General features: G+C 44.2%; 2 protein-coding genes across 6 annotated transcripts; one reads left to right on the top strand and one right to left on the bottom strand.

The window, feature by feature from the left end:
- Positions 1 to 34084: 34084 nt before the first annotated feature.
- On the top strand, positions 34085 to 57228 carry ATIC (5-aminoimidazole-4-carboxamide ribonucleotide formyltransferase/IMP cyclohydrolase). The gene is made up of 16 exons (XM_069983201.1): positions 34085 to 34190; positions 35164 to 35290; positions 45164 to 45240; positions 47000 to 47066; positions 48357 to 48445; positions 50884 to 51035; positions 51114 to 51270; positions 52339 to 52464; positions 52670 to 52777; positions 53127 to 53212; positions 54248 to 54337; positions 55018 to 55146; positions 55935 to 56027; positions 56162 to 56344; positions 56466 to 56618; positions 56848 to 57228. Exons 1-16 carry the CDS (start codon positions 34178 to 34180, stop codon positions 56965 to 56967), a joined length of 1770 nt encoding a protein of 589 aa, XP_069839302.1. The 5' UTR covers positions 34085 to 34177; the 3' UTR covers positions 56968 to 57228.
- Positions 57229 to 71155: 13927 nt separating this feature from the next.
- FN1 (fibronectin 1) lies at positions 71156 to 118228 on the bottom strand. Of its 5 annotated transcripts, none has more exons than XM_069983196.1 (46): positions 117889 to 118228; positions 109197 to 109325; positions 108098 to 108235; positions 106992 to 107123; positions 106637 to 106774; positions 105798 to 105956; positions 105297 to 105464; positions 105029 to 105208; positions 104680 to 104856; positions 104373 to 104525; positions 103767 to 103895; positions 101910 to 102050; positions 100569 to 100690; positions 99712 to 99886; positions 98071 to 98247; positions 97424 to 97552; positions 97224 to 97313; positions 96910 to 97104; positions 96066 to 96338; positions 95302 to 95568; positions 94449 to 94543; positions 93651 to 93819; positions 93475 to 93561; positions 93125 to 93316; positions 89931 to 90203; positions 88488 to 88670; positions 88164 to 88253; positions 85899 to 86168; positions 85649 to 85765; positions 85370 to 85534; positions 85120 to 85275; positions 84038 to 84151; positions 81649 to 81918; positions 81072 to 81259; positions 80623 to 80710; positions 79848 to 80024; positions 79639 to 79728; positions 79325 to 79504; positions 79075 to 79164; positions 75875 to 76329; positions 74267 to 74405; positions 73915 to 74082; positions 73352 to 73477; positions 72969 to 73075; positions 72657 to 72758; positions 71156 to 71938 (listed from the first exon to the last, which is right to left on the bottom strand). In XM_069983196.1, exons 1-46 carry the CDS (start codon positions 118046 to 118048, stop codon positions 71858 to 71860), a joined length of 7404 nt encoding a protein of 2467 aa, XP_069839297.1. In that variant the 5' UTR covers positions 118049 to 118228; the 3' UTR covers positions 71156 to 71857. The 5 variants fall into 5 exon arrangements, with proteins under 5 accessions (XP_069839297.1, XP_069839298.1, XP_069839299.1 ...); XM_069983197.1 differs by having other exon boundaries at positions 75875 to 76194; XM_069983198.1 differs by lacking the exon at positions 81649 to 81918.
- Between the last annotated feature and the right edge of the window lie 25951 nt (positions 118229 to 144179).

Below are 144179 nucleotides of genomic sequence, written 5' to 3'. Positions count from 1 at the left end.
TACAGGTAGGGGGGGTAGGGGGGGGGGGGGAGGGCATGTCATGGGTTACCCAGTGTGACAGACCCGTATTTAGGTGATGCAAGGAAATCTAACCACGCATACCACGTGGACGTGTAAGCGGAAATGTCCTTAGGGGAAGTGGCAAGGAGATCTTCCATATGTTGTATGTGTGTGACCTCCCTAAACCATTCCTCCAAGGTCGGGGCGTCCGTGGAACGCCAGTGTCTGGGGATCACAGTTTTGGCCGCCTGCAATAAATGTCTCGCGAGGGATTTCTTATATTTCACCTGGGACATGGGGAACATGAACAAGAGCACGGATTCAGGGGTATTGGGGATGTGCACGCCAGTGATCTCAGAGATTAGCTGCAATACTAGTGTCCAGTATGGCTGAAGCCGGGGACAGCCCCATCAAATATGAGACATAGTTCCAGGTGCGGTGCCACATCTCCAGCACTCCTCCGAAACCGAAGGGAACCACTTATGAAGGACCGTGGGGACCCGATACCACCAAGATGCAATTTTGTAGCAGGTCTCCTGCCCTTTTGTGGCAATAGTCGCCTTGTGGGTAAGGAAGAAGCATCTATTCCACTGCTCCTCCGAGAACTTTTTACCGAGCTCCGCCTCCCATTTCCCACAATAGGGGGCTATATCCTGAGATCGTTCATGAATTAGCTGGCTGTATAGGGCAGAAATGGTATGTGTAGGGGATGAGTCGGCGACACAAAGCCGTTCAAAGGCTGTGAGGGGACGGGATAAATGCTTTCCCTGCGATACGGAGGAGTGGAAATGTTTGAGTTGCAGAAAAGCAAACGGCGCACGCGCAACTGGGTGTCGTCTTTGAGGATAGAGGCAAGAGGTTTAAGGGAGCCTTTGTCGAGCACCTGAACTAAGCGCAGGGGCGCGGTTTTGGAATATCCCAAAAAAGGGGCAGGCGATGCCCCTGGGAGAAAATCGGGGTGGTCGGTTATCGGCAGCAGGGGTCCCAGAGGGTCCATCAGAGACATAGACTCGAACGTCCCGTGGTAAGGGTGGCCAGGGTATGACGTGTAGAAAAGGACATGGTGGGGGCGTTTAATAAGGAAGGGGACCAGGTCCAGGGGAGCGTGGCTAAGGACTTGGAAGAAAGGGACTGAGCCAGGTGTACCCATAGCTTGACTTTCTCGTTGTGTATCATGTCTAACACTCGGGCGTGGGCACACGCAAGATAGTACATTCGGCAATCCGGTAACCCAGCGCCACCCATGGATTTGGGCCTAGTTAGAGTCAGCCTGTTGAGTCGAGGGTTCCTAGCGGCCCAGAAAAAGGTGCCGAAACACCGCTGAAGCTGGGTAAAAAATGAGGGGGAGAGGAGAATCGGGATGGTTTGCAAAAGATATAGAAGACGTGGTAGCAAGGTCATCTTGATAATGCTGATTCTACCGAACCAAGAGAATTCTGGGCGGGTGGTTTTAGTTAAGTTTTAAGTCTAGTTGTGGACAGCTGAAGGTGGGGGGAGCATGAGGCGGAGCTAAGGCGCGCCTCCGTACTGAGACCTCGACGTGTGCTAAACCATGCGGACTGTACCTTAGCGTCGGTGAGGCTGTTTGGAGTAGCCGACCTGGTGTACGGTGGGCGTCATAGAGGCTCTGAGAAAACGGGGTTCCGGAGCTCGGGCGTTTTCTCCGATTGGTGAGAGAGGTCGGGGGAACGTGTGGCGTCTGGCATCTCGGTCTGGAGGTATCGTGGCATCGAGGTTCAGACACACAGACGGCCGGTGAGAGGAGACGGAGTGTGGATAGAGCTGGAGGCCCGGCCCTGGGTTAGAGTGTCGGCAGTGGAGCTCGGCAGTCCTTCGGCTGGTGAGAGGAGCTGGAGGAGTGTGGGCAGCAGAGCGGAGGCCGGGGAGGAGAGACGGCTTCGGTAGATGAGGAACGGCAATTGGATATAAATTTCCCCTTACATGATCCTCTGAAGGAGTTCGGGAAGGGATCAGAAGGTCTCGTAGGAGCAACGAGGAACAAAGGTTTGCTGGTGAGAGCAGCACCTTGGTTTGGCTGAGGAACGGTCAGAGACGGTAATTGCAAGTAGGCTCAGCAGGACTGCAGGTCGGTGGATGTATGATACGGCACAGAGGTATTCCAAGATATGGATGTATAGCCCTGTATGATTACGCTAGTAGGATAGACACATGTTTTCTACCTCTTGTTAGGGGCTTAAACAGTAACACTCTTTTTCCCAGGAAAAGTAGCGTGGATTCCACGGAGTTCAGCATCTAAGGGACAAATTCACAGGTGGATGTCTTCCTTCGCCTGGGTTCAACTGGCAGGTCTGGCACTTGTAACAACTCTGCAAATAACCTGGGTCCTGTGTGTTGAGGTGAATTTTAATTAGTTCCTACTGTGCATCATAACTCTACGTGGTCCTAACCGATGTCCGGGGCTAATATGCGTGTCTAACCCCGTCACTAAACATGCATTAACTCTGTCTGGGGAACTAAGCTCTGCTGTGAATGTTATGCACTGAACCCCTTTTGGGTATTGTGCCTCTCCGGGGGTGCCTGTAACTTTATAACAGCACTGGTTAAGGAGCCATTGTTCCACATCTGCTTATTTGTAAGAGCACGCCCAGTGTGAATATTGTACTAAAGGGAACCCGTTTTTGAGTTTAATAATCAAAGTAACCTGTTGCCTTTCAGTGGTGCGCTTGGGTCAACTCAAATCATCTCACTGTATAAATTGTGGATATCAATTTTTTCTGTGTACTGTGGTTAAGAGCTAGTGGTGTGTTGGGTGAAGCCTGGGCAGGGGATGGGACCTAAGGTCAACAAAGGAAATAGTCCAGGTAAAAACGGTAATAAACATTCTGTAAAAATAGACAAACTGTTCGGTTCTCCTAATATGGCTGGTAAAAATAAGAAAGCGGGGATGGAGTCTGTTAGGGAGGGCAGGGATTCCCTGGGAGGTACGGAAAAAGGGACAACGGAGCAACCTAGTTGGCTGGAGGAAGTCTTGGGAGCAATAAAAAATGTGACTCTTTGATAGCGAGTTTGACCTCCCAAGTGGGTTCAATTGGCTCTGAGATCTCGTTGATTAGGGATGATTTCAGTAAGTTTAAAAACAGATTTTCAGAGGCAGAGCAGAGGATCAGCGATCTGGAAGATGGAGTAAGACCGCTAAAGGAGGGTTTAGAGATAGGTCTCGCAGAGGGAACATCAGGTTGGTGGGGTTCCCTGAGGGGGTGGAAGGCAGTGATGTGGAGAAATATGTGCGGGAGTGGATAATAAGTACTATTGGAAAAGAAAATCTGTCAGAATTCTTTGGAATCGTGGGGGCCCATAGAGTGCCAGGTAGGAGGTTACCCCCAGGAAGCTTTCCGAGAGCCATGGTAGCCAAACTCCTTAACGATAGGGATAGAGACAGTATTTTGAGGAAAACACGCAGCCTGGGTGAATTAAAGGTTAACAATAACAGGGTCATGATTTTTCCGGACTATGCGGTGGAAACCCAGAAGAAGAGGGTAGCCTTTACTCAGGTTAAAAGGAGAATGAGAGAGAAAAACATCAAATATAGTCTGATATTTCCCGCTAAACTGAGAGTTGTTTATGAGGAGAAAGTTTTTTTCTTTGAATCACCGGAGGAAGCGTGTAATTGGTTAGACCATAAAGGTTTGTAGGGAGGAATTGAGGGTGTTAGATGAGGGATACAGAGGTTCACCTACAAACGAGGCACGAGTTAAGTTGGATAGGGCACAGGTTAGTTTAGATAGTTACTTGTTGGGGAAGGCAAAAGCACAGGCAGGATTTATCAATAGGAAGAAACACCTGGGTTCGGGTACACCTAATAGAGGTTTAATGAATATCATCAGGAACCAGGAAGGAGGCCGGCAGATAGGGGCAATTAGGACACCGTATGGGAAAATAACAAATATAGAGGAGGAAATAAGGGTGATTTTTAGGGATTATTTTAAGAAGATCTATAGCTCCGAATTAAGGGAGGGAGTGGATGGTCTAAGGGATCTATTGATTAGGAGTGACATGCCCAAGATTACGCAAGATCAGAGAGACCAGTTGGAGGCACCGGTGACCATTGCAGAGCTTGAAGCGGCACTGGATAAAATGAAGGGGGGGGGTTCAACACCAGGGAAGGACGGTATCCCATTTGAGCTATAGAAGGTCCACCGCGAAGTGTTATTGCCAGCATTGCTTCAGGTTCTGAATCACTCTATTGAAGTTGGTTGTTTGCCTGATTCAATGGGGGATGCAGAAATAATTCTCCTTCCAAAGGCGGGGAAGGATGTGCTGGAGCCGGAGTCTTTCAGGCCCATCTCTTTGTTCAACACTGACGCCAAGATATACGCTAGGGTGTTTGCGGATAGATTGGGGAAGGTTGTGGGGGATTTGGTACATGAAGACCAGTGCGGGTTTGTGCCAGGGCGTATGGCAAGAGAATATAAGAAGGTTGTTTGAGAACATCCAGCTATGTGGGGGGAAGGGTTTCCACTCCATCCTGTCTTTGGATGCTGTTAAGGCTTTTGACAGGGTGGAGTGGGAATACCTTTGGGCTGTAATGGATGAATTCGCACTGGGGGAGAGATTTATTCAAAAGATTAAACTTTTGTATAAGGGGGCAAAGGCGTCGGTGGTGGTGAATGGTGTTGGGTCGGAAACTTTTTTGTTGTCGCGTGGTACGAGACAGGGATGTCCCCTCTCCCCTCTGCTCTTCGCCCTCAGTATTGAACCCTTGGCTAGACTGATAAGGAAAGATGAGGATATGGTGGGGTTTGGGGCGAGGGGCAGAGAGGACAGGGTCTCACTGTTTGCTGACGACATGTTGCTGTTTTTGGAAAACCCTAAGGTTTCAGTCCCCAGGATAATGAATTTAATAAGTGAGGTAGGTAAATTCTCAGGCCTGGCCATTAATTGGCAGAAATCTATTCTCCTCCCCTTGGGTGTAGAGCCAGCGCTTGAGGCTTCTCAGTTAAAGGTGTTGCAGCCAGGGGAGGACTTCCATTATTTGGGAGTGAGAGTGTCAGGTAATATTATGGACTATAATAAGCTGAATCTGAACCCGCTGTTGGCAACACTGGAAAAAAAATAGAGGTCTGGGGGAGACTCCCTTTGTCTCGTGCAGACAGAATAGTGCTAATAAAGTCCATATGTATGCCTAAAATCCTTTATATTTTTTCCGCTTCACCTTGTTGGGTCAATAAGAAATTTTTTAAAAGAATTACAATACTATGGAATGCTTTGATCTGGGGTCGGAAAAGGGTCCGAATGAAACTGGAACTTATGGCAAGACCAAAGGAGAGGGGTGGGCTGGGAGTCCCTAGAGCGGATTGGTACTATGTGGCGTCTCAGCTTCACTGGCTTGTGTTTTGGAAGAAACGGGAGTTTTATAGATTGTTGGCCCCAGGGGACAGGATGCCCTACTGGGATATATTTCACAAACTAGAGGCTGGATGTTTAAAGGTAGGGGTAGAGAGTAAGTGGCCAATGGTGATTAATTTGGTCAAGACTTGGGATACTTTGAAAATCTGGTTGGGTCTGGAGGGGTACATGGATTTCTCGCCACTTTGGAGGAACCACAATTTGAAGGGGCTCAGAGGGCTTGGGGTAATAGACTCTTTAAGAACGAAAGGAATAGACTACATAAGGGATATCGTACGACAAGGAGTAGTAATGGGCTGGGAAGAGGCTAAGTTAAGATTTGATTTGGGGGGAAATGTGTGGTTTGACTATCTTAAGGTAAAGGATGCCCTGAGGCCCAAGAATTGTGGGATAATCCTGAAAGAGAATAAAGACCTGCTTATGGAAAAGTTAAGAGGTGAGGGAATAAATACAAAGACTATTTCTTTTTTTTATAAATACTTACAGTCAATGGAGGTTCTTGCATTTAAAAGCCAAGCTAAGTGGGAAGAGGAAGTAGGGGGTGGGATGGATTGGTTAAAAATCTTCCGTAATATTAAGAGGTCCTCAGTGGCGGGTAATCACCAAATGGTTCAATATAATATTGTCCACAGGCTTTATTACACGCCAAGGTTCCTATATAAAATAAAGAAGAGAACTGAAAGTGTGTGCCCTAGATGTGGGGAGAATGACGCTGACTTTCTTCATATGATGTGGTCCTGTATTGAATTATTTGTCTACTGGGATAGGGTGATTACCAGGATCGAGCAAGAGTGCGGTGTTGAGATTGTAAAATGTCCCCAGATTGCGATCCTGGGGGATACCACTAGGATTACGACCTACACACCGAATCTAAATCTAATTTTAAGGCTCTTTTTGTATGCTAAGCTATTGATTGCAAGGAACTGGATGTCATCTAGGTCTCCAAAGGTGGAGGAATGGGAAAAATGTCGGTGTATATATGAAAATCAAACATTAGAGGGGTCTTGATTGGAAAGTTTTTTTTTTTTTTTTTTTTTTGGCACCCTGGGGGGGGGTTAGGGTTATTTAAGTGGTTCTTATAGGCGATAGGGTATGGTTTACAGCCTATGGTTTCGAGAAGGTGGTGTAGCACAAGGTTGTTGTATAAATTTGTATGAAGGTTTGTGACCGATGGGGTACGCGCGGGGCACCAGGATTTTAACTTAATACTGGGAATAGTGATGGGAATGTTCGGGTGGGGTGGCCGCTCGGGTCCGGTTGGGGCGGGTGACGTGCCCGGGGTTCGGGTTGGGCCGGGCAGATCTGTGGTTTTTTTTTGTCTGTTCGTTTGTTTGTAATAGGTATGTAACACCTCCTGTTATTCGGCCTCGGTAGGAACTTGCCTGGTCACAGTCTCCCTGTTGGTGGTGTTAAGAATCTGTTCCCCCTGGGGTGACATTGTTGAGCATAATGAATGGTTGACTGGTCACCAGGGGGGAATGGGGATAGTGCGGCACCCCTGCAGTTTTCTGGGGGGGGGGGGGGGTTTGCACTGGTATGTTAAAGATCAGTGGTGGGTCCGCTAAGTGTTGTGCACCCTCCTAGAGAGGGTGGGTGGATGACGCTGGCGGGTGCGCAGTATGTGAGTAGGTATGGTTGAAACAGGGGAGGACGTGGTTTGGCTAGCTGAAGAGGTCCGAGGTATGGTTGAAGGTGTGTTATTGTGGTAGGGTTTTTGTTGTCAACAGTGGTGTATTTTATTTTTGTATGATTGCTGCCCGGCGTGGCCTGGCCTGGGGCGCGGCTCCGCGCTGGCGGGCGGGGGCGGCGGCCTCATGCGGATAGAGTATTACTGAGAGTTAAAGGATAGGGGAGGTGGTTAAGGGTAGTGGAGGAGTAAATTTAACAAGTATAGGATTTGTTTACTGGTGCCACGCGGGGATGACTCCATTGGGAAATCTTGGGTCTGTATGGAGGTAGGGGTTTTATTGGGGAAGGGGGGGGGGTTTAAGTAGAAGAAGAAATGTAACTAATGATTTTGTTCTGATTGATTGTTTGTTGGATCTTTTGTTGTTTTGTTTTTCTTCTTTGGATAAAATTAATAAAGATTAATGACAATAGAAAAAAAAAAAAAAAAAAAGAGAATTCTGGGCGGTCCCATTGTTCCAAGTCCCTACGGAAACGCGTTAAAAGGGGAGTGAAATTAGACGAGAAAAGGAGGGAAAGATCCGATGGGAGTTTAATACCTAAGTAGCTGATTCCAGAGGGGGGCCAGGCGAAAGGAAAGGAAAGGATGCTTTAAGGGAAGACACTACAGTGTCAGGCAGGGAGACATTGAGGGCCTCCGATTTGGGCAGATTAATTTTGAAGTTTGACCATGCTCCAAATGCAGACCATCGGGTCAGTAGGGAAAGGAGAGAGGTTACAGGGTCTTTAACGTAGACCAGGAGATCGTCAGCAAAAGCCGAACATTTGTACTCCCTGTCGCCCACCATGATCCCATGAATGTTCGGGTCTGCCCTAATGGAGGCCATCAGGTGCTCCATCACCAACACATATAGTAGCGGGGAGAGAGGGCACCCCTGGCGAGTGCCGTTATGTATGGGGAAGGGATTAGAGAGGGTGCCATTATTTTTCAGTTGGGCCTTTGGGGTGTTATAGAGCGCCATGATTTTGGATATGAGAACGGGACCTAAGCCTAAATGGTGGAGGGTCTGTGTCAGGGAGGGCCAGGAGATCCTATCGAACGCCTTCTCAGCGTCCAACGATAAGATCATCATCGGGAGCTTCTGAGAGCGAGCATAATGTATAAGGTCTATTGTTTTGATTATTATACCTGGCTTCTCTCCCCGGCACAAACCCCACTTGATCTAGGTGAATGAGAGAGGGCAGTAGGGCATTGAGGCGGTTGGCTATCATTTTAGAATAGATTTTCAGGTCAACATTGAGGAGAGAGATGGGGCGATAACTGCTACAAAGGAGGGGGTCTTTCCCGGGTTTCACTAGAACCACAACATGTGCTAGAGTAGAGTGGGCTGGGAATGGAGAGTCCGAGGAGATGGAATTATAGGCGGGTAACAGAAGAGGGGCAATGTGTGTATGGAGTTCTTTATAAAACTTGGTTGTATAGCCATCCGTCCCAGGGCTTTTGCCACCCGGAAGATCACTTATAACTGAGGCCAGCTCCACTGAGGAGAAAGGTTCCTCTAAAGAGGAGATGGTCTCAGGTGAGAGAGGTGGGAATGGCGAAGGTAGGGGGGCGGGGGATGGGGGAAGTGGGAGATGGTAAAGATCGGAATAGAATGAGTGAAAGTGAGAGATAATGTCATGAGTAGTGTGTGCTATGGAACCCGACTTGGATTTAATGCGGGGTATGTGTGACTGGGCTAAACGTGCTCTCAACGCCCTGGCCAGCATGCGACCGCTCTTGTTGCCGTATTCGTAGAAGCGACTCCTGCAAACTTGGAGTGCTCTACCCCAGGAGGCCTCTAATAGGCGTTTCGCTTCGAGTCTGGCGGCAAGCAGATCTCTAAGCACTGCAACGGAAAGCGCTCGCTTGTGAGCCAGTTCAAGTTGGGATACTTTATGGAGTGCTCGGGTTAAAGCTTGTGCCTTTTCTCTTTTAAGTTGTGCCCCCCGCCTTATCAGCACTCCGCGCAGGACGCATTTGAGGGCCTCCCATTTAACGTAAGGGGCGGTAGAGTCCTCGGCATGGTCCTGGAGAAAGCCTGTAATTGTCTTCTTCAGATCGGAGATGCAGACAACGTCTGTCAGCAGAGATTCGTTCAATCTCCACGACCATGCCGAGCGTGTGAGATTGGGCAGTTTCAGTGAGCAGAAAACCGGGGCGTGATCGGACCAGAGAATACTGCCTACAGAAGCCGAGGACACCCACGAGGGAGCGCTCTGTGCTACCATTACATAATCTAGGCGGCTGTAGGTGCTGTGCGGGGTAGAATAGAAGCTATAGTCCCGGTCTGTGGGATGTAATATGCGCCAGGCATCGCAGAGCTGAGCAAATGCCCGTTTAACTCGTTTGATGGAGGAATAGGACATTCCAGATCTGCCGGAAGAGTTATCCATAGTGGGATCAAACGTTAGGTTAAGATCCCCACACAACACCACAGACCCACGGATAAGCGGGAGTGCCAGGTCAACCAGGTCGACTATGAAGTCTGTCTGGCCCTGATTTGGGGCATAGCAATTAATGACTGTGAGTTCATGTCCCGCAATTGATAGGGAAAGAATAATGTATCGGGCGTTAGGGTCAACCGTAGCATGTAGGTCTGTGCATGCAAGTGAGCGATGAATAGCAATCGCTACACCTTTGGACCTGGACCCAGGGTTATCTGCAAAAAACCATTAAGTATAATGCCTGTGATTGAGTTTTGGCGTGTGGCCCGTTTTAAAATGGGTTTCCTGGAAACAGGCTGTGTGTATGCGTTTACGGTGGAGATGATTTAGTATCTGTGCGCGTTTCTCAGGGGTATTGAACCCTTTCACGTTAAAGGAGGCGATGTGGAGTTCCGCCATTATTTACTTACACACTGGTAGGGCACCCCAGGACGTCCGGGCCGGGCTGGAAGAGAGGATGAGTAAGGTAGAGGTGGCGTCTGAATCACTGCAGGAAGGGAGACAAAATAGAAGGAGACTGGGGAGGAGAAAGAAAAGAGAGAGAGGTTAAGACAACAACAATTAAGCAGGAGGAAGGCTACTGCTGCGGTGACTAAAGGAGGTAAACTATCACGGGTATACGTCCGGGTCGAACCCGAGACTGTATCCTACCTATTCGGTGGAAGAAGTAGACAGGCAAGTGAGCAATGAGGACCGGTCATTGGCGTACTGCAAGAGAGAGAAGACTGATAATACAGTCCCTAAACCAGATAAGTAAGACAACTGAAGAATTGAGAATCTAGTCTTTAGCTACATAGGGGAAAACGGCCCAAGTAAGAATAGACAAGTGGCAACAGAGGGGCCCAGGTATACACATCAGCCTATGAGGAAACTGCTAGCTAGTTAGACGAGGCTATAGGGGCTGGGCGCGTAACTCAGTCGGGGGAGAAGGAGCGTGCTCCGCCAGCCACTGTTCGGGCGGTACGGTCCGGTGACCTATGTGGTCCACGCCTCGGGGTTCTCGGAGGGAGACATCCAGGAGGATCCTTGCGGGGTCCTGAGAGTTGACGAAGTGGTGGGCGTTTCGTGGGGACGGAGGGGAGCGTTGGCCATTCCGGGAGAGTGACATTAGGCAAGTCCAAGTCTTGTAGGAAACTAGGCAAGTCATCCGGGGAGCGCAGGGTGATGGTTCTGTTGCCTCTGTGCACCGAAAACGCGAAGGGAAAGCCCCAGCGGTAAGGGATGTTTCTGTCCTGAAGTTCCGATAGGAGCGGCTTCAGCGCAGCTCGTTGGGCTAGTGTTTGCCGGGAGAGGTCTGAGAACAGGTAAATTTGAGTGTCTTTGTAAAACAACTTGCGTCTCCGCCTGGCACTCTGGAGGATGTCTTCTTTGGTGGAATAGAAGTGCACCCTGCAGATAACATCCCGGGGACGCTGGTCATCAGGATTAACCGGTCGTAGTGCCCTATGGGCTCTATCCAGTTCTATATGATTGTCCAGAGGACGGTCAAGGAGGTCATTGAAGATGGAGGATAGCACCCCAAACAGGTCTCCAGGAGCGATTGATTCTGGAAGTCCTCTGATGCGGAGGTTGTTCCTCCTGTTTCTGTTCTCTACATCATCAAGATGTTGCTGTAAGGCAAAAAGCTGGTCTGAGTGTTGCCGAACCTGAGATTGTAGGGCTTGTACGGTGGCGGAGGCAGAGTCCTGTGATGCTTCAATAGAGGCAACCTTGTCTGATAACGAGGTGAGATCATTTTGCAACTGAGCAAATTCCTGTTTACATTCCTCTACTATTTGCCTCGTCAGGGCTGAGAAATCTTCTTTCGTAGGTAAGGATGAGAGCAAGGAGCGTAGGTCCGCCATAGAAACATAGGCAGCTTCTCCAATAGCTGGCTTCAGTGTGCCCACAGCCCTTGGTGATTGCGACACAGATAGTGAGTGGGTGCCAGACGGCTCTATAGGCGAGGTACCAGAACGAAGAATGGGAGGTATATTGTCCAAACTGTTAGGGAGCTCATGCACTGGGGAGTTAATGATGGCCCCCTGCATGGCGTGCTGAGGCAGGTAGGGAGCTGAGGTCAGCATTATCCCAGAGGGTGAGGCAATCATATGTTGCGGTGATGCAGTCCACGAAGATCCTGTGGACCAGTGGGGGGAGGCAACAGCACCCTCTGTGCGCAATGCTTGGGTCAAGGATAAGTGTGGGGGTATAGCCCACTCAGCATAAACTGGAGAGGGATTGGGGTGCGGATGGGCTGAGTGCTGATCTGAGGGTGCGACCCCTGCGTATGGGAGCAGTATGGGCTCGGGGGAGTGGGGGCAGTCCCCAGTGAGAAGATCCAGTAGTGGAGAGGTGGGCGCAGTAGCTCCTGAGATGTCCCTGTGGAGGCACTGAGCGGCAGCTGTAGCCGGGACAGGAGGCAAGATGGCGGCTTCCCGCACAGGGGATAGTGAGGGAGGACTGCCTCGTGCAGGAGAGCCGGGAGAGAGGGCGCCGGCCTGGGTATCAGCCTGGGAGGCAGGTGAGAGTGGGGCCCGGCGGGGCTGCTGTGCTGCAGCGGGGGTTGTGGCAGTCCCACCTGAGTAGTCAGCTGCTGCCCGTCTACACATGTGGTGCCGCCGCGGCGGCCATCTTGGGTTCCTCTTAGACCTCCATCTCCTGTGGCGCCGGCACTTCGGGGGGAGACCTGGGCAGATGGAGAGTTGGTGCGGTGTCCCCCGGCTTTCTGGGATGGAGGATGCGGCTGCTGCTGGGGCTTCTCTGCGTCCTCCACCGGCTGTTCGCGTCTAGTGGCTGTAGAACCGCCATGGGAAGAGGCGGCCGCCGTCCCGGGGGTCTGGAGGCTGGTGCACGGGAGCTGTGAGCGGGTGAAGTAAGCCTCGATATCCGGGTGAGGAGATGCAGAGTGGGTGAGAGTCTTCCCTTTCGCCTTTTTGGCCGTTTTCCCCATCATGGATGCTGGTCTAGGGCTGTAATTTCGGGCACCGGACCGGGGCTCAGGAATCGTGCACCCTCACACCACCATGGCTAGCCACGCCCCCCCCCCCCCCCGTGAGGAATTTAATTTTAAACATGCCCTGGACATTATATTACCTGCCTCATCAAGTGTAAGAGACACTTACAATATAATGGAAGAACTCAAGCCCTTTATTGCACAGTTCACAAACATAGGACTAATATCAGGAATAACTACTATCTACACAAAGTATCAACTTGATGTGTAATCAACTTAAAGTGCTGAAAAAGGTTTACCGGACTTAACAATTACAAGTTTTACAACAGCAGCTTCTCAGTGAGATTTGAGGTACAGTAGTTCTGTTATAGAAGACCACTTGAAAATGCTGACACCTAGTGGCTGATTTAAAATCTTGTAACAGCTATATACTGTACACTTGTATACTGAAAGGTTTCTCTTTTTTTAACCCCTAGACTGCAGCCAGTCATTAACCCCTTAAACCCCAGGATAGGGACCCCCCCCCCATGACAGGAGCAGCTGTGGGGGTCCCGATGGTTTAGCCTGACCGTCTGAGGGGTTCAGCTTATTTCTACAGGCAGGCTCTATGAGAAGATTGCAGATGAAACTGATCAATGCTATGTTATGGCATAGCAATAATCAGTGTATGCAATCTATTGATTGCATGTAAAAGTCACCTGGGGGACTTAAAAAATGTAAACAATAAAGTGTAAAAATATAAAAAAAAAAAAATACCCTTCTCCAGTAAAAGTTTAAATAATCCCCTTTCCCATTATACAATTAAAACATGAAAAATAAATAAATAAACATGTTATATACCATAGCGTGCGTAACTGTCCAATCTATTAAAATATACAATACTGATCCCGTACGGTGAACAACGTAACCTTCAGATTTTTTTTGTTCCTATATATAAAAAAATGTTCGAATGTTCGATCAAAATGTTTGATCTACACAACTATGGTAACTAGTAAAAACTAGAGATTATGGAGCAAAAAAATTACATCCCATACAGCCCCATAGGTGAAAAAATAAAACTGTTAAAACAGTCACAATGGGGCCATTTTGCTAATAATTATTTGCAAAAAAAAAAAAAATGGCTTCTGTAAAAAAGAAATAATAAAACATTAGGAAAGGTACATAAACATGCATATCACTGTTTCAGACTGACCTATAGAACAAAGATATTATGTTAGTTTTACTGTAAGGTGCATTACGTAGACACGGAAAATTGAATTTTCTCCCTAATTTCACCCCATAATATTTTGGGGTTTCTATCATACATTTTATGGTATACTGAAAGTACACCTGTTCCTAAAAAAATTACCCTGTAGATGGAGAAATAACAGCGCTTTAGCTCTTAGAAGGCGAGGAGGAAAATGCAAAAATTAAAATCGGCGTGGTCATTGAGGTCATTTTAGGTTTGGTCATGAAAGGGTTAAAGTGATTTGTTCTCTCCATGTTTCCATATGTAGAGCCAACATGAACATTTCCTTCTACTGTGTAAACTTGGGCGCCACCTTGTGATCATACTATATGAACTGTATGCAACATGCATTGTGCTATATTGAAAATGTGATATTTTCTTTGTAACTCACAGAGAGTAATTATCTATTTACCCAATATAAAGTATATGGCCATGTTGGTTCTGTGTGTTTTTTTTTTTTACCAGTAATCTTTCCATTAGCATAAAAAAATCTACACTCAACAATGAAATTGTAACACCATGAAGGGAAAGATGTGGAAAAAAATTAAAACAAGTAAAAGTGCCCCACACAGAAATACTCTTATGGTACGTTTACACAGACAGATTTATCTGACAGATTATTGAAGCCAAAACCAGGAACAGACTAAACAAGAGAACCGGCCATAAAGAAAAGACTGAGATTTCTCCTCTTTTGAAATCCATTCCTGGCTTTGGCTTCAAAAATCTGTCAGATAAATCTGTCTGTGCTTTAGTATGCTATCAGTGAGGTTATTGGACATACTAAGTGGAGAGACATAAACTGTATACCTCACTGCTCATGCCCCTTGTAAGCATAATTGTGCATATACTTACCAGGTTCCCAGCTCAGATTTGTCAGAGTGACAATCCCATGAGCACAGGAGCACTGCCCTGTACATCTGACAAACTCTGACTGGGCCAAGTGCTCTGCATCTGGTTCAGAGATTCTATGGGCCAAATTGCCCATAGATTCTGAATTAAATGATTGGCTGTTTTGCAGCAAATCCTCATGAAAATAGGATTTTTTACTCACCGTAAAATCTCTTTCTCATAGTCTTCATTGGGGGACACAGATACCACGGTATAGGCTGCTGCCACTAGGAGGCACTGACACCAAGAGAGAAACAAGTGACTGCTCCTGAGCAGGATATACCCGCCCCAGGCACTGAGCTAAACCAGTTTGTACCAGAGCAGTAGGAGAAGTCAAGAACAGGTAAAGTAGGAATAACACTAAAATGGAGAAAAAAAAACCACCATACCAAGAAAAACCCCCAAAAGAAAATGGGTGGGTGCTATGTCCCCCCATGAAGACTACGAGAGAGAGATTTTACAGTGAGTAAAAAATCCTCTTTTCTCGTGCGTCTTATTGGGGGACACAGATACCATGGGACGTCCAAAAGCAGTACATGGGGTGGGAAAGATAACCACTAGACAAAAGAGCTTGGTGAGAAGGCACAGAATAGCACCAACACAACCATCAACTAGGAAGAGAGCAAGGGATGATGCAGAAGGCATCCGAGAAAATCCCTACAGGTCCGCAGCAAAGGAAAAGCGGGTCTAGTCCCTAGAGCAATGTGCAGACAGTGGGTTGTGGCCATCCTGGAAGCCAGCAACATGATGTAACATTGAGTCGAACAGAACTAGTAGGCTAGATGTGGGGGAAAAAAGCAGACGCTTAGCCAGGTAGACGACCAAAGGCGGCAGGGACTTACTTTGAGGTAGAACAGAAAAAAAAGCAAATACAACCATGAAGGGAGAGCCTGGAAAGTGTTTCATGGCGCATATAGGTCTAAGGCATCAAATAAAGGAGAAAGGACTGAGCGTTTCTCATAGAAGGTGCCACATGAGATGCTGGAGAAGCTGTGTCCCTGACTATGGAGCTGGGAAGAATGGCCAGGTTGGAAGCTCCATAGGCCTAGGCCTCCATAGGCCTGAGAAGACAAAGGTCGAGCACAAGAGAAGTATGGTAATCTGGGAGAAGCAATGGCCTATGACATGAGTGACCCCATCTGAGAAACACATAGATGTTAATAAGAAGAGTAAAGCTTTCCAAGCGTAATGCAATTCAGGGAAAGTAAGGAGTGGGAGAAAAGAAAATCATGATCAGAATCTTGTGTAAGTTGTCCTGGAAGAAGTACAGTAATACCTGGTACCCAGCAGTGCCCAACAGAAAAGAGTAGGAGAAGAAACTGGTAGGCTGGGAAAAAAAAAAACTCCATGGGCTGTTAAAGCCTTAGAAAGGAGGTTGATCAAATAAAACACTCTGCTCCAAGGAAGACTAGAGGTACTCGAGAGCATGGAGTCCCAGAAGAAAACTGTTGAGGGAGGTCAAGGTAAGGCTGATGGGCACGGGAGTTGTCACAGGGCAATGGGTACAACAGGTAATACATAGACTAGAGATATATATATATATTGTGACAATCGGGGGGGTTACTTACTCGCTGGGATCGCCATCTCCTGGGCCTGAGACGGTTGGCACATCACAAATTGCAGTCCAGTCAGTGCTGTATGCTTTATACTGACCTCAGTCAGCTTTATTTATCCGTTCAAATAACACAAGACATAGGCAATACTGCCAATAAAACAAAACCTGGGCTGTCTAGCCACTGACTACACATTGCAGCATCCCTAGCTGACTTTCTGAGCCTACTGCTCCACTTGACCAGCTCCACTGGTCTCACCTAGACTTCTTGTCTGCAGCTCCCACAGGCCTCGCACTGCCTGTGTTCTCCCACCCTAGGAGTCTTCACCTGGGAGCCCTCACCTGGGAAGCTCTGGAGTCTCTAATAGAGCTCCACCAGGTGGTTTCAGAGCCTCATTAGCTCTAAGGCTGGAGTGGAGTATCTGGACCAGGAGCTTCACCTGAACTCCAATTCCCACTCCAGAGGCATAGAACTGCCTCCTACAGCCCCACCATGCCACAATATATATATATTATATATGTAGACTAGATCTAGAAACCAATGCCTCAAAAGGTGAGCAGAGACGTTGCTTGGTAAGAGCAGAACAGCAAAAAAAGAGAATATACGGCTGTTGTGAAAGTGGGAGAAGACCAGAAGAAAAAACCTTGCGCTAAGACTAATGGCCACATTGAAGAGAGGATGAACCAGCTCAACCGAAGCCCTAGGAAAGTGGAAAGGCTAGAGCCAGATGCATTCTAGTGGACAGAGCAGCAGAAAAGGGGGCGTTGACGGTGAATGAGACAAGATGATAGAGAATTGGCGAACTAATGTAAGTCGGTCAATAATGCGATAAGTTTGGAGACGATAGAGTCTTAGGTAGGGCCAGACATGGGCAAGTGAGCACCCCTGTTTGCAAAGAGAGGAAACCTTTAAGGGATTAAGTTCTCGAGGACTCCACATGGGAGACAAGATAAGGGATGGGGACTGGGAGCCCTGTCTGGAGAGCATGGCAGGTCAACAAGAAGACCAAGGACATGAAGTCAAGCAGGAGTGATCATAGAGGCCAGTGAGGGCCGGAAACCCACACCCGCCTGTCGGAAGAGGCAATTCGGAATAACATTCCACAGAAAAAGTAACTGGAGGATACTTATTATACTAAATATTCAATCCTCGTGGAGGAGGTGAGGGCTGCTTGAAGATTTCCTTGCTGAGTGGTAAAAAACCCTCCCCAGGATGGGAGGGTCATGCACAACGGTGCATTACTTCAGGGAGAACGAGTAATGGTGTATGCGGGAGCACTGCAAAACACTGAAGTAAGAACAAGGCTTCATAGTCCGTATGGCCAAGCAAGGACACTAGGAGAATCTAGACCTTAAAGAGACCATACACCTATGCTTAGGACGGTAGAAAAACAGTACAGGCAGAAAACGGGAATCCTCACCCTGTGAGACTGCAGCTGCCTAAGAGAGAAGACTAAATACTCGGCATGTTGGCCATAGGCAGATGCAGAAGGAGAAGTCCTAAAGTAGCACTGTGATAGTCATGTAGGCAGTTGATGTGCTACATACACCAGGGGTAGAAGAAACCCTTTACTGTTTTACCTGAGGAACCAAGAGGCCTCACTTTACCCAGATCAATGAGAAGAGACAATGTGGCTGGTGCTGACCAAAGACAGCTACCTGAAGTAGAGCACCATGAGAAAATAAGACCAAACTTTGCTGAGGATCATCTGCAATATAGCAGATGGGGCAGTCAAAGCAATACAAGCCATACTACTGGGTAACAGCCAGCGAGACAAATGCCAGAACGTTGTAGTTATGCCCAGATGAAGGACAGAAGAACCACCCGATTGTACCAGGATGAAAAAGTGACCGGATCTGTATGCTGCCGGCCACTCAGAGGACCAGAGTATGGCAGTACGACAGTCCGGGGGCAGATAAAGCAAGGGAATTCTGTACCTTGTGAAGTGGGACACGTAGCAGGATGCTCGGGCTTTAGAAAGGATACAGCCCAAGAGGAATACAACAAGGTTACGCTGCCTGAGAGCAGGTAATGAGACTTGTTAGTGGAAACATACAGAAGACAACATGGTGTAATAACAAGTTACCCTAAGATGATCCCCTAAGGTGATCCCCTGTGACAGGCACAGATCATGGAAGTCCTACGAGGAGGAAAGGTAATATACAGGGTAACACAAGCATACTAGCTGCAAGCAGTAACAGAGGACCAGCATTCAATAGATAAAAATACCTGGACTGAAAGCAGGTAATGAGCCTGGTCAGACATGTAAACTAGACATGTAACAGAGGTCTACAGTGTGTGGTCTGGGAGCAGGGAAGAGATCAGGACTGTGTCCCAATGTAAATGAGAACTGGATATGAGAAATGCCTAGCATCGCCAAGATAGTGAGTGGACCCGAAGGTGGTGTTATATCATGTAACCAAATACCCCAATCTGTGCACACTGAATTACAGGTAACATACTGTAGTTGTATCCATATCATGCAGCAGAGGGCAAAGCTCTAAATAACCTTGTACCACCACCTGGGAGGGGGTAACATGTCCAGTTCTATGTCTGTGACATCATGCAGTAAAGGAATCTATGTCATGAAGATGAGAGGCAGGCCTGATGTACTACCCGCTAATAGGTGACATGAATGACAGGACATGTGTTGTGCTTATGACATCTGAAGCTGAGGGTGAAGCCCGGAGTAACACAGGAACAACGACTGAGAATGGGCGATGTGTCTGGTCCCATAAACTGTATGAAAAACCATGTAGCAGACGGTCTGTTGTGAGAGCACAGGAACACCGCATAGTAATAGGTCATGTGTCTGGTTCCATGTCCTGCTTGTGACACCATGTAGCAGAGGGTTCTGCCTAGAGCACAGTACAACCGCCTGGTCAATGGGTAATGTGTCTGATTCCATGTACTTCTCGTGACACCATGTAGCAGAGCACAGTAACACCGCCTGATAATGGGTAACGTGTCTGGTTCCATGTCCTGCTTGTGACATCATGCAGCAGAGGGTTCTGCTCAGAGCACAGATACATCGCTTGGTTAACGCGTAATGTGTCTGGTTCCATGAACTTCTCGTGACACCATGTAGCAGAGGGTTCTGCTCAGAGCACAGTAAACTCCGTCTAGTAGCGAGTAGCGTGTCTGGTTCTGTGTCCTACTTGTGACACCGTGTAGCAGAAGGATCTCTCTGAGGGCACAGAAACACTGCATGGTGATGGGGAATGTGTCTGTGTGCATGTGGGTGGAGGGGAACCAGAGTGTGTATACAAGTATTAATGTAAATATATATATATATATATATATATATATATATATTATATATATATATATATATATATATATAAATAAAAAATCTGACACAGAGGGGTCAACCAGCACCAAAAAAGCTTGATCAGCAGACCAAGGGTTGCTGGAACATTGGCCATAATAAAAACCTGCTACAAGCCATTCTCATATATGTAATGGTGTAATAACACACTTCCACCAGTAGGTGGCAGGAGAGACGCATCAAGTGTTCCCAGCTGCTGAGACTAGGAGAACACAGTGTGTAATAGCTACCCCAGGAGACCGCCCCCCCCCCCCCCTGCACAGCAGTCGGACAGGAGTGGGACATACCTCACTGTACAGTTCATGGCACCTAGAGAGAGGCACAAGTAAAAAATAAAATCTAAAGCGCTATAGTACCTGGGGGATGTGTGGTATGAGAGTAGTGTGGCAAGACCACACTACTCTCATACCACACATCCCCCAGGTACTATAGCGCTTTAGATCATATTGCTATTTGTGTTTTAAAAAAATCCTTTCTTTGAGGATACGGAGTCCTCAAGATCTATATAGCCGCATATTAGTCACCTATCTGCAGTGCAGCGCCAACGTGAGTGTAACTCCACAGAGTTTATACTTTTTTGTTTGGTTTATTTAAAAAATAAAATGGTGGAGGGGGCTGGCCTGTTACTGACTGAGGGGAGAGCCACACAGAGGTTCAGTGACCCTAAGGGAGTGGAGCATCTGCCTGGGGAGATGGAGAAATCCCTTAGTTTGAGGAAAAGCATGGCCCAGGGAGGAATACAATGGTGGCCTGGGAGGGTGGGTAGGGAAAATATACTCACCAGGTAGGAGCACATACTCACCAGGTAGGCGCAAATACTCACCCTCGTTGTCTTCAGCCGGTTTGTGTCTCACCTTACGCGTCAAGCTCTGGGAGAGGGGCGGGAAGGGGCTGTGCGGATACAGAGTGCACAGAAAGGCAACCAGACAGTAAGACTGTTCTGGGGCCATGGTGTCACGTTTTCGGACGGTGGCAACCGAGGGTAGACAGCCCATCTATATTTGTGGTCTGCTCCCTCTTGGCTTAGTGGAGGGATCAGGGTGGGTCTAGATTACCCACCGTGCCTGAGAATCCATAGGACCTAGAAGGAAAAAGAAAATCTAACATGAAGCAAGAAACTGGTCTGGAGAACCCAGACCTGTGTCTGCCTCCTACTGACACTAGGCAAAACTGGTTTAGCTCAGTGCCTGTGGGCGGCTGCACCGCACTCTGGCCGGCCAGCCCTGTAGTACCGGGCACAGTGTGTGGTGCAGCGGCGGGGGGGGGGCGTAGTTGCGGGTGATCGGCCGGCGCCCAGTCCCCTGGTAAGTCCGGGCTCCGGCCAGAGTGCAGGTACGGGTCCGGGGCTGGCTCTCTATCCGGAATCGCGGGCACTTTCCTGATATACATCAGGAAAATGCCCGTGATTCCGGCGCTCCCATAGACTTCTATGGGGGCGTTCGTGCCGGATTTCCGGACGAAAATAGGACAGGATCTAAAAAATCCGGTCCTATTTTCCGGAACGGACACCCTTCCGGAAAAATCCGGAAGGGTGTCCGTGTCTAATGTTAGCCTATGAGTCCGGAAATCCGTCCGGATTTCCTGATAGGAAATCCGGACAGATTTTCCGGACGTGTGAAGGGGGCCTTAGTGTCAGCAGCCTTTACCCCATGGTATCTGTGTCCCCCAATAAGACGCACGATAAATTAATTTTTGAAGGTTCACTCATCTCTACTCGGATGCTTAAAAGGGAAACTATCAGCAGGTTAGAAGCATCTTACCTGCTTATATATCCTTATAGGGCACCAGGCGCTGAGGGTGAACATAAGTTTGTCTTCATCCTCTATGCAATTTTTGTCATATTATCAGTGTTACAATCCGCCCCAGTTGGCCCACTTCTCCTATTGAATATTGAGGTGGTGCTCTGTGCCACTCTGCTAATGTTACTGGGCATTTCAGCAGGTTAGATGCTTTACTTTTAAAAAGTATCCATTAATAGTTACTTTATTGGGCAGTGGGTGACAGATTTTAAAGGTGTATTCCAGGTTATACCCAATCCATAGTATCAATACGATAGGGCATAACTAATGGTGTGTTTATGCGATGCCCTGGCCCCTGGGGGCCACTTCCGCAGTGCTGGTGTTATGAGCGGGCAATGACCGGGGCAGCTGCAGGGTGTATACTTGTCACGGTATAGGCCTGAGGGCAGCACAGCTGTAGGGCCGGTCTGAGGAATCTGCGGGTGATGATGGGCATGCGATTCTTCGCTGCACCTAGTCAGGGCACCAGTTAGTGGACACCAATGCCAGGGTTCAGTAACAGCGGTTTTATTATAGATGAGGTAACTAGTAGCAACAGTTCTGTCCGGATGCAACCGGGTATATAGCAGGCTTTGACAAATAAAGCAGGAGTGGTGCTGCATAGGCTGTGAGAATACGTGCCGGATGATGGGAGTAGGAGTATGAGAGAAATAGCGTTGCTGGGTGGATTAGCTTGAGAATAATACTTGCTGTGAATCCTTGCAGCGATGAGGAGAGATATCGGAATGACACCCAGATGAGAGAGAAGACTCCGGTCACTTGAGCAGGCAGATACAGCCGAAGACTGGTATATAGCAGCAGACTTAGTCACTCTTCTGTGGGAGAGGATAGAACCACACAACCTCCTTGCTTGGAAGCAGGAGGAAGACTAACTTGTTAGGAGGAAGTGGCAGGTCACATGGTTGCTCCTGGCCAGAGCTAGTCGGCCATTGGAGGAACCATGGTTACAGGTCACGTGATCAACAGCCTTGCATACCACTGTACAATGTAATAGTACATAGGAATACATGAGAATACACATGAGAATGCACATTACCAGAGAATACTAGGGGAAAACCAGCAGCAGTTGCAGTGCAAACACTTACCAGAACAGGCATTGACACAGCAAGAGAAATTGCCATAATAGGAGTAGTAGTCTGCATGTTCTGGGACACTGCATACCTCCCTAGCAAATTTGAGCCGACCTCGGCGAATCTAGAAGGCAGCAAACATGAATAGACTGGACAATCAAACAACAGGAATGAATTATGAGAGTGAGTGTGATGAGGTGTGTGTTTCCCACGCCCAAGGCACAGGTGAGAAGAGAGAGAATGAGAAACCCTAGTGGCAGGACTTCACCTAGGGGTGCCTAACGTACTCTGGCGACCAGGTAGCTAGTGCGTGAACCATCTGACATGTAAGCCAGGACAACTTAACTGCTGGCGGGTGACCCTCAATATTCCAGCCAGTTAGACAGTAGGTTTTCTGTTAAATGTGTTACCCTACTGGAAAAGAACTGGGAAGACCTGTGTACTACCTTGGCGTGTCTGAGTAGTGTCTTGGATACCTGGAAGAGAAAGGAACAAAATAATAAAAGCAAACATACATGGGGAGCTCCCTTTCATACCACTCAATCACACACACAAGCACTCCACAGGCCAAACACACGAAAAGATATCCAAGGTGCGATATGTATGGACCAGTGTAAATGTTGGAGTATTACTATGTGTGATAACTACTGTGTTGGGACAAGACAGAGGCAAACAAATACTGGAAACAAAAAGGAAGGGAAACACAAAGGACAACAAATACTGCGAGGTCTTGAGGAGAACTGGCTCACATGAATCTGAATGAAAATCTGAGAGAAATCTGAATGAAAATCTGAGAAAAATCTGAATGAAAATCTGAGAAAAATCTACATACGAACTGGCTCAACTAAATCTTTCCAGCTATAGATATGATAATAATACACAATAATGAGACTGGATGAGAAAATACACTCCTACATAAACTGGACTTTCTCTGAGGTATATATATATACTGACTTCTCTTACTCAGAGGAGGAGCTATCTGTCTTAGACACTGGAAAATATACTGTTTTACAAAAGAGGCACTCTACTCTGAGGCAATCTAAATAACCTTTTGCTTACTCAGAGGAGGAAATACAAAGACTTTGATAACACTGGAATGCAATAGAAAAAGTACAATAATGAAATAAGTGCAATAATACCCTGTGTGGAACACACAATCACAGGAAAGTGCATTAGGAAGGAATGGGTTAAGTGTCTCTGTTAGGTAGAGTCTCTTTTAGGCAATTAGACATCGTCCATGTAAAAGGCTCTGGGACAGGCACTAGAGAACCTTTTGTTATGGTAAGTGTCCATCAGCTCATGGCTGGTTAGTACAGGGAACTTGGTCAGGAGGACCAGGCACGAACCTTGAACGTTGCAGGAACTGGAACAAAACAGTTAGACAACAGAAACAGTTTAAGGGCTCTGGTCTCTGTAGCGAAGTGGAGGAATTCCTCTGGTAGAGCGCTCAGACCGTCTCAGCGGAGGATCCTCTTCAACAGTGATTGGTGCAGGTACCGGTGGAAGATCACCCCCAGTGTCTGGTTGTAAAGATGGAGTCGTTGGAGGCACAATTGGAAGTGGAGAAACCGCTGAAACGGGTACAGGGAACGCTGGATAGCCTACGGCCATGAGGAACGGTTCAACTTGGAACATTTCTTCCAGAGAGAGAGGTTTAGCTGGAGCTGCTGGGGGAGCCGGAGGCGTGGATGCAGGTACCGGACACGGTGCTGTAAGGCCCTGTAGGTCCTCCTTAGTGCAACGTTTTATCCTATTCCGATGCACCGTCTGTGGGGCTAGCCCAGGCTTTTTGACTTCATACACATCAGTCTCTGGGTAAGGGATAGAGGAGATGACATAGGGCTCAGGCTCCCAAAGGCTTTCAAGTTTGTGAGAGCGATGATATTTCTTTAGCCAAACTTTATCCCCCACTTGTAGTGGTGTGGCATTCGCCCTTAGGTTGTAGGCATCCTCTTGGCGCTGCTGAGCCTCCCCCATCCTCCGGTCAACAATTTCCCGGGCATCCTGGATTCTCCTCTGATGTTCCCGAACCCAGTCAGTTTCAGGTAGGGGGTTGAAGGTGTCAGGAGCTTGGACTCCAAGAGCACGGTCCTGAGGAAGTTGGCCTTGGCGGCCGAACATCAGGTAGAACGGGGAGTAGCCAGTGGAACAATGAGTGGTATTGTTATAGATCTCCACTAGTTCATCCAACAAGTGGGGCCACTCTACTCTCTTGGTCACTGAAGCCGTTCGGAGCATGTTGATAAAGACCTGGTTAACTTTTTCACACAGACCATTCCCTTGAGGGTGATAGGCCGTGGTGCGGAGCTTCTTACATTCATGGTAGGCACACAGCTCCTGGAAAAGTTGCGACTCGAAGGCCGGACCCCGGTCCGTCAGCAGAGACTCTGGGCACCCATAGTGCTTTACATACTCCTTGTAAAAAGTAAGAGCAGTGGTCTTGGCGGTCAAGTCCCTGACAGGTACCACGACTACCCACTTGGAGTAGTGGTCAACCATGGTGAGGGCGTAGGTATACCCGCATCTTGTAGGGGCTAGCTTCACATGGTCCAGGGCGACTAGCTGATTCGGCTGGTGGGAGGTGATTGGATGCAAAGGGGCCCTGACTTCTCTTCCCCCAGCTTTGGAGATATTACAGGCAGGGCACTCAGCACACCAGTTCTCGATGTCAGCCCTCATCCCGATCCAGTAGAACCGCTGTCGGATAGTGGCCTCCGTCTTGTGTACCCCGAAATGACCGGACCGGTCATGGTAGGCATCTAGCACCATCTTAGCGTCTCGTCGGGGAATGAGGATCTGGTGGCACCTCTCCCCAGAGACCGGATCAAGAGAGTTCCGCAGGATCAGTCCCTTCTGTAAGAAGAGCCTCTTTCTTTGCCTCCAGAGTCGCCTTAGCTCGACATCAGGATAGGGCCTCTTTATCCGCATGGGGACCCGACCAGTAGAGAGGTAGTCATAGATCTCCCCCAGGACACGGGACTCTTCCTGGATGGTCTGCCACCTGGCCAAGTCTTGCGGGGCCCTAGGTGGAGGCGAAGGCGTTTCAGGCCCGGCTACATCAATAGCACTCTGGGTAGCGAACCTTTGATAGAAGGGAGGCATTTCTACGTCTTCCCAATCGCTGTCCTCTGGGGCCTCTTCGCCCTTGGATAGTCGGGACAGAAGGTCTGCATTGACGTTAGCCTTGCCACTGCGGTACTTAATTTCAAACTGGAAATTGGCCAGTCGAGAAGCCCACCGCTGCTCCAGGGCGCCCAGCCGAGCAGTGTTGAGATGCGCCAACGGGTTGTTATCCGTATAGATGGTAACAGGGGTGGCAGCCAGGTAGTCCTTGAACTTTTCAGTGACGGCCCACACTAGGGCTAGTAACTCCAACTTGAAGGAGCTATAATTGTTATCGTTCTTTTCAGCACCCCGAAGACTCCGGCTGGCATAAGCTACGACTCTCTCTTGGCCATCTTGAACCTGGGACAGCACAGCTCCCAGGCCTTGGAAGCTGGCGTCTGTGTAAAGCCGGAAAGGAAGGTTATAGTCCGGGTAGGCCAGGATAGGAGGCGTGGTCAACAGGCGTTTCAGGGTTTGAAAAGCAACCTCCTGCCGTTCGGACCACTCGACGGGGAGTCGTCGGTTGTAGCTTTCTCGAGGGCAACCCCGGAGTAACTCATTGAGGGGCTCGGCCACTTGGGCAAAGTGGGGAATGAAGCGGCGGTAATAGCCGGCAAATCCCAGAAAGCTTCTCACCTCCTTGACGGTCTTAGGGGTATCCCAGTGTTCCACAGCCGAGATCTTCTCTGGATCGGGTCGTATCCCCTCAGCACTCACAACGTGCCCCAGATAGTTCACTTGGGGTTTGAGAAGGTGGCACTTGGAAGGCTTGATTTTCAGGCCGTGATCGATTAGGACCTGGAACACTTCAGCCAGATGATGGACGTGATCTTCGTAGGTACGTGAATAGACAATCACATCATCTAGGTAGAGCAGGACACTCTGAAAGTTGAGATGGCCGAGACACCTTTCCATCAACCGCTGGAAGGTAGCGGGGGCGTTGCACAGACCGAAGGGCATGCTGGTGAATTCGAATAGTCCCATGGGGGTGGTGAAGGCCGTCTTCTCACGGTCTTCGGGTGCCATGGGCACCTGCCAGTACCCACTGGTGAGGTCCAAGGTGGAGAAGTAGGCGGCTGACCCCAAAGCAGCAATAGACTCTTCGATCCGGGGCAAAGGATAGGCATCCTTGTGGGTGATTGTGTTTATCTTCCTATAATCCACGCAGAACCGGATGTTACCGTCTTTCTTCCTCACGAGGACAATAGGGGCAGCCCACGGACTCTGACTTTCTTGGATAACGTTAGAGTCTTTCATCTCCTTGAGCAGTTTCTTGACCTGCTGATAGCTGGCAGGAGGGATTGGCCGATGTTTCTCTTTGATAGGCAAATGGTCCCCAGTGTTGATCCGATGCTGGACCAGGTTGGTCTTCCCGAAATCGAGGGAGTGTTTGCTGAAGGCCTCGTGATACCTTTTGGCCACCTTGAGGATGCCGTGGAGGTATTCAAGTGGGGTATTGGCATCGCCAATATGGAGTTCATCCCACCAAGGGGCGAGAGCCCTGTTTGAGTCCCTTTGAGTGCCACGGATGGAACTCTGATAGGCGATGGTCTCCTCACAGATGATGTCCTCAGGATCGAGTTGGTATAACATGGCCACGGTGGTGAACTTGGGTAGGTCAGCTGAGGAGTCTCCAAGGTTCACCAGACGGACAGGGACCTGACCATTGGAGACGGTCACCAGGCTTCTAGCGGCCCTGACAAGAGGTTGCCCCTCAATTTCAATAGCATCCAGAAGGGCCACATAATCAGCATTGTTGAGGCCTGGACGGACCCTGCACCAGATGAGGAACTCACTGTTAGCTGGGATGGTGATCGGACGAGCATCTCTAGTGCGGACACGGCAGATTTCTCCTCGAGGATTGGCAAATTTCCGCTGAGCGGCGAGCACCTTTATGGTCTTCTGAACGGCTTGCCTGTACTGAGGAGACATAGCACAAGACATAGAGGCATTCAAGGCATCCAACACTTCAGTGAATACATGACGGATAATATTCATGCCTAATACCACGGTCCCACTATCTCCCTGAGCCTCAGTAACAATGATACCCTGACGCGCTAGCTCCCGCTTCCCTATGCAGACAGTGGGTTCCCAGTAACCTAGTTGCACAATAGGACGACCATTACTAGCAATAAGTTTCAGACGGTATTTCTCAACTGGACCTAGGGTTCTCAGATCCCAATGTTCTTCAAACACATGCCTCGGGATAGTGGTAACCTGGGAACCTGTATCTACCAGAGCCTCCAGGGGGACTCCGTCCACCCAGAGAGTCACATGCGGGCATTGTGAGAGGAACCTTGAGAACCACTGTGCTTCCTGCGGGCCTGGATCTCGACCTCCTGGGTGTTGGCCCTCGGACCCAGGGGTAGCCCGTTTAACTGATAGCACTGAGAGCGGTAGTGTCCATGTCGCCTACAGTGGCGGCAATAGGGGCGCTCAGGGGATCTAAGTCTCGGTGGAGGAGGCCGATCGGGAACTGAATACTCAGGGCAGGGGTCCTGTGGTGGTGGAGGTGTTGGATAGGCCCCTTGTAGCCCCCTTAGGGCTTGGCAGAGAGAGTCAACCACTTGCGTAAGGAGAGCAGGGATCGCTGGTGAATTAGCCGGGATAGACTGTTGGGCAGCTTGTATAGCGGAAACTGGTGGAACCATAGTGGGCACTGGAGGTGGGGGTATAGGTCCCACCGGATCCGGGCAATCCGAACCTGGAGTACAGCCGGCACAGGGATTGTCAATGCCAACCACCCTCAGAGCCAGAGTCTTGAAGTCCAGGAAAGGCATTGTAGGGTTTTGGGCAGCTAGCATACGCAGTTGGCTCTGGATGAGTCTAGAGTCCACCCCCTCTATGAAGCGGTCAGTGATCATACTCTCCACAGCCGAGGGGTCTATGGTATCAACCTGTCTCAGGGCCCGGTAGGCAGATTGGAGTGCTAGTGCATAGTCTCTGAGGGTCTCACCTGGCCTTTGTCGTCGGTCATAAAACTTAAGGCGGACCTCCGTGGGTGACTGTACCTCAAATTCTTTACTCAGCCGGGTCAGGATCTGTTGTACATTAGCTTTCTCCGTAGCTGGCCATGACCGCACCTCCTCGGCAGCGGGACCCTCAAGTTGTCCTAGCAGCAACTGCACCTGCTGAGTGGGAGAGAGTGAGACAAGTTCAAGGGTGCGGGAAATTTTTTCCTTGAAATCAGCCAACGTGTGGGGTTCTCCTTTATAACTGGGAAGATTGTTGGGCCCAATGAAGAATGGGACCGCTGCGGTAGCCATAGCAACGGGAGCCGCGGGAAGCCTTCTTCGGGCCGTCGGCGAACTGCCGGACCCGTCAGAGTCACTGTGATGGCCGGTGGACATGACGAGGGGTTCTGGTGTAAGGCGCCTGGAAGAAAGTAGGGGCGAGGAGAGCTTGCGGGAACAGCAGGCACCGATAGGCAGGGTGTCCGGGACCGGAGAGGAATAGGGCGGAAGTCAGCATCAACACTTCCTGCGGTCCGGGCACAATCTCCTTCCCTCCTGCAACAGAGGCTTGGATACTGCAGGGCCGGGGCGGAGCGCGCGCGCGCGCGAAGACAGTGCGTCACCGGCTGACTTGACCCCTTAGCAGGCCGCAGCGCGGCAATAGCAAAGCCTCTGGGGGGATTAGCAGTACAGTTCTGGGGACACTGACAGTTGGCACAACACAGTCTGTATCCTGTTCGTGACGCCAAAAATGCGATGCCCTGGCCCCTGGGGGCCACTTCCGCAGTGCTGGTGTTATGAGCGGGCAATGACCGGGGCAGCTGCAGGGTGTATACTTGTCACGGTATAGGCCTGAGGGCAGCACAGCTGTAGGGCCGGTCTGAGGAATCTGCGGGTGATGATGGGCATGCGATTCTTCGCTGCACCTAGTCAGGGCACCAGTTAGTGGACACCAATGCCAGGGTTCAGTAACAGCGGTTTTATTATAGATGAGGTAACTAGTAGCAACAGTTCTGTCCGGATGCAACCGGGTATATAGCAGGCTTTGACAAATAAAGCAGGAGTGGTGCTGCATAGGCTGTGAGAATACGTGCCGGATGATGGGAGTAGGAGTATGAGAGAAATAGCGTTGCTGGGTGGATTAGCTTGAGAATAATACTTGCTGTGAATCCTTGCAGCGATGAGGAGAGATATCGGAATGACACCCAGATGAGAGAGAAGACTCCGGTCACTTGAGCAGGCAGATACAGCCGAAGACTGGTATATAGCAGCAGACTTAGTCACTCTTCTGTGGGAGAGGATAGAACCACACAACCTCCTTGCTTGGAAGCAGGAGGAAGACTAACTTGTTAGGAGGAAGTGGCAGGTCACATGGTTGCTCCTGGCCAGAGCTAGTCGGCCATTGGAGGAACCATGGTTACAGGTCACGTGATCAACAGCCTTGCATACCACTGTACAATGTAATAGTACATAGGAATACATGAGAATACACATGAGAATGCACATTACCAGAGAATACTAGGGGAAAACCAGCAGCAGTTGCAGTGCAAACACTTACCAGAACAGGCATTGACACAGCAAGAGAAATTGCCATAATAGGAGTAGTAGTCTGCATGTTCTGGGACACTGCATTTACAAAGAGAGATTTATCTGACTGATTTTTGAAGACAAAGCCAGGAATTGATTTGAGAAGAGTAAAATTTTAGTCTTTCCTTTATGACCTGTTCTCCGTTTATAGTCTGTTCCCGGCTTTGGCTTCAATGATCTGAAAGATAAATCTCTCTGTGTAAACGCACCATAAGAGATTGTGGTGGTCAAACCACTGGAGCCTCCTGCCATTTTGACAACTGCATGCCCTGCAATCCCTGCTGCCACTCTATTCTTTAAGCATGGAGCCATTGGAGATTAACAGATGCAGTTTTCTTTAGCAGCTCCATAGAGAATCAATGGAGTAGCAGCACACATGTGCACCCCAATGCTAACATTTTGTCGTCCCTGTTATTAAGATCATGGAGATCTTATTTTTAGAGATTTTATTTTTTGCCCATATCGCACTAAAGACATGGGTACATACTATATGTTAACTGATGTATATCCACCACCGGTTTCATAATTCTAATAAAACAGCAGGAGGTAGCCCCGATCTAGACCCTTTTCTATTACATGCAGTATTGGAGCCAAACACAGGAGAGTAATTGATTACTGACTATTACTAGTCACACTGACAGATAACTAGTCCTGAAAAGGACTGTTAGGTTTTTTTTTTAAAGGGGTTGTCCAGTGAAAACCTTTTTCTTTCAAATCAACTGATGTCAGAAAGTTATATAGATTTGTAATTTACTTCTATTAAAAAATCTCAAGTCTTCCCATACTTATTAGCTGCTGTATGTAATGCAGGAAATGTTTTATTTTCAGCCTGACACAGTGCTCTCTGCTGACATCTCTATGAATCCACATAGAAAACCTCTCCTGCTCTGGACAGTTCCTGTCTTGGCCAGAGATGTCAGCAGAGAGCACTGTGTCAGGCTGAAAATAAAACATTTCCTGCATTACATACAGCAGCTAATAAGTATGGGAAGACTTGAGATTTGTTAATAGAAGTAAATTACTATATAATGTGAAGGTAGATAGAGCTAGTCTGCACTGCTACAACGTTAACCCCTACTGGACAAGGCAGGTAGATGTGTCTTGCATGAAAACAACGGGGTGCTCAGCAGAAAAGGTAAATACAGTGCAGTATGCGGGAGAAATTCAAGCACTCACCGTTGTTATCTTCCAAGTCTTTATTACGTAGAGATCATAGCAGGGAGGGGATGGTGGATCAGTGAAGGTGCAGGCGCATCACCTGGGATAGCTATTTCGGGACTCCTCCCTTCCTCTAGCCAGGTCAGATACGTCACACCCGGGGGAGTGTTTTATACACACAGTGAACAGTGAATTACATGTGAAGATAAAAGGTAATGCCAAATAACGTTACAAAAACACACTCAAGTCGTTGCGTTCGTTCAGACCACCGGCTCCTGTAGCATCCAATCTAGAAATCCACAATGATTCCCTTTGCAGTAGAAGTCGGTGGCGATCACCACCATCCACTGGTTGGTTAACCCTTTCCAGACCAATGAAGCGAAGCACTCCTGCGTCCCCGGCGTGAACAGATTTTACATGCTCGATAAGCCTGGGAACACCTTTGTTGGACCTTATCGAGTAGCAATGTTTTTTAAACCGGGTCCACAGGGGTCGCTTTGTTTTACCAATATAGAATCACTTGCAGGTGCATACAATCGCATACACCACGAACGGGGTCTTACAGGTGATAAGATCTTTAACTCTACATCCGTTAACATTGAGATTGATATATGACAGGTTCAACATTTTTGCGCAGTATTTGCACTGACCGCACCGTTTATTGCCAGTGATGGGTGCTTGAGTTAGCCAGGTACTAGGGGAGGTGCTTCTATCAGTTTTACTGAGCGCGTCTCCTATTGTGCCATTTCTGCGGAATGTAACTGGTGGCTGCAATGTGAATTTAGCAAGATCTGGATCCTGTTGTAGAAGGTGCCAATATTTACATATAGCTTTTCTAATTGTATTATTTTGGGGAGAATTCTGAAAAGCAAATGAGAAGGTGGACTTCTCCATTTGTTTCTCTTTGTTGTTATAGATAAGCTGCCACCTATCTAGTTGAGAGGCTCGCTGGAACGCTGTCTGGATTATAGGTTTAGGGTATGCACGAGCTATTAATCTTTCCTTTAGTTCTTGCGCTTGGGAGATGAAAGAAGCGTCAGTGCTATTAACCCGCCGTAATCTGACCATTTGACCGTATGGTATGGCATTACGTACATGTGTAGGATGGGAGCTGGCATAATGTAAGAGTGAATTGCACGCCGTGCAATTACTATATAACTTTCTGCCACCGGTTTATTTAAAAGAAAAAGATTTTGCTGGACAGCCCCTTTAAAGCTAATTGCCAATACCTAGCTAAGCATGCTAAGCCCTACACCTGCTCTGTCCCTGCTCCAGTACTTCTCCCTGTCAGCTAACAGACCACATGTGTATGGAATATGTATTTTTTTTCAGGTCACACTGACAGACTACTAGTCCAAAAAAAGCACTGCTGGGTGTTTTTGTAAGCTAATCGTCTACCTAACCACACTAAGGGCTTATTCCCACGTTGGGTAAAACATGGAACCTATGGAGGGGTAAGCCCTGCAGTGGACTCTATCCCGCCCTGCATGATGTATTGATATAATAAAGGGAGAGAGTTTGAATTTTTGCACAGCTGTTTCATTACAGTGCCACAAAGATCTAAACACTTTCCACCTCACGGCATCATATTGATACATCATGCCAAGCAGGGATAGAGTCCACTACAGGGCTTACCCCTTCGTAGGTTCTGTATTTTATGGAATGTGGACATAAGCCCTACACCTGCTCCAGCAACTCTCCTTGTCAGCTAACAGACTGCAAGTCAAACATCAGGAGACCTGGGTCTATATACACCCAGGTCAGCTGATGTGGTTGGCCAATCACTGCTATACTTGCAGCCTACGTCTTGCAGCATAGATGAATGTCCCAGCCCCTTCCCTGCATGTATATTGGCTAACTAAAGCCGCCATGGAGAGGCAAGTATCATTTTTACTGTGTGGCCATGTGGTACTCGGTTGAATATCGTACTCCATCGAATAGTCAGCCTTAGGGCCCTACTCCACGGGACGATTATCGTTCGCATAATTGTTAACGATAAACGATCCAAACGACCGCTATTACGAAAGACCTGAAATCGTTCACCCATTTACATGGAAAGATAATCGTTACTTATGATCGTTCTTGCGGTCATCTTGTCGTCGCTATTGTGTTCGTCACTACTGCGAACGCCCGAACGACTTCTTATTCAATGCGAACGATTTGCGAACGAGCAACGATAAAAATAGGTCCAGGTCTTATTTAACGATCAACGATTTCTCCTTCGGTCGTTAACTGCTATTCAAACGAACGATTATCATTTAGATTCGAATGATTTAACGATAATCTGAGCGATAATCGTCCAGTGGAATAGGGCCCTTAAGCACTGTTCACGCTATGGAATCCAGGAGGTCCACCGGGAATCTTGGCACCGATTCCGTTGTGTGAATGGGCCTTAATGGACATATTTGCTTATCTCTATTCCCTATCCCTGACCTAACACCTTCTTCACTTATGACTGCGAGGCCCAATGACACGCAGAATCTGCTGTAAGGATAATCAATGCTCCCATCGATTTCAATGGGGGCTTCTCTGTGAAGAATAAAAGACGTCACTTTCCTCATGCAGACTTTTCAATATGAAGTGGAATTTCACCGGTTTTTCATGCAAAACTGTGATCTTATTTCTGTGTGACTAGACTCAAGCAGCCTGCACTCGCTCCAGGTCTCACCCTCCATCTTGGTCCTCATCAGTCTCTTGTCTGCCCCTCATACACCGGTAGCAGCACACAGACTCTAAACACTCCTCTCACCCTCCCAGGCAGAGTCCTGGTGACTTGTGGGGTCATGAGGTGACGGGATACAAGCTGTATAACAAGCGGTTTGTTACACATGTAAATTCCTCACAGCGCAGTGTACAATAATCCCGCGCAAATCAGAGCACAGGCAATCACATGAACCTGACGCTGCGTCACACACTGACACTGAACCGCCCACCACACTAACACTGACCCGCCCACCACACTGACCTGACGCCGCTGTCCCCGCCCCCTGCTCAGGGCTCTATATTATAGCTGCGTAGGCTCCTTGTCGGCTGCTCACTAACCCCGCCCACCGCTTCTGCAGGCCCGGAGAGCGCCCACGTGTAGTGCAGACATGGCAGAGATGGGTAAGATCCTCTGTGTATCTCTATGGTCTGATCTCTCCCACTGCTCCTCTTATCCTGCTGTGCTACAACTTGCAGACTGTACCCTGAACAGCTCTGCCTTCCTGTGTTCTGCATGATAGCCTAGTCTGCACATAGATCAGTCATAGATGTCAGTGCACATGATGCTTCCTTCCTATATACACTTATAGACCAGATGCATTAGAACAGGCCTAGCAGAGCCCCCTTCCCTCCCTGATACTCTGCTTCCTTCCACTTTGTCCTCAGAGCTTTTTTTCTTCTCTTCCTTCTAATGAACTTTTATAGGAAAGTTGTGTGTGAACATGCAGTATTACACATGGAGTTCTCCTGGTCAGCAATGTCTTTCTTCCTCTTGGAGTTGGTGCAGGAAGTTCTCAGGTTCTGCTGGTATCAGTGGTCCTTGCCAGCAGGGAACATGTAATTGAGCTTATTGTAGGCACATCCTTATTACGGATATCAGTACGTGGTGGTGGGTGACATTAGGTATAAGACTTCATTGTTGTATATCAGGTCACATGCACTCAGGCTGGTCTCATTTTCGCTCCGCTATATTAACCACTTAAAGCTTAATTTCTGCATGGGATCCCATGATCTTCCAGCTCTAGATGAATTCTTTCTACCCAGTGTGACTGTACAGATTGTGTAATGTAGGCAGGGATGCGGGCTTATCTGAATGTACTTACACAGGGTCACTATGAGAGAAGAGTGTATAGAGTTAATCTTATTTGGCATTTATGTACTATACAGTGGTTGCATTTGATCGGCTACCACTGCAGAAGTCAAAGCAAATTTGATTTTCGTTCTAGGATTTTTATTAAAATATAATTGGTGTGGTAGCAGTGGTCACAATTTTTGCACAAATGGCCACAAAAAAGTGTAAATCCCATGGCAAGTTTTCCCATAAACTTCATATTTTGTAAGTATGTTAAAGCCTATATTCATTTTTCTTTTCCAGCTCTTTTCAGTGTGTCTGATAAAACTGGGCTTGTGGAGTTTGCCCAGCGGTTGAGCGCTCTTGGTCTTTCCTTGGTGGCCTCTGGTGGGACTGCAAAATGTCTGCGTGATGCTGGTCTCACTGTCAGGTAATGATAAACTCTATATACAGGTCATTGTAAGGGTGCATGCACACTACGGAATCCACGCTTACGAATTCGTCGTTCGTATCTGCTCGCGGCGGTGCACATCTCCGCCTGTGCCATAAACACCATTTTATTGCCGGCCCAATTCCGACGTCCGCCAAAAGAATTTACATGTCAGTTATTTTGGCGGAATTCGTCTGTGCCTAGAATGGAGTCTATGGCACAGACAGAGATGCGCGTAGCCGCAAGCAGGAGTCAGTGACTGAATCCGCGTATTCCGTAGTGTGCATGCACCCTTAGACTCGCTTGTTTATCAAACGAAATAAAACAACAGTTGGTGGAGCTCTCTAAACTGCAATAAACTCGAGGTCAATAGTAAATCCTGTACCAAGGGATTAAAAAATTTATCAAAAATAGGAGAAAAAGGTAACTAATCCTCTAGAGTACTTGCCTAAATGAACAATTTTAATTAACACCATAGAGATATGTGTATGTGTGTGTGTATATATATATATATATATATATATATATATATATATATATATATATATATATATATATATATATATATATATATATTCAATACCATGAAAGTAAAAATAATCAGTATGATCAAACTGAAAAAAAAATTGTGATTAAAAGTTCATATGATGTCGTTATATCAGCCGTGTCGTGGGTAGTATGTGGCTTGTTGTTGCCGGAGGATCCTCCGCTCCGCATTAGAGACCGTTGCTGTAGGTGGATCTGGATAGAGCTGTGTCGGCTTCAGTTGTGTAACTGCCGGATCAGCGTGCAGCGTCTTCATTCCTGCTGACCACTATGGATTAGGCTGGAGTATGCAGAGTAGCGCTAACAGGTTTGTTGTTGCGCGGGAATCGGCCTGTCAATCATTCATGCTGTTCTCGTTGTTAGTGTTTGTCAACCTTGCAACATCAGTTATCCATGCAATAAGTTGACTGTGGCGGTGTATCAGCCTCATGTTTTAAGAAATTTGGCATTCTGCAAGCAGTTAAATGGGTTAACAGTGCTACAAAAACACGGCCACTTTTGCACCACTCTTGTCTCCAGTTTCGATGGAGTTTGAAACTTTGTTCCATTAAAGTAAGCTAAGCTTAATTGTAAACCACACCTGACCTGGAGACAAGAGTGGGGGAAAAGGGGCCATGTTTTTGTAGCGCATGATAACCCCTTTAAAGGGGCTCTCCGACGTTAGGACATTTTTTTTTTTTTTTTTTTATATATAATGGTGCCCTGTTGGGAAACATAATAATAAATTTCTCGTGCGTCTTATTGGGGGACACAGATACCATGGGTATAGGCTGCTGCCACTAGGAGGCGCTGACACTAAGAGAAACAAAGGAAGTGACTCCTCCTGAGCAGGATATACCCGCCCGCAGGCACTGAGCTAAACCAGTTTAGCTTAGTGTCAGTAGGAGGCAGACACAGGTCTGGGTTCTCCAGACCAGTTTCTTCCTTTATGTTTAGTTAGTTAGATTTTCTTTTTTTCCTTCTAGGTCCTATGGATTCTTGGGCACGGTGGGTTATCTAAAACTCACCCTGATCCCCCCACTATGCGACCAGGGAACAGACCATAAATGTAAATGGGCTGTGACCCCTCGGTCGCCACCGGCCGGCAACGTGACACCAGGGCCCCAGATCAGTCTGACTATCTGGTCGCCTTTCTGCGGACTCTGTATCCGCACAGCCCCTTCCCGCCTCGCCCCCCAAAGCTTGGCGCGTAAGGTGAGGCACCCACCGGCTGAAGACTACAATGGTGAGTATGGGCTCCTATATGGTGAGTATATTCCCCCTGCCCACCCTCCCAGGCCGCCATTTTATTCCCATGGGCAACTCTTCCTCTCTCCAGTCACTTGCAGCCCTCCCCAGGCAGATGCTCCTCTCCTGACATTTTCAGGGTCTCCCCTCAGTCAGTAGCAGCCCAGCCTCCACCATTTTATTTTTATTTGTGCCTCTCTGGGTGCCATGGGGCGCACTGTGAGGGATGTTCCTCCCCTGACTGGGTGCTGCGCAGGCCGCAGTTTCCCGCACTTTTCCTTTCATGTGGCTCTAGAGACCATACTAAAGGATGCTCCGCCCCTTTTCCTTAAGCCCCGCCCCTTACCGGGTGCCGCGGCATCCTCCTCTATTGTGGCTCTCCAGAGTACACACTGGGCTGCCTCCGCCCCTCCCGGTTTGCCCCGCCCCCTTTCGGGCGCTGCGCGGCCCACTTCATTCCTTTTTATTATGTTTGGCTCACTGGAGCCTGCGCTGGGGAGGCCCCGCCTCCTCCGGTAGGCCCCGCCTCTTCCGGGTGCCGCGCAAGCCGGAGAATTGCCGCCTTCTTACAAGTTGTGGAGCCTGCACTGAAATGCTCCGCCCCCTCCCGGTAGGCCCCGCCCCCTTTCGGGAACCAGGCGGCCCGCAGCATCCCACCTTAGTCTTGTGGCTCTGGAGCCTTCACTGTAGGATGCCCCTCCCCCTCCCGGTAGGCCCCGCCCCTTTTCGGGTGCAGCGCGGACCGCGGCATCCCCCCTTATGGCTCTCTCTGGAGCCTGCACTGAGGGATGCTGCTTCCCCCCTCCCCCTGCCACATGTGTGTATGTGTGTGGTCTCCTGATGGAGCTACCACACACACTGCTCTCTATTCCAGCAGCCTGGGACACAATGCATCTCTCCTGCCACCTACTGGTGGAAGTGATAATTACACCATTACATATAGGAAAATGGCTTGCATCAGGTTTTATTATGTCCTAGGTTCCTTGCACTGTTCCAGCAACCCTTAGGCAGCAGATCCAGCATTTTTGGTGCTGGTTGACCCCTCTGTGTCAGATTTTATATATATATACAATTACATTAATACATATATACAACCACATGCACACAGACACATTCGCCATCAGATAGTGTTTCTGTGCCCTCAGAGAGATCCTTCTGCTACATGGTGTCACAAGTAGGACGGAAACAGACACATTACCCGCTATCAGGCGGTGTATCTGTGCTCTGAGCAGAACCCTCTGCTACATGGTGTCACAAGTAGGACGGAAACAGACACATTACCCGCTATCAGGTGGCGTATCTGTGCTCTGAGCAGAACCCTCTGCTACATGGTGTCACAAGTAGGACGGAACCAGACACATTACCCGCTATCAGGTGGCGTATCTGTGCTCTGAGCAGAACCCTCTGCTACATGGTGTCACAAGTAGGACGGAACCAGACACATTACCCGCTATCAGGTGGCGTATCTGTGCTCTGAGCAGAACCCTCTGCTACATGGTGTCACAAGTAGGACGGAACCAGACACATTACCCGCTATCAGGTGGCGTATCTGTGCTCTGAGCAGAACCCTCTGCTACATGGTGTCACAAGTAGGACGGAACCAGACACATTACCCGCTATCAGGTGGCGTATCTGTGCTCTGAGCAGAACCCTCTGCTACATGGTGTCACGCAGGAAACAGAACCAGACACATTACCCGCTATCAGGCGGCGTATCTGTGCTCTGAGCAGAACCCTCTGCTACATGGTGTCACAAGTAGGATGGAAACAGACACATTACCCGCTATCACAGGGCTCCAGACTAAAAAATTTACCTAGGAGCCATTGGCTCCTAACCTGAAAAATTTAGGCGCCAAATAGAATATTTGGTCGCCAACATTTTAAACCATGTAAAATTAATGTTATGTTAAATGGGACTTACTGTGTGCAGAGGCCACGGCAGCCTCCTCCTTTAGATCCTTTCTTTTCTTAATTTGAAAACGTTCAACATGGAAACTTGCAACTTGACAACCATATCCAGTCTGACTCAGTACTTCAGCTTCACTTGGCTAGCCTTTTAATGAGGCTTACTCTTCTGAACTTGAACTTAAAGGGAACCTGTTGACCCCCGTGCCAGGGTGACAGGCTCCCAACCCCCCGTTAGAGCCCCCTATACTCACCTCATCGCGCCGAATCCCGCTTCTGAAGATGGTCGGGTCACGGAGATCTCAGCCGCTGCAGCCCGGCGCGCGCTGAGAGATGAGTCCAACGCTCAGAGAATGACAGGAGAGTCCAGCGCTCCGTCATTCTCTATGAGTGTTGGACTCATCTCTCAGTGTGCGCGCCGGGCTGCAGCGGCTGAGATCTCCGTGACCTGACCACCTCCAGAAGCGGGACCCGGCGGGATGAGGTGAGTCTAGGGGGCTCTAACGGGGGGGTTGGGAGCCTGTCACCCCGGCACCGGGGGTGACAGGTTCCCTTTAAAAGCTTGCAACAGTCTATACATACTGAGCTAGACTTATGACTGCAGCCATAGTGACCCCCCACAAGATGTGTATATAGATAGATATATCTCTCACCTAGTGACTAATGCAAGTGACCCCCTACAATACAGACACCTGAGGGGCCCTGATAATAATAATTGTGCATATATCTATCTCCCAGTGTCTGCAGCCAGTTTGCCCTACACTTATAGATGGCCCCCTCCCCTTATAGATGACCCCCTCCTCCCCCCCATTATAGATGCCCCCTTCTCCCCCCCATTATAGATGCCCCCTTCTCCCCCCCATTATAGATGCCCCCTCTCCCCCCCATTATAGATGCCCCCTCTCCCCCCCCCATTATAGATGCCCCCTCTCCCCCCCCATTATAGATGCCCCCTCCCCCCCCCCATTATAGATGCCCCCTCTCCCCCCCATTATAGATGCCCCCTCTCCCCCCCCATTATAGATGCCCCCTCTCCCCCCCCATTATAGATGCCCCCTCTTCTCCCCCCCTTATAGATACCCCCTCCCCTTATAGATAGCCCCCTCTCCCCCCCTTGAACATAGCCCCCTCTCCCCCCCTTGAACATGGCCCCTCTTCTCCCCCCATTATAGATGCCCCCCCTTCTCTTCCCCCCATTTTAGATGCCCCCCCCCCTTCTCTTCCCCTCATTATAGATGCCCCCTCTTCTCCCCCCCTTATAGATGGCCCCCTCTCCCCCCCTTGAAGATGGCCCCTCTCCTCCCCCCATTATAGATGCCCCCCCCCCTTCTCTTCCCCCCATTATAGATGCCCCCCCCCCCCTTTCCTCTATGCTAAGCAGTATTTAAAAAAAATAAACACACAAACTCACCTGACAACCCGCTCCCCCGGCGATCCTCTGCTTCTTCGGACGCTGTCCCCGGCTGATGCGCGGCTGCCGGGGGTGTCCCGTCCTATCCCCGGCAGCGCGGCGCGTCAGTGAGCTCCCTGTACGCCGGGGCTGTGACTTCTGACACAGGAAGCGTCTCTGACGCGCGCTTCCTGTGCCGGAAGTCAGGGCCCCAGGCAGCTCACTGATGCGTCGCGCTGCCGGGGATAGGATGGGACACCCCCGGCAGCCGCGCATCAGCCGGGGACCGGACTTAAAGAGACAGCGCGCCGCCGCCGGGGCCAGTCGCAAATGGCGCCCAGATTAATAAATCTGGGCGCCATTTGCAAAATATTAGTCGCATTGGCGACCATTTTGGTCGCCATCTGGAGCCCTGTATCAGGTGGCGTATCTGTGCTCTGAGCAGAACCCTCTGCTATGTGGTGTCTCGGTAAGTACATGGAACCAGACACGTTGCCTGTTTTCCAGGCAGTGTAATTGTGCTCTGAGCAGAACCCTCTGCTACATGGTGTCACAAGCAGGACACAAAACCAGACACATTACCGTTCCTAGGGGGACTACTGTGTTCTCGGGGCAGAATCCTTTGCTAATTGGTGTCGCAAACAGGACATGGAACCAGACACATTACCTCTTACTATGCGGTGTTCCTGTGCTCTCACTACAGAACCCTCTGCTACGTGGTTTGTCATGCAGGTTATGGGACCGGACACATCACCCATTGTCAGTCGTTGTTCCTGTGTTACTCAGAGCTTTCCCCTCTGCTACAGGACATCATAGGTACAACACATATCCGGTCATTCACATCACCCATTAGCGGGCGGTGATTCAGACCTGCCTCTCATCTTTATGAAATAGATTACTGCATGGTGTCACATACATAGAACCGGACACGCTACCCCCTCCCAGATGGTGGTACAAGGTTATTCAGAGCTCTGCCCTCTGCTGCATGATATGGATACAACTACCTGTAGTTCAGTGTGCACAGATTGGGGTATTCTGTTATATGATATAACACCTTCTTCAGGTCCACTCACTATACTGGTGATGCTGGGCTTTTCTCGTGTCCAGTTCACATTTACGTTGGGACACAGCCCTGATCTCTTCCCTGCTCCCAGAGCTCACACTGTAGACCTATATTACATGTCTAGCTTACATGTCTGACCAGGTACATTACCTGCTTCCAATCCAGGTATTTGTATCTCTTGAATGCTGGTCCTCTGTTACTTACTGCTTGCAGCTAGTCTGCTTGTGTTACCCTGTATATGACCTTTTTCCTCCTCGCAGGACTTCCATGATCTGTGCCTGTCACTTCAGGGGATCATCATACGGTAACTTGTTACTACACCATCTTGTCTTCTATATGTTTTCCTTGACAAGTCTCATTACCTGCTCTCAGGCAGCGTAACCTTGGTGTCTTCCTGTTGGGCTGTATCCTTTCTAAAGCCCTAGCATTCTGCTACATGTCCCACTACAGGTGGCCGGCAGCATACAGTTCCGGTCACTATTTCTCCTGGTACTGTCAGGGTGGTTTTTCTGTCCTTCATCTGGACATAACTGCCACGTACTTGCATTTGTCTCGCTGGCTGTTCCCCAGTGGTATGGCTTGTATTGCTTAGACCGCCCCTTCTGCTATACTGCAGATGGTCCTCAGCAGCGTTTGGTCTTAGTTTCTCATGGTGCTTTACTTCCGGTAGCTGGCTTTGGTCAGCACCAGCCACTTTGCCTCTTCTCATTGATCTGTGAATAGTGAGGCCTCTCGGTTCCTCAGGTAAAACAGTAAAGGGTTTCCTCTACCCCTGGTGTAGGTAGGACATCAACTGCCTACATGACCATCACAGTACTACTGTAGGACTTCTCCTTCTGCATCTGCCTATGGCCAACATAGCAAGTATTTAGTCTTCTCTCTCTTAGGCAGCTGCAGTCTCACAGGGTGAACATTCCTGTTTACTGCCTGTACTGTTTCTCTAATGCCCTCAGCACAGGTGTATGGTCTCTTCGTGGTCTAGCTCCTCCAGGTGTCCTTGTTTGGCCATATGGACTATGGGGCATTGTTCTCATTTCGGTGTTTCGCAGTTCTCCCACATACACCATTACTCTTTCTCTCTGGAGTAATGCACTGTTGTTCAAGACCCCCCTATCCTAGGGTTGGTTTTTTACCACTCAGCAAGGAAATCTTCAAACAGCCCTTTCCTCCTCCACAGAGTTGGAATATTTAGTATAATAAGTATCCTCCAGATACTTTTTCTGAGGACTGTTATCCGATATAGCTTCTTCCAACAGGTGGGTGTGGGTTTCCGGCCCTCACTGGCCTCTATGAGCACTCCTGCTGGCCTTCCTTGTCCTTGGTCTTCTTGTTGACCTGCCATGCTCTCCAGTCGGGGCTCACTGTCCCCCTCTCTTATCTTGTCTCCCATGTGGAGTCCTCGAGAACTTAATCCCTTAAAGGTCTCCTTGCAAACAGGGGTGTTCAGGGGCCCATGTCTGGCCCTACCTAAGGCTCTATCGTCTCCACACTCATCACATTCTGGCCAGGCTTACATCTATTCGGCAAGTTGCCAATTCTCTATCATCTTGTCTCATTCACTGTTAACGCCCCCTTGTTTCTCTGTGGCTCTGCCCACCAGAATGCATCTGGCTCTCGCCTTCCCATTGCCTGAGGCTCCGGTTGAGCTGGTTGATCCTTTGATCTCTTCCATGTGGCCATTAGTCTCCACACAATGTTTTTTCTTTCTGTTCTGCTCTTACCAAGCAACGTCTCTGCTCACATTTTGAGGCGTTGATTTCTAGATCTAGTCTACATATGGGCCCTAGTCTATCTATTAACTGCTGTGCCCATTGCCATGTGACAACTCCCGTGCCCATCAGCCTTACCTTGACCTCCCTCTACAGTTTTCTTCTGGGACTCCAGGCTCTCGGGCTCCTCTAGTCTCCTGGGAGCAGAGTGTTTTAGATGATCGACCTCCTTTCTAAGGCTTTAACAGCCCATGGAGATGATTTTTCCCAGCTTACCGGCTTTCCTCTGCTCCTCTTTTCTGTCGGGCACTGCGGGGTACCAGGTACTACTGTACTCCTTCCAGGTCAACTTACACAGGATTCTGATCGCGGTTTTCCCTTCTCCTGTTCCTTCCTTTCCCTGGACTGCATTACGCTTGGAAAGCTTTATTCTTCATATTACCATCTATGTGTTTCTCAGATGGGGTTACTCATGTCATAGGCCATGGCTTCTCCTAGATTGCCATACTTCTCTTGTGCTCGATCTTTGTCTTCTCAGTGAAGACTGTTCTCCTAGGCCTATGGAGCTTCCAGCCTGGCCATTCTTCCCTGCTCCATAGTCAGGGACGCAGCTTCTCCTGCATCTCATGTGGCACCTTCTATGAGAGACGCTCAGTCCTCTCTACTTTATTTGACGCCTTAGGCCTCTATGTGCCATAAAACACTTTCCAGTCTCTCCCGTCATGGTTGTATTTGCCTTTTTTCTGTTCTACCTCTGGGTAAGTCCCTGCCGCCTGTGATCGCCTACTTGGCTGGGCGTCTCCTTTTTTTTCTGCACATCTAGCCTACTAGTTCTGTTCGACTCAATGTTACGTCATGTCGCTGGCTTACAGGAAGGCCACAACCCACTCTGTCTGCAGTGCAGCACATTGCTCCAGGGACTAGACCCTCTTTCCTTTGCGGCGGATCCTTAGGGGTTTTTTAGACTGCATTCAGCATCATCCCTTGCTCTCTTCCTAGTTGATAGTTGTGTTGGTGCTATTCAGTTCCTTGTCACTGAACGCTCTTGTCTAGCGGTTATCTTTCCCACCCCATGGACTGCTTTTGGACGTCCCATGGTATCTGTGTCCCCCAATAAGACGCACGAGAAAGGAGGATTTTTTACTCACCGTAAAATCTCTTTCTCGTAGTCTTCATTGGGGGACACAGCACCCACCCATTTTGTTTTGGGTTTTTTCCTCGGTATGGTAGTTTTCTCCGTTTTGGTGTTATTCCTACTTTACCTGTTCTTGACTTCTCCTACTGCTCTTGTACAAACTGGTTTAGCTCAGTGCCTGTGGGCGGGTATATCCTGCTCAGGAGGAGTCACTTCCTTTGTTTCTCTTAGTGTCAGCGCCTCCTAGTGGCAGCAGCCTATACCCATGGTATCTGTGTCCCCCAATGAAGACTACGAGAAAGAGATTTTACGGTGAGTAAAAAATCCTCCTATTCCATGCTTTACCCTTCTGCGCTCCTCTGGTGTCCCCTGCTGACTGCAACTGCCTCCATTTTCCAGGTAAACTTTTCTCGGAAGTGACAGCCTGCTCAGCCAATCACTGACTGAAACAGGACAGAGCTGCGGGCTGTCACTGCTGAGAAAAGTTTGTTGTGGAGGTGGCTACGGTCCAGGGAAAACCGAAGACCCTGCTTCAGGACATCGGGGAGTGCAAAGAGGCAAGTATATTATATTTATTTTCCAACAGGGCAGCAGCATATTTAAAAAAAAAAAGAAAAAAAAAAAGAGTAGCAAGACAGTGACGACTCACCGATGTGTGGTTTTTACTTTTCGTATTTCATTACTGGAACGCCAGTGTGTGGGAGATTACATGAGGTGGGTGCGTCCCACTGAGGTGATGGCGGAAGCTTGAACGCTGGGAAAATACAAAAAATAAAGACCACACATCAGTAAGTTGACACGTCTTTTTCTTTCCTCATTGTAGATGTATCAGTGCTCATTAATGGAGAGGCATGGACTCTGTTTACTATTCCGAGTTTAAATTTTTGTTTCTTTTCCAGGGATGTGTCTGAACTTACTGGCTTTCCTGAGATGCTGGGGGGACGTGTAAAAACCCTCCATCCTGCAGTACATGGAGGTGAGAGCTAAAGACTGGTCAATATATTATACTGATGTAAAAGGGTTTTACTTGGACAGTATAGGGCATCAATATTTTATCAGTGGGAGTCCCAAGACCCAGCGTTGTGGCACCTGTAAAGGGTTGGATACAAACAGTGTATACAAGGTGTAGTGCCTGCAGCTCCGATCTTTTAGGGTAATCTGCAGCAGCTCTGAAGGGTTAGCCTGTCTATGGGCCAGTATTCCTGGAGAACAATTTCAACGCCTATTGGAATCCATGCCACAATGCATTGCAGTGGTCTTAAAGGCCAAAGGAGGTCCAATACATTAGCTGTTCAGTGTTAGTGGGAAGTAAAAACTGGGCTGAATCTTATCAGGTAAACAAGCTTCATAGCGCTCCTGCTGGGTTTCAAATTTTATATATATATATATATATATATATATATATATATATATATATATATATATATATATATATATATATATATATATATATATATAATATATATTATAATGTGTGTGTTTAGAAGTGTTACATCTGTAATTAAATGCACTTTTAAGAAAAACTCTAGACTTGATCTAAACACATGAGAAGACTTGATTGGTCAGGGTTTCAGTGTTCAGACCATCACTAGTTGTTCGAGCCAGGAGAAGTGCACAGCTGAGCGCTTCACTCCCTGGCTCATTGCTTTTTTCATCTTGCTGCAGGAGAGGTGGCTGCACTGATCTACTTGAATTTATGCAGATTCATAGTAGACAATTTTATACAGTTCCAGTAGATACAGCAGCTGCTGGAGCATATGGTTCCAGTCTCTAGTGCTAAGTAGTTTTATTTAATTTCTCGATCTGTGCAGCATGGAAACATCTACAGGACAGGACTGGCAGCAGAGACTGTCACTCTGCCATAGAACTTATCCTTTAGTACAAGCTTAGAGTGCAGTTTCGGCACCACATCTTCTCTGTACAGACTTTCAGATGTCATTTGGTTGCACTGCAGTCAAGCATCAGGCAGCCCCCTGAAGATTAATATTAGACTCTAGACAGTTATGAAATTACCTACTCAGATTTGATTTTCTTGGGTGCCGTTTTTGCTACCAAGTTAACTTTGCCCTATATTTGTCTAGGGATAAAATGTGTTTGGATTTGGGACTGTGTATTTGCTATCATGTGTTTTGTCTTGTATGTTGCAAGAATGTAAATATAAGGCTGGGGAAATGCAGACTCTTTGTATAGCCATAGCTAAAGGTAACGTGTCATCAACTATATGTGAATACCCGTACAGCTTCAGCATCCATGCTGCCTTATAAATATTCATAGTCTTTCCCTGCAGTGATGTAGTATGCACAGGAGCTCTGGACTGTGACTGCTAATTCGTAAGTTTTCTGCGCCTCAATGAGCCATTTCACTGCAAGGTACCATAGAGGTGCCTTCTGTTCCAAGAGAAACTTTATTGTGGCATGCTCGTTTGGTCATATTTTCCCCTAGAATTGGCATGGATGAGTACAAGTTATTCTCTAACTAAAATTGGACTTTTCATTTAGAATCTTTTACCGTGGGAACGCTATTTAAAGTAATTGAGTGATAGAGTATAGATTGAACTAAAGGGAATGAGTATTTTTAAAAACTTCTGGTGGAACTTATTACTGCATATACAATTTAGTATACTGGTGTCAATTTTAAGCTAAAGCCACATAATAAATTTGGATCATAAATCGAGCTTTAGTTTCCTGGAACTGCAGTAGTAGTGTGCAATTATACTGATCTGTTTCTTTTATCAGGGATCCTGGCAAGAAGCACCTCTGAAGATCGGGCGGACCTCACCAGATTAGGCTTCAGCTATGTCAGGTTTGTAAACTTTGGATGGGCATCTCTAGTCTTCAACAATGCAGACTTTATCGAAGAATAGTGATCTGTGCAGCAATTGCAGGTCCATACTATGACCTGCCTGTTCTCCCTGCTCACCCTAGGACAGCACCCATGGAGAGCGTCAATCTCCTCGCTGGACAGAAAATGGTTGTCAGGAATTTCGAATAAGTAGGCTGGACTTCCCATCCTCCCCGATCAGTTTCCTGTCTAGCTAGCAGGAGAGGCGGTGCAGAGGTTGCACCACTGTTGTCAGCAATTTTATTTTTTTCAGGGTTGAGGGCCCCAGCAAGAGTTTTTTTTTGGTACCTTAAAGGACAAGTGCCATGAAAAACTTTTTCCCAGTAATTGAAGCACATTACAAAGTTATATAACAGGTGATTGAAGCACATTACACAATCTGCCTCCCTTCCCTGTCTTTTCCCCCCTCCACCCCCCACCAGGAAGTGCACTAAACTCACACAGACCTGATTACTGTCGTCACCGTCACCAGGCAGCTCCTTCTTGTGAGTCATCAGCAGGAGGGCTGCTCTAGGTCCTGTTACACCAGCCTCCCCCTCCCCTCCTGGTCAGGTGACTCTGCTTGCTCAGCTTATCTTCTCTAGTGACATGACTCCTTCACTGAGTCCACGGCAGCAGGAGAGAGGGTATGAGGGGAGGGGGGAGCTGCCTATGTGCCGGAGTCAGTCTGAGGGAAGATAAGCAAGTGAGATGTGACAAGTGATGGCTTACAGTTCAGCCAATGGGAGCTGAGCAAGCCTGTCACCTGACAAGGCAGGGGAGGGGGGAGGCTAGTGTAACAGGAGAAGGAGCTGAGAGAAGAGCTTGGTGACAGTGACTACAGTAATCAGGTCTGTGTGAGTTTAGTGCGCTTCCTGGTGGAGGGGGGAAAAAGGTGATTGAAGCACATTACAGAGTTATATAACTTTGTAATATAACTTTGTAATGTGCTTCAATTACTGGGAAAAAATTTTTCATGGCACTTGTCCTTTAAGTCTGGGTGGCCCTGCTGGTGTAAGACTCTCCACATAGGAGGCACCCGGTAGTCTGGCCTTGCTGTGCGGCGGGATGTCGGCGGTACGTGTAACACTTACGAATAGGGCTATTCAAACTAATGGTCCGTAGTGCCGCCAGCAATTGTGGACAGAACTAAGGACAACTGAATGAGGCCTTAGACTTATACTTGAAAAGAACATAATGTGTGTAATAAAGGCCTGCATATGTTTGCTTATATATTAATCACGGTGTGATAATGTGGTTTGTTCTTTACAGAGTGGTTGTCTGCAACTTGTATCCCTTTGTAAAGACTGTATCTGCAGCAGGCGTGACTGTGGAGGAGGCTGTTGAGCAGATTGATATCGGTAAATGTCCCTCCATTATTATTATTATGGGAGCACTCTGTCTCCTGACCTGTCATTATAGCCTTGAAGCTTTGTTATATTTACAATGCGGGATCCAAGGACATCTTGTAATAACTTTACTGGTGTCCATATCTGAAAGAACACGGAGTTAACAAAATGCAACTAAATTTAAATTTACCAAGTCTTGTGCCCAGTCTTGTGTATGGATCTGGGTTTTTGTATTCAAGGCTTTTTGTATGTGTCCTTCACAAGTGAACAAATATGTATGGAGTATTGAGAAATTTCCACATCCGTCAATCAGACCAGTCCTGGAAGGTAGTCAATCAATAAATTTACAAATGGTAAATATTATCAGCGAGTTTAAGGTCATCAAAGATGTAGGCTAAAGTTCATAGCACAGTATATACAAGAGATTGAATTAAAGTTTAGTTAAAACAATTTGTCAAAGATTTAAAGTGTCCCTCTCATTGCACCAAACTTTCGACATGCACACTTCTCCTAGGTATATGTACTTGTTAGGTATGGATGGGGGTGTGCAGTTAGTGGATGGATCAAAGATGACAGCTGCATCTGATTACTTCTATGCAGCCATCCCTGGTGCCTAGTGGGGTGGATCACTCCTCCGCGACGTTGTCCTCACCCTGCCGGGGTCTCCGCCAAAATGCCGCTGATCCCGGCTTGGCACTCAGATGCTTTCCGAGTGCCGATCTCATTAATCTTTGCTGTGTAACTATACAGCAAAGAACTCAATGAGAGATCTGTATACTTATACTAGAAGCCCCCCTGGCGGACTTCTAGTATAAGTGTAAAAAAAAAAAAGTGTTGTTAGTAAAAAGCCCCCTCCCCTAATAGTCTGAATCACCCACCCCCCCTTTTCCCAGGTTTTAAATAAAAGTAAATAAACAAACATGTTTGCTATCGCTGCGTGCGTAATCGCCCAAACTATTAATCACATTCCTGATCTCGTACGGTATACTGCGTAAGCGCAAAAAAATCCCAGTGCAAAATTTGGCATTTTTGGTTGCATCAAATCCAGAATTTTTTTTTTATAAAAAGCGATCAAAAAATTATATGCAAATATATGCACAATCAAGGTACCGATAGAAAGTAAACATCATGGCGCAAAAAATGACGCCTCACACAGCTCCATAGACCAAAAGATAAAAGCGCTATAAGCCTGGGAATGGAGCGATTTTAAGGAACATATATTTGTTAACAATGGTTTAAATTTTTTACAGGCCATCAGATACAATAAGAGTTATACATGTTACATATCGTTGTAATCGTAATGACTTGAGGAACATATATAACAAGTCAGTTTTACCATAGGGCGAATGGCGTTAAAACAAAAAAAACGTAAATAAAAAAAAATGCTTTTTTGTTCAATTTTACCACACGGTGGTTTCGCAGTGTGACGCAAAAAATAAGGGCTCATGTTGGTCTCTAGGTGGAAAAATGCAAGTGCTATGGCCTTTTAAACACAAGGAGGCAAAAACGAAAATTGGCTCCATCCTTAAGAGGTTAAACTTGCAGCCCAGCGGCCAGGGCTTAGAGTATCTGTGCCCTAACTTTTGCACCACCCCTCCGTCCCTCCTCCCTACCCTCTTCATCATTAGGAATGCCACTGGAACATTTTCTCCTGTCTGAACACTGCACAGGTGCCTTAAAGAGCCAGCCTATATTCAGTATTCACACAGCTGATGAATAGGAGACAATCTGCCTGGAGCATTAATAATGATGAGGAGGGACAGAGGTTGTGCCAGCCCAATGCATATACTAAGCCATTGGGCACGGGACTTCCAGTTTAAAAGTTGTTTTTTAGGACAATAACTGCATCACCTGCCGAACAGACCCCCAGGACAGATCTTGGATTAAGAGCGGCTATCTGAAGGTTCATGTGGTTTAGGGGGGTCAGTGGCTTTAAACACAATCTACCTAAACAGTTTGGTTGTATTCATCAGTGATATCCCTTTTGGACAATATCTGAGGACAATAATCCATCCAACTCAAGGCTATGATCTTGTGGGACACAAACAAGGCCTCCTAAATGGGTACTCCAGCAGTTAAAACCTCTTAATATAGTGCTGCCCCTATATAAAACATAAACATATTACCTTTCCGCACTCCCTGGTGCTCTGCAGCTTCTCTGGGTCCCCCCACTGATCATAGTCGTCGCCACTTCCGCGAAGAACTCTTCTTGCCAGTGACTGTCGCTCAGCCAATCGCTGACCGACACGGGTAAGCGTCATGGCCAGTGATTGGCTAAGTGGGTTGACCCGGACGTAGTAATCCACTTATTATATTCGGGTCATTGAATTGAATGGGGCCCTTGTTTCAAGTACACATCTGCACCAGACTTTCAGATTTTGCCAGCCTGTCTCTGCAACAGTGGGACAAAACATAATGTGAACCCAACCGTATGCTTCTCTTTGGTTTAGGCGGTGTAACATTACTTCGGGCAGCTGCCAAAAACCATGCACGTGTCACTGTCCTATGTGACCCCAATGAATACAGCAGCATTGCAGATGAAATGGAAAAATCTGAACAGAAGGACACAACACTAGAGCGCCGCCGCCAGTTGGCTCTTAAGGTAAAGTTATCTGTTCATTAGAAACTGTCGTCATGTTATATTGCCTGCTGATGCTGTACCTTCTGCTTCTCTTTACAGGCCTTTACTCACACCGCACAGTATGACGACGCCATCTCTGACTATTTCCGTAAGCAGTATAGTAAGGGGGTGTCCCAGCTTCCTCTGAGATATGGAATCAATCCTCACCAGGCACCCGCTCAGATTTTTACTTGTGGACCACGGCTGCCATTGACTGGTAAGAGACTTATAACAGATCAACAGAAGGGAACTACAAACATATTTTTCAGGCAGTTGGTAATGTAATAGATTGTGGGTTGGTAGTATAGCAGGATTGTGGTTATAATGAAATCTATTAAAAAATAAATAGAAAATAAATACCTACAAATTTATGCAGATTTGTAAATTCCATAAAAAAAACAAAAACAAATCTCAAGTCTTAGAGTACTGGTCAGCTGCTGTATGTGCTGTAGGAAGTGGTGTATTCTTTCCAGTCTGCTCTCTACTGCCACTCATAGAAAACCTCCCCTGCTCTGGACAGTTCATGTCACTGACAGAGGTGGCAGCAGAGAGCACCGTATCATATTAGAAAGAATACACCACTTCCTGCAGAGCATACAGCAGCTAAGTACTGTAACCACTTTTTTATTTATTAGAAGTAATTTACTAACCTTTATAACTTTGGCACCAGTTGATTTAAAAACATTATTTTCCCTTTTACATTGTCTTGACCTTACACTACAGCTACATACAGATGTTTGCAGTAGGCTACTGTATACAAAAGGATAGTTTTCTGCAATATAGTTTACAAAAGTATTCTGATATATTTGACAAGTTTGTATTATTTTGACAAGTAACCGGTTAGCCCCCCAGGGTTACTGTATATAAGAATATACAGGACCCTGCTCTTTATCTAGAAAGACAACTGTTGGTGACAGCAGAGGGGGCTGTTTTGCCCATTACTGCAGCCACTCAATTGATGTTGCCTAGTTTTTTTTTTTTTAAGTTTTTTTTTTTTTTTTTTTTTTTTTCCCCCTACTATTTAATTTAACTTCATTAAAGTAAATATAAAGTAATGTAACTTTATTATAGTAATGTATAAGAAAAAAATTAACCTCTGGCGTGCCCATTTAAACATTTCAAGTGGTGCAAGAAGGGATAAAGCATACCAGGCTGTTTGTGACATATTGCATATTTCTTTCAGTTTTGTCAGTAGATCTGACCTCTCTGGCGTTTTGTAAACTGCTTAAAACTCCTCTAACAGAAGTGTTTCCTGCTTATTGCTTTATCTTTCTCCTCTCTGCAGTGCTAAATGGATCTCCAGGATTTATTAATCTGTGTGACGCTCTGAACGGCTGGCAGCTAGTAAGAGAGCTGAAAAATGCTCTTGGACTCCCAGCAGCCACCTCCTTTAAACATGTCAGCCCTGCCGGTAATAACGCAATGAATTTTGTAATTTACGTAAAACATGAATGCCTTTTTAACTAGTAAAAATCCTATAATCGCATAGCATTTTTTTAGATTTTACTATATCTGTAAAACAATCTAGCTTCTATATAGATATGAAATTATTATACTAATACAGACATTACATATTAGCTCAGTTTATAACTTGTAATATCACTTTATACCACTAGGTGCTGCTGTTGGCATTCCTTTGACAGAAGAAGAGGCTCAAGTTTGCATGGTCCATGACATCTATGCTACACTCACTCCCCTGGCAACTGCCTATGCAAGAGCCAGAGGTAAGTGCTTACTATAAGGCTGCATCTATTTCTTCAAGCCTTCAAGCACTATATATTACCAATGTACAAAGTCCCCATGTATGTGCCAATAAGTAAGCAAATAGTCAGCAGGATGATCATCTGCTCATCTGGTCAGATAAGCTATTGCATTGGCTTAATTTTTCACTTGTACACTTGTTTTAGTCGTCATTTTGCTGCCTAGGCATTAATGACCAGACGTTGCTTTCTGAGATGACTAGTGTTCTGTGTGTGGGACACTGCTCGCCCTTATAATGTTTGTACTAGTCACTGTTTTTATAAAAGTTGGTCAACCAGTAGCTGATTATCTGTCTATACAACGATTTCCTAGGTTCGGATAGGATGTCGTCTTTTGGTGACTTCATTGCCATCTCTGACGTGTGTGATGTTCCCACCGCGAAAATAATCTCCAGAGAGGTATGAGGATTATAAGCTCTGAGGATGTGCAAGCTAACAGAGTGAAGAGGATTTAGTCTGTGTGACTTGATTTGGTTTTCCACATTTAGTCCCTGTGGCATGTCAGGGGCAGTGGTGGTAAAACCTGATAGAACTTAAATTTTTTTTTTCAACTACATGAAACCTCAGAAATGAAATCAAGTCAGTACAGCATGTGCAATGCCTCCTGTTCATCCACATGCCAACTATCACCACTTGTAGCATACTGGGACCTTTGTTTGTAGGATGTGATGATGGAACTGTGTGACTCATTAGTTGGGGAAACAGATGACAAACTGAAATGGCAACAAGAAGTGCACATGAACTATGTCAGCTGATCATTGCAGTTTGTCTTTCAACATGTTGAAAGACAAACGACTGATAGCAGCGTTCTGCTGCCGTCCTCCTGTGGATTAGGAGCGGCGGCAGCAGACCGACACTATCCTCTATGGGCTTCCCTGATGAACATGCGATCACCCGGGCAGCTCCCCGCAGCCTCCCCTGTACTCACCCGCTCGCTGCCGCCGCGTGTAGTGGCAGCGAGCCGGGAACGAAGAGCAAATACGCACTGACTGCATTCTTTGTTTCTGTCGGCCCATGGAATAGGGGCTTTAGTCTTGTAAATGGAGTTAGATATTGACTGAAAGGGCCACATAAAGGAGATCTGTCAGCCCCACCCCCGCTAGAGACCCTTATACTTACACCTTCTCTCAAAGTCCCGCGCCTGGAGCCGGTCTCAGGACGGAGATATCCCTGTCGGAAGCCCGGCGCGCACTTCAGAGATGATCTCCATTAAGGCCTATGGGATTAGCAAGCAAAGCTGACAGCGTCTTCTAATCTGTAAGAGGTGGGAGCCCCCACTATGAAGCATTTATGGCATCTCTTGTGGAAATGTCATAAATGTTCTAGATAGTTATGACTAGATACATGTCTAACAGATGAATCATCCTGTAAGGAAAATCTTTTTCCATTGCAATTGCATAGTAATTTATTCTCTTAATCTTTGTACCCTGATAGGTTTCTGATGGTATTATTGCTCCAGGGTATGATGAAGAGGCTCTGAAAATCCTCTCCAAAAAGAAGAATGGAAGTTATTGTGTTTTGCAGGTGATTTATGACCAGGCTTTACTGATGGCTTCTGGTTTTGATTATTCGCTTAAAGAATACAATTTCTTACAGAGAAAATTCTGAGAATTCTTTTAAATATATAGATCCTAGAATTCCTAACATACATTTCCTACATTCGGTGCAATGTGCTTTTTTTTTATGTCTGGTTTGGATTATTGAACTAATGGACAAAAGCCTGTACATTATTGCTGTCTGTCCATACATGGCTGGACCCCATGATTTGGATTGGTAATAGAGATGAGCGAACTGGGTTCGAGTCGATCCGAACGTTCGGTATTTGATTATTTGGGGCTGCTGAACTTGGATAAAGTTCTAAGGTTGTCTGAAAAACATGGATACAGCCAATGACTATATCCATGATTTCCACATAGTCTTAGGGCTTTATCCAAGTTCAGCAGCCACCGCTAATCAAATGCCGAAAGTTCGGATCGACTCGAGCATGCTCGAGGTTCGCTCATCTCTAGTAATAAACAAACATGTCACATAGTTGGAAGCACATGTCGTGGTGATAGTAAGGTCTGGGGGTGGACACACTTTTCTGATGGTTTGTAACCAAAAGCTTCAGTTCAGTTGTTTCTACTTTTTAGCAATAAAAATAAAAAAACATTTTATAATACTTGCAAGTGGATTTGAGGCGTTCATTTTCTGTTTCTCCTTAGATGGATTTGTCTTACGAACCAGATAGTACAGAGATTCGAAGCATTTTTGGCTTGCAGCTCGAACAGAGAAGAAATGATGCCGTTATAGATTCCTCTCTTTTCAGCAATTTGGTTACAGCAAAGAAAGAGGTACAGTCTTCCAGTCCATCCCTCCTGTCTGTCGGGGTATGTTCTGTCATCCGTTTATACGTAGCATTTGGCAAGAAAACCTCCCAGCAGACACAGTGGACTACATGGGGGCACCCCATTGCACAGCACATGCCAAGAGTTTCATTTTGGCAGATCATTCTGCTCTTAAACCACTGTATGGAGTAACACTGTAAACTATGCCATGATTCGTATAGAAATATTCTGGTAAAAATTGTCTTTGTCCTGTGGACTGACATGTTCAACAATAAAAATTAACAAAAAGGATGTGTTTTTACTAGAGATGAGCGAACCGGGTTCGAGTCGATCCGAACCCGAACGTTCAGTATTTGATTAGCTGGGGCTGCTGAACTTGGATAAAGCTCTAAGGTTGTCTGTAAAACATGGATACAGCCAATGACTATATCCATGTTTTCCACATAGCCTTAGGGCTTTATCAAAGTTCAGCAGTCACTGCTAATCAAATGCCGAAAGTTCGGGTTCCGATCGACTCGAGCATCTCTGATCGACTCGCTCATCTCTAGTTTTTACACCAGTTTTGTGAATGTGTTCTGTACAATATGCAGAGTTGGTACAAGCCTCTCACTGTATGCAACTGTGGGATTTAATTTTATGGTATAATTTATTTTTTGTTTTTGTACATTGAAAATTGCACTAATGCGTTTATACCACCAGGTTGCAAAAAAAAAAAAAAAAAAACTACCCTGATGGGTAATAAAAGAACCAATAGATGAATTGGGAGGCTAAAAATTTTTTTTATATTTTTTCAGCTCCCTGAATCTGCCGTCAGAGATTTGATTGTAGCCACAATTGCCCTGAAATATACCCAGTCTAATTCTGTGTGCTATGCCAAGGATGGTCAGGTAATAGAAACTAATCAGTGTTTTGACTTTATATATTTTAAGGAATGATTTATCCTAAAAAAGTAGGAGCAGTGTGTGTGTGTGTGTGTAGTTTATGGCAAACTTTAATCTAATCTGAGCTCCTTTTCTGGCAGGTGGTTGGTATGGGCGCCGGGCAACAATCCCGTATCCATTGCACTCGTCTGGCTGGGGACAAAGCTGACAACTGGTGGCTTCGGCACCACCCACGTGTCCTGGGGATGAAATTTAAAGCTGGCGTGAAGAGAGCAGAGATTTCAAATGCAATTGATCAGTATGTGAGCGGCACCCTGGAACGGGTAAGTCTTGTACTACTGGATTGGTATATGTGTAGGACAGGAATAGTTTATAGAGCAGTTAACAACACAAGATATTGGAATCTATAATCTATGCTTACACATTATGTGCTTCTGTCCTCAGGAGGAGCTGGAGCAATGGAAATCTCTATTCGAGCAGCCTCCAGAGATGCTAACTTCAGAAGAGAAGAGGCAATGGATCTCAACTTTAACTGGCGTTTCACTGAGCTCAGATGCGTTCTTTCCATTCAGAGACAATGTGGAGCGGGCGGGGAAGGTGACTTTTTTTTTTTTTAAATAGAAGAAATTAGCGGTTTGTCTGTTACTGGATAACCCCTTTATAGCTTGGTCATCTTGGGCTGCACAATGTCCTGGAATATTACAATCTCCAGCAGCATGTAGTACACTTCATATACTGTGTGTGTGTGTGTGCCGTACCTGTAATTATCTCATGCCTTTGTAATCATCTCATTCTCACTTTTTTAAATTTATTTTTAACTCTGCAGAGCGGGGTTAAGTTCATCGCTGCTCCATCTGGATCTGCTGCTGACAAACTGATCATTGAAGCTTGTGATGAGTTGGACATTGTATTGGCCCACACCAACCTGCGACTCTTCCATCACTAACCTAAAACTAAATAAAGTGCAGTGCCTTTTTTAGAAAAGTCAGGTATGATGCTCTGGAAATGTGGGATGAGTGTGATGAGACCTCAGTGTGTCATTCCTAACTTTTCCATGCTGCACTCTGAAAGTGAAAACAAATTGTGCTACGTTGAGATTTGGTCAAAATACTGTAGTTCCGCTCGCCTCTAACATTCCAAAACATGAGCCCTTTTCTACTTGCTAGAGTTGTTGCAGTGTTACAATAAAAATTGTAATGTGTTGGCAGTGTCTGTTCCATTGGCTTTGTTTCCTGTAACCTTCATGCAGTCACCATGCATTTGTGACTACACGTTTACAAGTTCAGTACAAGATATCTGCTCTAATGCAGTTTATTTAAACTGATGAAAAATATGTACAAGCAGCAGCACTGCATGCTCTACATATAGCCAGCCACTGAAGGAAAATTTATTTTAATAAGGTCCATATAAAATACTTTGTGCGACCTGCACTTCTTTCACCTTTTAAATTTTTTACTCAATAGCGCATAGATGTGGCTTCCAAAAGAAGAAAGAAATGCAGATTTCACACTGACAGACCCTTCTATTAGCTGATCACAAGGAAGGAAATTCCTCTAGTCTTGCATTATAAGTTATAGGCCCAAGGCTGTTTTCAGGACATGAGCAGATTGTGGATATGGGGAGAAAACAAATGATACAGCCTTAGCTGATGGCTGTTTGCAAAGTTCTAAAGTTTTTTTTCTTTTTTTTTTTTTTTCTTTTAAAGCATAAATGTCAGAGGCGGTACTGTGCTGCAGCCCTCCCTTTCCTTTACATCTATGGCCAATCACTGCTCAGCCCATACTACTCTCTGCTATGCCATAGAGTTCTGAACCCGGTCTAATTACTATTCAATAGAAGAGAAGTTATCCGAACATTAGTACAGGCACACTGTGTAAGCCATAAGAGTCTGACAGATTAGGATTCCACTTCAAACATGTGTCCCCTATGTGGTACACACAGGTTCGTTAGGGAGTAATGTGATAAGGTATGAGCTATCCTCTGTTTGGTTTGAGTAGTTATCTGTAGTAAGCCTGAAAATATATTGGATTTAAACTTCATAGGATAAATGTTAACAAGGATTGGAGTATGCATATACCTCACTTAGTCTTCAACCTATGTTAGTGTGCACAGGTGAATGCTGGGAGTAGTAGTAATCAGATGTGGTATTGGGTATCTAAAAAAACAGAATTAAATAGGTAATGAAGTCATTATAGATATAACATACATATATTAGGGCAATCATGATTAGATGGACAGTCAGGACACTTTCTGAGTAGAGATGAGCGAACCGGGTTAAAGTCCATCCGAACCCGAACGTTCGGCATTTGATTAGCGGGGGCTGCTGAACTTGGATAAAGCTCTAAGGTTGTCTGTAAAACATGGATACAGCCAATGACTATATCCATGATTTCCACATAGCCTTAGGGCTTTATCCAACTTCAGCAGCCACCACAAATCAAATGCCGAAAGTTCGGGTTCTGATGGACTCGAGCATGCTCCAGGTTCGCTCATCTCTATTACTGAACTAAGATGGGTATCGATGCCCATCAATGATGTGACTGGGCAGTTGGTAAGATATGCAGATGGTTGTAGAGAAAAGGTAACCGCTATCAGGCATAAATGTAAATCTGGGTAAAGCCAGTAGCAGGCTGTTCACTTACTGGGAGATGTGTCCGAGCGGATGTCCATCAGCATGTGGTGAGCGTCTGCGATGCCATTATATGGGCAGGTGTGTGTGTGTGTGTGTACACAACGCGTGATATGCGCACGGTGAGCATGATGGCGTCACACATATATATGAAGCTGCTTGTTCTTAGAGCTGTAAGGGTGGTGTAAAATAGACAAGTAAGGCTTGTGCCGTATTTTCTGGTGTATAAGACGACCCCCCCAACTTTCCAGTTAAAATATAGAGTTTGGATATACTTGCTGTATAAGACTGCCCCTCTTCCAATGCACACCAAATAAAAATTAATAAACATCAGACAGCAGAGGCAGAGAAGGAGGTACAGTAATACTGGTAGGCTACCAGACTGGTGAAAGAGGTGTGTTTTCATGGTCACAGCACCATTCCATACCCCCCCCCCCCCCCCCCCCGCCTGCAGCTTGTTCTGGCCTTCATATGGTTGCTGCATACGGGGGGTATGCTGCTGGTTTTTACACACCAACTGCAGATTCTCCGGTGCGGTTCCAAAGTTTTTCAGCACCCGCCCTATAAGACAACCCCTGACTGATTTTCCTGGGTTAAAAAGTAGTCTTATATGCAGGAAATTACAGTATTAGGCTTCTGTAGGTTAGGCGTGATGAGGTTGAGTCAGGTAGAGAATATGGGGTATGATGGTGGCCGCTAGTGGACAAACTAAAATATTACAGTTAGCAGGGTGGTTGTGGATGATGGTAATACAAGGCTGAGGATGAAGATGAAGCCTTGTGGTGGATGTGTCTGATGGAATGGTGCTTGGGATAGGAAGATAATCTGGAGATGGGAGATTAGGCTGAGGGAGTCAGTTTTTAGATGAAGCTTCTGAACACCAGCTGGTTCTAAAGTTTTTAAACAAAAAATCCACCTTGCCTCCTTGTGGAGTATTAGGTTGTCGATTTCAGCCCATTGATGCACGGATATCTGGTTGAAATTAAGGGTAGCTTCACACGTATCAGATCTGCAGCATATGTCACGCTGCGAGTTTGCAGAGAAATCCTCTGCAGATCTTGGTGTGAAGTTCTATAGGGTCACATACCCGCAGCGGAATATTCAGTCCGCTGCGCGGGTATGTGCCCCTGCCCGAAGCATACATTACCTGCTTTGCGCCGTGGCTGTGTGAGGCTCCCCATCAGCCAATCGGAGCACAGCAGCACTGCGGAGCCTCACACAGCCGCGGCACCGAGTTGGTAATGTATGCTGCGGGCTGGGGGTTAAAGGGGTAGGGTCACACACTCAGCAGAATGAAAATGAAAAGCTGATTTTGCTGAAAACCTGCATCGTGAAATTCGCTGCAGATCCGGTACGTGTGAAGCTACCCTTATGCAATGTTTCTCTTCACCTTCTAAGAGCCATAGTGCTTTTATTTTTCCACCTACAGGGCTGGTTGGGGTGTCAATTTTTTATTTTTGGGCCATGATCTCTAGTTTTTATTATCCTATTGGTGTAAAAGGGAATCTTCATTGCTCCTTTTTTTTTTTCTTTCTTTTTCTGATATTTTTAAAAATCAATCCCGGTGTGTGTGTTTTTTTTTTTTTTTCTTGGTTTTTTTTTTTCCCCCTTTCTCTTTGTCGTTCACCGTTCAGGAACAATGGTATATTTCAATCGGACATTTCTGCACGCTGTGACTTTTTTATTTTACATATTTTGATTTTTATAAAGGGCAAGGGGGTATTTTAAACTTATTGGAGTGGAGGGATGTTATACAAGGGTTTTTGGACACACTTTTAGTTTACAGTAAAACATGCAATCATTAGATTGCATGTACTGATCTATGCTATGCCATAGCATAGATCAGTGTTATCAGTGATCTGTGCATAGAGCCTGCCTAAGAGCAGACTCTATCGGATAGGACAGAGGTAAGTGACTTACCCCCACGCGTTGGTACGAGCGATCGGGACCCCTGCAGCATGGCTTGTCCTGTCATGACTTCCTTAAACGATCTGTGCATTGCGGCTTTTAACCTCTTTAAGGACGGAGCCAATTTTTTTGTTTTTTTTGTTTTTCCTCGTGTTTAAAAGGCCATAGCACTTGAATTTTCCCTCCTAGAGACCCACATGAGCGTTTATTTTTTGCGTCACTAATTGTACTTTGCAATGACAGACTGAATTTTTGCATAAAGTACACTGCGAAACCAGTCAAAAAATCAGTGTGGTGAAACTAAACAAAAAACGTATTTTTTATTTGGGGTGTATTTGTTTTTACGCCATTCGCCCTGGGGTAAAACTGACTTGTTATGCATGTTCCTCAAGTCGTTGCGATTACAACGATCTAAAACGTGTAACTTTTACATCGCTCCATTCCAATACTTATAACACTTTTATCCTTTGGTCTATGGGGCTGTGTGAGGTGTCATTTTTTTGTGCCATGATGTTTACTTTCTATCGGTACCTTGATTGCGCATATACAACTTTTTGATCGCTTTTTATTACATTTTTTCTGGATTTGATGCGACCAAAAATTGCGTAATTTTGCACTTTGGTATTTTTTTGCGCTTATGCCATTTACCGTGCAAGATCAGGAATGTGATTGATAGTTTGGGCGATTACGCACGCGGCGATAGCAAACGTGTTTGTTTATTTACTTTTATTTAAAACATGGGAAAAGGGGGGTGATTCAAACTTTTTATTAGGGGAGGGGGCTTTTTTATTGATAACACTTTGTTTTTTGATTTTTTTTTTTAACACTTATACTAGAAGCCCCCTGGGGAACTTCTAGTATAAGTGCATTGATCTCTCATTGAGATCTTTGCTGTATACTTATACAGCAAAGATCAATGAGATAGCACTCGTTTGCTTTCGGCTGCTGCAGCCAAAAGCATCCGAGTGCCGAGCTGGGATCGGCGCCATTTTAGCGGAGACCCCGGACGAAGTAGGATGTGTGGATCGCTCCTCCGGGACAACGTCCTGGAGAAGCGATTCACCCCACTAGACACCAGGGAAGTGCTGCATACAGTAATCGGATGCAGCTGTCAACGTTGTGTGGCCCTGCTCTGAACACCCCTTGTGGACGCATGACTTACTGGTATGTCATGTGTCCTTAAGAGGTTAAGGGGTTATAAAAGTCAGCTGAGCGATAGCAGCTGCCTGTCATTATGATGGGCTTCTGGGACACTGTGTGCGAGGCCACTCACTGCAGCGGTTCTGCACACATCTACAGCCCCTCAGTCAGGAAATTATTTATATATATATATATATAATATATATATATATATATTTATATTCCTACTGCACTGGGTATGTGCAGTAGAAACGTGTATGTATACAGATTACTGACATGTAGGGGTTAAAAAATGCACAATAGCTTGTTTTATGTTTAAAAAAGTGTGACTGACATTTCAACATAAACATGGTGGTATTTACTGCTACATCCTTTTTCTGTGGGCTACTATAAAGTTTTCTTCGACTTGAGTCAAATTGAGTCCTAGTTAGGCTACGTTCACACGTAGAAAAAGTGGTGTAATTCCTTGGCGGAATTCTTCGCCAGCCTCCCTGTCATAATGGCAATCTATGGGAGGCTTGCGCGGCTCCTTTCTCCGCGCTTAAGAATGAACATTTTTGTACTTCAGCAATGAGAGAGGAGACGCATGAGTCTTCTATAAACTGTCATTAATGACAGGCTGGGGAATCCGCCACTCTTGCTACATGTGAACATAGCCTTATTGTACTTGACAGTGACAACTGTAGATAGAATTTTATGCAGAAATTGCGGGAACTTTGTTGACATTGCTGTTGTATTGGCAATAAATTGGGTTGGACTGACGACTTATCGGGTGAGGATTTTTCTGTTATTGTTTTTTTGTGTTCCTCCTTGGTAGGGCTACAGCCACTGCTTCCAAGTGAGAATTAGGGGGTAGTAGTAGCACTGTTAGGGCGGGTAAACACTACAGAATTCTCGCGGACAATGTCCGTGGAATTCCGTCAACTGTCCGCACGCACGGGCATGCGCTTTTCCGCCAGCTCCATAGACTCCATTCATGTCACTTCTTTCAGCATATAGCGGAATACGCCGGCTCATAGAATGGTGTTTATGGGGCCGGCGGAAAGGCGCCCAGATGTGTGGGCGGACAGCTGACGGAATTCCGTGGACATTGTCCGCGAGAATTCTGTAGTGTGAACCTGCCCTAACACTGTAAAATGAAGAAAGAGTTCAGGATGTGCTAAGCAACTCAGAGGGAGGGAACATCATGGACTTTCTGCCTTGTGGGTGGAAAAGGGGCCAGCTTGTGGTAAAAGAGAAGAGGTAGTGCATTCCCCTTCCCCCCCCCCCCCCCCTTTTAAAATGTTCTGTCCTGTGCATTCTCCCTGAGTATTCTCTTTTCTGCTGCAAAAGGTGGCACATACCAAAAGAGCCAATGACAAACATGGGACTGGGCAGCATTAGTAGACATCAGTATTGTATTGAGCCAGTCAACAAATTTGCCTGTTAATGCCTAATGATGCCAGCGGTCTGGTCCCAAATCTGCAACTGTAGATTTAACAAGGCACTGAGTGTGCTTCCCAGCACTTTAGTTTCTCCATCAATGTCTCCACACTCTAAACTATGAAAGGGTTAGTGGCCATTATAAGAGTGTGTATGTGTTATATGTACATGTATGAGTGTATATGTGTTTAGGTGTGTGCATGGCCTCATCTACCATGAAACAAGTATTGTTCTCCAGGCAACAAATAAGGGCCAGGCTGCCAGTACTGTCAAGTTTAAGGTCCCCATACACCTTTTACTTTTGTCAGCTGTACCTTTCCAACGGACAGATGTCAGGGGGTTGATAGAAAAATCACTGCCTGTCCCCTTTGTTCAGGGAGAGATAAATCACGGCCCTCTGGCTTAACGCTCAGGAACACAGAAATGCTCAGCCATGCTGAACGTTCTATTGCATGGGGAGGTCGGTTATCAGGTATTGAAGATGTATGGCCACCTTTAGTTCATAGGCTGGTCTGGTGGAAGCTCGTCCATTCTGCTTGCTGCCACTTGAAGCTTTCAAAGAGGTCCTCTAGGCCATTAGGACCAGGACTTTCAGAATTTTAAAAGCAGCAATGAATGAAGATTGATAGTCGGCAGCTAGCCTGTCTGTACACTGAAGGATAAGGGAGCCTGGTGAACTTTTTCAAAAAAAAAAAAAAAAAAAAAAAAAAAAGACACGCACAGAGTGGGAGATTTATCAAACATGGTGTAAAGTGAAACTGGCTCAGTTGCCCCTAGCAACCAATCAGATTCCACCTTTCATTCCTCACAGACTCTTTGGAAGGTGGAATCTGATTGGTTGCTAGTGGCAACTAAGCCAGTTTCACTTTACTCCATGTTTGAAAAATCACCTCTATAAAGTTCAAGTAGGAGGGGGATGGATGGTTAAATTCTGTATTTATGCATACGCCTTTATATTTTATTTAAGAACTTGCCTAAACCGGTTTTAAAGCATCCCGCTGTTTTTGCTGTGACCATCTAGTGAGTAGACTAGTGATGGGTAGTTCATTAATGATAAGTTCAAAATGAAATAATCTTTAAACTGACCTAAAAGGTTAAAATAGAATTGCAGCCAGGGGGCAACAGAGTCCAGCACAGCAGCTCCAGCTCTATCACACTGCCATTTGCTTTTTAGTCCCCTATGTTGGAAAATGAAAGTAATAAATCAAAAAATCCCAGAATATCCGAATTAAAAAAGTAAAAACTATGACACTGCACTATACACAGCCCATGTGTGAGAGGGTCTGTGAGTGAATGTTCATCCAGCTCACCTGTAGTACAGCCATCTTGTTAGCCCAGAGCTCCAATCTTATTGCCATCCTCTCTCTATGCTGTATATACTACTTGCAGCTTTACTGCTCCCTCACGCATTCACCATAGTCAGTACTAGAGATGAGCGATCCTCGAGCATGCTCGAGTCGATCCGAACCCGAACTTTCGGCATTTGATTAGCGGTGGCTGAACTTGGATAAAGCCCTAAGGCTATGTGGAAAACATGGATATAGTCATTGGCGGTATCCATGTTTTCCAGACAACCTTAGAGCTTTATCCAAGTTCAGCAGCCCCTGCTAATCAAATACCGAACGTTCGGGTTCGGATTGACTCAAACCCGGTTCGCTCATCTCTAGTCAGTACTTCAAACCACAAGTGTCACTGCCGAGCACAGTCATATAAATGTGATCGCCTTGACTCCTGATTGGTTCTGGCTAGAGATGAGCAAACCTCGAGCATGCTCGTGTCCATCCAAACCCGAACGGTTCGGTATTTGATTAGCGGGGGCTGCTGAAGTTGGATAAAGCTCTAAGGTTGTCTGGAAAACATGGATACAGCCAATGACTATATCCATGTTTTCCACATAGCCTTAGGGCTTTATCCAAGTTCAGCAGCCACCGCTAATCAAATGCTGAACGATCGGGTTCTGATGGACTCGAGCATGCTCCAGGTTCGCTCATCTCTAGTTCTGGCTCATATAGCTCAGTAGTCCACTGAGAGAATCAGGAGAGCCTGTCTCAATCGCCTGGCATATAGTTCAGTAAGTCACTGATCAACTGGAACATGATTTCCCCATATTTCTAGAATGGGCCAATAATACACTTTAGTTTGTTTAATCTTGAGAAAAGAGGTTTAAGGGGAGATATGATTTACTTTAACTCCCTTAATCTTTCCTTTAAACTATGATGCTCAATTCCCCTTCTTAGTTCAGTTGCCCTCCTTTGTCAGCTCCTGGACATCCTTTCTATGAATCTGGACCCAGAACTGAACAGCAACCTCTAGATGAGGCCGCACCAAAGCTTTATAAAAGCAGTATTATATCCCTGTCCCGAGAGTCCAGGCCTGTTTAATAATAATAATTTTTAATAATAATTTTTATTTATATAGCGCCAACAGATTCCGCAGCACTTTACAATTCTGGAGGTACATACATAGACAAAAAAATCGACATTACAGAGATATACATATAATTATCCATACATGAGGAGTGAGGTCCCTGCTCGCATGCATGAGCTTACATACTATCAGGAGGGGGTGCGAGACAAAATGGCAGAGGGGCAAAGTGCATCGTTGTTCTTATGGTCCAGCCATCTTTATAAATAAGGCAGTGCGGGTAAGGGGGGGTGAACCTGTCACCAGCCAATGCCTGCATGCACAGGTCTAAGTGCTTAAATGCTTGGTGTGTGTGTGTGTGTGCGTGTATGTATGTTTCTGTGTGCGTGGTGGAGGTGTGTGTGTGTGTGTGTGTGTGTGTGTGTGTGGAGGGGGGGTTGAGGGTTGAGTCAAAATTAGGGAACCTGGTAAGCCTGTTTGAACAGATGTGTTTTGAGGGCACGTTTGAAGCTTTGTGTATTGGTGGTGAGTCTGACAGTCTTGGGTAATGCATTCCATAGAACTGGTGCAGCTCGGGTGAAGTCCTGGAGACGGGAGTGAGAGGTGCGGATCAAGGTGGATGTTAATCGTAAGTCATTAGAGGAGCGTAGGGCACGGGTAGGGCGGTAGACAGAGATGAGGGAGGAGATGTATGGAGGTGCAGCACTGTGGAGAGCCTTGTAGGTGAGCAGGAGGACTTTATATTGTATCCTGTGTTTAACAGGGAGCCAGTATAGTGACTGGCACAGGGGGGAGGCATCTGTATAGCGGCTGGACAGGGAGATGAGCCTGGCCGCTGCATTGAGAATGGACTGGAGAGAGGAGAGTTTAGAGGAAGGAAGGCCTATTAGTAAGGAATTGCAGTAGTCAAGACGGGAATGAATAAGAGCGACAATGAGAGTTTTAGCAGATTCGACAGGAAGGAAGGGACGGATTTTAGAGATGTTTTTTAGATGCAGATTACAGGAACGTGAAAGAGATTTAATGTGAGGAGTGAAGGAAAGATCTGAGTCAAACATAACCCCAAGGCAGCGGGCTTGCTGTGTAGGGGCTATGGTCGCACCACAGACAGAGATGGAGATGTCAGGTGGAGGGTGTTTAGCAGAGGGAGGGAAGACAAGAAGCTCAGTCTTAGAAAGGTTTAGTTTTAGGAATAGGGAGGACATAGCGTTAGAGACGGCAGACAGACAGTTACTGGTGTTCTGTAGAAGTGCGGGGGTGATATCACGGGAGGAGGTATATAGCTGGGTATCATCAGCATAGAGATGGTACTGAAAACCAAACTTGCTGATGATTTGTCCAATGGGTAAAGTGTAAAGTGAGAAAAGGAGAGGGCCCAGGACTGATCCCTGAGGAACCCCAACTGTAAGGGGGAGAGAAGATGACGTGGAGCCAGAAAGTGATACACTAAAGGAGCGGTCGGAGAGATAGGAGGAGAACCAGGAAAGAGCAGAGTCCTTGAGGCCGATAGAGCGGAGCGTGGAGAGGAGGAGCTGGTGGTCTACTGTGTCAAAAGCTGCAGATAGGTCCAGGAGGATGAGAAGTGAATGGTCACCTTTAGATTTGGCGGAGAGGAGATCGTTAGAGACTTTAGTAAGGGCAGTTTCTGTAGAGTGGTGAGGACGGAAACCGGACTGAAGGGGGTCAAGGAGAGAGTTGTCAGAGAGGTAGCAGGTTAGGCGGGAATAGACCAGACGTTCCAACAGTTTGGAGATAAAAGGAAGATTAGAGACAGGTCGATAGTTGGCAGCACAGGAGGGGTCTAGGGAGGTTTTTTTCAGTAAGGGAGTGATAATGGAGTGTTTGAAAGCCGAGGGGAAGATGCCAGAGGAGAGGGAGAGGTTGAAGATTTTAGTAAGGTAAGTAGTGACAACAGGAGAGAGAGACTGGACAAGGTGTGAGGGAATAGGGTCACTAGGGCAGGTGGTGGGACGAGATGAGGAGAGGAGTCTGAATACTTCCTCTTCTGTTACAGGTTCAAATACTGAGAGGGAAGAGGAGGAAATACAAGAGGGAATGGGATCAACACTTCTTTGGGACTGGGAGGTGATCTCCTGACGGATGGTATCTATCTTTTCCTTGAAGTAGGATGCTAGGTCTTCAGCACAGAGGTTAGTTACGGGTGTCTGAACTTTGGGTTTGAGGATGGAGTTGAGGGTATCAAAGAGACGTTTTGGGTTATGGGATAGAGAAGAAATGAGAGAGGTAAAGTAAGATTGTTTAGCAGAATGAAGAGCGGAGTAGTAGCTTCTAAGCACAAATTTGTAATGTAGGAGGTTTGCATCAGTTTTAGACTTCCTCCACGAACGTTCAGCACACCTAGAACACCGTCTAAGAAAACGAGTTGAAGGTGTGTGCCAAGGTTGTGGTCGTCTGCGTTTTGCTGATTGAGGTGTGAGGGGTGCCATTTTGTCAAGGGTTGTTTTGAGGGTGTCGTGATAGCACTTGGCAGCCAGATTGGGACAGGAGAGCGAAGAGATAGGAGGCAGTGATGACTGTACAGAGTCTGTAAGTTGTTGGGTGTTGATGGCACGTAAGTTTCTGTACATGACCAAGGTTGGGGTGTCAGGAGGAGAATGAGTATTAGTGATTGAAAAGGAGAGAAGATTGTGGTCCGAGAGCCCGGTAGGAGTGTTATTAAGGCGAGAAACTGGGCAAAGTCTGGAGAAGACAAGGTCCAGGGTATTCCCACCCTTGTGGGTTGGAGAGTCAGAATGCTGGGAGAGGCCAAGGGAGGAGGTTAGGGAAAGAAACTGAGAGGCCGATGGGGAAAGTGGTTTGTCAATAGGGATATTAAAATCGCCCATGATGAGGGCGGGAATGTCAGAAGATAGAAAGTAAGGAAGCCAGGTAGAAAAATGGTCAAGAAAGCGTAGTTGTGAACCAGGGGGGCGATATATGACTGCGACTCTCAGGGAAAAGGGCCGGAAGAGTCTAATGGTGTGCACCTCAAAAGAGGAGAATGAGAGGGAGGGCTCAGGGGGAATGACCTGGTAAGTGCAGTCCTGAGAGAGAAGTACACCCACTCCTCCACCATGTCTGTTATCAGGTCTAGGAGTATGGGAAAATTGAAGACCTCCATGGGTCAGAGCAGCAGGTGAGGCTGTGTCTGACTCTTGTAGCCATGTTTCTGTGAGAGCCAGCAGGTTGAGCGATTTATTGAGGAATAAGTCATGGGTTTCAGTGAGTTTGTTGCAGACAGATCTAGAATTCCATAGAGCACAGTTAATGGAGATGGGGTCTGGCATGCAGGGAATCTTAATCAGGTTAAAAGGGTTTCTGTAGGTGGCCGATGAAGAGAAGCTGTTAGTAAAGGTTGGAGGACCAGGGTTAGGAGAGATGTCTCCAGCAGTAAGCAGGAGCAGAGATAGAGATAGCAGGTGTGAGTAAGAGAGGGAGGGAGGATGTTTGGAGGGAATGGGAAGAAATGGTTTATTGTATGGGAAAAAGACAGCAGGGGGGGTTAGATCAGCAGGTAGAAGGGAAGAAGAGATAAATATACTATTGCTTGATATAGGAGTTGGGGGTTTGGAGCAGAGTTTGAGTATTAGGGAAGCAAAAGTGATAGCAAAGGTGAACATTTTTGAAGAGCAGATGAGTATATGGAATGCAGTTACCTTCAGTTCCCTTCTAGTTCAATTCTGGCTTAATTCATCTAGACACTTTGACTGATCAGCACTTAGAGTGATCAGCAATGACCATGGTCAGGAATGACCAGAGCAGTTCACTATATAGTTAGATAACTAGCTGAGAAGTACTACCAGGTGTGAAACATGGGGTGGGTGGGGAAGAGATGGAAGAGGGCAGGGGTAACTGATAGAGAGAAGATTGTAAACAAACAATTTGGGTTCACTGCTTAGAAAAGAGGGCAATAAAAGTCAATGCTGAGAAGAGTAGAGCCAGATATCATACCATGAAATTTAAACAATGCAATGGATAATGGGGGTAGGAGTTGATAGTTGGAGCCAATTCATACCATGAAATTTAAACAATGCAATGGATAATGGGGCCTGTTTTAATACATGACAATATCCTGCTGGCCTTAAAGGATATGGGTGTTCACAGACTACAGAACAGCACACATTGACAGTGTCACAGTTATCTACCAGTGATTGTTCTGTAATAATATTTTATTTATATAGCGCCAGATTCCACAGCACATTACAATTCTGTAGTCTATTATCTACGAGTGCACCCACATCCTTCTCTACCAGCAACTCTCCCAGCGTAACCCCCCTCCCCTCAGACATTGTAGGTAGATATGAGCAAATTTACAGTAATAATGAAGCGAAGCGCTTAATCACCTCTGCAATCCACTCAAAAGGCCTGCTGCCTTTTAACTCACTGCAGCTCCTTCCCGGGTGCTGGGAAAATCTGAATCTATTGAACCTTATTTGCCAAGTAGATGCCCGAACAAGTCAGCTTCAACATATGCACATCTTCCATAGTACTTTACTATAAAAAGGATGTGGGTAGGGTAACCCACTAAGCATGTGGTGTAAGATAGTGATGAACTAACGGACATGGAGAGAAGGAGCTGCTGCACATCACACCTATGGCTGACATTAATGCCTCTCGGCTAGATTTAAAAACCAACGCCAGGATGTTGGTATGTAATTTGATCAAACCATATTGCCTCATGCACCACGTGCAGGTCCCCTGGTTCACATTAGAGATGATCCAACAGCGGAAAATCTTAGGTAATAGGCTGTATCCTGGAATTCTGGGTGGTACCTGGGCTTTCTCTGCCTTCCCCACAGACCGAGAAGGCATCAGGAATCTAATGCGGAAGGTTCGAGTTCGATAGAACCTAAAGATTTTCCGCTGTTCAATCATCCCTAGTCCCTACACTAGCTCCACACTTTCGGTCAGCGATTGCCAACCCCGCAAAGCGAGCACAAGCAGGGAAGGGAGGCCATAGAATGGCCCTGCAACCCCAATGTCACAGGACCAAACCCCAATTGCCCCCACCAAACCCAGCAGGCGCCACCGGTGGAGAAAGTGGCCACCAAGCAACACAAAAGTACGTTTAATTATTTTTTTAGTTATTATGGAGACCATGGCACTTCCTGTTTTCTGTGTTAGTCTGTTTTTTTCAAACAGCGCAAGTCAGAAAATCTGCCCTCAGGAGACTGGACCTGGATTTCTGGTAAGTTCAGCTTTGTTTTACAGCATAACAAAAAAAACGAATGTATATGTCAAGCTAGCTTCATTTCTCATCTACTGTGGATTTAGAAAGTTATAACGAGAGGTACACTTGTTCCATTCTTTCGTTCTTGGGGGAAAAAAAAAAGGTGGTGTCAGCTGCAGCCTGGACCCTCAAGTTGGATGGGCTATGCCTGGCTTCTTAGGTAAACCATTATCCCAGATTCAGGCAGGGACTTGTGTATTTTTGCATCTGTAATGTGGGTACATGTAGAGTTGTGCCCAATTTGCACAAGGCTCCCAGGTGAACCGATTTGACTGTCACTTTGCCAACCAGGTTTTACCCCACATGCTGGGCAGTGTGCCTTTGTAAATTCAGAGTCTAGTTATAATATAGATGATAAAATATCACTATGGCCAAAAACCACTTCAAGGTGCAGAATCAAATCAAAGTGACACTACAGAGTGCAGAAGAAAAAACAAAAACTAGTTTTTAAGATCTTTTTATTAAAAGAAGAGTCATCTTTCCACAGTAGTAAAAGCTTTGGCACATACAGTATAAAAAAAAATAAAAAAATCACCAACCATAATTACATCAGTTTCATTTGCCATCACTTTCTAGTTTTCAGAATTACTTTCCATAGTTAAGTAAGAGATGCAGCAGACATTGATAAATAACACTGAAGGAAGGTCAGGTATTAGTAAGGATTGTGCGGAGAAAGGAATTAAAATTGTGCATATGGTAAAAGAAATCAGTGTCAGAAGCAGCCAGTTGGCGCTGCATTGGTAATATTAAAAAAAGCAGAATTGGTCCCTTTGGCTTGCAGCCATCTTTTCCCAATGACATCAACCCACCCTGTAGCCTAGTTAACACAAGCAATACACTGCAGGGTCATATGGGCCAAAAAAGGCCCTCTTTCACACTGTATTATTCCTAAAAGGATCAAAATGACAACACTGCCCAATATTAAAAATAGCCATTTCCCTTTTGTTTCCCAGATCAATGTAAGCAAAATAAAAACAAAATTACAATCATTGAATACTGAATGGCATGGAAGAACTTCAGATGACTTTTGAAGAATTTATGTAATCTGCCAGTCAGAGGAGGCGTCCATGACCCCCTCACACCACCCCAATTTGCTGCTCCACAAGGTCAGCTAGAATGCACTTATTGCTCTTGTAACAAGACTTAGTTCTTGGTCTGTTCAGAATGTTGTGTATCTGCTTGAAGGCCCAGTGGAAGGAAACACTCAATAGGACATTTCACATTCTGCAAAATAAAAAGGAATAGATTATAAGAAAACTCAATGGCACTCTGTTATAAGTCAAACTGATCAAGTGACACAGCCAGGAGATGGCACGCTCCAGTGCAGTTTCTCCTGGCTCTATTTTCAGATTAGTAAGTGTTCAGACCCGGACCGATCACAAAACTTTTGACATGTCAAAAGTTTTGAAGTGACACTTTAAGCAAAACACCTCCGCTTGATCTCATATAGAGCTTGGAAAGGTGCATATGTACACAGTTATTATATGGTTACATACTGGTCATCTGTACAATACCCAGCAAGCACTGTGCATGTGTACAGTTGTACTGTACTAAGGAGAAAGAAGCTGCATCTCTCCATGCTTGAAGTCCAATCAGGCAGAAGAATATACTTGGAGGAACAGAGGGCAGAAAAGCTCCTATACCTGTCTTGAAAGGCATCTGAGAAGAGGGGGCAGATTCATGTTGCAAGCAAAGGCTGCAATGTCCAATATCCATCACCAGTCACTGCAACATCGGGCAGCTATTGAATGTTGTCTGCAACATTCACCTGCCCCCCCCCCCCCCCCCCCCTCATCTAAGAAGATACCTGTTCTTCCTCTCTCTGGTCCTTTTGGAAGGTAAGATTTTTTTTCTGCTCTCCGCATAACCTTTAGGTTTCACCATAATTAATAAAGGATTGATATGTAGGCAAACTTGATATCTACATATTACCAATACTTACATAGTTCTGCTGATATCTTTGTGTGTACTGGGACACAGTGTGTCCTGTGGTGTCAGGGGAAACTGCGGCACCTGGTCTCCTGCAGTTATCACAGCGCCATCCCTGTAAAAACAAGCAGGATTGGTAAAAATAGAAAACATTCTGGAGTTCTGCTGTGAGAACACAATGCATAGTTATGGAAAGTCTGGAAAAAATACGTATTCCTAAATTTAGTGATGACAGCATCAATAGTTTATACAGGCCTATATCTGATCATGCATGTAGATTAAGAACAGGCAGTGTATACAAACAATTCAAAAGTGAAGTACTAACCTGTTGTCCTCCATAGCATGTGCATGAACAGATGGCTCCCAGGTATTCCTTTTGCCACTGCTCCCCAACATTATACATCTTCCCATCATCATAGCAGGTGGCTTCATCTGTAAAGATGCAAACACACATTTTAGTAAATATGATCTATAGAATACTATGATACAAACATGTCATCCTTGACAACTTTAGTTCTGCAGCCAAGATACTTTCTCCAAGCTATTAGGGGCTCAAAAAGAGAACCCAAATCTAGTACATCCACATGCTTTAGTGGGACATATGCAAAGGGGTTTACAAAAGCATACTATCCCCTTATCTCACATTATACTGCTGTAATAAGTATGGTTCTTATATATGCACAGCAGAACTAGATGAACTATACTTACGGGGCTCGCACTTGAACTCTCCCTTTCCATTTCCAAGACAAGTGCAGCTCATCATCTGTCCGTTTTCTCCTCGGCGGTCCCATTTCTCACCAATCCTGTGGTTGATTCCATTGTCATGGCACCATTCTGAGAATCATAAGATACCGTGTAAGAACAAAGGGATATTCTTGCAATAATGTCCAGTTAAAGGTTTTTTTTTCCTACCTCAAAGATTTGTAGCATATCCATAAGACAGCCCATGAAATATTACTTGGGTGGTCAATGTGGTCTTAAGACTCTCCATATATTGTGAGGGTGTGTAGAAGTAGGAAATAAACGTTTGATGGGACCGGATACCCAAAAGACCTAAGGCACTTTGTGCTCCCCAAAACACGCTGACCATTGTATATATAGAGTTCTGTATTTCGTATGTCACACTTGATATGTGTGATATGGTGATCGGGTGGTTTATATTTTAGATGGTTCTGCAGATTAAACCCCAGAACAGCTTAATGCTAAGCGATATAGTGAGGGATAAGAGCCACAGATCATGAGTGGGGTCATAAACACTGTATTCTACTCACTTGAAGAGTCACATCTGAAGTGTCCACTTCCATAACCCAGACACTTGCACCAAAGCTTAAATCCAGACTCAGACATCCGTTCCCACTCCTGTCCGACTGCGTAATGTGTTCCAGTAAATGTATCATAGCAGGTATCCTCTACAGGTTGCAGAGCACCATCAGGGATATCTGTCACAACAATGCATTAAATAGAGATTACTCAACTGACATTTGGATCATATAATCTTGTAATTTAAATCACAAAAAGATATATAATACATATAATAATATATAATACAATTATAGAAGTTATAGAAGTAATCACTTACTAAATGATATATGTAAAGCAAAAAATAGCATTACATTCCCTTACCAGTATTACTGACAGTCACCATTTCCTCCAAGACTTTGTGGCGATCTAATCCTTTAAGTGCCTCCACGATGATATTGTAAGTGACTCCACGGGTAAGACCATTTAGTCTGGCACTGGTGGATGTTCCAGGTACTCTAAACTGTAGAAAGATGGTCAGAAACACATTAGGGGATAGGTTAATATTTTTTTGGATTTTCTTTGCTCACGCATCGGACTTGTGTCACAGTAACTCCACTTACTTTACCATGGCTGTAATGCAAATTATTTTTTTTTTAAAGTGATTTTGGAAGATCGCAGCAAAACATGCAATTTTACTGACACAAAATAACTATTTACTCCATGAAAAAAAGTCAGTTGAACATGCACATGCACATATTACACTCTTAGCTGTAAAGTTTACTCCTTTCAGTTCAAACAGTTATACGTTGCCTAGGTTCCTGAGCGCTGCACCAGTGAGATGGTCAGGACCTTCGGAGGTGGTAAGTATACTTTATTCCCTTTCCCTGAGATTACACACATCTCCAGGGCTTGGATTGTCAAAGGAGACTTGTGTAACCTCAGTGGAACACAGCAAAGCGGAGCTGATTCAGCTCAGCTATACTGCATCCCAGCACCGCTCCGAACCAGAAAGTTAGCAGGGATGCAGCAGTACTGAATTGTATATTCATCAGATGGCACAACCCTATAAAATACTTCTATTCCCCATGAAATAATTGAGAAACATCTTTCCCTGTAGCTGTGATGTGCCTTTCCACTCTTATTCTTATTAGAAATGTTTGACTATATAGCCAACTGGGTGTTACCAGTTGAGGGCAGGTCCCCACACAACCTGGCACAGTCAGCTCTGATTGGATAAATCAGATAGTGGAGGGAGCAGCAGCTAGTTACACACAGGTGGTGCATTAAGTCCTATTCCTAGGAAGAACAGAGGAACGGTACAACACAACACAGGACTGTAAGAACACATTCTTCAGAATTGTTATTTCATGGGGCATATGTGCATTGAAACATTTTTTTTTTAAAGCACGCATGATTGGCTTTGTAAAAGGGAATCTGTCACTAGGTTTATTACGCCTTAAATGAGGGCAGCATAAATGAGTGAAAGAAATGAACAGATTGTTGTATTACTTACATCGTTCTATTCAGCCATTCTCCTAATATGCAGGAGAATAGAATTCTTGCCACACCCCTTCCCCTGCCCTCCAGCTGCTGGTTGACAGTTGACTGCCTATACACAGCGTGGTGAGATAACTGCCAACCAGTAGCTGGTGGGAGGAGTTTTCTGCTTCTCATGAATATTGAGGACTACTGGGCTCACGCACATAATGGAGAGGACTACTTATTGTCCATGTTATTCAGGAGGATCTCTCTGTATCAGCTGCACAGAACAGTGTAAGTGATACATCATTCTGTTCAGCTTTTCAGTCATTAGTTTATGCTACCCTGAGATAGGACAGCACAAGCCTGACAGTCTCTTTAAGAGGCTAAAACCCTGATCCAAGCAGTCACTTAAACACACTTTATTTAAGGTACTTTTATTAGCCCCCCAAAAAAATATTTGCAGTGCATCTCTTAAGTCTGTTGTATTGTATATTTCGAAGACTTTACCTCAGTAGGAGCTTCATCTTGATCCACAGGATTACAGGAAATTACATATTCAGTGGTCTCCAGCAGAGGTCTCCAAGAAATTGTGGTTTGTGATGCCACCTCCTGTACTCCAGTATCATTGATGTGAGGTCCAAAGCCATGAGGATAAGGCCCATCGAAATCTCCTCTGATGGGGTATCTTTCAAATACTTCTGGGTACTTCTCTGGTGTAAACTGCCCTGGTCTTACTGGGGTAGCAGTGGTGGGCGCAACAGGACTTCTGAAGCCATGTTCCTCAATGACCTTTCCTTCGCTGGTAGGATTGGATGGTCCTACAGAGCCTGGAAGTTGGATACCATTACCATTGTCAAATGTTGTCTGTGCAACAAAAGTCTTTTTCTCTGCTTCGGAGGGTACGTCGAGGATTTCAGGGCCTTGGCCCGGGTGAGGGAGGGTAACCAGTACAGGGAGCTCGTCTGGCCAAAAGAAAGCATTAGGAGCAATAAAAGCAAAGCATTAGTTTAAGCAAGCGGCAGCAATGATTTGTTGTACGGCTGCAACTAGCAGACATGGTACTGAGAAAATTTTAATTTTGTGCTGTAAAGATGACACCTTAAATCCACCTGGGATATTACGTATACAGCTGAAACATTCATTCTCATACTGCCAAAGATACAAGCTTTGTGGTCACTGGAAGAGTATTTCAGCTTTATACATGATCACCCATTCTAAAACGAATCACGATGATTTACAGATTGCAAGAGAGATTTGCTCATTCCAAGGCCTCATTCACACTCATACTGAAATACATGGCTAAATAGAGTCATATAATACAGAACCTGTGTCAATATTTAGCCCTATGTTTATGTCTCTATTGTCTTTGAGTATCCCTTATGCTGCTAATATACAGATTCCATCGTCTATAGAAGGACTATGGCACGTGCCAATAGTGCCACAAAATAAAACTGGATTTTGGGATCTACTGCATATGGCTGGGGTACAAAGTGTGAATGAAGCCTTGAACTATATTCATTTACTTATTCTGACCAACTAATATTTAAATTAATTGAGGCAAAGTATATGTCAAATCTGTTGCAATTTAAGCATACATATAAATTAAAATATAGAACGTATTCTGTTTTAAGTGACGATTAAAAACTAGTTGTAACCAAACTCTTCATTGTAGAATCAATTTATGGATTTAAATGTGTCACACATCACACAAAAAAGGTCAAGTTGGTTTCTGTGCCTTTGGGGAAAGGAAATTTTGTCGAACATCTCATTCCTGTGAATAGGATCGGATCAGTGGGGATCAAACTGCTAAAACTCTAAACCATTAGAACACGGAAGAAGTTGTTGGTCCCTTGTCCCATGTGAGTGAAGAAGCGGAGGAGCATGTGTGCTGCAACTTCATTCACTTACTATAGAACGGCTGAAGAATGCAGAGTGCATATTTTTACTTGGGAACAAGAGACCCTTGTGCTTGCGATAGTTAGGGATACCAGTGATCTGACAGTTATCACAAATAAATAGATTGGTGACAAGATACTATCTTGAATATCCCAAGATTACACCCTTTGAAATGACTTTCCTGTGAGGCCATAAATATCAAATCGGTGGAGTTTAGGTCTTTTGACATCCGCACCAGTCCGCTGTTTGAAAAGGCTGTAGATGGACCTGTGTCCAGCTTTGACCTATTGAAATAAGCTGAACTGGACTGTAATACCAGGGACAGCTATGTTCATGGTCAAGTGTACTAGAAGTTAGACCCCCACAAAATCCATTAATTTTTAACTCTTGGAACGTCAGTGTAAGGTAACATTCCAAAATAATCCAAATATAGTACCATGCAGAAGCGATAGTTTCCTTTTTGTCCTCTTTCAATTGTAAGTAAAGATCAGTTGCAATCAATTTAGTCAGAATCACCCGACAGATTATGCATTAAAGCTATCAGCGCAACAGGCAAAACTAAAACTATGCAATGCATAGCTGCAAAAAAAGTAATCAGCATGAAAACTGCCAACTGCAATGCACTTTATGGCTGTATTCCCACGTTCCGTGTTCAGTCACGAGGTATGCCTGTAACGGAGTCTCCCCCGCCCTGACAGCATCTGTGATCGGGGGAAGTGTACTCATATGTGCCGTGCTGTAATGACAGCACCGCGTGATGCTGATTCATTACAGTGCGGCGCATGAGTACAGTTCCTCCCGCTCTCAGCATCTTATCACAGATGCTGTCCGGGCGGGGGGACACTCCGTTACAGGCATTCCTCGTCCGTGTTCCGTGAGGAACACAGAACGTGGGAATTGTTTGGGTTTGTTTAAAGCGCCTTGATCTCAGCATTTAAAAGAAGAATGAAAATGCCTTGTTACATTGTTTTAGTTTACACAACAGATGCCCCGAATGCTTTCCATCTTCTCTGTATCCTCCATGTATATTTGGTTTCTCTAAAGTTCCTGTACTGGGAATAACTCCTCTCTACAAATCCTGATCTGACAGCCTGAACATGCACCAATGCCAAAAGACAACCCTCATGGTTCTTTCGAATGGTCAAGACCATGCGAGTGCTTTCTGTCCAGGCAAGTTGCATGTTCAGATTTATGGTGGGTTCATACTGAGGAATTCGAAGAACTGAAGTAAAGTTGAAGGAAAGTTTTCTGCTTGAAATTTCTTGCCTATTCAACTCTGGCAGAATAGGAGCAGAATTTGAGTGGAATTCAAGCAGAATTAAAGCCCCATTGACTTCTATAGGATTCCTCTAGCGGTATCCGCCCAAATAATTGACATGTCAATTCTTCAGGCGGAAAGCAGATCCACGGCAGAATTTTCAGCACGGAAATTCTGCTGTGTGAACAAAGCGGAAAGCCCATTAAAGCCAATGTACAGTCACAATGTTTTTACATTCTTTACGGGTGGGATTCCGTGCGCATTTTGCAGTGAAATCTGCGAGAATTCCTCAGTGTGAACCCATCCTTATTCTGCAATAAGTGCATTAAGTGGCATAAAATTTGGGTGGAGAGGATCTGACTAATGGAAATAACATGGCAGATTTGGGGGAAATTCACAAAAGCCACAACACATTTTATCTGCTGTCTGGACTAAAAGAAATACAACATAGTTATATCAATTACAGAGCCAAACTAGGTAGAATGCATCAGTATAAAATCTATAAGGTGGGCGATACTAATGTTTTTTCCATGCTGGGGGTATGTTAAAATACCTGTCTTCTTCCGTCCAGTCAGCGGCTCACTCTTCTGGTTATTCCTTACAGCAATGATGTAAATTATGTATTCTACACCCGGTTCCAAGTCTGAGAAAGAGCAAAATGAGAAAAAGTAAGTTTTGCTTCTTTATTGCATTTCCACCTATTACAAACCTGAAGTAGGACCACAGAAAGGGATGATCTAGCACAGGATGAAGCTAAAGGACCTCATAGGAAAACATTACTAACCACGTAATAAGGTGCTTACTAGTGATGGTGGCTTCAGTGGTTCCAGCTGGGAGGCGAGGCAGATGTTCCTTGGGTACCCCACCTACTCTCTCATACTTAATGATGTATCCTGTAATACGGGAGCGAGGAGGTTGCCAGGAGAATAAGAGCGAGTTGGGTGTGCTAGTCAGGAAGCGCAGATTTGAAGGACTGTCCACAGCTGTAAAATTACAGATTAAAGGTTATTAGGAACCTTCCAAAAGAAGATAATCTGCACAAGATGAAAGTTAGGAAAATGGGGAGGGCAACCACTGGCAGATATCTGAGGACCAGCTCATCAGACAAAACAGTTACCTGTTGATGCATCTACAGTGACAGGGGAGCTGCGGGCATTGTCATTTAAGGTGTACAGGTGGATCTTGTAGTCTGTTCCAGGCTGCAGTCCTAGAATATTAATAGAGCATATAAGAATTAAAGGTTGTACACATACACAAGTATATACATACACTAGGCTGGTCATACCCTAATAAACACTCAATAACTCATCAAAAATAGACCCATACCTGTGACTGTGTAGGTTCTAACATCAGGTTTAATCACCCTCTGAATAGGAGTCTGACCTCCAGAAGGTACTGCTTCAATCAGGAAGCCAGTGATTGTCTCTGTCTTTGTGCGCCAGATAAGGGTTACTGTGGTTTCTGTAATATCTGTAACTCGTGGACGACGAGGTGGACTGACATCTAAGAGGAGATCCGAGTAAATCAGTAATTTAATGAATAACTTAAAAAAAAATTACAAGGAAAAGGAAAAAATATTTAAGAAATGTTATTGTGCCTAAGGTAAAAGAGAAATAAGCCACAGCTATTAAGAAAGCATAGGTAAAGGCCCTATTCCTCAGGCCGACTGGAGAAGCAAACAAGCGTTTTCTCCTCGTTCCCTGCTGGGGCAGCAGCGAGCAGGCGAGTACAGGAGGTGGAGAAGGGCTGCCCGGGTGATCGCTGGACTTGGACGATCTAGCGATCACCCGGGCAGCCCATAGCATATAGCAGCGCTCTGCTGCTGATGCTCCTATTCCATGGAGCGACGGCAGCAGATCCCTGCTATATAAGTCGTTTGTTTTTCAACATGTTGAAAAACAAACGACTGCAGCGATCAGCCGACATGAACGATGTCGGCTGATCGTTGCCTTCTATTCCACGGGACGATTATCGTCCGTAACGACCAAAATATGGCCGATAATCGTTCCGTGGAATGTGACATTTAGACTATAGTCCAGGATATGCATATTAGATTGTGAGTGCCATTAGATATTACTGGTTCTGGGGCCTAGATACTTACTTTCAAGGGTAGAAATTGTGCCTTGCAGTGGCAGACTCATAAGTCCATCCTTTACCGCATACACATTGACTTCATACTTGGTAGCAACCTGTTCAGTAAAAAGCAGTCAACAGTTTACTTCTGTTGTGTGTACAGTGTACATTTGATAAAGTTAGCATATACCTCAAATATTTCTGTTCAAATATTAATACGTTGATGAGTGATAACATAAAAAAATGTGGTACATGATCTTAAACAGAAGATACGGTCTTTGCCAGGCAAGAAGTGCTTAGGTGTTCAGGCTAAATTAACTTTAGACCGATCAAAACTTTAGTTTTCTTTGAATGACATGGACATTTTACTAAGCAACCTGTGACACCCTTTAAGGACCCTATAGCATATATTGGAGATTCTATCTATATCGATTGCTAATAATGAATGTGAGTTCTGTGCTGTCAGCTGAAACTTACCATGAGTCCAGTAATGGAGGTGACTGTTGTACTAGCTGGTAGATCAATCTCTTTCATAGGCCCAGTTTTCTCCTTAGGATTCACACGCACACGGTACCCAGTGAGCCGAACACTAGGTGCATACCAGCTTAAAGTAAGGCCAGTTGGTGTCACTTGAGAAAACTGAAGATTTGTCGGAGCAGGAATTGCTGCATGGCATAAATATAACGATTAATACAGAACTGGGGAACGGAGGGACAAAGAAGAGGGAGAAAACAAGCACAGACATCATGCAGTGAACTTCCAGAACAACGTAACAAAAACCCACATATGGACTTTCAATGCCAACGCTGGTAAAGAAAAGGAATACCAATTACACCATCTACATTTTAGCTTTTGGAGCCTCACCATGACGTTTGCATTGAATGTCCATTCACTTGAACAGTAATGACACACCCTTGCAAACAGGAAGTGGACATTAAGAAGATATGGAAAGTGGTGAAAGAAAATTGGGCATCACCAAGTGGTTGGCTTTGGATGCAGTAGACTGAAGGGCCCAACATGGGGACACAAGGAACATGCCATGCGTCCTAGATACCTGTACTCTGGACTCCAATCAGGGGCTTGCTCTCCATGTCATCGTGTAATGCTACAATGCTCACAATGTACTCTGTGCCCGGCCTGAGACCGTGCAACTCTGCAGTGTCATCATTAGACTCTGGTGCAGGGAACAACTCTTTGACTCCATCCTCGGCGCTCGAGTAGGTCACTCGGTAACCAGTAACCTGCCCCTCTGGGATTTCCCAAGTCAGTCTAATTGAATCAACTCCCACTTCTGGGAATAGCAGTCCCTTGGGTCGGTCAACGTCTGTCAGGCAAATTAATCATAAAAGCAGTTAGCAGCAAAAACAAGCAGCAGAGGATAGGTGATAGGAAGCAAAGAGACCATCCCTTCCTTAATCAGAAGGTCTGTAAAGATATATATGTAAAGCAGCATCTAGAAGAGGTTAGAATCCTAAAACTTACTAAAAATCTGATTAATAATGCAGCATGAGATCTGGGACTGCAGGTTCAACTGTATTACCCCTTTCTCTGCCATCACAAATGAGTTGGCTCAAAACGATGAACATTGTGCCGACACCACAGTGGACATGTCAGGTATCGCATCTATAGAATTTCTCAGATTTTTTGCTCACAGCAAAAATACTACTAAATAGGAATGAGAAAGCCTTGAGCATGATTGGGTAAGTCGGAACGCAGGCATGCAGCATTTGATTACTGGTGGCTGCAGCCCTGAGGCTGCCTGGAAAACATGGCTACAGCCATAGGATTGAAGCCCACTCACTGCTTTGTGTTTTACAGCTGCATTAATCAGATTTGTTAGAATAAAGACTAGGAAAGTAAGCTTTTGTAACTAATATTTAACCCCTCTAACCCAGAATAGATACTATTAAACTAATTACATCGGTGTCTTAGGGCAATATACAACAAAAGGAGGGGTTAAATATTAATATTACAATAGACAAGAACCTTAAAAAAGTGACTTTGTACCCACAATCTGCCCACCCCAAACCGCTTGTACCATCAGATAGCTGCTTTTAATTTAAGATCTGTCCTGGGGTCCGTTCGCCCGGTGATGCAGTTATTGTCCTAAAAAACAAGTTTTAAACTTGCAGCCCTATACCAAACTGGCGTGGCCTAGAGTGACTATGCATTAGGCTGGCCCAACCTCTCCATCCCTCCTCCCCGCCCTTTTCATCATTAGGAATGCTCCAGGCAGATTTTCTCCTATTCATCAGCTGTGAGAACACTGCACATGGGCTTGATCGTTAAGGCACCTGTGTAGTTTTCACGGCAGAGGAATAGAAAAAATCCTGCCAGCAGCATTCCTAATGATGAAGATGGTGGGGAGGAGGGAAGGAGGGGTAGTGCAAAGTTAGGGTACAGATACTGTAGGCCACGGCAGTTTGGCACGGGGCTGCAAGTTTAAAAGTTGTTTTGTAGGACAATAACTGCATCACCTGCCAAACGGACCTCAGGACAGATCTTGGATTAAAAGCAAGGTACAAGCTGTTTAGGGGGGACAGATTGTGGGTACAGAGTCGCTTTAAGGTGTTTTCTTAGTGATGGTAGGCACTGGTAGAGGGCCATGCAATTACATCTGTTTACATGTTCTACATAGGTTAACCATGCAGACAAAGCTGTATTAAAAAAATGACCCAAACCATTCAGTGCTCCTGTCAACATTACTGGTGCCTGCCATCATCAAAGATTAGAAAAAAAAAAAAAAAAAAAAAAAAAACACACACAACAACACACAACACAGCACCACCCCTTCCCTGCCCTGCTGTGTGTGGTTTTGCAATTCGGAACTGTTTTTGGATTAAGGCAGCCATGTTTTTCTAAGCCTGGACAACACCTTTAAAAAGGTTAACTGTGCTGCTGATACCAAACCAGACTTACACATTAGTTAAATTCAATAAGTATGCAGATGCAGATTTGAACCACCGCATATTGCTGCAATTGCTATGCTAGCATTCTAAATGAGCTAATACCATAAATTATTTGCTGAAGCCAAATATACTATACAACTGTATTAATACTATTGTATTAATACGAAAGCAATAAGCAGCCATGATCAATCGCATCGGCAAAATTAGTTTCTAAAAAAGCAATATCCATTAGGCCCAGAATATGGCCTATAGCGTTATTATTAATTCACATCTGCCGGCCAAGTCTGTTCAAAATGGTTGATTGACCAAACCTGTCAAAAAGTCTTAAATGTAGGCACCTCTAATTATAGATTTTATAGTTTGGGTACAAAGTAGGATCTAAAATAAAAAGGCAGCGAAGGATAAAAACAAACATACAGGAAGTTCTAATATGATCATAAAAGGGTTCCATATACAATGAGGGTTTAAAACAGGTTTTCAATATGTCAATAGTAAAGAAAAAAATACAAACAAACATGGCTTGGGGATACGCACTGGTAACGGCTGTTTCAACAATAGGTTCACTCTCTCCCTTTGTTCCCTGGGCATACACACTGATGACATACTCAACAGTTGGTTGAAGCCCCACAATGGTCATCTCAGTTTGCTCTGTAAAAGTTAGTGTGTTGTGTTAAATAAATATACAAAGCAAAAACAAAAACAATTATAAGAGGAAAAAAAGACAGACATCAAACTCAAGTTTTCTACTAAAAGCTAGTGATCTATCAAGATCTTAGTTACAAATTACTAAATACATAAACCAGAGATCTTAAAGTGTCAGTATAACTTTCAAAAATAGTAGATGTTAAATAAAGCAAGTTTGCAACTTAAATTATTATTTATTTTATTATGGAAAACACGCAACTTCCTGTGTTTAGACAGGAAGTCCAGAAGTCCAGTGTTTCCCAGGTCATGTGCGCTCACAGAGAAGGCAGTCATTTAAATGACGGACACATTGAACCATAACTCTCTGTACTGATCGAACCTCATGTGTTTAGTCTCCCTTGCAACCGGCACAAGACTAAAAAGCTGCCTTCAGGAGACTGGACCTAGACTTCAGGTAAGCATAGCTTTATTTCAAAGAGTGACTAAAAAAAATAATAAAATTGCGAATGTGCTTTATATCACATCTACGGTTGATTTAAAATTGACGTTTCAACATGGGCAGCATCAAGGGGCCAGCCCAGAAGTTTCCATTGTTTTCAATAGCTTAAAAGCTTTTTTTTTTTCCTTTAGGCCCCGTTCCCACTGAGCAAAACTAGCGGAATTCCGCAGCGGAATTGTCCGCCGCGGAATGCAGTTAGCCTCCCGCTCATAATGGGAGTCTATTGGAGGCGTGCGCTCCTGCCCGGTCCGTGCTGAAGAATGAACATGTTTTGCTCAGTGGGAACGGGGCCTTACATGGAAATCTGCTCTGTTTCTGCACAGTGTCTCTCTGTACTCTATCATTTAATGCATTTACAATTTTTTACTTTAGGTAAAATTTTGCAACATACTATTTATGTTGGAAAGTGCAACAAACATTACTTCTACAGTGATTTATATTGTACTTTCCCCCCTAGAGCACCTAATCTTACCTGCAGGTACCACTTGTGTAATGGTTTCACCCTGACCACTCTTGGGTACACTAGTGACTCTATACCCAGTGACAGGGCCAGGAGGTGGTGTCCATCGTACATGGATGCTTTCATCTTGGACGTCAGTGACCTTCATCTCTGTGGGCTGTTCCACACCTGTTGAACAATAACATTTTTTTTTTTTATTTATGACCTGTAGGTGCAACATTGTACACCCACAACAAGTTTTAACACATACACTAGGTCTAACCTGTGACATATGTAATTGTGACGGGTTTGCTGGTGGCAGGACTGTCTCCACGGCCAGTGACGGCGTATACAGTAATGGTGTAGCCCACACCTGGTTTAAGGTTATTGATAGTTGCAGAGTTGGAGATTCCAGGCACAGTGAACTCTTGAACTGGACCATGAGATCCTGTGGGGACATAAGACATGTTCAACATTATATTTAAAACAAACAAAAAAACATATATACTGTATAGACTGTATTTCGCTAAACTAACTGCTTAACATTTAATAGGTATCTTACCGGTCTCTGAAGAAGTAATTCTATAGTAACGGACATTGACTGCAGGAGCATCCCAGTTAATGGTGACAGAATTGGGGGAGGAAGCAGTTACTTGAAGATCAGTTGGGATGTCAGACACTAAAAAAAAAAAAAAAAAAAAAAAAGAAAAAAAAAAGAAAAATACAATTTAGTGAAGAAATAAGATGTATGGGTCAAAATGGCAAATTACAGATTCCTTAAACATATGTATCAAAAATGACTAGACACATACCAGTAGCTTGCTGTCCTACAAGGGGTATGCTCTCCTGAGGACCACTGAGAGCAATGATGCTCACAACATATTCAGAGCCAGGGATGAGGTTAGTAAGGGTGATAGAGTTGCGAGATGGTGGAATTCTTTCCTCTCGCGGACGTCCAGCTCCACTCTCCAACTGGTACCGGACTTTGTATCCAGTAATAGTTGCACGAGGAGCGATCCAGTGCACAGTAAAGGAGTTGGTGGTAATCTCAGAAAAGTCCATTCCAGTTGGGGAGTCCAAAGCTATATTAAGAGCACAAAATATATATTAAAATGTTTGTAAAGGCGATTAATATCAGTTTATTTTATAGGTAGAAAATGTAAATGAAATTTAAAAAATAAAAATAAAAAATAATAAACTATTACTCCCTTGCATTATTAGTATAACTTCAGAAGCTTACACAGTGGTTTAGGTGTAGAGTCCACATATACATTCTGACAGAATCCTGAACATGGCCTAACCAAGAGAATGGAACTACTACAAGGGACAATCTAAATGAGCGTCACTAGTGGATAGGCTCTAGTTTAAAAAAAAAAACTATTCAATATCGTGAAGGCAGGGATGCCCAAACGATTGCTGGATTTTTCATACAGCCCTTTGTTTCTTTTATTCATAGGCAGGACACAATACTCAGGGAGATGTGCGGCCAGTGAATGAAGGGCAGCCTCTTTGCCCGTTAAATGTCCCATGTAATAATGCCAAGAGTCTTATTACTGCGAGATGACTGACAGATGTACCCGCTTCCGAAACAAGTTTTCTCAGCAGAGCCTGCCCACATGGCAAGTGACTCACTAAGTGGGCAGGCCCGGCTGGAACAGCAGTTGTTGGGACAGAGGTAGGCGGTAAGGACTTAGGGCAGTATTACACAGGACGATTATCTTTTGAAGCATCGTTAGACCTTTGGATCTAAACAATAAATCAGTTCCTGCAATAGAATCTGGACCTATTTTCATCGTTGATCGTTCACAAATCGCTTAAACACTGTTGGGTGTAATAACACGTTGTTCTGTCTATCAGCCAGGAAAGGACGAGCACAAGAACGACTTAGTAACAATCATCTTCCTGTGTAATAGGGTGAACAATTTAAGATCCTTTATCATAGCGGTCACTTGAGATAGTTTATCGTTAATTGCTGAAAAATTGTCCCTTATTCCTTATTTTCACCATACTCTCAGCTATAGGTAATACACCCCTACCTGGTTCCCCTCTGCTGCATTTCCAATGAAGCAGTGGAAGGTGCTAGAATGAACTCTTTGGGGCCTCTGGTAGGTGAGTATCACTTATTTTTACTAAGTCCCCACCTTTCCTTAATACTTTTGTGAAACACCTTTAAGAACATTTTAATCTGTGAGAAAGCTTATGAACATTTTAAGATGAAGGTTATGTAATGCACTGGAATGTTTCCCCAGTGTTCAAGTAAAGACAGACGCACAGTCTGAGTCTTCCTCCATAAACAAATACAATGTAGATGGTGGTGTTTAATCTCTCCAGACCTCTGGTTGAAATGCAGGAATCTAAGGCTCCGGGGAATAAAACTCCCAGATAGGAGCCAACATCTCTTCTACTGTTCAGGAACTGGAAATATACATGCTGGAATAAGGACTGCAGCTGTTACCACATCAAAGCAATTCTTACAGAACAAGGGTGCAGACTGACCCCATGTCCATTGTAGATCATTCTTTAAAATACTATGACCATTATTACATAATATTTTCCAGTATAGCTCTCCTAGGGCATTTTAACCCAGTTACCCCCCCCCCCCCATTCCAGGATTGAACCTTTCCAAAATATGGCATGAATTCCAGCATGTAGAAATTTAATTCCCCCCTACTAACTAAGTCGCAATCACTGCAGAGACAATGTGCTGTGGACATCGCACGCGGGCATAGCTTCCCCCTACAAGTAGATCAGGACTTGGAAGGCTTACTTCCAAGACGTGGAATCTTAGGAAGTGAGTGCCGGTGACCAGAAGGCTTAAGCAGTCTTCTGCTCCCCAGACAACCCCTTCACGTTTGGGAATCTGTCTATTTTTCTTTTACAAAAGTGATAGCAGAAAAAAAAAAAAAAAAAAAATTGACAGAAGAGAACATCTTAAAGGGGAATGTACAGGTTATTTTTATGGGAATGCTTTGTAACATTAGGTTACAATTTGTGTTAAACATGCAGAATAACTTTTCCAATAAATATCAGTTCTTTCCTCCATCAAATACAATAAAGCCATAGTTCTAAGTTCTTACTTGTTCTGTGCACTCCGGTGAGTTCAGTGCTCTCCCTTTCCTCATAAACTGAGTGAACATTAACTCGATACTCTGTAAATGGCAACAGATCTTCAAAAAGATAAATAAATAAAGTTAAAAAACAAGAATCAAAAGCACTTGCTATTCTTTAATAACAAAATGTTATGCTAATGTGGCATTATGGCAAGTTACAAGAAGCTACAGAAGACTCACACGCTAATATTATAGCAGACCAGTCCAAAATAAAAATACGTAATAAATGGCAAATATAAAGCATTAGAAAATTGGAAAAATTTCTTAACATCCCATCCTAGACAGTCTTACTTGTGAGGACGACCATATTGTCGGACGGAGAAATTGTCAGCTCAGTGACATCATCTGGTTTCTTCACTGGAAAGAAGCGCACAAGGAAACTGGAAAGTTGGATGGATGTTGGGGGAGCCCAAGTAACACGCATTGTGTCAGGGCCAGTGTTGGTGAAGCGCAACTGCGTTGGGGGTGGCACAGCTAGAAATGTGCAAAATTGAAAAGATTACAAAGTGTACCCATGCATGCAGACCGCCACATACTTACACAGACACTTTACTCATATACAATAGTAATGCTACAAAATCATACTCAAATATTAGTTTATAAGTGTTAAGAGGGGTGGGGATACTAAATCATCCCACTTAAAACCAAGCAGATGTAATGTAAAAGATTGAAATGCTATTCCTAAAGCATATTTACAACGTAAAGAAAATTTGGGGGTAGATTGAGAATGTGAAAATTTTGGATTTTCCACTCACTCAGTCTTATTTTATTGTATTTCTGTTATAGGAGATGAATTAGAGATTAAAGTATTAGTGTCGCTTTAGTAAACTTTTGACATGACCTAGAGGCATGTCAAATGTTTTGATCACACAAGGTCTGAGTGGCCAGGCCCTGAACGATCACTAGGGAAAGGCGGAAGGGAGGCATGCACCCAAGCACTTCTCACCCTCTTCTCAGTCTATGGTTCCAAGATGGTCCCATAGACTTGCAATATGAGACCATTTTGGAGAGAATACACTTAGCGCTTACTTCTCTCGTCTATGTTTAGCATCTATGGTATTAGTTTTGACCATGATCGATCAAAACGTTGGATAGGTCAAGTTCCCATATCAAAATCTGCAGGAATCAAGTGGAGTACGAGGGTGCCCAATACTGTAGTACCCCTATTACAATAATAAAGCAAGATTCTACCATATACCTAAAAAGTGCAGATTTTTTTGTTTTTAATGGGTTAAACTATAGGATTTTACTATAATTTATACTTAAATTGTTTATATTGTAAATTTCGCAAAAAAAAAAAAAAAAAAAACACACAGAAGAGGCATACAGACCGAACCAAAACCCAAGAAGCAGCAAGCACCAAACATTAAAGTTCCATGCACTGCTGAAAGTGGACAAAGCTCTGGGTGGATCACCAGCATAGACAGTTTATTCACGTCAAACGACGAGGCTACAGCACAAGTTCAATGCTAAAGCACCACAATGGTTTACAAGAGCGCCATCAGGCCACTTTGTTACCAACTAAGCGATAAGTGAATTACAGGAACACACAATATTTTTTTTGGCCAAGACATAGCATTATAAAAAGTGCATCTGCCATGCTTTGGGGATATTTCTTCACTTCTTAAGCCAAGCACTATAACATCCCACTTAGAAGCCCACCAACCCACCCCTGTCCTGCTGGTGAGCACATAGAGCTCTGCCTTTTCAAATTTGCAAGGAGTGTTCAATCACCGGTTTGTTGCACGATTGTGGTTGGGGCACTCTCTCCGCCGTTTATGAGTGTTATCACGCTGATCTCATAGTCAATGCCGGGCTCCAGTCCTGAGACCTTGTAATACCCCTCTGAGGGGTGCACAAATTCTTCGTAGATGGGGATAGACTCTCCAGCAGCAACCACCGTGATTCGGTAACCAATAATGGTGGAGGCGTTAATGGGAGTCCACCTCAGGTCAATGCTCGTGTCAGTTACATCGACAAACTTTAGATCAGTGAGCTGGGGAATTTCTGGCAGGGCGGTGCATGTCAAAAGAAGCAAAAATTGGTGGATGCAGGAAAGGAAGCAAAGCAAGTCAGTCAAGGATTGCACACAATTACAAGTATTTACTAAAAAGCAAAATGATACTCAAAGTGTGTCTGATTCAATTAAAACAGATTGGAATTGATGTTTTACTTAATTAGAATTTGCAAAGCATGACAAGAGCCCACAGGCAGAACAATATACACATGCAATGACCATGTGCATCCAATATACTTCATAAGCAATTGGTTCTGCAGAATTCATCTTAGACAGGTAGCTGATTTCAGCGGATGTACTGAATTTCCAACTGGATTCCATTTGGAAAATGAAACCTAGTCTTTAGGGTTCCTTCATATGAGCTGTTTTGATGCAGTTTAAGGCCATGTTCACACACTGCATTCTTGTATTAAACATCAGCCGTTTTTTAATGACAGCGAGCGACATTACATTGCAGCCTATGTAACTACAGCCATGATGTATACACTACGGCCGTGGTTCTCTGTGGCCGCACAAAATAATTGACAGGTCTATTTTGTGAGGCCGTTATTCAGTGAACAGCGGCCGTACTTTATATTGTAGGCTATGGCAAATTGGAGCGCGGGCACACCTGAATGTGCCCGTATTCCAATAAAAATAAAGTGATGTTCATCCGGCTGATACCCTGCTGGGTCAAACAACGGCCAATGTTCACACAATGTGTGAACATGTCAAAAGGGATTACAAGTGGATTGTAAAAGGGAGGGGAGGGAATGGGAGGAAATACTCTACTAGTTTAATCCACAGCAGCTTTGAAAACTGCATCAAAATTGCCCTTGCGAAAGTACCCTTCTAGCTATTCTGTTAACTATAAAAGTGGAGACAACAGTTTTGGAGATTAAACACAAATTGCTATATTCTACAGATAATCTGTAAGACTATCCTCAGAAACCTTTAACAAGAATTGAAAACTAAATTATATACATTCCAAACAGAGTAGATGTAGAATATTTGGAGAATGTTTTTAGGCCATGTTCACACAACGTAAGTTGTGTATTAATCACGGCCATTGTTGCCGATTTGCAACAACCGAAGTGATTAATACACAACTTACGTGCACTGCAGTTAGAGTGAATCCTGGCTGGAGTGTATAATGGCCATCCAAAAAACTGACATGTCAATTTTGTGCAGCCGCTTTTCATTGAATAGTGGCCACACAATCCTGACAGCTCACCTAAGAGTGCGACCTGCATCCAAATTCAGCACAAATGAATATCATCCAGCCGGTACTGCAGTGATCTTCACTGACAATGGTCGTTCTGTAACACGGTCGGGTCACATAACAGCCGGTGTCATACTCCGTGTGAACATGGCCTTAGAATGTATATCCTTAGTTTCCTAATGACTCACTACCTCCTTCTAAACAAATATAGATGGCGGTACTTTATTTTTAAAGGTCATAGTCAATGCCATCATTTGCCTCCAAGTACCAAGACATGTCTCAAAATCTCCAGACACACATTGGCATGTTTTGGTTCAGAGCAGTGCAATAAATGGAACAGCAATGGTAAAGCTTACTCAGCAAATATTAGTTAAAGTAGAAACTAATGCTTTAAGGACAAGTCCACCAAAAATCAACTATTTCACATACAATATCTCTCAAAATGTCAGACCCAATTAAAGCTAGGAGTTTAAGTGGGTTTCCAGGTTTATAATACTGACGGCTTATGCACAGGATAGGCCATCAATGTCTGATCTGTAGGGTGCCAACAGCCCCGACAATGTGCTGTTCAAGGGAAACGGCTGTACTGGCACTCAGACACAGTCAACAGTGCTGGAATCCCTGCAATGTCTACTGCGCAACAGTGGCACAGGTTACTGCAACTCAGCTCCCATTCAATGCAATAGGAGCAGGATCTGCAGTGCTTTGAGCAGGGCTTCCAGCACTGTTCGTGTACAGGTTTCTGCACAGAGTCTCTTGGCGTGGCATATGTTGTCAAAAACCTGGAAACCCCCTTTAATTCTATTGAACTGAATTTATTGGCTCTAGAATTTGTTATGTTTGTCCACCTATAGGAAACTCTGGGTTTGTACAATGGTGTGACAAACTCTTCCAATTTAGTTGTAAAAGGTGGAGTCAGCCTTTAAGTGCAGCAGAAAAATATGCAACAAACGTAACTGGCAAGTGTATATAAGGGATATAAAGGGTGTTCAATAATCCTTGTGATAATGAGAAGTCACACTTTGCACAAGCGTAACAAGAACTAGTTCCAGCTCCTAATGTTTCCACAAACAGATAATGTTAAAAAACAAAAACACTTGTAAATATGCTGGACCTTTCATCTTAAAGGAGAAGTCCAGCCAGGGGTGAAATTTTTTTTTTTAACAGCACTACACCAACTCGCCTCTCCAGTGCTGGATTGCGGCTCTGGGATTTTCACAAGGGCCAACGTCAGGACCGTGCTGATGGACAGACTGCTCAGCCAGTCAGTCAGTGACTAGGGCAGGATGCCGCTGCTGTCACTAACTGGAAGAGCGGGCTGTCCATCAGACGGTGGACAGGCGGAAAAAGCCTTCCGGCTGGGCGTCCCGTAGCCGGTCATGCTGTTCATCGCAGGCATGGGGAGAGATAAGCAAAGGGTGCTTGTTATTTTCTCCCCTGCCACCTGTCAAATTTTTTGACAGGGACGGCGTTCTCCTTTAAAACTTGTGAAGGTGTCATCCTCATTGTTCCCATTATCAATGCAAACAAAACAGTACTCAGATAATGTATCCACTATCAAGTCTGTAGTCGACTTGTGTTCATGGCCGACTGCTAATATATGGTTACATAACAGAGTGCTAAAAGCAATGCTGTAGTTGTAAGCGCCAAATTCATCAATCCCACTAGTAGTAAATGAATGCTCGCAGACACAAGATGGTTCATCATTACCTTGAGTTATTATCTTGGATAGGGGAACACTCTCCTCATCTCCTTTAACTGCATAGACACTGATATTATATTCCACACCAGGACTAAGGTTTTCAAACGTAAAGGTGGTTTGCCTTGCATCAACATCCTCCTCAGAAGGGTATCCGAGCTGTCTATCAGTGGGAGCGGAGGTAATTCTGTATCCAGTAACACCTGAGGAGAGAGGGGCACACAAGAGCACCACTTTACATAGGGGAATAGAAACAGGGTTCAGGAGGGGAAGGGGGGCGGCCTTCCCTTGGATATTGCATAAACTTTTGGAGTTTCACTTTAATTATGAGTTTGTAAAAGAAAACAGCCAAAGCCATTACCTGGAGAAGTGCTCCTGTCCCAGTAGATGGTCAAAGTAACAGAATCTGGACTTGGGTGGATGCGCAGGTTTGTTGGAGGGGAGAGCGCTGTTAAGTGAAAGGGACAAAAATTACACTAAGTCTGAAGCAAACACACGCAAAAATACACACACACACACACACACACACATCCTTACGTGTCACAATAGTCTTTGTAATTGGAGATTCACTCTCTTCACCGTCCTTCAAAACGGAGATGCTGTAGGTGTACTCCACTCCGGGGGTAAGACCAGAGATTACAATGCTGCCAGACTCCGAGATAACTTCTCGGGGGGCTTCACCGCCTTGGCTTGGGCGAACATCCAACTAGTTTAAAGAGATGAAAAACAAAGGAAAAAATTAAAACTCAATACATAAAATGTGACCGATTCTGCTTGAAGTGTAGTATGTAATACTTACCAGCCTTCTGAAAGAAAGCATGTTACAGAGGAAAGAAAATGAGAAAACAAAAGATTTTTTTATATTCGTCCCATTCAGGAATTCCAATCAAACAATGGATTGTGATTGTAAATGCACATACAGATGCATACATATTATGCACACACAGACATCTACATATATTAGCATATTTAGACAATGTATATACATCCTGACAGACTTTCATAGTGCAGTGATTTACATATCTTGCACTGATCAATAATGGGCTTATAACAGCTGGATGCAAGTTGGTATAGATGGCTCTGTACTTATTAGGCTCTGTTCACATGGAGCAAAACTGGCGGAATTCTCCGCTGTGGAATCCAGTCAGCCTCCATGTCATACTGGCAGTCTATGGGAGGCTCGCGCGCCTCCTCTCTCCGCGCCGAAGAGTCAAGACTGTTATTATTAGATTTTTGTACAAAAAAATAAAATAAAAAAATGTAGACATGGCAATAGTTATTTTAGATGATAGTAACTCCCAAAACTACACACAGATGTAGGCTGTAGGATTATACCTTAAATCCAATCCTGGGTACAGGGGTCCAAGTAATGACTATGGTGGTCTCTGTAACTTCTGTGGTATATGGAGGAATTGAGCCGACAGGTTCCACTGTGAATTCAAAACAGTGACAATATTTTAGAATGATGTGCTTATACTGTATATTCATTTGGCAATATCTCCCACACACTTTTAACCCAAGGGAATGGTATGGGATGTTTACTGCAGTCTGTTCTCAAAGCCTGGGCTCAGGACCCCTCTTGAGGTTAGCTCAACAAGGCATCATTTGCTGGAACCTACATCCTGCAGACTGCTTGAAGTGGTTATTAAACCGCTGCCAAGCTCACAAAATATTCCGCTTTGCGTCTCACATCCAGCAGGCCTGGCAAGTCTGTAACCCACTCAGCTATTTGAAGAACAGTCAAGTGGTCTTTTAAAATATAGACGAGAAAAACTTCAAACTAGAAATGAGCAAATTAAAAGTGAAAAGCGTGATGTGCGAGTCTGGTAAGAGGACACAAGAAAGGGTAGGAGAATTTCTAACTGGACAGTGATACATTCTTAGAATAGTGATTGGTTTAACCCTTCACCGCTGCACAAAAATAGTAACAGTAGAGTAATGGAGGTGTGTAACCAACTCATAGCCAGGGTACAGAGGGTGCCTTGTGGCTGCCCAGAAAGGATTAGCTGATTAACACATACACAGACCCACACTGTTCTAACTAAACATTACAGATGGTGGAAATGCTAGGGGAAGAAAATGTTGCAATAAGGTTCTAGGGAATGTAAAGCATTGACAGTCAGAAATATAACGTTAGGGAATATTCTTCTTCAAAAACAAGAGGCATCTTTAGAACCTTTATACTTACAGGTTGAGAACACTGCTGTAGCTGGGTTACTTTGCTGGTTTCCCTTCAGGGCGACAAGAGTGATGGTATACTCTGTCCCAGGCTGGAGGTTTTTGATTTTGTAGCTTGATGTAGGAGGACTCACGTTGAACTGGGTAGGTTGTCCTCCGCGGGTCTGAGCCAGCGAAAGAACATAGCGACCAATTTGAGAACGAGGAGGTGTCCAGAGGATAAGGACTGAAGATTCTGTTAGGTCCTCAAATCTCAGATCGCTTGGGGAATCCAATTCTGGAAGGGAAAAGCTGGATATGCTGAAAGAGTACCGGTAATCAAAATCAAAACTTTTCACATGTCACACGGGGTGCCAAGATCACCGACCAGGAGAATGAACAAATAGCATTGTGTGCTGCATTACAACAATGTATCAGTTCCATCCAAACAGCACCGTAGACTTCTAATGGAGCCACTTAAACAAAGATTGCTGCAGGCCAGGGAGTGAAGTGCACTACTGCACACTTCTTCAAGCTCATTCAGTGCTAAATTCTCACAAATCAGATCAGGTCTCCATTAATATAGCTTCATTAAAAGTCTATGAGGCTGTCTGGATGGAGATATTTGACAGCAGGGAAGTGCAACTTGCTGCCATGTGCTGCTCCCCGTTTGTTGTCCTGATCAAAACTTTTGATGACAGGCGATTTTTAAAAATGAGCTTGTCCAAGTGTAGATTCAATAAACAGAGGTTAGTTTTACATATATTATGCTCCGACAGTAGTCCCTAAACTTACTAGTTGGAAACTCTCCCACAAGTGGCTCGCTCTCTTGTCCACGGCTGACGGCATATACTTCAAATCTGTAGTTGGTTCCCGGTAGCAGATTTATAACTTCTGCAAAGGTGCTTCTGCTCACTGGAAGGGTTTGCGGTTCCCGATTTGGAGAACCGACTGGTGTCACCACAACTCGATACCCAGAAACCTCACTTGGTGGGGCATTCCATGAGATGATGATCTTTACATCAGATGCTTCCAGCAACTGCAGTTCAGTAGGAGGTGGAATAATCACTGCAAAAATAAAGAATAAAATATTGTTTCATTGTGCTCATAAAATTACATGCTTCTAGTATGGGAAATCTGAGGATACGAGTGAAAAAAAACCCCCAAAAAAAAACTTAGTTTTCAAACTGAAGCCAAACTTTAGAGTCAGCATCAAGTTCTTTGCCAGCTACAAAACTTTTACACAGGATTAATTCTACATTCAGAGCCAAGACAACACTCCCATGTATTTCTGCTTTGCCATGACGTTAGGAAAACATTTATCCTGCAAGGAATATTTCTCCATCACTCTCTATAAACCAATAGAATAAAAACTGCTACGCCTGCTATAACAGACATTCTTTATCCACCTCGTACATGGATAAGAGGCCGGCATCTGTATTATTATATTTGGCCGACAGCCTTTTACAGAGTGGAGTTTCAAATTAAAATTACATTTAATTAATCTGAAACAAACAGAAGAGGAATATTTGCATGTTTTTTTCTGGCACTATAGGCTGAAATATACTGCACATAGAATATTCTATCTATACTGTCTAGCTCTGGGCACATACAGATAGATACATGCTCTGCTAGTTACCAGTCTGTGGTGTTCCTGTGGTTTCCCGCTGGATTATAATAGGTGTACTCTCTTGACTGTCCTCTACAGCATAAATTGTAATGTTGTATTCAACTCCGGGATACAGGTCGGTGAGAGTCACTGAGGTTGCAGTATCTGGCAGGATAAGCTCTGTGCTAGAACCTTCTACAGTAGGAGTGTAGACAATTCTGTAACCTGTGGAAGAAAGCAAAAATTATCAAAGTTTCTCTGGAAAAACGGATTAAACGCATCAAAAACAATCAAAAATTACAGGCTGGCCTAAAAAGGTGACAGCCAGGCACGGAGAGCCTTACCTGTGATAGGAGCCTGAGGTTTGGTCCAGCTGATTTCAATAGAAGTGTCATCAACGTGTTCAATGTTATATTCTGGAGGGCTGTCAGGGGCTAAGGAACAAGACATAATATTTAATAGACTTGACATCTATTCATTGTTACCAGACAGAAAAACCATTATCAAATACCACTTATTAGATAAAACTGATGGTCACACTCACCGGTAGTCTGAGATGTAGACAAAATTAGGCTCTGCTCTCCCTCCTGGGTGATCTCATACACATTGATGTTGTATTTACGGCCAGGCAATAAATCTGGGATGCTGACAGATGTAGCAGTCTTTGGAAGATCTACAACAGAAGAAAGTTTTGATGAAACCATAGAATGAAAGGGAATCTATAGGTGCCAAGTGTATAAGTTGACACATGCTTCTATGTTTCTCCGAATACTAGACCTAGCTTCATTTTACAGGCTTTTAGGAGTAGGCTTGATATAAAAGCCCTACTCCAAAAACAAGTCCTATTTAAAGTCAGCTGACCAGATTTCTGGCCGTGCTCAACATAAGCTGCGGTGGCGGTAGGAGTAGTATTAAAAAAAAAAAAAAAAAAAAAAAAAAAAGCACGGGTGGGGGGGGGGGGTATATCTTTTTCTGAATCTATGGGGATAAACAGAATTTTACCATTGGGATCAAAGAATGTTTCAAAGAGTAACTTTACTTTTTGCCTGATATTTATGAGTTTATAGACTTATCCTTTTCTCCCTCAGAAAAAGCCACAGGCGTTTTCCACAATCTACAAGTAAGGTATGCCCGCCAGGAACTTTTCACACTACTAGTCTAGCAACACAGGCAGAATTAACAAGCACTTACCCAAATAGCGCTTCTCGTCTCCCTCCTCACTAAGTTCATATTCAACACGGAATCCAGAAATGGTATCAGATGCAGAGACCCAAGATATCACAAAGCTGCTAGAGGTGATCTCAGTCACAGACTCGGAGGTGGCCACCAACGGGGGGAGACGGGTTGTTTCTCCAGTCTGCGTTGGACCTTTAAAGAAAGAAGTATATGATGCATATGAAACATTGCTTGCTATGGCTTTGGTTATCTTCTAACATTTAACAAAATTATTAAAAAGAAAAAAATATATAATAAAATATATATTTTTTAATTGTTGGAAATAATTTTAGCCCAGATTCTGTTTATGGTGACAAAGTTTAAGAACTGCTAAAGAACATTTCCCTCTAATGGTGAGTTTACACGAAACGATAATTGGCCCGATCGTACGATTAACGATGTCGGAGTAACGTTTTTTTTTTTCATAACGATCAGCGTTTATATGGTACGATATATCGTACGGAAAATTCGTTTTGCGAACGCTTAAGCCTATCTCACACATTGGTTAAATCGGCGAACGACTGTTCACATGGAACGATTTGCAAATTTTTTGCGAACGACGATTTGATAACATGTTGAAAGATCAAAATGAGCGATGTATCGTTCGTCGTTTGATCGTTCGCTGCGTTTACACGTACGATTATCGTTCGAATTCGATCTTTATCACGCAAATTCACGCGATAATCGTTACGTGTAAACGCACCATAACTCTAACAAGTAAAGCCATATTGTTACTTTAAAAAAAAAAAAAAAAAAAAAAAAACATCCACCATAGTAGAGCACTATTAAAAATAAAAATTTAAGGGAACCTATCATCAGGGAGGTCCCAACTGCCATTTTCCATCCCACCAGACTATTGATAGATGTCTTCCTATAACTAAATGGTGGGAGATCCATCAATTAAGGTTGGTGGGGTGGTGAAAAGCTGCTAAGGAACCACTCCAATGACTCATCATTCGGGCAGTATGAAAGTGATGACAGGCTCCCCTAAAGTTCTAAGTTGAATTGGGACCGTTCTGAAACACCATATTTCTACCACGGTTCTAATCTTCTTGTGAAAAGGAGATCAGATTTGAGCACAAGGAAATGTTTTCCTCTTCTAAATGTGTCAAAATTCCACTTTTTAGAACACAAAATTATAAAAAAAAGGTAGGGAACAAGGTTCTCTAGAACAATGAAAAAAAAAGTGTTCACAGAGAAGTGTGTGCATAAAAACAACACAACCTCACCATCTAACTGTATAAGCTAAGCTATTAGGAGAGGGTTTTTCTTTTTTTCAATGTTTTTGACCCTTGGATTTAGGACCATTTCCCATATGTCCTATTTTAAGAGCGTGAGAGCCCATTTCTTTTGTTCTCTAAAGGCTTAGCCTTAGATCAGCAATGTAAACATTTAGATAGGGTCTCTCTTAAGAGAGATTAAAAGCAACAGAAGCCTCTGCTGAGAGCTGTAAATTACACCGCTCTTTTTGACAGTAGACAATAAAGTGCGTTGGGCAAATAAAGATCAATCAATCTTAAGCCAAAGTTATGTCACCGTGCTCAAAAATAAAATGTTGGTACTTTCTGAAGCAAGGCATGAAGATGAAATCTGTCTAAAAGTAAATGCAGTACTTACTGCCCAATGTGGTGGAAGTAGTAGTAAAGTCAAATCGGGTAACTTCCTTTTGTCCATACTGCAGAACACTGACAAGCTGGCCCTCATACACCACTCCGGGTTTCAGGCCTGAGATGGTGTAGGAATTAAGGTGTCCTGGAATGGTTGCTTGCTTCCAGCTCACTTGTTTGTTTTTCTAAAGAAGTTAAAAACTAGAAGATTAGATCCAAAGAAAGCAAAGTTTCTACACCACACAGACAAAGCCTGCACTGCTTCACTACAAATTTTACTTTTGTGAGAAGAAACAAAAGGGTATATTATCCAATACAGTGGTCGCTCTATTCTATAAAGAGCCTCCTTGCTGTAGATGAATTGGAGAAGGCCTGGCTTATGGCCATTTTACAATATTTCTTGGTACTGCAAAAGTGTTGCCATGGGGTTCCTATAACGCATGCTTATTTATGGCTATGTTCCCACAGCATTTTTGTTGACCTTATGCAGCTGTTTTTTTTTTGGACGGATGTCATTTTGGGCAAATTACAGCTGTGATTTGGAAAAACTGCCAAATTTTTAGCCCCAAAATGACAACCCCCCCCCCCCCCAACCAAAAACCAATAAAATAAAAAAATTTATAAATATTATATTATATATATATATATATATATATATATATATATATATATATATAATCTGTCAGCATTACATTATACAGTGACATAAAAGCTAAGGGACATTACAAGAAAAAAAAAATCTTGACACCTGACCAGATCCTATGGTTCAAGATAGATAATATCAATATGCTACAGTGGCTTTATTTTATTAGGAATAATTATGGGCAAAAGAAAAAAAAAATAGTGGTCTGTTTTTACTAAACTTACAGGCTTCCAGCGCAGGACATACTGCTTGATATGAGATTGCTGAGGAGCGGTCCACTGGATAGGATGAGAGTTGGGATGGTTAGAGCTCTCTGTGATTATAACCTGCACAGGCCCAGTTCCAGCTGTTACAGAAGAGAGAGATACATGTTAGGAGGAATAGAGGGAATTAAAAAACAAACACACAATTCTACATTTTACAGAATGACAAGGAATCCAAGGTTTTGTGCAGAACTATGTGAACAGTTTTAGATAAATACTGTGTGTGAACTTGGTCTATGCTGTCTTTATTGACTAGGAGGGTAGGAAATTGCATGATGACTCAATATTTTAAGGTGGGGTTTATATTTTAAGTAACAAACTCCTATTGAAAAGGCAATTCAACTGCAATGTGAGAAATGAAAACTCCACAGAAGACGCCAGTTAGGGATTTTTTCCCTTTATTACAACATCTATATTTTGGGCTACTGCAGGGATGTAAGGCAGTTGGCATTAATCTACATGCCACTTGCACCTTCATTCAATTTTAGTACACCAGACAATCTACAATGTAACATTTATAACCTAATGTTCTTGTTTTTGAAGGTGGTGGTTGCAAAAGTCAGGTCTGTTTTTACTGCATTTTCAGGGAAGGTTAAAACGAAAAGATCTACCTCCTGTGTACAAAAGAATGATATATATTAGCTTTTCCAAAACTAACTGTATGACAAGTGGGCAGCATGTCCTTGGGATAAGCACAGGACTGAACAGAGCGAGGGGTCAACTGTTCAGTCACATACAAGGTCTAAATGTCAGCCTTACACAACACTCTGTGTTAAAGGTATCTACGTAGTTCATTCTAAGTTTTTACATCCATACATTGCGATACACGTAGAACAGTTTGTAAATTGAGTTAATGGCCCGACCATCTACTCCCGATAACAGTGTGCATCAATGGTAGGTCACTTTTGGTAAAATGATATGAACAGATGGAGATGTGAGTGTATACGGTCATCTGTATATTAAAAGCTTTCACCATTTTACTCTGCGTCAATGTACTGTTACCCATTCTGCATAGCAAATAATAGGTGACTTATTGTACCGCTGGATTAAAACTACAGGTAACAGTTTTGCAGAATTTTGTTTATTCCTGGAATCACAGACCGTTGCAAATGTGGTCACACTAGGACATTAACCTGAACTTTATACTTTAGTGACAGTAGTGCCAGCACTTAATGGGTCAGAACAGAGGCAAATGCTGTAAAATGATGGAAGGATTTTGTGGTTGTCGAGTAAATGTATCATATGACCAAACTTGCTTTTGTAATCCGTACAAGACAAATTTGCTTTTTTTTAATCACTTACCTGGGTAGGAACGAGGCTGACAATGCCATTCACCAATGCTGTTACCATAGCAATAGCACTGATAGCTGACGCCATTGACATTCTTCTCCCAAGATTCCCCGATCTGATAGAATTTTCTTGATTCAGTCTCTTGGCATTGGTCTAGAACATGAAAAAAAACACCCAAGTTAATTTGTGGCCCAATGAAGAGCTTCTTTACAGAAAGAAAAAGAAAAAAAAAAAAAAAAAAAAAAAAAAAATCACATCACACCAAGCACTAAAAACATAGTCAGGAGAAGCTCCTGGCTGTGTTCTTCACTCCTGGGCTTGCAGCATGATGGGGGAGGGAGTGGTGACGCAGTGCTGCAGGGGTGGGCAAGTATAACTTTTTTTTTTTCTATGTACCCACCAGCCCCTGTCCCCCCTGGATTTTAATATGATGCCTGGAGTTCTCCTTTAATGTTAGCCGATCATGTCCTTTATGACCAGTACTGGCTAACTATCTAAAGCTTATGGAGGCCACCCAACTCTCCTCTGACAATTGCCATCTGAGCAGAAGCTAGAGCTCTCCAATTTCATCCTGCCCAATCCTTAGGATTTGAAGGGACATGCAATCATTGAGTCAAATGAGAGTGTCAAAATAACCATCTCAGAGAGCTTTAGCTTTCCATGTGAACTGTGCCCTGAGAGATACAGACTCACTGAACGCAAGCCAAACAAAACAGATTGAAATCCACAGGGTTTAGCAAGCACTGATTGAACAAACAGATGAGATCTTATCGCAGAGCTTGCCCTCATCCACCCCCAGTAGAACAGACACGACATCTAAATTATTTATCTCCAGACGACAAGCCAGGATGTTAGGAGATCAATTTAATCTGACAAAGAAGGGAAAAAAGAGAAATGGTATTTATCAGCCAGAGGACGTTAATAATGAAAAAGAGGAGATTAGAGATATTAATGCTAAGAAGAAATAAGTAAGAAAAACTTCTATTTCAGTAAAGTTTTAAAGGGAAGCAATCAGCAGGTTAGACTTATCTAACCCACAGATATACCATCCTCCTTGGAGCCCTATGCGCAATAAGGGGGGGGGGGTGTCTCTCACCTTCCTCCTCTACGCCGTACCTGTCCTGTTAGCGTAATTTTCTGTCCGGAGCACCGTTACATGCACTGTCCCACCCCTCAGAGCACCAATTCTGCCCGCTCGCTGCATTTATCATCATTATAAGGAGCGGACCAGCTCGACGCTATGGGGGTGGGGCAGTTCTCCTGAGTGAGGACTACACTGCTAACGACACGGGAAAGGAGCTGAGGAGGGAGATAAGACATACCACCCCCTCTGTGCCCAATAGGGGGTAATGGCAGGTTAGATTCATCTAACCTGATGATCGTTCCCCTTTAAATTATATAAAAAGCAATATCCATTATAATTATGAAGGCTAAACACACCATCTTCAGGAGGGACCTGCCACCTGTGTCGGTTGTATGGCGGCCTACATATTCTTCGACAAATTATATCAAAGAGAAGGTTCATGTTAAATTTCAACCACCGAACCCTTTTGTGTTTCCGAAGGAACAGCTGCCACCAGTGCAGTCTATTGGCAGCTTACCACACCTTCCTTAATAAAAGACACACGGGTGTTAACCCGTACACAATTCATGTGTATGAAGACCAGGAAAGATAGCTGGTCTGCTGACAGTTATTAAAGTATTATGGCCACATTAACACATGTATATATGTCCTCTTAGAGCAATAGTAAACCAACAGATTATAGATTGCTTAACCACTAAATCCTTTTTTGGAGCTAGTTTCATTTGAATATTCGACTATACATAAAGATTAGCGTTAAATCTAAATTAGGCACTTAAGTTACATACCGACAGCATCGCACTTCCATCTGCCACGTCCCTGACCAAAGCATGTGCAGTTCATCAGGTGTCCCTCTTCATGATATTTGTGAAAAGACTGATTGACATCATAGGTTACACCATCCACAATACACTGATCTGTTATAGGAGAAGGGAAAATTAAAGAAAAAAAAAATGTCAACCCAAGAAATAAAATGTACTGGTACAAGGGAGCTAACCATTTAGCAGGTTTTCATGCCTTGTGCAAGTAAGCTCTAGAAAATAAACTCCATATGTCACTTGAACAGATCCATACAAGAGAAATATATATTTTTTTCCACTTAAGAGTCTAGACTTTCAGCCTAAAGTAATGGTAAATGCAAAACTGAAACAATGATTTGGCTTCAATCTAGTGAGAAATTGGAAAGAAAACCCATGGCTAGGAAGGGAAACACTTTATGCCAATTTAACGGGAATGATGACGAGGTCTGCTTAAGATTACATAAACCTTATGCAAATGTGAACAATTATTGTAAAGCCAGACTCACACTTGTGTTACATTACAGAAACTAATGGAATCTGATTAAAATATACAATAAAAAATAGGAATATGCAAACATGGACTTTGTCTTTTACCTTTAAGCTGGGAATATGCAATGCAGTTCCACTCCCCACGGCCATTGCCAACACATGTACAACGCATCATGTGACCTAGGTTATGCATTTTGTCCCACTGATCCCCAACACGATACATGACACCTTCATTGGTGGTACAGATTTCTTCATGAGCTACAGTAAAAGGGGGGGAAAAAAAATAAATAAATTATAGACAATTTATCCTTGGTACATGAGACAACCTCTGGTGCCTACACTGTAAGGAGGGAATGTACAATATTTACGGTGACCAAGTACAATTTTTTTTAAATTTAATGAAGTTTCTCACCTGCCATGGGACAGAAGCCAAATTTCTGGTCTACATCATAGTTGAGAGTAGTTCCACACCACTTCATATTGTCACGACGGCCCTCTGAGGTACAGTCTGTGTAATTGCGGTTGTTATACAGGAAGGGGAAGTGACACAGGGCTCCATTCGAATTACCTCCTCTTGTCTGAACCAGGACTTAGGAGGAAAAGAAATGCATTCGATTTACATTCTAAATCAAAACATGTAACCACAAGCCCAATATTATTCTGTATCAGAGTGTGTTAGAATATACCACCACTACAACACAGCTGCAGAGATTTTTGTAAACATATATTATATAAAAACACTAGCCCTTGCATCAGCTTACCACGCTGTTCTGTGCAGAAGGAATATTTCTTGTCCTCATCATAGTTTGAGGTAGTTGCACACCAGAGCTTTCCATCTTGACGGCCATCTGTTGTACATGAGTAGTAGGTCTTTCCATCATGAATGAACGGAATAGCACAAGGCTCATTGTTAGAATTACCACCATATGTACCAACTGCAACTGTATGAAGAATGGGAAAAGATATATTAAAAATATAATATTTAGTTATTAGTCATTTCCTTTTTTGCCTAAACCTAGCTGTACTCACCACTTTCCTCACAGCTGACTCCGTTGCCCAGACAAGTGCAGATCTGCTGTTGACTACCCTGAGTTTTCACCCATTTCATGCCCATGGAGTACAAGACTCCACTGTCAGTCACACAGTGCTCAAGATCAGTTGCCACAGGTGTGAGGGCTTTTACAGAAGCGTCAACCACTGCAGATAAAACAGACAATTTCATGTTTAAATACAGAAACAAATAACACATCAAAAACACACATGCACATTGTTTATGTACTATGGCTTTTAAATTGTGGCTTAGGGATATCCTCCATCCTAAAATGACCCAGTATCCTGCAAGGGTGCCAGGTACAATTATTAGATTACGTTCTATCAGGGTATGCAGTTGTCTGTAAGAGTGGGGCACAATTAGAGCCTACTCAGGTCCATCCAAACCAGAGCGTGCGCCATTATCAGCAGCAAGAGTCCTGGTTCTGTCAGTATTTTATCAGTATATAAGCTCGCATGATTAAACTCCAAACAACTCACCAACGCCAGTGGTTTGCAAGGAAGAATGTCTTTCACACTTCCATTCCCCACGTCCATTTCCAGTACAGATACACTGCAGCAGGTTTCCTCTGGTATCAGTCTTGGTCCATGTGTCTCCAATCCTGTAGGAGGTTTTGGTGTCCTGGTCATTGCATCTGTCTGTATACAAACATTATCAATTTAAAATCAGCGCAAAGAAAAAACAAACATCAGCATAGACAAGCACACATTTTTTTCTATTTGGCCACACCATTGTCCTACTTTGACTTTGTATTCCTGTGCCACAAGAATTTTCCTGACTTTTCTAACAAGCGGACAATTAGTCTTTGACAGTAATCTTCAACAGGAGTGATATCAACTGTTGTAGTAAAGTACAGAGATTACTCCCAGGGCAATATCATCTGCAAAATACTCAATAGCAAGTACTGAAACACAACAACTGCCTAATACAGTTAAAACAATTCAAGACCTTGTAAGATAAGATTGTAAGATGGAAGGTCATCTACATTTCAAGGAAAATGCCATCTATGTAAATGGTTTCCAAATGGTATAGTAAGATTATAGATAAAAAGAAGTGCTCCCACATTGTAGCTGGTAATGTGCAGTCATGCACAGCTGTCCCAGGCTCAAAACACTGAGTAAGATGTAATGTTTTCTCAAGTATCTGCTAAACATTCCGACAGATACTGTGTTTTACAAAAGGGGGGTGGGCAGGGCATTAACCACAACTTCTGAAAAACTTATTGGGTAGATGTGTATTATTTATACAAAACTAGAATTATAATTCTATCATTTATAAGAATATAAAAAATTATAATTCCACCTTGGATAATACTTACTTCTAGAAGTACAGGTAATGCGACCACTGCCTTCTCCCAAACATGTGCAGTCCACCATCATCCATCCCTGGTAAGGCTTCTCCCAGGTTTGTCCCACCACATAGGATGTGCCAGCAGAATTATCATAGCATCTTTCAGCTAAATTGAAAGAAAAGTTATATTCTATCCAATGAATATCATGGGTTATGCTTAAACTTTTTAGCTTTTCCCGATTTCTGTCACTGCGGTAATTCTACTCAATTTCCAAAACATCTGATTAGATGTGACTAAAGACAATACATTCTTTGTTTCAGAAAGGCAGTATATATTTCAATTTTTCAAGCCTACAGTCCATGCTTGCATTGGAAATTCTTACCTACGGGTTTACAGGTCCATTCTCCTTTGCCATTACCAAGGCATACACACTCCAACATGTAGCCACCAGTCTCATGGGGTCTGCGCCAGGTGTCTCCAATCTTGTAGGACTGGCCACCCTCGTGACAGCGATCTGCAATTAAGCCTCAGTTAACAATCATGGACTGGCAGTCCCATAATACTAGTGCACCTGCATACGCGAAGAGGAAAATTTAACTAGCTATTATAGTAGGATGATTTGGAAATCAAATTTTTTGTAACCAGTAAAGTGAGGATCTGCTTAAAATATAATTAAAATTCCTTTCTGAGAAGACTTATGTAAACTTTATACAAATTCCACTTAAGTTACAGTATAAAAGGTCTCTACAGTTTAGTCCATAGGTCTCCAGACTGCGTCCCTCCAGCTGAAGCAATAAGACATTTCCCATTGTGCCTGGACAGCCAAATCCAAAGCTTTAGCTGTCCAGGCATGATGGAAATCGTGGTTTTGCAACAGCTGGAGGGCTGCAGTTTGGAGACCCAAGGTTTAGTTAATAAATGGTCAAACTGGTCACCTTTAAGGTGAGCAGCCAACTGTTTAAAGTGTATGGTGGCTTCTTTACTCCCCCTGACAAATAAGGGTCATGTATATTAGATGTCAACTGCCTGTCCCTTTTGTTCTCAGGGATATGCATTATAGGGCATAACTTCAACAGATGGGAATATCCCTTTAAGGATGATGGTGAGTTTAAACCAACTGAAACTTGGCCAATGCAACATAGAGCATATACCAACAGTCGTAGTTGGTTAAAGATGAGGCACACTATGGTATCTAATTTACTATAAAAGCGAGAATAAATTAGATTTATAGTTAACAACTATCATACGAAACACATGGGAACGAAAGTGCTAGAACTAAGGAGTTAACCACCCCCTATAGTGAACATCTGGTTTCATCACTTGGATTGTCACATTAACACCTTTATGCCCAAGGCTATACAAAGGGAAATCATTTGCATGTGACACAGGAATGCCTTGACAAGTGTTTGCATGCAGCCAGATGAACAAATGGTTAATTATAAGTAGCAAATACAATGTAAAAAAAAGGTGTTTAGGAAAAGCCATTACTTGCAATGGTGCAACTGATCCTCCCTCTTCCAGCTCCAATACAGGTACAGTCCCAGATCATGCTGTCTTTAGGTCGCTCGTAGGTCTGCCCAACACGGTAGGTTCCACCAGTGTATTTGTCAAAGCAAGTTTCTTCAGCTGTTTACAGATCGAAAGGACCAAGACATTAAGGGTTACATGACACCTTTTATCCTAAGCTGCCCATAAGGGCCAATTAATAAATATTTCTAGTCAGAACAAAGTATATATTGATGTTAAACATAGAATACAATTCTTACATTGTTTTCTTCATTGCTCACAAGGTGACATGTTAGAGGAGATGAGTCAATAGACAGATTCTACATGTAAAACTAGTATACACACTTCTACACTAAGATATATCCAGTCAGATAAAGAATGCGGCACTCACCACTGGTGAGTGCCGCATTCTTTATCTGACTGTATATACGTGCAAAGGACTTTATATGCAGAGTACCACCTACCTGTATACAGCAGGGATGGGGAACCTTCAGCGTTAGCTTTGGCTGTCCAGGCGTGATGGGATTTATAGTTTTGCAGCAGCTGGAGGGCCGAAGGTTCCCCATCCCTGTTGTGTACAGTAACCAAAGTGCAGAGCTGTTAAGTAGTGATATTCGTAGCGGCGGTGTATGCTATTAGGCCCTTTGTGTAGTGCCGGGAGAGTGTTTCTGATTGTGGTTTTTACACTATGGGGGAGATTTATCAAACATGGTGTAAAGTAGAACTGGCTCAAATGCCCCTAGCAACCAATCAGATACCACCTTTCATTCCTCACAGACTCTTTGGAAAATGAAAGGTGGAATCTGATTGGTTGCTAGGGGCAACTGAGCCAGTTTCACTTTACACAATGTTTGATAAATCTCCCCCATAGTGTAAAAACCACAAACTGGCTCAGTTGCCCCTAGCAACCAGATTCCACCTTTCATTTTCCAAAGAGTCTGTGAGGAATGAAAGGTGGAATCTGATAGGTTGCTAGGGGCAACTGAGCCAGTTCTACTTTACACCATGTTTGATAAACCTCCCTCTAAGACTCCAATGACTACCAACCCCTTGATGAATTGGTATATTGTTACGTGCTCACCTTCTGGTTTGCTCTCACAATTGAAGCCTTTACCGCCACCATAACAGGTACACACCAGCGTGTTGCCCAGGTAAGTACGTTCCCACTGCTGTCCAATATTATAATACTGTCCATTGTCATAACAGCCCCCTGTGAAACAAAGTTTATATATGAATTTCATGCTTTGTAAAGAATTAAATCTACCAACAACTAAAGATTAAGGAGATTGCCTGACGTTCACAGCTAGGATGATTTACATAAACAAGATCCATTACAGATACAGAACAGCCAAGATGTACAATGCCGAGATGTACATATACAGTACAATGGGAAAGTCGACAACTTACAGAGCTTTATGCACATAGAGGCCAACAGTGTGTCTTCATGGACTATATGTGCTATTGGTGTACTGAAGAATACAACTGTATGCAATAAATACAAAATGTGATGGTTATGTGCAAGCTATTCAGCTGCAGAACAGACTACTCTAACCATGGTATAATAGGAAACAGTTACACGCGCTGCTCTACTTAATCAAGACCATAAATCCACAGAGCCTGATCCCTGGGCCTCAGCGCTTAGGAAGGTCATGTCTGGTATGTTGAATGAGCTAAAACGAATCTCTTCAGACATCGGTATTTACCCCTAACAGAATATATAAGCCGTATAGTCAGATCATGGACTGCAGAACATCGCCCTTACATTTTCTGCTTTACACAGATGTTTTGAAGCCCCATAAATCTGAGACTATTCAAATAAAAAAAAAGTACATGAAATATTTTGCTATAAGTGAAATATTCTAGAATCTATTCTATTATTTTCACAGTATTATCTTGAAATATATCCTACTACATTACTCATATATTCACGATACAATATACAGTAGGATCAGACCATCAAAAAGACATTTATAATGGCTTCGAAAGTTACAAGATCACCCACCACACTTAAAGGGGTTATACAAGGTTTGAAAAACATCTTCTATCAAAAATATTTAAAAAAAAATAAAAAATAAAAAATAAAATAAAATTAAAAAAAAAAAAGTCTCTTCATACACTTCTACTATACAACGGTACATAAAAAACAGGACAGGTGTAGCGCTGTTTCTGGAAGACATGTTTTTCTAACCCTGGATAAGCCCTTTAAGTAGACTATACATACTTGTCCCAATCATAAAATTATATGTTTGGCCAAACGTGCATGTTTACATCAGTAGGATAGGAGAATAAAGTTACTTTACCCATATAAGTCCTTATATAACATCCTTAAAATGTTGTGCTGTTTCTGTAAGACTTGTAAACTTTGATGAAGGGATCTTTTGAATCTCGAGAGCTCACAATTGGCCAATAAAGATATCACTCCTAAAATACTTTGATAGAAAGTATTTACCACCACCATTATAAGTCAGCAACTTGTACTAAAGAGGCTAATGTATACCACAGTATACAGCAAGCATAGATATAGCCAAAATATACAGGGGGAATGTGAAGGGAACACCGCCTCAATTGAGGACAGACACACATAGCAGCTGAAATACTGATACATGCCTGATCCTTCTTCCCACATACACACAATGGTCAGCAAAAATTGTGCAAGTCAGTAGGTTCTGCTGACCTACTCCAAGTTCATGGCCAGTTTAAAGGAAATCCATCCCCAGGTTTAATACTGATCTGATGGGCAGCATAAACTAGCAGCAAAGACCATAGTTTAGCAATAAATCCCTTACAATTGCTTCATAAAGCTGAACTATATCATAGGGCAGCATAAACCTAGAGATGGATTTGAGCCATTCTTCCTTTCAGAACAGGACTACTGAAGAAAGTGGTCATAACCCATCCAGTTATCTGCATGAATAGATGTCTCCTCTGCTGGATCCTACGACACACATAGATACAGATATATCTCAAAGCAGGGATTTATTCATCTACAGGTGATCAGTGGTCATTGACTCAGAATGGGAGTCAAAAGTGTCCGGTATACACAATGCTGCTCTGTGGGGACTGCCAGAACCCTTTCTTGTGACCAGTGATGGTCACAGATGTCAGACCCCAGGATGTTGCCATTATGGGAAACCCCTCTGTAAATGGTATTACTCCTCAAATATTAAAGAGGGCTATCCAGCACTACAAAAACATGACCGCTTTCTTCTAGAGACATCCCCACTCTTGTCTCCTGCTTGAGTGGGGTTTTGCTGCTTGGTTCCATTGAAGTGAATGGAGCTTAATTGCAAACCACACGTGAACTGGATACAAGAGTCATCTCTGAAAGAAAGTGGCCATGTTTTTGTAGCACTGGATAACCCCTTTAAAGTGTACCTTCTGTTTTCAAATATGTAAAAACAGTGTTCAGGCCCTGACCAATCACTAGAACACTCAGAGTCTGACAAATTGCTAGAATGTGCGAAGAGAGACCAGACAGCCCCATAGACTTCCAATGGGAGTCGATCTTAGTCACATGGAATGGAACTTAGAAAGAACGTACTTACTGTGTATTGTGGTCAGTTCATTCTAGCATCAGAAAATTCAGACCCGGACTGCTGAACGTACCACACTTACCGGATCCGCAGCAGATTTCCTTTAATTAACTGAACACAGCATCAAATCTGCTGCGGATCTGCTGGTGTGAACGCACCCTAAAACTTTTAACATGTCAGCAGGTTGGTTTTTTTTTTCTTCTTCATCCCTAGCATATGTTTGTTCTTTCTATGACCACCATCCACGTACATAAGCTGCCATGTAGTGCCAATTGTGACAAGTGTGCTGTAAATGCTAAACAATAGACAGCTTCTGGTAACAATATTGATAGTACAGAATGGCAGAAGTTATATTGTTTCTTTTTGTATATTATGACTAGGCTATAATAAATGCAATAATATACGCTAGTAACAGATGCAAGGTAACAGCCAGTAACAGTGGTTATCATCCACCTGTCCACAGACCTTTACTAGCAAATAACACTGCAGCGTTAAAGGCAATAAATCTGTATACCAATGGCAATGAGCTTGGAGACCGCTTCTATAGGCTTTACAATGGATACCATTGGTGGCTGTCACTTAGCATCAGTTACTACTGTAGGAAATGCAGAACATACTGAACGGCTTATAATCCCCGGAATTTTCTACTCCTCTACAAAAAGTAAGTTTGATTGAGATAAAACAGGACCCAAACACACAGCGTGTAATATAGCGGTACTAAAGTGTAATTATTTTGTCACCCTAAATGTCGGGGTTAGGCCTGTACTGTAGTTACATGCTCCTTCAAACATATTAAGAGGTGATATAGTATAGGGCTGGGAGAACAAAGGGATTTCCCCTGAATTGCAGCACTTGCTCTATAATTAAAGTGACAAAAAGGTGGGAGGGAGAAGTAGCACATTTTACTTCGCTTCAGGCTATACAAAGTAAATGACAGGACACAGGACAAAGCAGCCTGTGATGTTAACCATGGCTGGCAGCGTCTCGCCTATTGTCCAGCGTTTTTGTCAGCAAAACAGATCGGTCTTCGAGGATTTTTGGAGATTAAAACTTTCTGTCCCTCCCCTCTGAATAAAAAGCAATGAAGTGTATATATAGTAGAATTTACATTAGGAATACAATTATGCATTTCGAAACATATATCCTATTATCGGCCGACGTGGATTGAGATCAAACCCACTTCATCAGCGGGTGTTATGACAAGAAAACCACAGGGAATGTAGTAATAATTCTGTGTCAGGCAGATAAAAGCCAAAAGTGAGTAGTTAAATCTATGTATAGCCCATCATGGTCAAAAGTGGCAGAACAAAGACACTTCATAAAGATAAGGGGATGAAGAAAGGATTTGGCCGGCATGCAAAACATTAACCACTCCCTTGGATACAAGCTCTGGTCTCTTGCTCCCTTGTCTTCAGAAGCTGTCCATTTACCCTGTAGAAAAGAGGGATTTCTGGATAAAGTATAAGGACCACTTAGGTCCCATAATTGGCAATTTAGGTTTTAGTCAGTCACAGTGCCTTTGGTATTAAAGGGGATTTTCAGGAAAAGACTTATGGTCAATTAGATAGAAAAGAGAACTCGAGTGGCTAAAACCCAGATGTAAACATCAGCCATAATACTAAATCCACTGACAGGTAAAGGGTTATTATCTGGTGACAATGGCATCTATCCAGTATTAGGATATACGAGAAAGCCAGTGAAGAGTAAGGGCCCTTTAAGACGGAGCGATAATTGGCCGAATCAGGCCGATTCGGCCAACTATCTCTCCATGTAATAGAGACAATAATCAGGTGATCAGTTCTTTAGGCCCCGACCTAAAATAGTCAGGCGTGCATTGCTACCTGTAACAGTGATGACCGGCCGATGGCCAGTGTTAAAAACAAACAAAAAACTCTCTTACATACCTCTCCACACATCCTGATGGGCCCCCTCCTGTCCCGAAGACTGGCTGAGCGGCCTGTGGCTTCACACAGTGCCAAGAGCAGGTGAAAGCTAGCAGGACGTGAGGGAGTGTGGAGAAGTATGTAGGAGTTTTTTTTTTATTTTTATTTTTTTACACAAGGCCTGCATGAACATCGCTAACAATGTCCATGCAGCCCTTGCTGCCCGATCGTCAGGCAGTGTATGGGCTCAGTAAGCGAGCACCAATCAAGGAGATCAGCGCTCGCTTACAGAAAGTCATCGGGCCATGTAATAGGGCCCCAAGTTCTTGAAGGGGATGAATTGGAAGCAAGGAAAATTAGCAGGCCTAATGGCCTAAACAACCCTGCTATGGGCCAGACTGCAATGGCTACAAGTCAGAGTCTCTGCAAGCTGGCAGGTCTTGTGGGGTGTATAATCATAAAGTGGTTAATACCTACCAAAAGTGATACAAAGGAAGACAACTGAACGGGTGGACGATGAAGGCTCACTGATGTGATTGAGGACCAAATGCCACTGAGCCTGCCTGGTCCAATCCCACAGAAGAGGTACTGTAGCACAAACTGCTAAAAAAAAGTTAAAGGGGATATCCAGAGTCTACAGCCAATGCATCTATATGTGGGCATCAGAAGTGGACCATTAAACAATGGAAGGAGGCGACCTGGTGTGTTGGATAAGGTTTCCTTTTACATCACATGGATGGCCCAGTGTGTGGGAAGTAGATGCCCCGGGCAGCATTTTTTTTAGGGAAAACACAGTTGTGTCATACAGTATGTGGATGGTATTCTGATGTGTACCACCAACATAGACATTGGTACAGCCCTAGAGAGGAGCAAATTTACAGTAATAATGAAGCAAATCGTTCCGGTAGCTTCTCAGTCAGCTTATCAGCCTGCTGCCTTTGAGGTCTGTGCTGCTCCTCCTTAGGTGCCAGTACTGGGAAACTTCTCCCAGTTTTTCAGGACTGGATCCAGCTTTTACCGACACCTGATGCGAAGCTGCATGGACTTTAAAGAGGGTGTACCATCCGGGCGGCGGTCCAAAAAAGGGACCGCGGCACCGGCTTCCCCGTGCCGGCGCCGATCGATCCGTGGGTTCAGGTTAGAGAGGATGTACCGGGTGGTACATCCTCTTTAAAGACAGCAGGCTGATAAGCTGACTGCCGAGCTAATGGAACGATTTGCTTCATTATTACTATAAATTTGCTCCTCTCTAAACAGCAGCATTGGACGAAGACTCATTTTTGTCCAAGCCACAAATGCCTCTGATTTTTGTCTCAGATTGAAAAGCTGAGCTGTGATTGGTTTCTTTCTCAAAGTGAGCCATGATTGGTTGTTGTCTGGGCCATAGAGTATAAGGAATTAAAGGGATACTCAAGCCCGGGGGTATTTTTAAGCTATGGCCAGGAAGGGGGGAGTTATGGACAGCAGAGGTCACTTACCCCCCCCCCCGGTTCCAGCGCCGGGTCCCGGATCGCACCGCCCAGTACGCCCGTCCCGGCCGCTTTCTGGTGTGAGCTGCCGCATGAGATGTGACGTCTCAACGCAGCTCAGCCATTCAGCAGCCAAGGCAGGACTCCGCTAGGGCCGCTAAATGGCTGAGCTGCCGTGAGACATCATATCTTATGCGGCAGCTTACACCAGGAAGCGGCCGCGGGACGGGCGTACCAGGCGGCACAATCCGGGACCCGGCGCTGGAACCGGGGAGGTAAGTGCCCTCTGCCGTCCATAACCACCCCCTCCCCAGCCATAGCTTAAAAATACCCCTGGGCTGGAGTACCCCTTTAACTTGGTCTTCAAATAACTCAGATCTCTGTCTTAGGCATTGTTCACACATCGTCTTTTATATGCCGTTTCGCAACCATTTTTTTGGTAACAAAACAGGCGCTTATGACAAATGACAGTAGTAATGTTCATAAAACTACCGCGTTTTGGCACCAAAAGGACATCTGTCCAAAAAAAAAAAAAGTCTGCAAAACAAAGATGTTGTGTGAACATAGCCTTATTGAGCAAACCTGACCCAGGGAGGCGGCACCATATAAAGTTCATGCCTCAATGTGTCAGAGCAAAATTCATGATCATGAACATCAATCTTTTGAGGTTTTACAAAAATGGCCGTTGTTTGTGCTTCCCAGTACATAGTGGGAACATAGTATTTGATGACATTCTAGAAACCACATTGTAACTTTTAGGCTGAGGACTCAGGGCGTGGCACAGACTACTGCCAATCTCTGGACCTTTTTCTCACAGGAAACATAAATGACCGACTCCTTACGTCTGTCCTGTAAAACTGAACCTTTGAAGTGAGATTCACAAATGGAAGAAAATCTTTCCATTAAGGTGACAACCACTGCTCCAATATGCAGGCATTGTGGAGTGTACTGCACAAACACACCGACACCTTACAGGACTGACAGAAGCAAATGGTCTAAATGAGCCAGAAAGGTTGTCTTCTGCATAGGGCGTAAGTGGCAGTGACAGCAGGGGCTGCCCTGTCTATGTAAATGGAAGCTGTTGCCCCATGACTGTTACTCTTTGGCAATACTGAAAAGCAGCCTCACTAGAATTGAGTCCCACAAAAAGTATACACCCCAAAATGTATAAGCATAGTCCCTTCTAGACTACATCTGATACATTAAAATCAACGGATCTGGCAAGTGTATGCTGTGGTATATATTAGCATACTGGTTGGACATTTTTCTGATGTATACCTATTTTTGTATTGTTTTTGGGGTATGTTCACACACTGCAGATATTTTTGTAGCAGATCTGCAACCGATCCTAAGCACAGAAAAAACTGCACAGTTTCTGCAGCGTGTGAACAGCACATGCGTTTTAATTCGTGAACTCTCATCTTCCAACCTACATTCACCTATCAAAACAAAAAAAGTGCACAGTGTGAACCCAGCCCTAGAGCCAATCACAATTTCTGGAGACTAATAAGCAGATGGTAAATGGCTACAACCTGTTACTGACATCCCAAGAGGCTGGATATTCTAGCTCGCTGCTAAAACCTCCACTAGGAGAACAATAGTTTGGTCTGCGGCAGAGGAAATAACAGTCTGTTCCAAGACAAAACAAAGACTGTAAAGTGTATCTAGTATAAAGAAAAAGGCTGCACTATTATAACGTCATCTACCGGGTTCTCGTATCCTCCACCCAGTTATAGCGCACACATATACCTACAGAACAAAGCACAAGACCCCTTAGGATGGGCAGATAGTATCCAGCATTATCCCATCATCCGAGACATGGCACTAACATGGCAACAACCTTACAGGAAACTGTAAAACCAAATGTTCCTTATAATGGGGTCTTCTTTGCGACCGGAGGGACAGAAATGACGGCAGACTTTGGGATCTCTCCAGGAGTCCCTGCACTCTCTTTAGTAGCCAGACAATAAGACCTCCCATAGACATCTATAGAAAACCACCAATAAAGTTGGGCGCCAGCTGCAAGTTTTAGGAGCATTGGCTCCATGGTGGTCGGGATCCGACCAGCCCTGGCTTATACAGTACACAGCATGGCAAAGTTTCTAGAATTTTTTAAAAAGTTTTTTTCTAGTCAGATCATTTGAAACATTTACACACAGTCTGATCATAGCAGTAAATGATGACGATAGGATGGCCGTGATTGATTATTGGTATCTGATCTGATCCACCTATTGTTTATGGGGTAAAAGTTATGATCAGGATGTGAATTATCACCCACCCCCCAATAGGTGATCATATGGGTACCAGTGTAGCTTATACAAAATCACAGTGAAACTCTTTTCGGGTCCATTTACATAGAGAGATTATCTGCCAAAGATTTGAAGCCAAAGCCAGGAATGGATTTGAAAAGAGGAAAAATCTCAGGCTTTCCTTTATGACCTGTTCCCTGTTTATAGTCTGTTTCTGGCTTTGGCTTCAAATCCTTGGCAGATAATCTGTCAGATAATCTTTCTGTGTAAATAGACCCTAATGGCGCGTTTACACAGGCAGATTTTGGAAGCCAAAGCCAGGAATGGATTTGAAAAAAGGAGAAAGCTCAGTCTTTCCTTTATGACCCATTCCCTGTTTACTGTCTGTTCCTGGTTTTGGCTTAAAAAATGTCAGATAAATCTGCCTGTGTAAACGCACCATTAGGGAATCCCATTGTTCCCTAATTCAGTGTCCTCCAACCAGTGACTCTCCAGCTGTTGCAGAACCACACCTCCCATCATGCCCTGACAGCCAGGACAGCTCTGGAACAGCTGGAGAGCCACAGGTTGGGGGTCACTGACCAATGCATTACCCCCTATGTACAAGACAAAGACACCAGAAGAGTGACTGATCCTTACTCTGAGAAGAGTCCGAGGCCACAATGGGCTGGAGAGGGGTGATAGCTTGCTGACCCTGCTGCGCCTGCCTGCGACTTTTGATCCTCTCAGATGGCGCAGCCTGCACCGCCGCGCTAACGCACAGGGTAAGCAGGAGCCCGGTCAGGGGCCCCCGTGTCATCTTGGTAACGGGAGACAGGTAATCAATAAATAGCGGAGGAGAAGCAGCCGGTTACTGGTGCATTTCCCGGTGTGAAGAGCGAAGAGAAGAAGAAGCAGCCGGAGATGAGGAGAGCCAAGCAGACAGATAGCGGACAGGTAGCGGCTCCGTGCCGGCCAGTGATAGAGAGCGCAGTGTGCCCGCGCTGTATATATATACACACACTCTGCACAAGAAGCGGGGGCGCCCGCTAAACACTGCGGAGGGCACGGATTGGTGGAATCCTGCCGGTGACGTCCCCGGAGGGCGGGGCTTACCTCTGCTATATAAGCTGTGGGAGGCGCGTAACACTCAGTCTGAGGAGGTTAGGGATGTGTTACCTCACCGCGGGGCCAGAGTGTATGGCTCTATGGCTACAACTCCTCCTGGAGGCAGATGATGGGAGTTGTCGTTTCTGCTACAGAATTAGGGGAGACTGAGGTTGTTGCTGCTTTGTATTGTTACCAGGAGATCACTTATTCGCTGTACTCTTCTAGTCTTCCCATTGCAGATTATTATGGAGAGATTTAGGATTTGGATGATGTTATCTTCATGACCATATTTTGTACTTATTTGATCATTTTATTTCTAAAAGTCTTTTATTTTTTTATGAATAATCTTCATTTATATAGTGCAGGTAGTTTGGCACTTTAAAAAGAGTAAAGTTGGGTGGTAGTGTGGGCTCAAGAGCTTACTATCTATTTACTGGATTACTTCACCTTTAAACTCTTTTTGGTAAAGGCACATCATACGTTTGAGGGTCTGATCTCTAGAATGAGCTGAGAGAAGTCCTTGGCTAAGCGCTTCACTCTTTGGCATGTTGCAATCTCTGTCTTGCTACAGGGGATGTTTCACATAGACTTAATAAGAGACAATTTCCTATGATACCATGATAGAGGCAGTGATCCTAAGAGCGAAACCCCTAGCTGAGCGCTTCTTCCAGTTTTAACAATAGATGGGGATTTGGAACACTCTGACTAGGGATGGTCTGAACCGAGTTTGGTTCGGGTTCCTACAAACCCGAACCCTTAGTAATGATTCCCGCTGTGTGCCCGCTCTGTGCAGCAGGCGGATCCAGTGGGAGGACCGCCTGGAAAACTGGGATACAGCCATAGCCATAGGCTGTATCCCAGTTTTCCAGGCGTTACTCCCGCTGTATCCGCACCCGCTCCACGGAGCGGGCAGACAGCGGGAATCTGATGCCGAGTGTTCGGGTTCATACAAACCTGAACCTCTGCAGGTTCGGACCATCCCTGACTCTGACCAATCAAAACTTTTCAAATGCAAAAATTTGTAGACCTTCGAGCTTAAAGTGACTGTACCATCAGGCCCAGGCTGAAGCACAGGAGGCGGGCTGACCTACCCCCAGTGGGAGGAAACCCCCGCCCCTCTATGATACAGATCCATTTATTCTGATAGAGCCATGTCATAGAGGGGGGGGTTCCTCCCACTGGGGGTGGGTCGGCCCGCCTCCTGTGCTTTAACCTGGGCCTGATGGTATAGTCACTTTAAGGAAAGGAACAGGTATGACAGTATTCTCTATTCTAGAAAGCAATGGAGCCAAAAATAAGATGCTTATATGGTAGTCTCCATTGCTTAACCCTGACTCTACATATAGATATCTCCACATAGATATTCAGTCTATATCGTCACACACCATACTTTTTATGAAAAGAACATCCGTTCTCTTCATAATGCAACAACAGCTGTTTCCCACAATGTATTGAACAATGACCATTGCTCGGCTATGGCCGTCAAAGTAATGTTTGTGTCTCTTATTTCTGGCCGTTGTCCGTAGACTTTAAAGGGGTAGTGCGGTGTAAAGCATGATTTCACTAAACAACACACATTACAAAGTTATACAACTTGGTAATTTGTGTTATTTAAAGGGGTAGTGCGGTGCTAAGAAATTATTCACAGAATAACACACATTACAAAGTTATACAATGTATAATGTATATAATGTATGTTATGTCTGTGAATCGCCCCCTTCCCGTGTCCCACCACCCCCGCACGTGTACCCCGAAGTGTGGTGCATTATACATACCTGATCCATGTCGCTCATGTCCGCCATCTCTTGCCAAGACATCATCTTCGGACGGACGGACGAACCGCTCTGACCGTCCCTATTGCCGGCCGCCTTCTGCAGCGTCATCAGATGCTCATCCGCGATTGGCTGAGCATAACTGTGCTCAGCCAATCGCGGCTGAGCACAGTTATGACGCGGTAGAGGGGGGGGGGCGGCATCAGGGACGGCGGCAGCAATTCGGCCGCCCTCCCGAAGATGACGTCTTGGCACAAGATGGCAGACGGGCGCGACACGGATCAGGTAATATATAATGCACCAACACTTCCAGGCACACGTGCGGGGGTGGTGGGACACGGGAAGGGGGCGATTCACAGACATAACATACATTACAAAGTTGTATAACTTTGTAATGTGTGTTATTCTGTGAATAATTTCTTAGCACCGCACTACCCCTTTAAGTGAATGGCTCCTTTCCCCATGTTCAACGCCCCCCCAAATCCACGCTAGACCTTGAAGTGTGATGATGTATACTTGCTGAATCACTGTCCGCCCCGGCTGCCATCTTGGGACGATCACGTCACGTCTTCAGGAGGCCGGCCGGACTGCTCCAGCCCTACCTGACGCCGTCCCCCCTCCAGCATGTCATCAGCTGCTCAGCCACGATTAATAGTAATTGTTAAAGGGGCTTTTCATTTAACGGAAAGCCTATCCACAGGGTAAGCAGTTATTCTACATGTATGTGTCTGAATCATTTAGTGCCAGGTTACTGCAGCACAGCCTGTGGTCACTTCAATGGGAGTAGTTCCAGTGCTCTTGGTCCCAGCTTCTTCCTTGTTCTTCTAACGTGTTGTCCCTGACTTAGGGGAGACACTGCTGTGGTCAGTCATTGGCAGAGAATCACAGGGACTGGGAGCAGCAATAGCACTTGCCTTTAGAGGCTCATTTCTCAATAAAAAGTGAAGCCCTTCTAGCAGCAGGCATGGGCTGCCAAAGTTCCACTATGTATGCAAATGGGGGAAGAAGGGATAAGAGCTCCTGGCTCAGATAGTGTATTCACAAACATATCAAGTGTGCTATGTGGTTATGAAATAAACAGTAAGTAGAGACACTTAAATCAATCATCCAAAGTTATTTTTCTTCCTGTTTTGTTGTGTATGGTTTAATAACGCTGTATAGACCTTCTATTTATTGGGCACACATTTCTGATGTAATGATAAATGCCAGGAAAGGTGCGACAACAAACAGGCAGCGGATTAAGACCGAATTACTGTAAGAGATGCAACAGTGTTAGCCAAACCTTTCATTTACTTCCTGCAAAGGTTCTTATGTATCTTTTCATGTTAAGGAATACTTTATGAGTTTGGGCCTAACCATGGATGGTGCTTTCATTTTGATGTAAGGAAGTACATAATACTACCATTATAAAAGGAACTCTACATTGTAAGCCAAAAATGTATGTATGAAGTATTGGCTACTGCTGTGCTGTCCCCATTGTCTGTCAATATGATGATACTAATGTTACTGACAGCTCTGTGGAAAGAGATCAGTGCACGGGTAAAATATCATTTTGGCACATACACTATCATGCATTGCTTACCTTTTAATACTATGGTCTCATTGAATGAAAGAAACCAAAGACACTCTAAATTGCTATCTGGTTTATGTTAAGCATGTTTAATGTTTGTTTTTTTACACAACTTTTATGTTTCTGTCAAAATTGATTGATCAGCTCGTGTTTACTTAGATCAGAGCTGAGCTGCGGTTACAGGTCGCTACTAGAGATGAACACAAATCGAGCATATTCGAAAGAGATTGCTTTGCATTTGAAGAAGTTGGATGCAGTTCTAGGGAGTCCTGAAAAACATGGATACAGCCTAAGGGTCCTATCCCACGGGCCGAGGAGGGCCCGATCAATGATGTAAACGAGCGGCGATCTGCTAGATCGCCGCTCGTTTACTGGGCCTATTCCACGGCCCGATGATCGTTGAGCGAGGGCTGCAAGGACATCGTTACCGATGTCCTTGCAGCATCATACATTACCTGTCCAGGCTTCTTCTCTGCGCTGTCTTCATCCCCGGGTCCCGCGCGCTCTATCTTCAGAATGGCTGGTCAGCTAACAGGCTACACTCAGCCAATCACAGGCCGCGGCGGTCCCGGCCTGTGATCGGCTGATCGCTCCGTCAGCTGAACGGCCATTCTGAAGATAAAGCGCACGGGACCCGGGGATGAAGACAGCGCGGAGAAGAAGCCTGGACAGGTAATGTATGATGATGATGATGCTGCTTGTCAAATCGTCGGTCCCCCGCCGCGCACCGCTATTTAACCGTAGCGATGCGCAGTGGGGGAACAATGATTTTAGGTCTGGCCCTAAATGAACGATCAGCCGATGACACGATCATCGGCTGATCGGTCTCTCCATTTCACCGAGCGATAATCGGCCGAATCGGGCCGAATGGGGCCGATCCGGCCGATTATCGTTACTGTGGGATAGGGCCCTAAAGCCATTAGACTCATTCCCAACACTTACAGTCTTAAGCATGCCCTAAAAACTCATCTCTTAAGGCACGATTATAATATTCCCTAAATTTGTCTTCCCTCTGGTGTCCCCACGACTCCATGCACTTTGTACCTGCAGCCAACACTTTCACTTTCTGATCCTTTGTAAAATGGCTGTCCCATTAGCAAATAAAAAGGGGAAGATTTCAAACTGGTGTAAAATAGAATTGTCTTAGTTGCCCCTAGCAACCAATCAAACTCCACTTTTCATTCACAGATTCTTTGGAAAATGAAAGGTAAAATGTGATTGGTTGCTAGGGGCAACTAAGACAATTCTATTTTACACCAGTTTGATAAATCTTGCCCTAACTGCCTCTTGTGTACCCCAGAGTCTTCCTAGTCTGTAAGCGAATATGTCCCTCACTCCTTTTGTTATTTTATTTTAATTATTTAGTTCTGTAATGTGTGAATGGAAATGTAACCTCTACATCGTGTGAAAAAAAAAATACAAAAAGCCATGGAAACTACGCTATACAAATAATAATTATTATTATAGTTTTATCCATGTTTTCCTAGGAATACATTCAATGTCATCACTCAAACGCTGAGTGATCACACTCGCTCGAGCATGCTCATATTGTGCTCCTCTTCAGTTGCTACCTCTACAGAGGTTACTGTGTAGTGTGGACGGGGGTGAAACAACTGATGCGTGAGCAGCCTTCCAATCAAAGACTGATGAACTATCCTGTGGACAGCTCATCAGGTTTTTTTTTTTTATATTAGGTAAACACCTTTTAGGCGAGTTTCACACGTACTGCATCGCAGTGGATTTCATGTTGCCACTGCCCATTTAACCCATCAGATGCCGGGCTTTGAACAAGCTAATACGTTACCTTCCCGTTCTTCTGCCTGCCTCTCTGGCTCCCGGGTCACTGACAGCCCGCTTAGCCAATCAGAGCGCTGTCCCGCTGAAATGCACTGATTGGTTGAGCAGCGTCAGTGACCCGGGAGCCAGAGAAGTGAGCTGGAGCACAGGCAGGTAATGTATGAGCTGCAGTGGATTGAAAATCTGCAGTGAGAATGCAGAGGCCATAGGCCATGACTGTACCACATATCACTGCGGATTTCCCTGTTAATGCAGCCTTAATGTATTTTATTTATGCAGCGTGCATGTGTCTCTAACAAACTGACTGTCTATAAATTCCCCCCATAGGCTTATTAATATTAAATAAACACACACAATATATCAGACATACAGCATGCTGCATTTTGAAAAACCAAATGGACAAAACAAATTTATTACAAATGTGATATATATGCCTTAACACAGGGCTGTTCCTATCCTGATGTTATTAGGCAGCTGCTAATTGTTTTTTACCTGGCTGGCTATGGAAAAAATAGGGGACTCTAATAATAATAACAATATAATATTATTATTATTATTATTTATTATTTCCTCTTCTTTTCCATAACCAGTCAGTTAGAAACCAACAGCCTGCCTGGACCAGTACTGATAAGGAGCCAGGAGGTTGGGCCTGCTGGGAACTTAGATGAAGGATATGGGTCTGGCTGGATACAAAACTCCAATCCAATGACTGGCTCCTCTCCTTGTGAAGTGCAGGGTGCTGTGCGGGGCACGGCCGTGTCACAGAACGGCCGCTGTCTGTGAAGTTCAACCTTTGTTTATAAGCATAGATTATTTCCTGAGCAGTTGTCTATCGCAGCAACCTCTGTTCATGACTTCCGTTTCATAGGTCTCCAAGTTAACATATGTGACAGGTGCAGAGATGAGCCTGTGACATTCCCTCCTAGGTGCCATTGTGAATTTCATTATCCCCTCCCCTATTGATTGATAAACAAAATGAGGGTCCCCTGCAGAGAATACTAGGGTCAACATCAGACGTACCCAGTCTGGTCTATAGAGAGGGGAGGGGGGAGGAGGAAGGAGGGAGTTAGCCAACAGCAGAAAGCAGATAACAGAGGATTACAGGCACGGAGCTGTGTGACAGCTGTAATCAGAGCTCAGAGAGGTCAGTGGTGACTGTCAGAGGAGATAAAGGGTGAGGTATTTGTAGATTAACTCTTTGTTGTCCTGTTTTGGTGTTTTATTTAGCTCTCTCCATAGGAGAACAATGAAGACAGGGGGGAGAGCTTCAAACTGCTTTTTCATGATAAAAATGCATTTTTCGGCTAGACTATTGATTTCTGCAAAAAAAACTTTAACCTCTTAGGGACATATGACGTACCCGTGCGGCGACCCCGCTCTGAACCGCTGCGGTCCCGGGTGTCGCTTGTAGCCCGGGACCGCGGGTATTAGCGGACGCAGCACTTCCCTGGTGTCTAGTGGCGGAGATCGCTCCTCCGGGACATTGTCCCAGAGGAGCGATCTCCGTGACTGGTGCTGGCCAGGGTTTCCGCCAAAATGGCGCTGATCCCGGTTCGGCACTTGGATGCTTTTGGCTGCAGCAGCCGAAAGCATCCGAGTGCCGATCTCATTGATCTTTGCTGTATAAATATACAGCAAAGATCTCAATGAGAGATCAATGCACTTATACTAGAAGTCCCCCAGAATAATCCAGGATGACAGAGGTTTCCTAGGACTGTATCCATCTTTTCCTGGTAACCAAAACACTTTAAAAGTGGCACTAATGCGCGCAGACTAAACCAATCAAAAACCTTTTGTACCTTTTGAGTACGCTCTACTCAACCAATACAGTCTGAGCAGCAGGACAACACAATGAACATGACTGGAGGCTGCCCCCCCCCCTCCATTGACTGGATATCACTCACAGCCAGCGCTGTTTCAACATTGTATGTAGCTGAGGAAAAGCGTGACAGAAGCTCTACCTGACAGGTTCTCAGGTTCTCTCTCAAGCCATTTGTGGCTTACCTTAGATCAAATATTTGCAAACCAGTATAACATCTCACTAGCATTAAAGGGGTTATCTACCTAAAAGCGCAAAAAGAAATGCTAGAGGCATCCAGAGCAGGTGAATATGAGAAAAAAACGGAAAGGGTGCAAGATAGGTTATACATGTATATTAGATATAGGGTTGTATTGGAAAGGTGGATCGTTTAGAACGGGGATGGGGAACCTTCGGCCCTCCAGCTGTTGCAAAACTATAATTCCCATCATGCCTGGAGAGCCAAAGCTTTAGTTTTGGCTGTCCAGGCATGATGGGACTTGTAGTTTTGCAACAGCTGTAGGGCTGAAGGTTCCCAATCCCTGGTTTAGAAAATTGTTTTTAATACCTGGATAACCCCTTTAAGTATAAAGTCCGCAAATTAAAAAAATTTCTTTAATTTCATACTGATTATATTTTTATATATTATCTTGCTTATTTATCTGCCCCGGTCAGGAGGTAAGGAATATTCATTCCAGTCTTTCTTTTCATTAGCTCTTAAGTGCTGAGTCTTGTAGAACTCTGATATCCCCTGTGGTGTGAACTGAGGTTCCTGAAGTGATCAGACTGCTGGAAGGATTGTAAGTGAAAGCGTATGCGGCCGCAGATCTATGATTAATTAACACATTTACGCATCATATCGGTCATAGGGTGAGAGCACTGTGGTCTCCAATACATAAATCTCCTTCAGCTACAATTAATTTATTATTACACTTTTCATAATATTTATTCTGAATAGTTCTAATCACTCATTCATGTAAGGAGAACCTGTTGACAGCTTTTCAAAAATTAGGCTGCAGACAGTGTGATGTGGGTATTTTATACCCATTCTATACATGTGGATGATATGTGTGTCTGAATAATATGTTTATTCATACAAAACTTTGCTGCCTGAGCTGTATGCAAATGAGGTACCTGGAGTCATTAGGGCATTAAATGACAGCTCTAACCTAAAGAGTCATCTCTTCCCCTGCTGCAAACACGCCTCCTGATGACTGACAGTTGATGTCAAATCAGAAATGGTCAATCATCAGGCAGGAGGCATGCTTGCAGCAGAGGGAGAGAAGACTCCTTGACTCAGAGCTGCTATGTAATGCCCAATGACTGTAGCTACTTTATTTATCTAATAGGAGTGATCAAAGAGTACAATAGACTTATCAGTCCACTGTTCTCATGAGGAGACTATTTCCCCCCATCTCTATTTGCTTAACCCTGATGCAATTTACAGGCTATGTATACACAGCAACCAGTCACTCACTGCGGTGAGGGGCATGAAGATGGGAGCTCTCCCTTATATATACATATCATAAATATAGACATTTTAACCATGTTGGAATCTACATTAAAGTTTAATAATGTAAATGGGGCCTATATGCAATACAGTATATATACTCTTACATAGGGCAGCATATTTCGAGGACAGTTTAGCTTTAGGCTATGTACCTATAACATCTTTTTTGGCCTTTTAAGGCCATCTTTTACATAAAATTGTCATGGCTGTGGCTGTCCCTGATGCCAGAGCCCTCCCTGCTCACTGGTGTGCACATCCCACCGGCTCTGTGAAATTTGAAGGGCCAGTGCACCCTTAATTGTGCCTGCTGCTTCTGATTCCAGCCATTAGTCCTACTGTTGTCCTGTGTGCTGCCTACATGTCACATGCTGCTCCTTGCCTGCCTCCGCTAGCAAGCCAAGCCAATCTATGCCTCAGTTGATGCAGCTTTGGCAGCTGCTGCCTGGCACTGATCACTACAGTTGCGTTTACTGTCCACCAATACCCCCAGGTCTTTTTCGGAAGCAGTTTTACCCAGTGTTTTATTATTTAGCACATAACTGTACTTATTATTTCTACAACCCAAGTGCATAACCTTACATTTATCCACATTAAACTTAATTTACCATTTATCTGCCCAAGCCACCAGCTTCCTCAAATCCCTCTGTAATATTATATTATCCTCCTCTGTGGTGATTACTTTACCCAATTTAATGTCATCTGCAAAGAAGGAGATTTTACTCTGTAGCCCCTCTACAAGGTCATTAATAAGTATATTAAAAAGAATTACCAAACACTGACGCCTGTGGTACCTCACTAGTAACTGTTAGCCAATCAGAGTATGTTCCATCAATAACCACCTTCTGTACCTTATCACTTAGCCAGTTATTTACCCATCTGCATATAATGCCAGCACCCTCATTTTATAGACCAACCTTCCATGCGGCACAGTATCAAATGCCTTTTAAAAGTCCAGATACACAACATCCACAGCCTCCCCCAGGTCCAGTCTATAACTCACCTCCTCATAGAAGCCGATCAGGTTAGTTTGGCAGGACCGATCCCTTATAAATCCATGCTGGTGCTTTGCTTTAAGATTGTTTTCATTCAGATACTCCAGTACAGCATCTCTTACAAACCCTCAAATACTTTACCCACTATAGATGTTAGACTTACAGATACTAGAAACTTCTTTATTTCTCTCAACTGTTGGCAATTTGTTACTTTTGTCCAGATCCTGACAGGTCCAGCAACATTTCTATTATAATAGAACGTTTCTTTTTTAATTTGCCCGTTTTTTAGCTATATTTTAATCTATGCATTGTTGGGAATATTTGCATATTAGGTATTAGGCAACTATAGTCATACAGCCAGTACAAGTAATTGTATGAAACCTTCAAATACTTTTTATTTTGCATACATGGAAATGCAGTTGTATCTTCTCTCTTTATGTGCAACTAAAGTGAACTTTTTTTGTATTTTTTACTTTTACTGTTGCATTTGTTATTCCTTAAAAAACTTTTTTTTTCTTTTTTTTTACCAGAAACAGCACCGTTCTGGTATTATAATATAGCCTCATTTATTAAAACTGAGCTACTGCATCTAGATAAAGGCAGACGTGATTTTATACTCTCGTTTGGCAACTTTACTAATAGGAAATCATTAAGATAAGTCATGTTTACCATCAGCGATGACGAATAAAGATAGCGGACGTCACTCTTTAGTATAGATTGGCATTTACACTGAAGAAAAAAAACTAAAGTTCTTAGAGGCTATTTTGTTCCTGTCCTGACATGTTGGCTACCTGCAGCCAGACTACAGACTGTGTAGACCTTTTCATTTTGTATGGTTACACTCAGACATCACTGGCGTCCCAGGTGTGTGTGGCCTTAAAAGGATGCTCTTTTCTTTTCAGACAGGAGACGTGTATTTTCCACCACATGCTAGAATCATCCAGATTATTACAGAAATGCTACCTTACCTAACATGGCCCCCTTTATGGATGGAAATCTTTTCTCTGGGATGGAAAAGTCATTATATTTTGCCTGCTTGTGGGGCACATGTCATTTAGTGATTATTGCTTTGGATCTGAAATGTAATCCTTGCCGGCCAAGTGATCCTACTATACCTACTTATTAACAGAGATTGATGAAGACCTCTAGGCGATTCTACCTCAATTCTCTCTCCCCTCCCCCGTATGACTGATCATTAATATAATGACTTGGTTTCTCTATAGGGGATTAGATATCACTATACACAGAATGCAAAACTCTAAAGACCCTCAAATGCTTTAGTGCATTACCGCAAAATTGACCAAACCCAATCAGTGGGACCAGCTGACCGTCCTATATGTATGGAGGTCTCCCAGCTGCCTCCCCAACGGATAAGAAATATAGATTTATACAAAAAGCCATCAATCAGCAGTTCTGAATTTTCCTCCTGTCACAGTACTTTGGTCACTTGGAAATATAGGAAGCTTAGTTTTCTAGCCAGCACTCTGAACATGTCAAAAGTTTAGTTTGCTACATCTATGCAAACGTTATTAAAGGAGAAATCCGGCATTTTCTAAAAGCTGGCAGCCTGCAGAGGGAGGGGGGAAATTAACAAAAAAAGTAAACAACTTACTTTTACCAGGACCGGCCACAGGACGCCTGCCGGGCTACAGTATCTCCAGGGTGTCCATGTCATGACCCAGCTGATGGACAGGCTGCTCAGACAGTCAGTGACAGGATAGTGAATCGCTGAGCGGCCAGTCCATCAGCCGAGGCATTGTCCCCTAACGTCATCTTGACGTCATCACAACTCGGGGGAAAATTACTTCTGGCGAAATTCCTGCAGCTGCCTTATCTGCTCACCGCAGTCACAGGGAGAAGTATGTTGTTACTTGAAATCAATTGCCCCTCTCCCCCTGCAGGCTGCCGGCTTTTAGAAAATGCCGGACTTCTCCCTTAAGTAAGGTGACCATAAACAAGTTAAAGGGATTGTCCAGGGAGCAGAATATAGCTGATGCCTACTGCTCCACAGCAAGCATTTCCTCTCTTTCCGCATCTTGGAAGTATAGCTTTCAAGATGTGAGAGGCAGGGTGTATGTGCCATTCATCCCATTAATCTTCTGCAGGCTGTATACGGTCTAATAGGTGCATGAAGTCCTGGTCTTCTGCTGCTCCCCTGTACTTCCATTTCAGCTCTTTTTCCCGGATCTTCTCAGTGATTGGCTAAGGTCCTCTTTCCAATGGCTAATCTGGGAAGGAGGAAAAAGAGAGAATAACAGGAGCTGTGGGACAGCATGAGAAGACTGAAGCTAGGTAAGTATGTTTTTTTTCTCTGTTTTGTATTATTTAGCCTTAGCGGGAATACCCATCTCTTCCGACTGAACTTTTTTTCTTTTAGTTAATACTTGTATTCCCTAGCATTTTTTCTTAGAATTGTGTGTTGTGCTGTTCCCCTTTGATTCCTAGAAATTTTCTGAATAAAAAAATAATGAATAAAATTTTTTTTATCAGCCATAGTGCCCTGAAGCTACAAATAAAGCTCACCATGCATGCACAGATAGTTTGATCAATAGAGCCAATAAAGAGCAATTTTGGTAACAATTTGTGTGCCTACAGATGGCTGATCATTACTATTTTTCAATAGGATTTACTAATAATCAGCTATGAATAGGTAAGGATATATCAGCTTTTAGTGGTTGCAATTTTTAATACACTTTTCACATTTGCTCAATTTTTTTTTTCAATTTAGCCAGTTGTCTAAATTGGATTGTTAGTGTCAGTATATTATAACACACAGGTACAGTACACACACGAGTATGCTAAAAAGTATTGGCCTCTGTTTTTTGTTACAGCTGTTGCTGTATATTATTGTATGCATTGACAGCCAGCAATCAGAAGTAAAAGATGGCAGATGACAATGTCATAAAGGGGTATTCCGGAATTCGGACAAAAAAGAAAATCTTGATAAAAAGCTGCTGAGATATTACATGGAAAACAACAGTGTCACACTAAATTCTATATCCCAAATCTGTGTAATTACCTTTTGTGTTGCTTTATTACCTCCTAGGTTCTTCTTTTGCACACAGTAAGAGCAGGCCTTCAACTGCAGTCCATTTGGGTAGAAGATTACAGTTCCAATCATACATTGCTGATACTTCACTTGTGACCAGCAAGCTGAACTACAGGTGACTAGCTATAAAGATCACATTTTAGACCACTAAATGGCAAGAAGTTATGTGGAAAAAATACTGAAAATTGAATTGCTATATACTAAAGATTGGAACTTTGTGCAGCATATTTTTAAATTAGGTCAACTTTTTTTTTTGTTTTTAAGGGTAGCTTCACACGTACCGGATCCGCAGCGGATATCACGCAGCGAGTTTGCAGCGAAATTTGCTGCGGATGCTGGTAGTGTGAAGCTGAATGGGTCTCATACACGCAGTGGATCCGCTGCCTGTATGGGACCCAGCCCCTTTAACCCCCCGCTGCCAGCCGGCCGCAGCCCCGGTCCCGAGAATACATTTCCTGCTCGGTGCCACGGCTATGTGTGAAGTGCTGCCGTGCATTGATTGGCTGATGAGGAGTGAAGGAAGCCGGGAGCGTCAAACACAGCCACGGCGCCAAGCAGGTTAAAGGGGCCGGGTACAGGATCTGCATCGGATTTCGCTGCAAACTTGCAGCGTAAAATCCACTGCGGATCCGGTACTTGTAAAGCTACCCTAATACTGGAATGCCGTTTTAAAGGGATTATCCACTTTGGGGAAATCTCTGCTTGATACTAGATCCCCATATTTAGCACCAACTAAAGGTTGTGTTACTGAGTCATTATCAACCAAACAGGCCAATATCACCCTGTTTAATAGGGTCAGTAATCAGCTAAATCAAGCCAAATCGGGCACATATCGTTCCATGTAATAAAGATAATGACCAGCTGAGGAGCGATCAGCCATTCCATTACACCAGGGGTGGGGAACCTTTTTCCTGTCGGGGGCCATTTTGAAATTTACTAAATTTTTCGAGGGTTGTACAAAATAACGTTATAAAAAATGAAAATAAACTCACCATTAATGTGATGGCTGGAAATGCTTTTCCTTGGCGATGCATTTTACATGGGCTGGTACTGATTACAGTCAGGGGTACGGCATTTGGCAGCATTACTGTCAGGGGTATGGCATGTGGCAGCATTATATTCAAGGACACAGCATGTGGCAGCATTATATACAAGGGCACAGCATGTGGCAGCATTATATACAAGGGCACAGCATGTGGCAGCATTATATTCAAGGGCACGGCATGTGGCAGCATTATATTCAAGGGCATGGCATGTGGCAGCATGATATAAAGGGGCACATGTGGCAGCATTAGCCAGGGCACGGCATGTGGCAGTATGATATACAGGGGGCACATGTGGCAGCATTAGTCAGGGGCACGGCATGTGGCAGCATGATATACAGGGGGCACATGTGGCAGCATTAGTCAGGGACACGGCATGTGGCAGCATGATATACAGGGGGCACATGTGGCAGCATTACAGCCAGGGGCACAGAGTAATGCTGCCACATGTGCCCCCTGTATATCATGCTGCCATAGCTGTGCCTTCTGTGATTCCCCCCGCTCTCCCGCTCCTGAGTCCGCCGCTCTCCCGCTCCTGAGTCCCCCGCACTCCCGCTCCTGATTTTCCCGCTCCTGATTCTTCCGCTCCTGATTCTTCCGCTCCTGAGTCCCCTGCTGCTGATTCCCCAGCACTCCTGTTCCTGAGTCCCCCGCATTCCCGCACCTGATTCCGCCCTAGCTCTCCCCCGGAACCTCCACCTGTCGGACACAGCATGTGGCAGAGGATGGCGCGGAGGACAGTCGCTGGTGTGGGTGTGGACACGTGCGTAGCGCCGCAGCTGCGTACTCAACCAATAAGCGGGAGTGACAGGATGCGGCCTATCGCACGGCGGCCTTGTGCCCGCCCACCTCCACCTATCCCGTCTGACTTCTTCACCGCGCTCCTAAGCAGTCAGGGAGCGCGGTGAAGAAGTCAGCAGGGATATTTTACTATTAGCCGGGGGGCCGGATCGAAGGACCTTGTGGGCCGGATGTTCCCCACCCCTGCATTACACAGTGCCTATTCACAATGGGATGTCCGAGTAAAGCTGGGGCATGCACATCGGACTATGATTGGACAAAGAGGAGTATGATTGACCACCATCATCTGATCCTATATACATAAACATTCAGCTCAGCTGAAAATTCATGTGTTCTAAATAGTGGGGGAGGGTTCATACTCCTCTAACAGTATATCTCCCTAAGAACAAAAGTATTGTGTAGTTGAAATCCAATCTTTTTCTTCCAACCTTATCTGTCGAGGTTGAGTGGGGGAGGCCACCATACATATTAGATGGTTGGTCTTGCTAAAATCAGTGGCTTTACCTGACTTTTTTTGAATCTGTATGTGGGCCTTTAATAAATGAGGTTCATGAGCGAAGTTAGTGAGTCGAGGTAAGTACAGTATTTTTTTTTATTTATTTATTTTTTAGCAAAATGTCTTTTTTTTTTTTTTTTTTTTTTTTAGAGAAATGTCTTGAGTACTCAGATGTATTGGCTCAACTAATCTCCACCCTGGCTATCTACCTTTGTGTCTGTGTAGGTTTCAAATAAACTCTGGATTTCCAATCCATTAAAATGTTAATTACATCACACAATGGAACATCTCATTTGGTTAATGTGTTAAACTCCTGGACTTATTGAGTAGCACTCTGGTTCACTAACGCGTTTTATCACCTTCTCCTGCAAATGGCTAATCCTTAGAATCTCTTAACAAGTCTAGACCAGAAGCTGTTATCACAGCAGTACCCACAGCTATTGGAGAACAAATGTGAACAGATCTATGTAAATAACCATTTCCTTACACATTTCTGTGAGCGGCATTTTAACACTGTCTGCCCAACATAGTTAGAGATTGGTCCAGAGATCTAATTGGAACTCATCTGAAGTCTGGTAATTGCCATAGAGAAAAAGCTTGTAACACTCCAGTCAGCATGTTAAATGGTCATTATGTGTGTGAATAGAACTGTACAAGAGCCACGTAACAAGGCAAGAAGAAAGGAGAGAATAAAAATGGGAACAATTGTGGTTTATACATTTTCCCTCTGCAAAGCTCAGCGTGTATTTAAATAATTTATTGTTAGACTTAAACTAAAAAAAAGTCTATATTTGTACCCAGATCTTCTTAAACATTATGGCGATCATGAATTCATTGTGGAAAATTGTGAGGGCAGAATATTAAATGCAGATGTAGCAGAGCAGAAGTTGTAATTGAAAATTTCTATTGTTTGCCACTTAGATAACTCATACAGTCATATGGAATAACACCCTTAGCACATTAGTAAATAGGGTCTTCTCGAGCCACCCCCGTCCCTGTGTTCTATCATAAACCTGGTTATCACATAAGAGGTGGTAACAAACACAGAGGGGAGAATTTATCAAGGCTGTGTGCCAGTTTTTTTTACATATAAAAGCTGCAAATTTTCGTACAAGCTGCATCATGGGTAACGTTTTACTTTTTTTGTGTCACCAGAGGGTAGGTGGCCTCCACAGTGCCAATGATTTAGAATTAGTTATGGCATAAATTGGCATAAATTATGCTAGAAATCTGCTTCATTTCTACATCTGGCAGGCAGTAAGAGAGATACACATTTATTAAGAGACTTGTGCCTCTTAAGAACTCTTGGGTATCTTACATCAGCAGACTTTTACTTTAGACAATAAGCCATACTCACCACTTTTATCCAGCTCACTGCCGCTTCCTGCTACTTGGGAAAAAATTGTTTTAGCAGTACCTGCCCACTCAGCTATTAAATAGTTGGTCAGTGATTGGCTGAGTAGGCAGTCTCTGACAAGAGATTGGCAATCAGTTACATGGGATCAGGGTAGGTAAGTATGTTTTTTTATTTATTTTGACTGCATCCCCAGCCACATATAAAAATTGTTGTCACTAGACAACCCCTTAAACAAACCCCCTCCCATATTCTGTAACCATGTCTATGCTAATAGCTGAAAACCTGCTGATATAATTCCTATGTAACCATGTTTGTTCTAGCAGGTAGCACAGATAGATATGTAATGTATAAGGGCACTATTATATGGCCTTACCCTGCACAGTGCTAGCATACATGACCTATTATATGGGTGCTATGAGCCATCAGCTTCACATCGCCTATTACACTGGAAAATGGCCACCCGGCATACACTGTCCCTATTATCACACATATTGCCCTGGTCAGCCCATAATCGACAATCGTAATAGGCCCTAAGCCTGAAGTAAGATGACTAAGAAGATGCCTAGATAATGGGTGTCAGGTTACTGTAAACCACATCATACCACAAGCTGTATATACTTAGCTTGAACTTGCCATATTTAGCAGGACTGTCTGATTGTATGTGGGGGCCTCCTAATTCTGTCCGACATATGGTGTGGTGGTGGAGAGATGAGCATATTGGATTTTCAATGCCCGATCCTTTTGTTCATGTTTATAGAGAGACCAGGAGAGTTTGTTTGACAGCTGTCCCATGCATATGGGTACCTATACTTTGAGGCATATCCACTACATTGTTGGTATGATGGTCTGCTATGTGCAGAGATCACTCTGTTATCTTATTGTGTAGATCCATGTACTATGATACTAAAATCTGTATTTTACAGGTATCCATATGTTATAATGTACTGTACTCTCACTGCTAACCAGAATACCCATGCACTGTCCAGTTTGAGCAAGGTTTGTTGTTACCTTTTTATTGGTTACTATCAGGTACTTAAATTCTAGCTATACCCTTGTTTTAACACAGTACAGCCTTGAGGCTCCTACTTTACAGTATACATTTCCCAGTTGCGTGACACAAAAACATTAAAGCAATATCACCTAAAAAGGTGCCATTATGTGCTTGTCTGTGATGTAAATCTCCAACGTTGCATCCATATCTCTTACAGACGTACAGCAGAAGCATGGGGGTCTGCGATTGTATAACTGCTAATGGAATAGCAGGAGACAAAGACAAACAGTGTGTGAGCCACATACACCCAGGACTAGTGCTGGCATAGCACTGACAATGTGCGGAGTGAGATGTCTCACTGGCTCTGGGGCACACACCCCTTACTGTGTTATTTCAATGACAGATTTCACAAGGGACAACTTTTTTACACTTGTTTATTACTTTCCACTATTTGCAAATGAGAAACTCTTTAACAGCTTTGGTAGTAGAACTGCTTACATTGGAAAATGTTCTAAGAAAGCTTTTACAGTTCATAGTTTGGCGAGCACTTCTGAAAAGACGTCATTTCTGTAAAAATGACAAGATAGAGCTGTGGAAAGCCATCGTGGGCTGTAGTGACTAGCAGAATTTGGCCATACAGCTGTCAACTACTAACATGAACCAATGTAACAAGTGGCTAGGAATAAAGTAATGTAATAATGTATGTAACAATGAAAAAAAAAATATTTCTTTAGGCTATGTTCACACAAACGTAACTTTTCGTAAAAGTACGACCGTTGTGGCCGATTGCTTTTTACGCATAACTATGCTGCTTAGCCTTCTATGGGATCTCTCGCAGGGGCCGCAAAGAACTGACATGTCAGTTTTTTGCAGACGCTATTCAGTGAATGTGCTGTGGGGAGTTCTGATGCGGGCGCGCACGGATGCGCCCGCATCAGAACTCTGCGGGCCAAAAGATCATCCGGCCGGAACTGCAGGATGATCTTTTCAGAGCCCGGTCACTTCCGCCATATGAACATGGCCTAATTCTGCGCAATAAGTGAATATTTATTGTTTTTGCTCCGTGTAATAGGAGTGGTGGCAGACCGCTGCTGTCTTCTGTGGCCTCCCACTCTTATCCACTTGTTGTCTGTGCGCGTAATAGCTCTGGCAGCAAGACAGATCGGTGCTCACTTGCTACTGCTGATCACCCCATGTAATAGGGGCTTTACCTATTCGTGGCAATAGGATAATCAGGCATTGTAATGAGACAACAGGACATACTCTAATAACGGCGCTCACTACAGCTAATGGTCCAGGTTTACTTGTGCAACTGTGCCAATGCTCTGGTGCAATATGTGCAAATTTTGTGACTTTTGTTACATTTATTATGAACTTTAGACCCTTTTAGGCCACAGTCAAACGTCCGCAATTTCCCAATTGCTCCCAAGAGCTTTGTCTAAATGTGCCAAAAATATGCCAATGTTTTGGTGCTTGGTTCTGGTTTGAAATTTGCCTGATACACTAAATCTGGTCCATTTAATCAGCTTCTTTGAGAAACAATACCTCTACTCTGCTCAGTTTGCATGTGGTTTTGCAGCTCAATTCCATCAAGGAGAATGGAGCTGAAATGTAATACCACACACAACCTGGGGGGCAGGGGTGGAAAGAAAGTAGCTTTTTTTTTTTTTTTTAGTCCTGGATAAACCCTTTAATAATGGCATGAATATAAGGTGAGTTGAAAAAAGATGGGTGCAGACAGCTATCCACCCAGAACAGGGGCCATAGACCACCATGTAGAGCCTATGGTGATCAGATGTTTATCAAGTCGTCAATAAAAGCCTACTTTGCCAAGATATTTCTGTGGAACAAAAGACGTACTGTGAACTTGAGAGATGATGAGTGACAATGAAGTTCATTAGGAACAATTAAACAATGGTCACGATATGATGTTTGGGTCCTTGGACCTTCAACAGACTCTGGTTACTGTTGGAGTCATTCCAGTGGAGAGGTGAAACTATAGAAAAGTGGTGCTCTTTGGTCTGTCGAAGAACAGAATGAGAAGAAATACTCGCTTAAAGGGGAAATAAAGGTTGTACAGTGTGAGGAGGTTTGCATGGCCAATCTCCAGGGGCACAGAAAAAAGTTTACTTTCAATAATATACAATAGAATCAAAGGAAAGTAAAAGCTAAACAGAGCTGGGATTTATTCTATTTTTTTGTGTTTAGTTTTCTTTTAGTGTTCTGGAGAACAGCGCAGTATTCTGGATAAGACCCATGAGGTTTAACAGGACAGGATCATCATTAAACTTTTCTAAATACCACCGGTTTAAAGTACTTTTCCTTAACTGTCCACCAGTATGATTCATGCAGGAAATAACACACTATTCACACGCAGACATTTTAAGGTAAGCAGAATGAATTAGTCAGAACAAAAGATGATGAAAATACAAGAACGAAGGCTGCACAAGAACTGGAAAATGAAGTTAATAATAAATGGATATTGGATAAATACCTGATATTGATGATGAAAGTTCCGGAAGGCTTTGTTTAGTTTCTTTGGAAGGCTGATAAAAGAGCACAGGTTTGCTAAATCATACCTTATACATTTCATAATTTGATATGTTAAATGGCTTTGTACTTATACTAAAAGTAAACATATACCACACTTAAAGGGGTAGTGCGGCGCTAAATAATTATTCACTAAATAACACACATTACAAAGTTATACAACTTTGTAATGTATGTTATGTTAGTGAATGGCCCCCTTCCCCGTGTTTCCCCCCACCCACACCAGACCCGGAAGTGTAATGCTCTATACATACCTGCTTCTTGCCGACCCCCGTCCGCCATCTTGTGCCAATGATGTAATCTTCGGATGGCCGAACCACTCCGACCGACCCTAGTGCCGGCCGCCCTCTGCCGCGTCGTCAGCTACTCAGCCGCGATTGGCTGAGCATATCTGTGCTCAGCCAATTGCGGCTGAGCATCTGATGACGCGTGTTGGACCGATCAAAACTTTAGACATGTCTCTGTGACATGTCAAAAGTTTTCATAGAATGACAGGTACACTTTAAGGCCCTATTACACAGGCCAATGGTGAGGAACAAACGAATGCTGACCTGTCCCCGCTCACTGCCTGCGCTATTACAAATGCCGACAGCGAGTGGGTAAGAGCAGTGGGCTGCAGGGAGGTGCGGGAGGGGAGCCCAGAGGAGACAGTGGTGGTCTGCTGCCACTGCTCCTATTACACAGAGCGATGGCCAGAAGACCGTTGTTATTATTAAAAAAAATTTCAGCATGTTGAAAGACAAGGATGAGCCGACATCGTGCATGTCAGCTGACCATTGCCTTTTAACAGTAGCTATTACACCAAGCAATTATTGGCCATACTGGCCGATAATTGCTTGGTGTAATAGGGCCTTTACAGTCGTAGGCTGATCAGTTACTGCCAGTTTCAGTAATGTCTGAACCCTAACAATGTCACCGCAATGAATTGTAAGTGGATGGCCTTCAAGCATGACATGCTGTCCCTATAGATGGGTATGTTATTATGTAGAAGTGTAAACTGAGAGTCAACTGGTCCACAGTAAATATGGAATACCTGTCCTCAAAATGCTCAAAGACATAAAATAGCTGTCCACAATAAGGGTGCCTTCACACCTACCGAATCCGCAGCGGGTCTCACTTCTGCGGATTCGTAGCGAGAACCGCTGCGGGTCCGGTACCATTCACCTCTATGATAGCACATACTCGCAGCAGGATTGGCTGGGGATGGGGGGGATGCGGGCTGCTGGATTCGTGTGAAGGCACCTTAAAGCTTCCCATAGACATAGAATAGCTGTCAACAAGCCCAGAAACAGTGAATAGCTCCCATTGAAAGAGATAGCAGTCAGGATTCGGCCCGGAGTCTGCGGGCAGGGGTTCGGAGTGGAATTTTGGCTTTGATTCTGTAGTGTGAATGCGCCCTAAAGCTGCCTATAGGGATGAAATAACTGTCACAGTAAAGCTGCCTATAGGCATGTACTAGCTGTCCACAGCTGTTCACAGTATCTGCCCATAGACATCGTTTAGCTGTTCCCTTTAAGGGTACGTTCACACCTACCGGATCCGCAGCGAATTTGATGCTGCGAGTTAGCAGCGAAATACGCTGCGAGTATTGGACCCGGCCCCTTTAATCCCCGCGCCGCTGGCCGAAAGCCTGCCTGTCTGCAGCCCCGTTCGCCCGCACCGCTGGCCACCCCGAGCATACATTACCAGCTCGGTGCCACGGCTTGATTCAAGCTCCCGGCTCACCTCGCTCCTCTTCAGCCAATCAGGGCTGCTGTGCACTGATTGGCTGAAGAGGAGTGAAGGGAGCTGGGAGCTTCACACATCCGCGGCACCGAGCTGGTAATCTATGCTCGGGGCGTCTGGCGGTGCAGGTGGACAGGCTTTCAGCCGGTGGTGCAGGGGTTAAAGCGGCCAGGTCCCATACACACAGCGGATTTCGCTGCTAACTCGCAGCGTCAAATCCGCTGCGGATCCGGTAGGTGTGAACGTACCCTAAAGCTACCCATAGATATAAAATGGCTGTTCACAAGTTGCCCATACACATAGAATAGCTGTTGGCCAAACAATCATCATACACTGTCTTCCATTTAAACATCACACCTAGAAGAAAACCGAAAGGAAATTACGCTCAATGGGGAGATTTAGCAAACATGGTGTAAAGTAGAAGTGTCTTAGTTGCCCCTAGCAACCGATCAGATCCCACCTTTTATTTCCCAAAGAATCTGTGAGGAATGAAAGGTGGAATCTGATTGGTTGCTAGGGGCAACTAAGACAATTCTACTTTAACCTTTTTGATAAATCTCCCCCAATGTTTTAGGAACCCCAACTAAAAGGTTCAAATGAATAAGGAATAGACGCTCACCAGTTGTGCACATTTATAGAATACAATTAGTAATCTGAAAAATATAACAATCCAGCAAAAGAAATGTTTGCAATCATACATAGATACAATATGCACTGTATTCCCCCATAGTTCAGCCACTCAGAACTTGTATAAAAGCCTATGTATACCTTATGTAACACAGACAAGCAATGTTCTGGTATTCTAATAACTCCCCTATATCGAAGGACAAAGCCCTGGTTTTTTAAGCACAACTGCGAGGGTCATATGTAGAGAAGAGGCTGCCTCATCCCTTCTCCAAACAATAGAAGCGGCAGGCTAAGTTTATCTTATTTAGAGAACATGATCCCTGAGTCGGGGGTTTCATAGAGTGGCCAGACTATGACTTCATTTTTCAACTCAAAGCCAAGATTTTTGTTAACCCTACTTTTAGTCTAGTATGCAGAAAACAGTCAAAATGAGTCAGGTAATTGTGTGGACTGAAAGAGTCGACACTTAGTGTTGCCAATTTATTATTATTTTTTTTTAATCTGGAACTACAAGTCATCAAAGTGAAAAAATAGATTTATTTTTTTTTTTACTCATTTATTTAAGTAATTATTTGTTTTACTTTTTATGACTCTTAAATGAAGAGTATACACACTAATATAAGAGGCAATATAATATATTATGTTTTGGCAATACAAAGTGACTGGGGGGCATCTGAACCAGTTTATACTGATAGTTTCAATTAATATAATATTGAAGTTGTTGCTTTAGACAAGCTCTATTTCTTAAGAGGACCCCCTAAAAATAATATGATAGTGCGGTGTGCTGCTGTTTGAAGTCTGCAGTGATCAGCAGTAATTTGTAAAGTTACCCACGCACAAGTGGTTAGTTTCTATGCAATACCACTGTAAGGGAAATCATTCAAAAAACAAACTTTTTTTTTTCATTTGGTTGGGGGTGCCTTAATCATAAAAAAAGTCATACCTACCCTGAATCTCTGAATCTGAGAAAACCGCCAATAAAACCGCCAGTGGCCAGTTGTTAGCTGGACGTCAATGGAAGTTTATGGTGTTTTTGAGGCTATTTCCAATGGCTTCCACCTATTATGTTTCCTGTTACCGCCTTGCAAGAATTGCCAGTTCAGCCAATCACTGTCTTTGGTGGGACCCTGATGTAGACAGTTCCCTCTGGGATAATGTGTCACAGGAAGCAGGAAACATCAGTGATGAGTGGGGACCTGGAGCTGTTGGAATGGCAGTTGTAGAGGATAGGGGTAAGTAAGTATGTTTTCTTTTCTATGTTTGTTGCACTCCCAGCTAAATATAATGGATTTTGACCCAAGACAACCCCTTTAAATATTGATTAATTATCAGTAAAATCAATGTGCTATCAATGTATTGTATGGACATCCAAGGATCAACAGAACAATAAGTGTTTTGTAACTGAATTTCACTCTGGCACATAATTCACTAATATAATTTTCCAAACCCCTTACAACTGTAACTAAACATCTTGCCCGTCTCATTGGTTCCAGTACTATTCTAGAACAATAGACTGGCACCACCTGACATACACTGGATAAACAAACAAGAGAAGAGCAGAGCATTAAAGGCTTTATCACACTATTGATCGCTAGTGAAATCTAGCGATTTTGTAGCGAACGATTCTGAGGTTATTACATTCACCGATTACGGTTATGAACGATCGTTTTTACGTCATTATATGGTCGCTAATTATTTCTCAGGACAGCCCACACAACATGTTTTATTGGCAAACCACTTATTACTCAAACAGATATCCGAACGATCAGGGAACTATCAACGATAATTTTATAACATGTTGAAAGACAATAATAAAGGATTTTTCGTTTCTTGTTTGATCGTTGGGTGTTATTAAACTGAAAGATATGCAACAAATATATAGTGGTACAAACAGATGATATACTATGACACATATACAACCTGTAGTACTGTTACCCAGTACAACAGTGGAAGGAAAGACCCCCTACGTTACGTTGCCACTCTGCACCAACATCGCCATTGGTTCCAGTATTTCCATGCATTTCTACATTACTACTGTACAAGCACAAACCAGAAATGATTTTGAATGGAATGATGTAAGCTTACTTCATTATTCTGATTCCATGATCACTGACAGACAGTGTAGAAGAGAGATACTGAGCGTTTCTATTGATCATATAACACCAACTGAATGGACAGCTGTCTATCCCATTCTCCATATGCACAAATTCCTGTTAAAATGTTTATGTATTCTCAATGGGCAGAGGGGGGTTAGCTGCTGCCTATCTACTCTCATGATCATCTGTCAGGGTACAGACAGGAGGCCCCATACATAATGTATAGTCCATCGGTCCTGACAGAAATGGAGGTTTGGACAACATTTTTCTAATGTGTATGGAGGCCTTAACATGTACCTGTCATGACAGCCCACTGCTGGATCAGAGGAGATTTCTTCTGTTAATCCAGAAGTTTGGGTTTCCATGGCTATGAACTCACCATGAGAACATAATGGGCTTGACCCCCATTGGAAAAAAGGGAAGGGACAGACCACTTTGGGGGGAGAGTTTAGGTAGGTGTCTCATCTACTCTTGGTTTATTCTCAACTTTATTAACACTTAGACAATTGAAAAAATTAACATAGCACAGCACCCAGTTATCAACAAGACAATTTTGGATTACATGAAGTAGATCTTTGAGAATTCTTTGGATTACAGTCAGTAGTTGAAGTTTAAAATTTCAAGAAGTAGCTGGAAGATTTCCCTGACCGCAGTTTTTATTTGACCATTAACATAATTAAATTTCACATTTATAGTTATTAATTTCAAACATTGTGAAACACGGTGAATATTGCGACATATGAGTCTAGATGGATTTCACAGTGGCCAGGGAAAAATCATCAGTAGTTAAGTCTTGTCACTGGAATGACAGGCTGTAAAGCTCTTAGTAATTCCTCTGAATCATCAGATTACACATTAAGTTCCCAATATGTGTGATGGTCTGTGTAAACCTTACAAACGCTGAATCTGTGGAACTTTGAGGTTCTTTCAAAATGATAGGTGAATTTAATGGTAAACAAATGTACATTTTCTTTGACTACATATACCAGTGGAATTAATAATTCTAGCTTTTCCATCTTTTTTTTTTTTTTTTTAAAGTATCAATAGGGAAAGATTATCTGATATTTGTAAAAAAAAAAAAAAAGTCTATTTGGCAGGGCTACTTAGAAGAACACATTGGTAAAATACAAATTCAGACCCATACATAGTCCTATTAAACCACTATAGATGGCTGAGATACAAAGAATGAATGGTTAGTTCACCATCTCTGTTGGTAAGATTGGTGGGTCATTTTTAGAGATGAGCACAACTTGAGCATGCTCTGGTGTGTCCGAACCTAAGGGTATGGCATTTGATTACGGGTGGCTGAAGAAGTTGGATGCAGCCCTAGGGAATCCTGGAAAGCGTAGAGACAGCCATATTTTCCAGACAACCTTAGGGTTGCATCCATCTTCTTCAGCCACCGGTAAACAAATGCCATACCCTTAGGTTCAGACAGACCAGAGCATGCTCGAGTTGTGGTCATCTATAGTCATTTCCTATCCATGTTCTGATATCTATAGGGAAGGCAAGGGGCTACCATATATCCTATTACATAGTCTGCTTTAATAAAACCATGAATTCTGTTCTAAACAGTGGTATCTGCATTTTTGGGGGGTGAATTATTTGTAGGTATATATATATATTGATATTGTTATTTCCCTAACATATAATTTTTCTTCATATAT

The sequence above is a fragment of the Dendropsophus ebraccatus genome, chromosome 9, assembly GCF_027789765.1.
Source record: "Dendropsophus ebraccatus isolate aDenEbr1 chromosome 9, aDenEbr1.pat, whole genome shotgun sequence".
NCBI classification, from domain to species: Eukaryota; Metazoa; Chordata; class Amphibia; order Anura; family Hylidae; genus Dendropsophus; species Dendropsophus ebraccatus.
Note: the sequence above shows the minus strand (reverse complement) of the source record. Positions and strands in the feature narration are given on the sequence as shown.

Bases quoted from the DNA above. Each gene is read 5' to 3' on its own strand.
- FN1 (XM_069983196.1), bottom strand. From the start codon at position 118,048: ATGACACGGGGGCCCCTGACCGGGCTCCTGCTTACCCTGTGCGTTAGC. The intron at 76,330-79,074 runs GTATTTTAACAT...TCTTTTGGCCAG, and splicing joins GACTGGACGGAAGAAGACAG to ACGAGCTCCCTGTACTGGTT. The intron at 73,076-73,351 runs GTAAGTATAGTT...GCATCTTTACAG, and splicing joins AGAGTTCAAGTGCGAGCCCC to ATGAAGCCACCTGCTATGAT.
- ATIC (XM_069983201.1), top strand. The intron at 47,067-48,356 runs GTTTGTAAACTT...TGTTCTTTACAG, and splicing joins TTAGGCTTCAGCTATGTCAG to AGTGGTTGTCTGCAACTTGT. The intron at 52,465-52,669 runs GTAATAACGCAA...TTATACCACTAG, and splicing joins TAAACATGTCAGCCCTGCCG to GTGCTGCTGTTGGCATTCCT.